At 37.5% G+C, this 103,398-nt stretch overlaps 1 protein-coding gene across 2 annotated transcripts; it reads left to right on the top strand.

Annotated features, from left to right (window-relative positions):
- The first annotated feature begins 10,415 nt into the window (after positions 1–10,415).
- Positions 10,416–98,558, top strand: LOC124371118 (ras-associated and pleckstrin homology domains-containing protein 1-like). 2 transcript variants are annotated; one of them, XM_046829431.1, is made up of 4 exons: positions 10,416–10,555; positions 25,802–25,862; positions 67,441–67,565; positions 98,415–98,558. In XM_046829431.1, the coding sequence occupies exons 3-4, from the start codon at positions 67,446–67,448 to the stop codon at positions 98,520–98,522; spliced, it is 228 nt and encodes a 75-aa protein (XP_046685387.1). In that variant the 5' UTR covers positions 10,416–10,555; positions 25,802–25,862; positions 67,441–67,445; the 3' UTR covers positions 98,523–98,558. The 2 variants fall into 2 exon arrangements, with proteins under 2 accessions (XP_046685387.1, XP_046685388.1); XM_046829432.1 differs by lacking the exons at positions 10,416–10,555; positions 25,802–25,862 and adding an exon at positions 43,645–43,741.
- The last annotated feature ends 4,840 nt before the right edge of the window (positions 98,559–103,398 follow it).

Here is a 103,398-nt window from a genome sequence, read left to right as displayed (position 1 = left end):
GTCAATGTTTTTATTTGGTTAGTAGGGCAACGACCAGTGGCCGAAACCTTCCACAGCGCGCGGTACTGTAACCAATATGGTATTTATGTCATAAAGAGATAGTACATGCGAGCTAAAATAGGGGACAGTTCAAAGTTGTAGCGTTATGTTAATCATATAAACCATATTTGAGTATCATCTCTTACAATGTAGATGTTCCTTTAGTACAGTTGAAATTACATATAACTATATAGAAGCGAGGACACCATGGCTTTTCCAAAGTTTCAAAGTTAATCTTATGGGGGAAATTCGGTTTAGAAAAATATGTATATTCAAAAGATACACGTGTTGTGTGAGGTAGTTATTTTTATTCTCCAGTACCTAACAAACAAGTATTGATGACGAAGTTTCATTGACAACGATTAAAAACCTATGCATTGTGAGAAAATCTGATATTTGTTTCTTATTGGTTTTTAGAAAACATATTTATACGAGTAGAAGTTGTAGTATACGTGACTTCAATAACATTAAATAATCTGGTTAACTGGTGTCCTCCATTTTAAAGAAGTATTCATAAGTAATCGTTATCAATATAATAATTTAGTTTTTAGTAGAAAAAATCTCTCACTGTAAAACATTTTTTTATTTCAGATCTATCAAAGTATATCCCGATGAACAAAAATGCAAAAGTTTTTTGGCTCACCAACACGCCGTCCGCACCCATAAACAAGTAAAATCAGTTTGATGTGTTCGGGCGTCCGAAAGCTCTTGTACGAAGTTTTACATATGGTGACGTTGTTCGTGAAATTATAGAAACAAAGAGTTTTAGTTAAAACACTCAAATACTCTAAAAATAAAAAACGAAACAAAATATTATCATAATTCATATCGTATGTTTCTTTACTATAAATCGAATAGCAATGATAAAGATTCCCGGATTTTCAATGGATACAGGTATTCTTTTTTTGAGAGGACCATCGTTTAAAAGAATTGTTATCTCTACATTCATGACTAATGCAAGAGTAATGATTCGCCACATCATTCATTTTTTAACTCAAACAATAACTGCATAAAAACAAGGTCCAAACCGAGCGTTAACTATTGAAATGAAAAAAGGGTGAAAGAACAGAGAAAAAGAGAAAACTAGTATAAAAATGTATAGCGATTATATTTAGGTTCTGAAAAATTTAATAGAATCAGTTAAAATATTTTGTATTATTGTGATTTTTTTCCGGGCCTCCCTGACTTAGACAGTTTTGGACTTTCTTAGGAATCCTAATAGTACTTTATGAGGACTATGTTGGTATGGACTCAACCTTTTCTGTGAACTCATAACACCTAGACAAAGTTTTCCGTTACCGGAGTGTATTCTACACCTTACTATTAATGCGACAGGTATAAGCATGGCCAGTGGCCGCGAGGATTGCGCAGAAGGCAGAGGAAGAGTAGTAGAATAAAAGTGGTGGGGGAAGGGAGCGACATCAGGTCAGTTTTTTTCCGTGCAACTGTCTGGTGTATAGCTGGCGTCCAGGGTATAGCCATGAACCAATGGCCGCGAAGATGCACAGAAAGCAATTGATGATCGAATAAAAGTGGATGGGAGGAAGGGAGCGAGACTCAGTCATGTTTTTTCCCGTGCAATGTCTGGTGTATAGTGCGTCAGGTATAGCATGGCCAGTGGTCCGCGAGATGTGCAGAAGGGCAATGGAGTAGAAATAAAGTTGATGGGGGAAGGGAGCGACTCATGTCAGTTTTTCGCTGCCCTATATGTCTGAGTGTATAGGTGGCGTCAGGTAGTAGCATGGCCAGTGGCCCGCGAGATGCACACGAAAAGCAATGAGTTCGAAATAAAAGTTGGGTGTGGAGGAAGGGAGCGGAACTCAGTCAGTTTTTCGTGCAATGGTTTTTACTTGAATACGACTCCTGTCCTTGGCGTTCAAAAAAATGTCAAAGGGAAGGTAAGAAAAAAAAAAAAAAAAAAAAAGAAAAAAAACCCATAACTTCTTGGATGACTCAAGAAATACTATCAATTTGCGAGTATCGTTTGAGGTTTCTAATCATTCGATTTACGTAAGCATCAGACGACGAACAATTTAAAAGCATATTTTTTAGATAATTTTTAAGAGCCAATAGTCGAGAAAAACTATAAAATCGTTGCAAAAGCACGGGGAAGTTGAAAAACAAACTTAGCAATTGCGAAAAACTTTTCCAAAACTGCTCTTGGAGCAATTACTCAAAAATGCCAACACGACCCAACCTACTGGCTCAAACACTTTAAAAACATCCAAAACTGAAAAATCGAAAACGAACATCGTGACAGATTCATTTAAAAAGTAGCTAATGAATTCAATTCTTTTTTTCCGTCCGTTGCCTAGACGTTTTGCCCCACCATTCAGAGGCTCCCAACTGTGTTGAGTGTGTCATCGATGGGACCGATCTCATCAATAGCTCATGTCTCCCCATGAGTGAGGAGGTTGTCCCGCGTGATACAGGGACTCAGCACACCAACATCAATCTTGTGATATTGTTTTAAACGGCATGTCTGTGTGGCTACTCAAACGTTGCTATTAAAGCAATATTTTGGGACTCCACGTCACTAAATTTTTAATCAACTTGTCTTTCGTTCAAGGCATCTTGTGCCTTCCGTTTTAGAAATTAGCGGAAAGTCACAACCATTTTCAAAAAAGATGATCCCTGCCCTTGCGGAAAATGTACCGCCCCATTTTCAATCATTCCGATCATGATGCAACCATTTTTGAAGTGGTTTTTCTGAAGAGATTTGAGCTGTTCCCTTGGCAAAGTATCAAATTCCTTTGTCCGTGAGCAGTTCAGGCTTCAGAAAGAACAAGTCCACTATCGATGCCGTCACAAATCTGATTGAAACCAGTTGTCGAGATGGATTGGAAAGAAGGCGAGAATATAAAGTGCTGAAGTATATTTTCTCCTCGAGACCTAGTCCAAAAGCATTTGACTGTGTACATTATGAGATCACATTGTTGTAACCAGCTTTTGAAGACGTGCGGGGTTCCCCCCCGAAAACAAAAAGGGTTCTCTGCCACATGAAATGGCTTCTCGTCTTAGCCCTCAGGGATAGAAGAGCCAGTCTCGTGTGCAGAATTGCTGATATTCCCTGTCAGAAAAAAGTTAGTATGGTCCTTATGGAGTCCCACAGGGATCTTATACTTGGACCAGTTTATTCCCCCCCCCCCTCCCCCCACCCAACCCTTTGTTCCTTGTGTACGTCAACAGGCTGAACTCAATCGCTCCTGAGAGGGAATAATGGTCCCAGTAATGCTGACGATACAACTAACGCTCTGCAATAAAGCTCCAGACAAAACCATGATATTATAAATCATTTCCTTCTTTTAGAACTGAATTCATGTGTTTCAGATTTTTTTCTAAAAATCTAAATCTGAGGACTAACAAACTCCAAATCAAATGCACTTAAATTTTCTGTTTGCGGGCAAAAGAGAGATTGTGAGGGTTCGTGCTGCTTGTGATGGCGGACTGATGTCCCTCATAAAGGAAAACTGTTTTCCACAAGCTCCTCGGAATATACCTTGATCGAAGTCTGACTTGGGACTGATCCAACCATTGAAAGGTACCTGCTCAAAGGTTTCTTCAGGGCATTTTAATGCTCTACACGGAACCTTTCAAAATTTTGCTCACCGGGGATGTACATAAAATTAGGCCTACTTCGGGCCTTGTACATCCCCCGTCTAACAAAACGTACGGTGTTGAGTGCTATGGGGTAGCTGTTCGAAACACACAAAATTCCTGAGCGGAAGTAATTTAGAAAGTCAAAAGAAAGCCTGTCCGCATCATTTTCAAAATTGAAATCCCGAAAATATTTCATGCAGGATGACCGAGGACGGGGGCCGCCCAACGCCGAGGAGCGCCGGGACGGCGCGCCTAGAGGGCGGAGCCGACCGCGACGCGACGGGGGAACGCGACGTTGGGCTTGCGCGACAGCAGGGGTGCGAGGACGTTGTAGCCGCACGAAGCAGGACGAGACGAGCGATCCGGGAATGACGTTCCGCGCACCCGGAGACGCGACGGTAGGCAGGCGCGCGGTGTGGCAGCCGACGCCGCGGGGTTGTAGCGGAGAGCGCATGCGTATCTTTGGGGGACGACTAGACTAGCGGGCGCACGGGTGGGTCCAGGGAGGTCCCTGGGTGATTGTGCGCTGGAGACGCGGGCGAGGCAGGGGCAGTGTCCGTCGTGCGGGTGCGGGCCGAACGCGGCGCGACGGGGGCGGCTTGGCGTGCGCCTTATCTTAAGGGAGCTTGGGATTGCTAACTTTTGCCCCTGTCCTTCTTCTCTACATCCTTTGGATGGTCCCGGCCCTGTACTGCCGATTTAAGTGGCGAGTTGGTCCGGGGCAGGAACGTCCATCAATTACGTGGTGACAAGAGGAACAGTGGACATACCTTGCGGTTTACATCCGCACAGAAAACAGCCGCATATCGAAAAACGTTTGCCATCTCGAGGTTGGTGTTAAGAGCTGATCAAACAAGCTCCCTGATGAAATCAAAAATTTTAATGAAACCAACAAAAATATTTAAAAGCTAGATGTTGAGACACTTTTTGGTGTCGAGCGAGTTTAGTTATACCTGCAGTGACAGAGTTTAGTGAATGAATGAGCCCGCTTGGGAATGGAAATGTAAAGTAATTGGATCATCCTCTATTTCTGAGGTAGTAAAATTTAGAAGATTTTACAAACGTATGTTATGCTGTAAGTATGATGTCTTAGGTCACGTATGAATATGTGGGACTGTGTATGAACGGGTATCTGAAATGGGGGCAATTTAAAATAGATTATACATTATTTCTAAATAATTTAATACTTGACGATTGTATGCATTTTTTTATAATTTTTATTGTTGACACAATAAAAAAATATTATTATTTATCAACAGATTTATTCTAGAAGACGGTCACATATTTTCGTCAAGTAAAAATTTATGAAACAACTGTAACTTTTCAGCAAATAAGTAACTTGTCACAGATCCAACAACCTTACTCACGATTACGACTTACAAGACTCACGACTTGTACAATTATTTTAATTATTATACGTTATTTTGTAATTTTTTAAGTGTATTCTCAATTTCACATACAATTCAAATTCCATACAACCCACTTTGGTTTATCTTATTATACATTAGAGTTTTTTTCTGATATATATATATATATATACATACATATATATATATAAGTTTTTGTTTTTGTGTTTTTGGTTTTTGTTTTTTTTTTTTTTCTGAAGACACTGTTGTGGTATCATCTGATATGCGTCGGAGGAGCCGTATGAGCAAGATTTTCTTAGATTTGTCAAAACTAAAAAGAGTGGATTGATCATAATACTCTATGATTAAGTTAACAAAAACGAAATATATTTGTTTCTAGAATTGATTGCGATGCCTCATACCAGCACTCCTGCGGTTGTGGTATCATTCGTCATATGGACCAATACAAACTATCTGGGAATAATTTGTAATAGTATATTGAATTGGTTACCTCATATTCAGTACGACAATAAAAAATTATAAAATTGTTATTTGCTTTTTAATCAGTTTAGCAGGGTATTGAATCGCAGTATATCAGTTTATTTTGGCCACGTGCAGTCAGTTCTGCAGTATGGTATTCTCGCATGAGGAGGCGTGTCGTCCGCTGTAATAGACCGGCTTACGGTCACACAAACAGGTATTTCATGAGCATTTATAAAATGTCTATTAATGTACATACAAAAATACAAAGAATTTATCTATATAGCGCTTCAAACATAACTACACTACTAAACATAGATTACAGTTTGGATATCATATACGTAGACCAAATTGTTCTTTATAAAAATTTAATTCTTTTTACAATGATAATGTGGTTAATAAAAATCTATGAGAGCATCCATGTAGGCAAGATCAGAGGGCGGAAGTGTAGCCGAGTACATGCGTGGTGTGGGACGGGCGGTGGTCGCTCAACCTGGGTACTGTAATAATTCTGCTGTGAGGCAGGGATTCGTTCGCTCGCGGTACTAATAGATTATGTGCCTGCTACTAGGAAAATAATTTGAACATATTGTCTATATGAGAACTATTATTATTGAGTTTGGCTTGGAAGTGTTGTTGCATTTTTTCATCCATTTAACAGTAAAATATTGTGGTTAAGCGGTGCCTAAAATGAATAGATATCGTATATATTTATTCGTTTCATAATAATGTATTTTTTACAATCTTAAACTACCATTTTTTATAAATTGTGCTGGAATACATTGTCGAGTTGCAACACTACCTTCTTTGTCATGTATGCCCAATTTTTCTTTGTGTATCATCAAAATTTACTCTGAAAGTGACCATGTATTAAATGTCTTTTAAGCCTTAATCTTTTTAGTCGACTGTATTTAGGAAGGCACAAAATCGCATCAATAAATTTGAACTAAATACAATTTCAGGCTAATAGATTAAACTAGTAGACTTCTTCATTCTCAAGCACAGGCCTCAGTACCTATGTGAGAATATTTTCATTCTTAGGTGGTTTGATTATTTACTTATAGATTGTTTTGTTGGATTTTTCGTATGTGAAATCTCCAGTTTATGAGACTATTTATTTCCCTGTTGGCAGGTATCGGCAAAGCCCTGTTGCGGACTGGACTCGAACAAACAAGCCAGTTTAGGCTGTCGGCCGCCATGGGTGTATTTACAGGAGCGATCAGCCAGTACATCGCAGAAAATATGGGCTTCCAGACGCTGCATGAGATCCTCTACTGGGAATGGAAGGACGGCGATAAGGCTATTTTTGATAGTCCGGGACCTGGAAACAACTCGGCTAATCTCATGGTCAAGAGAGTTGTACCTGCTGACGTCATCAATATATGAGATGATCTTAGTTTCGTGATAGAAATACTATCGGAATAAATTTATTACTCGGTTACTGTATTAATCGGTTCTTTATTTTGAAATGTCGACAAAATATTAGTATCTTAAATTTGCAAAGTTATATAATTGATAAACTATTTTAATTAACATTAAATAAATCGATGATTACTATATCCATAATCAAATAATATTCTTGAATTATGATATTACTTGTCCAAAGTTTCATATATTGACACCGACATATAAAAGTGTTACATATATTATAATAAATAATACTTGTGAGTAGATAGTAATTTGGAGATGCTAAGAGCTGTATGGACAAATTGAAAATCAAGTTAAAAACAATTCCAATACAATCCTAACAATAGATATGAGAAGAAAACCATTTATAAAACATTTACATAAATTCTAATAATAACTGTGAACACTGTATTCAAGCACTTTTCAGGACAATGTGTTAACATACAGCATTGAAATAGAGTGTGTAAATTTCCATGGAATTTATGTTGGCAATACTTGAGTGGTAAATTTTGTTCTACAACGAAAATACTCAAATGTTCCTTAAATGTTTATGCATAAAGTTTGCTTTCAATATTCTTTAGCTGTTTTATGAAAAATCTTTAATGAAAAATTCTATAATATTAACCATACTACATTCTTTTTCTTTAAATTTTTTTGTTCCAACAAATTATTAAATGCAAGTTATCTATTTTGTTCATTTCTTTTATCTTTTTTTCGTCCAATATATTCAAAACTCTATTTGGCAAATGTACTTTGAAATCTTCCAATTCTTCAATTATTGTTAATCCAAAATTTATCTTTAAATCTTTCCAAATTCGTTATTTCTCATTTATCTTTAATTCATTTATCTTCTTGTATTTTTTAAACTTGAATTCACTAACCTCGTTTAACTCTTTCAAGAACTCCTTTATTTATTATAAAGAAAATTTAATTTAAAAATTATCTTATTTGATTTCAATTAGTTTTTCATAACTCAAGTTAGAGAGTATATTATATTTAATAGAAAGCATGTTTTATAATCTATAATGCGAAGTTAGCGCATTATAAATTATAAAACGTAGTTGCGTGTAACTAAAGATAAACAACAACTTATTTTGAATAGACCCAATTCTTTTCAACTTAATATACATTAATCCTTTTCTCTAAATGTACTATATACACTTCATCCATTTAATATATTTTTATTTTAAATGGCAAGAGGGATTATGGAATTACATCTGCCGAGATATAAATTTTTCAGCGCAAATGTTTATGTTTATATTTCAACAACTGAGATAAATAGAAGTGATTTCACTTTATTATACAGCCATTTTGGGCTATTACGTGTATGATTATAAAGATTATTACGGAATAAATCGAGCAGCGAAAGAGTATATTTTAGAAGTTTTAGAATGAATGAAAGAGAATAAAATGAATTTAGTAAATAATTTTTCTTAAATAAAAAGATATTTACTAAATAGTGAATCTCTGTACATATAAATTTTTTCCTTAATAAATGCAGCGGAAAGATGTCATGCTCGTTTTGTAAAAAAGAAATTCTATAAAAAACTATGATAGACATTACAACTCCAATGATTCATTTGAAGAACATACAACTTTACAACAATGAACTGAATTATTTATTGAAGTGGGCTGAATAGAATCAAATTTCAGATCACCCAAATATGTATAATATAGAAAAATTAGGGGAATTTCTAAGTTTTATTTTCTATATTATTCATCGGATAATTTTAAAACTTTACAGAATTGTTAAAGACATTGATAAAAGTATTGATTTTAAATTATACAAAACTTTTTTGAAAAATAGGAATTGATATTAGGAAAAAAAATATTCCAAGGCCACTGGACTGAGGAGTGGAAGGACAATTACACAAAACAAGGATCGAAGTGCTAAGGATTTCTTCTGGTTTGGACCGAAAGAGATGACTTAAAAAAAAACTTTAATATTCAACTGGTCATAAGTACAGAATGTCATCAAAAAAATGTTCAAAAATTTCATCAATAGTTCATGAGATATAAGAGTTTTAAGGTAAGGGATTGATTGGGGTAGATTTTGACAATTTTGTTATTTTCATGGAATTTTAAGAAGAACTCGCTTGTTTTTGATGTCTTACATTTTTTTGATATTTTTTATGAATATTAAGAAATAGGGGATGATTTCACCCTTATGGATTTTAATCATTTGGCTCTAAATGAGGTTTAAAAATGTTCTTGTGGTAAACACGAGAATACAAGTACTAGAAACGTATGTAAATTAAAAAACCGTGATTTTAGCCTCAAAACCTACTGAATTATCTATAATTATTGCGAATGTTTAGCTTAAAAGTTGATAATGTTTCTTAAATAAAAAGATATTTGACTAAATAGACAAACTTTTCAAATTCTTAGTTAAGACATTTTACTTTATAAATGGAGCTACTAAAAGAATTAAATGAGGTTAGTGATTTAAAGTTCAAAGAATATAAAAAAATAATGGAATTGGAAGAAAATAAGAAATATAGAATTTTGAATTTGGAGAAAATTAAAGATAAATTCGGGTTTACAATCATTGCAGAATTGGAAGATTGTAAAGTACACTTGCCGAACAGATTTTTGGATGAAATAAAGATTAAAAGAATTGGAATAATAATTATATATTACACTTGATTATTACTGGAAAGAAGACAATAAAAGATAAATAATGTGTTACAATTAACTTTGTAAAATAAAGATTTTTCATTCAGATTTGACTAAGTTTCCAATAGACAGCTTAAGAAAGTAGAAGCAGCTATAAATTCGGTTATTTTCATTCGTGATTTCCCATTTGATTTCTCAGATTCATTTATGATACATTGAACAGTATTTTACATTGATTTTCTGTCGCACACAAAAGTGGTCTAGAATTGGCATGTTAATATGTATATATATATATATATATATATATATATATATATATATATATATATAGTATATATATATATATATATATATATATATATATATATATATATATTATATATATATATATATATATATTTAACTTATATTTTATATTACACTTATATAATATTTAAATGCTGACACATTCCAATTTGACAATATTTTCAGTCAAAGATGAAGAAATTAAGTCTATATCAAACGTTTTTATACATATTTATGTGTGTTTGAGGATAAGTAGATAAAAGTAACATACATATATTCATTTTGGACTTGGTTTTACACAAGTCTGTTTATTTAAATTTAAATTGTTGAAAATGCTTATTCCTTCTGATTTTGATTTGTTTTAATCTTAGACTGTAGCTAATAGGTATAATTTTTATTTATGACTGTGGCCTGAGCGCAGCTCTCCAATTTACATCATCTGTGTCAAACTAAATACTCAAAACGTCAAAAAAAATAAAACACTTTTTCGAGTGTGTGTGATGTTGTGGGTTGTGGTGAGTGGTGGTTTTAGTGTGAATTAAGTTACAGACTTTAGAAGGATTACTGTGCAGTCAAAATATAGTAGTTTTGAAAATGTTCAGAATTTAATTTTTCTAAAATTTCACTCTAAAACAGTTTTCTTCTTCACTTGAACTCATGATATACGTCTTGTAATATAAAATCATGCCTGTTGATGACTGCATGTTAAGTTAGAATATAATGAGAAACTGTATCATATTATTTACAAATCTGCTAAGTTTCAATTACATCATTGGGTTGCTGTAAGTATTTTTTGTTTTATAGAATTAAAATATTTTTATTTGAATAGGGTTATAAGGCATTCAAGAATGTTTTGGATCATATTTAGGTGTTTGCTTTATTTTACTACTCCACTACTCTATCAATTCTAATTCATAGCTAAAAAAATTGTAATAATGTAATGACTGTCCACTTTTGGAATGCTCTCCCATATGATATTTTGAAGTACTGGGGCCCTGCATGTTTCTGGGCGAGGATATGAGACTAGCTACTGGGGGACCTGTGGTGGTGACATTGGTTGTGCTGGTGACATGTATTAGGCTAGATCAGACTGAGTTGGAGCATTTGAATGTGTTTTTGCAGACTTCTTTTCTCTTTAGCATTGTTAAGTTGGCTGCAGTTATAATAAGGGTCCACCACCATAATCGAATCAGGGATCCAAATTATCAGTTAGAAATGCTATTGAATTAAAAATTCAAAATTATAATTATTTAAATTAATTATTGGTAGCTGTATTTAATGTATTGTATTACAGTATTGTAAAAAAAATTAATTCAAACATTGAAGTAAAATCATTATTTGTATGGTATTTGAATAATGCTGGTAAGTACAATGGTGATGAACAAGCATTATTTGTGTCAAAAACTGTCAGATGCATTTATTCTTCAAAATAATTAAAAGTAACTAAATGTTAAACTGCTTTATTTTTTTACATTTAAATAAGTACACATAGACCTGGATATATTTTTATTCATAGCCTTAATTAAATTCTTACTTAATTGTTTATAAATACATAGGCCTAGCTGAACTATACTATAATTTTAAATACATGTTTAAACGTAGTTCGGTTCGACATTTTGTTCGTTATTGTTTGGTAGTTTGTGTAATCAGAAATATCAATGTGTAATTGTTTACTTTAGCCACTTTACAATATTTGTTCTGGATTCTTCTTTATTTGAAAGAAAACTGAAATAGCTAAAGTCAATTCAAGATCTAAGAAAAAGATTTCGAGTGGAATATTTAGCCCAACTAAAAAACTGCATGCTGGAAGAACCTAAAGAAGTCCAAAGGTAATTCAAGGTTATTTAAAGAACTCTGGTAGGCTGTAGAAGGGCTGATCTGTCAGCTATTTACCCAGTTCTGTCTTCAAGCCTTGTCCTTATATTCTTCTAATGTTTTCCGGAAGGTGATTGTAAAGCTTGCAGCCAATTTAGATTGGTTATTTTTCATACAGTGTAAGTCTCTGTTTGAGGATTCACAAAGGGTCACAAAAGAGATAGCATGTCTGATATTGTAGTTATGAATGTTGTTGTTGCGTGGAGGTTCTTGTTGGTAAGCATAGTACATAATTACCCCTTGTATGTAACAGACTGATCACTTTCTTGATCTTGAAATGTATAATAGAGTTGCAGCAGGTTCCCAATGGTTGCTAGGTCCACTAGAATCCGTATGGCTAGTTTCTGCAGGATCAATACTCGCGCTCTATTTTGAAGAGAAGTTACAGCCCTTTATCATATTTAAACTGACCATGTTATCTGTGTTTGCAATTTACTTTAGCCAAGCAGCTATAACGATCACAAACCACTTTTATCAATTTCGTAAAATAGTATGTTTTTATTTCCCGGAAAGAATTTTTTGGTGATCATGATCCATAATTGCACAATATCTAATTGGTTTAAAAATTTTAGGTTGTATCTTGAATAGTCCAACAATCTAGCAGACAGAATGAATCAGTGTTTCTGGGTGGGTAAGGATAACAATCCAAGGAGGAGTAGAAAGGATCTGGAGGGGATAAACAACACCAACAAAGTTGAAGAAAATTTAGAGGTCTGAGCATTTTTGCAATAGTTTCCTCTGTGACAGCCAGGCTGCTCTAAAGACACTTGACGCCTGTTCATTTAACTCAAAAGCAATTTGGGAATGCAAGAATGCTCTGGTAGAACTGGCGAAGAAAAACAGAATAACTCTCTGTTGGGTGCCTGGCCATGAGGACATTCATGGAAACGAAAAAGCAGATATCCTTGCCAAAATAGGTATAGAATCCCTTATGGTAGGGCTTGAATCAAGCTGTGGAGTTGCCTTCTGCTACAGCAAAGCTCTCATAAAAGATTTGGAAAAGAGGATTAGATCCAATAACTGGATTAGGGCTTCAGGATAAGGAAAATCAAAAGTGTTTATCTCTCCTTATGCTTAAGTGTGGGCATCTCTCCTAGAACAAAGTAAGAAGGATATAAGATTGATAGTAGGGATGCTGGCAGGACGTGGCTCCCTTAGAAAACATCTGATGAAGGTGGGTCTTAGTCAGACTGATGAATGCAGACTCTGCAGAGAAGCAGAAGAATCAGCGGAACACATAAGGTTACACTGTCCTGCCATATCTAAAGTAGGAAGATATTCCTAGGGGAATATCTTCTCAGCCCAAAGGACATAAAACAGGAGCCCTCAAATTTGATTGGCATCTGTAAAAGTCTCTGACTTTGAGGGCACAAACGTAAGTATGGGTGACGCTAAGGTCCTCTTAGGACTACATGCAGGGACTACCGTCTCTTTCTCCTGGAAGAAAAAAATATCCTATACATTTATTTTTCATATATTAAGTTGAAATTTTGACAAATAGTATGAAGTGGCTAAGTAAATAATTACAATTAATTATTGTAATGGAAAATAATTTTTAAATTATTTGACAAATATCTATAATAGATTATATATATCTACATATATGTAATATGTATCTACATAGATATTCATGTACTATGGTACATGCTAGTGCTCAATTGCAGATTCTGAAGTAAAAAATACATTAATATTCATATACTGTGCAGACGCTAGAGCAGTATTAGTAAGTAGTATTATGGTAGTAATTTTAATACTGCAGCAGTTGCTATAGTACTGTGGTAATAAGGTCTGGATCCCTATGTAAATAAATACATAGATATTCATATACAGTGGAACTTGCTATAGTGTTGTGGTAGTACGTTCCAGACTCCCTAAGTAAATAAGGACATGGATTTTCATATATCATGGGAAGTTGCTGGGTTATTACAAGTCAAATCAACCAATGAAAAAAGTAATTTTGGACCTTGACCTCTCAGATTTCGTTGAATTTTTGTATGGAAGTTGTATCTACCAAGACTAATTAAAATGCCAAATTTTACGTTCTTCGGCCATTTTGGTTTTTTGAGTGAAAATCTTTTAAAAATCCACAAAAAGGCAGTTTTGGTCATGTTTTAATATTTTCTAAATACTGTAGCTTAATGGACTATTGCAGCTGATGTGCTCAAACTTTTTTGCATTCTTTACTATTTCAAATGAATGAACCTTTCTCCTTCTGAACCTTTGTTATTATAAAATTACTAAGATGTGTTACCTGAGAAAAACAATTACTTTTTTCTTATTAAATGGAGCTCTTGAAAGAGTTGAAATGCTATTGGAGAATTTGCAATTAAAGAATACAAGAAATTAGCTACACTAGAAAATAAAGATGTATACAATTAATTGTGAATTTGGAGAAAATAAAAGACAAATTCAGGTTTACAATATTATTGTACACTTACCAAACAGATTTTTGAATGTTTTGGATTAAAAAAAAAGATTAAAGAAATAAAATAAAAGAGATATACACCTAGTTATACCTCTATATATATATATATATATTATATATATATATATATATAATATATATATATATATATAATTTCAATAAACATTGAATCGCAAAAAGTACTTGCTCCGCCGGGAGTCGAACCCGGATCTCTCACTTGCCGGGTTTATATATATATATGTAGAGTGTATTATATTTTACTCCTCAGTCACCCTCAAAAACTTTTTAATCATTTTAATACTCACTTTGTTAGTGTTGTCTTGTGGGATGAATTGAACATACGCAAAGTTGTAATGAAAAACAATGCTAATATTAGAGTAAGTGGTCCATCACCCATCACCAGAGTTAAATTTGTTTCAGTTTGTAACAGTAGATGAAGTAGAAAAAATCATTTCTTAGTTTAAATAACAGTAAACAATGCTAATATTAGAGTAAGTGGTCCATCACCCATCACCAGAGTTAAATTTGTTTCAGTTTGTAACAGTAGATGAAGTAGAAAAAAATCATTCTTAGTTTAAATAACAGTAAACAATGCTAATATTAGAGTAAGTGGTCCATCACCCATCACCAGAGTTAAATTTGTTTCAGTTTGTAACAGTAGATGAAGTAGAAAAAATCATTCTTAGTTTAAATAACAGTAAACAATGCTAATATTAGAGTAAGTGGTCCATCACACATCACCAGAGTTAAATTTGTTTTCAGTTTGTAACAGTAGATGAAGTAGAAAAAATCATTCTTAGTTTAAATAACAGTAAACAATGCTAATATTAGAGTAAGTGGTCCATCACCCATCACCAGAGTTAAATTTGTTTCAGTTTGTAACAGTAGATGAAGTAGAAAAAATCATTCTTAGTTTAAATAACAGTAAACAATGCTAATATTAGAGTAAGTGGTTCCATCACCCATCACCAGAGTTAAATTTGTTTCAGTTTGTAACAGTAGATGAAGTAGAAAAAAATCATTCTTAGTTTAAATAACAGTAAACAATGCTAATATTTAGAGTAAGTGGTCCATCACCCATCACCAGAGTTAAATTTGTTTCAGTTTGTAACAGTAGATGAAGTAGAAAAAATCATTCTTAGTTTAAATAACAGTAAACAATGCTAATATTAGAGTAAGTGGTCCATCACCCATCACCAGAGTTAAATTTGTTTCAGTTTGTAACAGTAGATGAAGTAGAAAAAAATCATTCTTAGTTTAAATAACAGTAAACAATGCTAATATTAGAGTAAGTGGTCCATCACCCATCACCAGAGTTAAATTTGTTTCAGTTTGTAACAGTAGATGAAGTAGAAAAAATCATTCTTAGTTTAAATAACAGTAAACAATGCTAATATTAGAGTAAGTGGTCCATCACACATCACCAGAGTTAAATTTGTTTCAGTTTGTAACAGTAGATGAAGTAGAAAAAATCATTCTTAGTTTAAATAACAGTAAACAATGCTAATATTAGATTAAGTGAGTCCATCACCCATCACCAGAGTTAAATTTGTTTCAGTTTGTAACAGTAGATGAAGTAGAAAAAATCATTCTTAGTTTAAATAACAGTAAACAATGCTAATATTAGAGTAAGTGGTCCATCACCCATCACCAGAGTTAAATTTGTTTCAGTTTGTAACAGTAGATGAAGTAGAAAAAATCATTCTTAGTTTAAATAACAGTAAACAATGCTAATATTAGAGTAAGTGGTCCATCACCCATCACCAGAGTTAAAATTTGTTTCAGTTTGTAACAGTAGATGGAGTAGAAAAAAATCATTCTTAGTTTAAATAACAGTAAACAATGCTAATATTAGAGTAAGTGGTCCATCACCCATCACCAGAGTTAAATTTGTTTCAGTTTGTAACAGTAGATGAAGTAGAAAAAATCATTCTTAGTTTAAATAACAGTAGGGCATGTGGTTGGGATGGTATTCCTATATCACTATTGAAAGAAAGAAAGAAATACATTTATTTCCAGCCATAAACAACACAGGTAGTAACTAAGCATAGAAATGAGATCCTCGCATTGGTCGTAACCTGTGCGCAAGAATCGAGTCCAGTCAGTCCACATTCAGTTAACTGTGATATATTTAAAATTCAAGTGGAAATAACAAAGCAATATATCTGGCTGCACAGACTGTGGCTCTAACTATAGCAAGGTACAAATATGTATTAAAATTATAATCCATTAAGGGCATAAATAGTTTGCCCTGCGTAACTCATTTCCAAATAGCAAACATTCCACGCATGATTGATTTCATAAACAGACACAATCACAAGGTTTACCTAGTACCACCTAATTTGCGAGATACACCCATCCTTTCTATCTCACACATGCCAACACACACCCAAGCGCGAGCACACGCACGCAAACAGGCACACACATCCACGCACAAACCGAGATACGTAAGTACCCCGGCATTTAGGTTGCCCTGTAAGTGGACTTAAAGAGATTATCTATCCCTGTTCTACCTAATTCTACTAGCCAATTATTAACTATTTTCTTATATGAATAGTAACTGCATGGACCGGGAGTTTTCATTTGGTGGGGTAATTTTGAGAAAACAATACTAGCTATATAATAAGTGTCTATAAAATTTATAGATTTATTGATTCTTGGTGTTGTAATACCCGAGTTAATCTGTGTTCTTGTAACGTAAGGGTGGTTAGTTTTTTTTGAAAATATTTTCTAGATTTTTAAAAATATATAAAGATAATTGTTCTTGCATATAACTGAGTTATATTAGAAACCTTGAACTAATTAAATAATAATTCAGATGAGTAACTAGTTGGTTTTTGTAATGCCGCTTTCATAATGGCTTTCTGTGAAGTATGTAATGGTAGAAGAATAGTTGTATATGCTCCGCCCCAAGCAATGATACCAAATTGTAATAATGATTGTACATATGCGTGATAAACTGTTTTCATCAAAGCTGGCGTTAATATTTTATGAAGAACGAAAAATATATAAATAAACTTTCTCATTCTGTTCTTTAACAATTGCACATGAGCTGTCCACTTAAGTCTACTATCAAATATGACACAGAGGTACTTGTAATCTGACACTCTTTCAACAGTTTCGCAGCCACAATCATTCTGGCCTGCACAAGTATGGAGTTTCAGAGTAAGGTTCACAGGATCTCCGTCAGCTCTCAGTGATATTGCCATACATTTGGTTTTATGTAAATTTACTGTGAGCTGATTTTGGTCAAACCATTGCTTGACAGTACGCAGCCCCCGCTCCGCCGCTCCATATGCTTCCCCCAGCTGGATCCCTCGAACAACAAGGCTGTGTCATCTGCATATAGAAAGATCTGGCCACCTAGAAGGTTAATTTTATCAAAATTGTTTATATAAATTAGAAACAAAAGTGGTCTTAATGTACTACCTTGAATAACACCATATTCGACCTGTTTTGTTAAACTATGACTGCCTAAAATTGAGACAACCTGATATCTCTCGCTTAGATAATTTTTAAACCATTCCAACACCTCTAACACCTATACAAACTAGTTTTTTTACTAGTAACTCTATTGACTGTGTCAAAAGATTTGGCTAGATCTATGAAAACTATTAGTACTTTCTTATTACGCCCAACTGGATCATGAGTTTCTTTTGTAAATGAAAATAAGTTATCGTTCAGGTTTTTATCATTCCGAAAGCCAAATTGGTTTCCATACAAAAATCCATGATTAATACCGTAATTTTGAAAATTGTTTTCTAACACACTTTTCTAAAATCTTGGCGAGGACACTTGCAAGAGTGATAGGCCTGAAACTAATGCAATGAATTTTCGGACCTCCTTTGTATATAGGGATGATTTTTCCACTTTTAAACGCGATCGGATAAATACCTTGTCTAAAACTATTTATTACATGTGAAAGTGAAAATTTAAGAACTTGGATATTTTCTTTTATAGACCAAACTGGTAGGTCGTCCAGCCCGGGGACAGACTCACCTCGCATGTCTTGTACTACTTTTACAATATCCTGCTAAGTGACGGGTTCCAGCTGAAATACAGAGTCCACCCTGTGCATGTCGTTGTCCACTACACACTCGGCCACAGGAGGGACAGCGCCGGCCAGATTAGCTCCCACTCCTACATAATACTCATTAAAAGTATTCGCCACATTGATAATGTCTGAGTTCAAAATATTATTCTTGTTCGATAAAAATTGTTCAATCGGAAAATGGTCTTTTTTAGTCACAGTGCCTGTAATTTCTCCAATGTTTTTCCACAGTAACTTGCTATTGTTTCCCGCTTTACAGATATTCCTCCTGTAGTATTGGCACTTTGCATTTTTAATTGTTTTATTTAAGATATTTCTATAGTTTTTGAAGTTTTTAAGTAGCACTGTATTGAATGGTTCTCTTTTGCAACGTTGACTTAATTTATCTCTAAATCTAATCGATTTGATCTAAACTATTTGTGATCCAAGGCTTAATTTATCGTTCCCTAGCCGAACAAAATTGAGACTTTTTTTAATTTTTCCATTATGGTCTGAAGTATTTCCACAAGAACATTACAACTTGAATTTACGTCATCTAAACCCGTTACTAAGTTCCAATTCTGCTCAGAAATGCATCTACAGACAAAATCTTTATCAAATTTGTCAATATTGTTGTTATTTATATTATTTACAATAGGTACTTCTGTTCAAAGCTTAGTAACGATTAGATAATGATCTGTCATGCGATCTGTGTTCTTTATATCAACAAAAATGTGGTCGATGCAGGTAGATGAATTTGCCGTAACTCTAGTTGGAATATTTATACAACTAACAAAGCCGGTGCCGTACAATACATCAAGATAATGTTGTGATAACAAACTTAGATTTTCCTGCAAAATGCAGCAATTGACGTCACCAATTAGCCAGTGTATTCGGCCCCTGGGTCTATTGCTGCTATAAAATTCAAGGTCATTAATGGATAAATCAAGATCATTATCTGAGGATAGGCTGCGATACACCGCGAGCAAACTGAGCCGGTCACCGCTAACCGACATATCCACTCTGATACTTGTGGACCCATGCATACATACCTCCTCATACTCTACTCGGAAACATTTATTGACACACACCATTACGCCATAATTCTGGTTCCTCTTTCGTTTGTTCATAATCACATCATACCCAGCCATACTACAAATTTCATCTAACCAGGTTTCTGTTAAAACAATAATATCAAACTTATTACCGAGACTGTGTAAGATAATTAAAAGTTCGTCTATGTTTCTGTTATAACTCCCTAATATTTGCATGTAAAATTGTTATACCACAGCTGTCTGAACCATCAACGTCTCTCGCCCAAAAAGTAAAATCCCCAATATCCTCATACACTACTGGACTTACTACTCTAAAATCATCAATCGCTTCATTCAAAAAGTCATTCATCCCGCACACTCCTTCCACCAAACCTGCACTACCCGCTCACTATATTTAATAATTATTTTCAACTATTTCTGACTACATTAATAGTCTTAATGATTATACATTTAAGAATTACATGCATACATCCATCCACAACACACCACACCCAGTCTTACATACAAACACGTGCACACACACACGTATTCATTATCATATAGAATCATACACGTACATAACTCCAACATCCTTACACTTCGTACACCGTATTTAATTGGAATCAATTGTGTGAAATACTTGATTTTAGAACTACTGTAACATGTTAAAAAAAGGACATATTTCTAAGAACAGTATATTTTTCTCACGTTCAATCGATTTTGAGGTACGGGTTAATGTTCTGGGGTCCATCCAGTGTAGTAAATTTTAATAGAGTATTTGTCCTCCAGAAATGGTGTTTGTGAATCATCTCAGGACGTAGGAGATTCGAAACTTGTAAACCTCTTTTCGGTGAATTAAAAATACTTACTCTGGCGGGTCTGGTGGGGTACGAGCTATGCTCTTTTGTTAAGGGCAATCCAAAGCTTTTTGTAAGCAATGGATACTACCATCAGTATCCGACCAGATCAAGAGAGCTGATGTCTGTGGCTGCACATAGTACTAGTGCATTTGAGAGGGGTCCATACCACTTGGGTGCTAAAGCTTTCAATGCATTGCCATTGAATATTAAAAATGAGCAAAATCTACGTTTATTAAAAAAAAAAAAAAACTAAAGACACACTTTCTTGATAAATGTTTTTACTGTGTAAGAGATTTGTTAAGTTAGATATAGTTTTAGTATTTTGACATGTAATGTAAAAATGTATTTTGCATTTACGAATAAAGATCTTGAATCTTTATTACCAAATTTAAATTATAGGTAAGTATTTAATTAATTATGGTTAATTGTTAATTTTAATTTGGTATTAATTTAAAGTTCAGAGGAGTCTATGATTTACAAGTACTTTTATTACACACTTGAAACCCTCCCAATTACTCACATTGACATACTGTGACTTCTTAACAATATACAGATTAATAAGTTAAGATTATTGTGGTTATAATAACTAAGTAAGACTTGTAATACAGAGATAAAGGATACAAATAATGACTTCACAACATGGAGGAAGTTATCAACAAGAAACAAACAGCCTCGAGACCATAGTGAAAATGAAATTTATACATATTAATACATTATGTATGTATACACAATCAACTTATGAACGTATTTAACCAATATTTAAGTACACACTGATTAAACCATTTATAGTATCCTGATTCGATTATTACTAACATAATTATTCCAAATGTTCCAAAAGTAAAATAAAATAAATAAAATACTTCTCCTATACTGCGATAACATTTGATACATTGATTTAAATTACATTAATCCAAATAAAGTATAGCTAAAATAAAGCTTTTAATTCAGAACTAAAACCACTTACCTACTCAAACGGGTAAAATAAAGGTGTACTTTTAATGTACTACAATGAAATAAAGTTCAACACTTCGAGAAATTATACAATACAGACTTTAATATAATGTATACAGAAACTAGTCCTGTACGTAAAAGTAAAAAGTAAAAAAAGTAAAGAATGTCTTATTTTACCAGGCGAAGTTAGGGCTAAGAAGCCCTCTCTAACACTTAACCTGGGGACCAACGGCTTAAAGGTGACTTCCGAACCACCACCAATGGCCGGGCAGGCGGGCCGCTTGCAAGGACAGGATCGCTCAGCGGTCACCTGTCCAAGCAGCAGCCACGCTCGACGTTGCTTGATCTGGTTATCTTGCGATAACCGCCGTACCCACTACACTGCGCCATTGGCTATATGTACGTCATTGTATATATGTATATATTGTATATGTACGTCATATACATAATTAAATACTTAACTTAAAACTCCCAAAGACCGATTAAAGATCATTTATAACAGAAATCTGTAAAATAGTTTAAATGATATTTGACACACTACCAGTTCTAGCAAAGCAGATAAATAAAAACACTTAAAGTTAAAATTTAGTTGGATTAAAGTTAATACAATTTGGTTTAAATACAGTTTGTGGTGATTACATGTTGTTTTAACCCTTCCATTGATTAATTACCAAAGACCATCTAATAATATACTCATCATATACAATAGAAATAGAACCAAAATAGTCAAGTTCAATTTAATTAATTCATTTACATGTAAAAAACCGTAAAAATTCAACCTAAAATGGTTATTTATATTGAAATTTAATAAATTAAAAAGTAAATAATAATAAATCAAGGGAGGTCTATCTAATGGATTATAAAGAAACTTTAACAAAAATTTTTTTATAACAATTGGTAGAACTAATGGTTTATTTAATCCCTCCATTTAACTCACACAACTCACTCCGGTGAACCACCTGGTGTAGTTTCGCACCTTATCTCTTGTGTTGACCGTGTGTTCTGTGATGGTGATGGTGTGTGTTGACCGTGTGTTCTGTGATGGTGATGGTGATGCTGCCGCTCTCTCGATGTCTTCAAACGATGAGACCCTCTGGGCTGGAGAATCAGCCGTCTTCCTCACCATGATCCTTCCCTCTCTGGACCAAGCATAAGCCAGCTTCCCAAATTTAACGAACGCCTTGGCGCGCCCCAGGATGGCCTTGTTGTGTGCGGTCAGATGCTCACTGATAAACACCAGCGCCCATGGAAGTGAAGGTGCTAAATTTGTAGTCTCAATGCGATTTTTTCTTGCGGCAATCAGCCATTCGCCATGAATAGATCAAGAGATAAACTGGACCACGATGCTGGGGTGAAATCTTCTGTCTCTGGGAGCCGGGAGCCTGTGAGCGATGGAGATTCCTCCCCTGGTGAACACAACTCCGATCGCCTTCGCAATCGACTCGACTACGACATAAATGTCCTCTCCCTTTGTTACCGGCACACCCCTAATTTCAATATTGTTCAATCTTGATCTCTGTTGCAGTTCGTCGATCTCCGTTTTTAGCTGACATTCTCAGGCAAGCGTTGGTTTTCTTTTTTCAGCAAACCACAGTCTTCTTTGAGCGTCAAATTATCTTTCTCAACTTTGGAGAGTTTAAGCTTGACTTCTTCTAACGAATCGCGAACAGACATCATAGTCTTTTCCAAAGATGCAAAACTTTCACTGTTGGACTTCCTGGCATCTGACATCTCCTGTTTAATGTTTTTTAACAAGTCCATAATTATAGGATCGTCACTGTTTGTAGAGGAAGTACCGTCAACGTCATAGCGTCACGTAGTTAGCGCCTTCGCGGACATCTTCGAAAGTTTAGCGACGGTTCGGATCCGGCAACAAGTAGCATGAAACTCCACACTGCATATCGAACACTTGGCTACCTCTTTGGCGTCTGTGGTATTTAACTGACACTTACCACACACCATGGTCACACACTTGTGATAAATTTCAATAGCGATAAAGCGTATCCTTATTGCCAGTATTCAGGAGGGTATTTATATAAATAAACAAAAATAAATAAAAAACCGAAGTTATTTTTAAATCAGCATAGATACAAATAAACTTAACAATCAAAGCAGGAACTTGCCGACAGGACTGAGCAGGCAGGCGCGGGCGGACCGGCAAACTAAGAGATATTAAAACTGTCTGTTAAAGTAGTAAGTCCAATTTTAGTCAGTATAATAAACCAATAATTTAATCACGGACACTTTCAGAGTAAACTTAAATTATCGGAAGTAATTCCTGTATTTAAAAAAGATTCACCTATTAAAATATCTAATTATAGACCCATCTCCGTATTGAGCAATATTTCAAAGATTTTCGAGAAAGCAATAAATTATTAGGATTAACAACATGTTTGCAAACAAACAAACTAATATATAATGAGCAGTATGGTTTTAGGAAATATAGAAACACTGAATTAGTTCTTACATCCTTTGTCAATAGTGCTTCGAGGGCTTTGGATGAATCATGCAAGTACAGCAGGTATTTTTTGTGACTTATCCAAAGCTTTTGACTGTGTAAATCATAAACTGCTCTTGTCTAAATTATCTCCAGTGGCGTAGCTACTTTGGTTGAATCATGCAGGTATTTTTTGAATTTTAGATGGGAATGATCCCAGACCTATATTTGTAAAATTAAAAATATTAACAGTGGTAAATCTTTACATACTTTTTGCTTTTTTGCATGTTAAGACAAATTTTAGCAGCTTCATGCTTAACAAGCATGTACATAATTATATTATTAGAAATAGAGATTTAATTAATAGACCATACACAAGATTGAGTAAGATCTTGTTTTCCTATGAGTTTGTTGGTATACCGCTTTTTAACAAATTACATTTAAGTGCTCAGAATGTCAGTGTAAACCGATTTAAGAAAGTCGTGCATGACTGGCTGATTGAAAGATCTTTTTACATACTCGATGAATTTTACAGTTCTGACACTAGCATTTTAATGTTTGAGGAGTTATAAGTTACATGTGTATTTTAACTTTTACCTAAACTGTAGCTTATTTTTGATAATTTTTTGTCTATGTTACCATTGTATGTTACGTTTGCATGTTAAGTTAAAATAATGTCTTGCTCTGGGTTGTGTGTTTTGTATTTTTAACATTGTTATGAGTCTACTTAACTTTTTATATTAATATTTATTTAAAAAAAAACACTTTTAACTTATTAACTGTTGCTTTGATTCAACGGTACTATGCCTGTGATTTAACTATGAGTTTACTGCACGATTGATTACCATTGTTTATATGTAATCTATATATATATTTAAAAAAACACTTTTAACTTATTAACTATTGCTTTGATTCAACGGTACTATGCCTGTGATTTAACTATGAGTTTACTGCACGATTGATTACCATTGTTTATATGTAATCTATATATATTTAAAAAAACACTTTTAACTTATTAACTATTGCTTTGATTCAACGGTACTATGCCTGTGATTCAACTATGAGTTTACTGCACAATTGATTACCATTGTTTATATGTAATCTATATATATTTTAATGCAATTCTTGATATGTTCTAACTTACAAATTGTAATTGCATCATATTGTGACGAGATCCATTGCATGTAAATGTTTAAAGATCAATAAAGATATCTATCTAATAAACTACCCACCTTAAAGGTATGAAACTTCTACTAGTACAACCGTGTGTTAGATTAACAGTTTATCTTCTCCATATTCTGGGTATATAGGGTCAATAGTCTGTTTTCCCATTTTTTTGCTCAATTTATCTCTTATTAATTTGATTATATAATTTGTAATCCAAGGCTTAAGCCTCTTGAATCTAGATGATTTTTTTAATTGTTTTCCTAGAATTATTAATCGCTTTATCTACTGTTTTACAAAAGTGGTGTATAACCATATTTTCGTTCTGAAAATCACATTCCAGTGGACAAGAGTGCAGAGTCTATAATCATCTGTGAAGCTGTAATGCTAAGACTAGTGCTATAGTGATCAGCTATCTCATTCTGTACATACGTGATCCAGGCATGACTTTCTAGTTTTTGTTACCCTTGTTGGTTTATCTATACAAATAATTGAGACCAGCACCTACTATACAGTTCAAGTATCTGTCAGTATAAGGGGAGTTTTCTAGCAAGTCAAAGTTGAAATCCTCAGCCAAGATAATCATTTCGTCCTTATTTAAACTGTTAAGATAATGAATTTAATCTAAAGAATTTTAAAAGGTTGAACATCGCAGTCAAACGTACGGTAGAGAGCCATGAGAGAAAAGGTTTAAAGTGTCAATCATAGAAATATGTGATGCAGTAATTGAAAATGAAGGCATTTATATAAATGAAAGAAATTTTTGTATAGCTGTGTGTAATCGTTTATATGTAGGCTACACTACGTTTTAGTATGGTTAGGCCATAACATAAGTTACCTGGACCTAGTCATGCAGTGTAAAAATTGTATTCTTACAATAAAATTATTGATTGATACATGTTTATTATGTTCATGACAATGTCTATTGTACACTTGTGTATTTCATGAGAACAAAGCTTCTTGATTGATTATATTTTCTGTTATCTATCTTTATGTATCAAAGATTGGAATTCAGAGAAACTATTTTCAGATTTTGGGGTCACTTAAATCCAAAAAATTGATAAATTAACTCAGTTTCAAGCAAGAAGTCCACTATTGGATAAATAAATGCTTTCATGTATTTGTAAAAAGAAAACGTGTCTCTCATGCATAGTATACCTTCAAAACTTAATGTTGTATATATTTTAAAACGTATCTATAATTATTTTTTGTATTGTACTATTTGACATGATATTTGTACCGATTGTTTTAGCTGCTGACTTCCCAAGCCTTGAACTTGTGCTGCAGCGTACCAGAATTAACACAGCAGATTGGTAAGAAGTTAATATTGCATTCTTGTTCATGTTTAGTTACTATGAATTGATTTATAATAACAATTTGTAATTTCCTCTACTTATTAAGCCAAAGTTAAAAAGATTAAAATGTCTCAATTAAATGAGGAGCCCCATACGTCATACGTTAAATTTAAAAATGCAAGGCACATAACACATTTACGCCTTGGCTTGTCCTAATGTTAATACGACTCTGAATTTTGACTATAGTAGTTTCTAACTGTTGTGCAAAATAAAGTATTTCACTACACTGTTACAACAAACATCAGGCTGCTTATCATAATCCATCTATAAATACTGACTGTAGTAGTTTCTAACTGTTGTGCAAAATAAAGTATTTCACTACACTGTTACAACAAACATCAGGCTGCTTATCATAATCCATCTATAAATACTGACTGTAGTAGTTTCTAACTGTTGTGCAAAATAAAGTATTTCACTACACTGTTACAACAAACATCAGGCTGCTTATCATAATCCATCTATAAATACTGACTGTAGTAGTTTCTAACTGTTGTGCAAAATAAAGTATTTCACTACACTGTTACAACAAACATCAGGCTGCTTATCATAATCCATCTATAAATACTGACTGTAGTAGTTTCTAACTGTTGTGCAAAATAAAGTATTTCACTACACTGTTACAACAAACATCAGGCTGCTTATCATAATCCATCTATAAATACTGACTGTAGTAGTTTCTAACTGTTGTGCAAAATAAAGTATTTCACTACACTGTTACAACAAACATCAGGCTGCTTATCATAATCCATCTATAAATACTGACTGTAGTAGTTTCTAACTGTTGTGCAAAATAAAGTATTTCACTACACTGTTACAACAAACATCAGGCTGCTTATCATAATCCATCTATAAATACTGACTGTAGTAGTTTCTAACTGTTGTGCAAAATAAAGTATTTCACTACACTGTTACAACAAACATCAGGCTGCTTATCATAATCCATCTATAAATACTGACTGTAGTAGTTTCTAACTGTTGTGCAAAATAAAGTATTTCACTACACTGTTACAACAAACATCAGGCTGCTTATCATAATCCATCTATAAATACTGACTGTAGTAGTTTCTAACTGTTGTGCAAAATAAAGTATTTCACTACACTGTTACAACAAACATCAGGCTGCTTATCATAATCCATCTATAAATACTGACTGTAGTAGTTTCTAACTGTTGTGCAAAATAAAGTATTTCACTACACTGTTACAACAAACATCAGGCTGCTTATCATAATCCATCTATAAATACTGACCGTAGTAGTTTCTAACTTTTGTGCTAGAGTAAAATATTTCACTCACAATGTTAGAGCTATCATTAGGATGTTCATGTTAATCCCACCTCTAAATACTGACTGTAGTAGTTTCTAACTTTTGTGCTAGAGTAAAATATTTCACTCACAACGTTAGAGCTATCATTAGGCTGTTCATGTTAATCCCACCTCTAAATACTGACTGTAGTAGTTTCTAACTTTTGTGCTAGAGTAAAATATTTCACTCACAGCGTTAGAGCTATCATTAGGCTGTTCATGTTAATCCCACCTCTAAATACTGTCTGTAGTAGTTTCTAACTTTTGTGCTAGAGTAAAATATTTCACTCACAACGTTAGAGCTATCATTAGGCTGTTCATGTTAATCCCACCTCTAAATACTGACTGTAGTAGTTTCTAACTTTTGTGCTAGAGTAAAATATTTCACTCACAGCGTTAGAGCTATCATTAGGCTGTTCATGTTAATCCCACCTCTAAATACTGTCTGTAGTAGTTTCTAACTTTTGTGCTAGAGTAAAATATTTCACTCACAACGTTAGAGCTATCATTAGGATGTTCATGTTAATCCCACCTCTAAATACTGTCTGTAGTAGTTTTTTAACTTTTGTGCTAGAGTGAAATATTTCACTCACAACGTTAGAGCTATCATTAGGCTGTTCATGTTAATCCCACCTCTAAATACTGACTGTAGTAGTTTCTAACTTTTGTGCTAGAGTAAAATATTTCACTCACAACGTTAGAGCTATCATTAGGCTGTTCATGTTAATCCCACCTCTAAATACTGTCTGTAGTAGTTTTCTAACTTTTGTGCTATAGTAAAATATATTTCACTCACAACGTTAGAGCTATCATTAGGCTGTTCATGTTAATCCCACCTCTAAATACTGTCTGTAGTAGTTTCTAACTTTTGTGCTAGAGTAAAATATTTCACTCACAACGTTAGAGCTATCATTAGGCTGTTCATGTTAATCCCACCTCTAAATACTGTCTGTAGTAGTTTCTAACTTTTGTGCTATAGTAAAATATTTCACTCACAACGTTAGAGCTATCATTAGGCTGTTCATGTTAATCCCACCTCTAAATACTGACTGTAGTAGTTTCTAACTTTTGTGCTAGAGTAAAATATTTCACTCACAACGTTAGAGCTATCATTAGGCTGTTCATGTTAATCCCACCTCTAAATACTGTCTGTAGTAGTTTCTAACTTTTGTGCTAGAGTAAAATATTTCACTCACAACGTTAGAGCTATCATTAGGCTGTTCATGTTAATCCCACCTCTAAATACTTGACTTTGTATTTACACTAATGATGTTATAACGGGTGTCCCAAGAAGAGGTTTATTTTTATATTACTTGCTCATTTATTTACCAAACATTTTCAAACTTCACTCACTACATTACATATGTTTTTAAAATATTCTATGAAAATTGGAGCTCTATAGCATTTCTTGAAATAAATGGAGGCATTTTGAAAAACTATACTTTAATAACAGTAAAAAACTATTTTTTTTTGGTTTTGTAAAATTATTTATAGTCATATTTTTGAGAAATAAAGCATTTCATCCAGAAAATTGTATTAAAATACCTATAATTACAGTCTACAATTATTTGTAGACTGTAATCCCTCCACAGCGACACACTGATAACAGCGCTAACAAATGAATTGTGATCTTTTACAAAGAAATTCTGCGGTTATCTTCAATTTATTGTTTTAATTCCTCATCATTATTGAAGCCAAGAGTATAAACTTGTTCCTTTAAGTAAACCCATAGAATGAAATTACACACAGTTAAATCTGGGGATCAGGGTGACCAATCTAAAAAATCACTTCCATGACCAATCCAACGGCCATGAAAGTTGTCATTTAGTAATTGCTTGAAAGGGTTTACAAAATGCACCATCTTGTTGGAAGATTCCTTGATACTGGAACCGCAAAATGAGGCAAGACTTGTTCATTTAAAACAGCTGTTCTCTAAAACAGCAACGCAGTAATCAAACCAGGTGATTCAAGAAATCGATTTTTATAGGAAGCAAAATTGTAAAATTTTTAATATGTCACCATTTTGTTTCTATAATTATTAGGGAGCTTTAATTTTCACAGAATATTTTTAAACCCTACTTTATTAATTGTGTAGAGTTAAAAAATGTTCTGTGAAAAAATAGGCAAGTAATATAAAATGAAACGTTTAAACCTCTTCGTGGTATTTTACCTGTTATTTTACACTACACTACACAAATAATATTTAATACAATTTAAATGTCAACAAATGTTTCAGCCTATTTGTTGAACTTCATCCGAAAGTGTCAGCAGCTGTTTAGTTAAATTTTGATTATGAAACATAAATACTACAATTTTTCCATAATTCAAAAATATTTCAGGTAATTTTTTATTTATAAGATCTGAAACATTAAACTTATGCAGCAACAGGCAACATCTCTACAAACAAACTGAAACACTGCAATGGAGTATTATCCCTCAGCCTTATAACTTAACCCATAACAAAAAAGACAGTAAGACAGTAGTTGGTTATTATAGACCAATATCAATAATGGGTTTCTCTAAAATCCTGGATATGTATTTCCAATAAAACAGCTTATCTATGATGTTGTCTTCTATAAAAGAATTATTGTCTGAAAATTACTGTACGATTGTGTTTGTTGTTTATTATTCTTAATATACAACAGTTAATCTAAAGTCTCTTTTATTTAGTTTTTTAACATATATTGTGAATATTTTTAAGCCTTAAATGGTAAATAAAGCAGTTTATTATTGTTAACTAAGAATTTCGTTTTTGTCTGTCATTGTTTATAAAGGCATTCATTGTTGATACATTTACTATATCTCTATTAGTTTTTAATGTATTAGAGAACAGAGTGACTTAACAGCATATATTAATGTATTTCTTGTACTTTAAATGAAGGAGCTGGGATCTGAGCGCAGTTGGCATAAGATACTCTGGAGCTACCGTTTATTCGATTTTTTTATTGTGAGCTACTCGCTGAGAGCCTCAATGTTGACAGTGTTTTGTCACAGTAAATCTGTGTGTATGTTATTTTGCATACATTTGATCATGAGATTTGTGATAGAATCCATTTAAAATGTAATTCTTGCAATACCTTAGTAAAATTTCAGATTTTTAAGAAGTTACAAATTAAAATAAATTAATAGCTACAATTTTAAAAGTATTAAATATATTATCATAATATATTTTGCAGCTAGCCCTCCCACTATAAACATTTGACTAAGACTTAAATTTATTAGGTTTTAAGATATTAACTTTATAATAAAAAAAAAACATATGCACACACCGACAGAAGAAACTAAACAATGGAGATCCATATATTAATCTGTATATCAATGTGTCTGTCTTCACTTAAGCAATAATGCTTTTGAAAATATGGTAATATATTTATAGATACGTGTTTTAACGTGGTTTTTTACATTTTTGTGTTGATTATAGTTTTAAATAAATAAATAAAAATGCCTTTATTACAAGCGATACTCAGTTTACACTGTTTTTTCAGTACAACTCAAGTCAAGTACAATAAATATGTCCTAAGCTAATTAAATAGATAACTTATACTGACAATAACTTACATGTACATAGAACATAATAAAAAAAAAAAAACATGAATTTACAAATCACAGAAAGAGCTCTTTAGTCGTTTTTTAAAACTGGTAACTGAGTTTAAAGCTTTGACGTTACCGGGGAGACCATTGTACAACTTCGGACCGAAGTACGAAAATCCTTTCCTCCCTACTTCAAGCCTCACCCTAGGCAGGTGGAGGGTCCTGTTTTGTCGAGTTGCACGCTGAGAGACCTCATCCCGGTAAACAAGCTTTTCGCAGAGGTACTCCGGTTCTTTGAGCTTCAGAGTTTTGTGTATCATGCAGCCGGTGAGTATCCCGCACACGTCCTCCATGGGGAGCATGTTAACAGCAGTTCTGAAAGGGGTCACGTGATCACGACACTTCAGTTGGAAAATGAAGCGGATTGCAGTGTTTTGCATCTTTTGTATTCTAGTGACATTTTCCCTTGAAATACTATTACCGTATGCAGGATAGCAGTACTGAAATACTGACAAAACCAACGACTGCATGAGACGAAGTTTTGTAGGCTCAGGTAAAAGATCTCTGAACCTATATAAACCTCTTAAACGACCAAGCGCTCGTTGAATGGCGTAAGTGACATGATGGGTAAAGGTGAGCTCACTGTCTAGCACAACACCCAGGGTCTTTACAGTGTTACATACAGCCAGCCTTTCTCCGTTAAGCCTGACAACTAAACCTTGGTCATCCATCATGTCAGTAACAGTTTGTGGTGCCACATGCAGGACATTACACTTGCCTACGTTCAGCTTCAACCCATTTTTCGCTGACCATACGGAGATTTGCTGAAGGTCAGTGTTTATGTTGTTGATAGCTAAATTTATCTTGCTGGGTTCGTAAGCCAAGTGCAGTTGACAGTCATCTGCATATAAATGAGCCGTGCAGCTTTGTATATTGTCTGTCATATCAGAAGTGTACAGATTGAAGAGAAGTGGTCCCAGACAGGATCCTTGAGGACACCTCGCTGCTTGAAGAGTGGCGAAGAAGTGTCACTTCCCAGCTTAGTGACTTGTTGCCTACTACCCAAGTATGATTTGACCCATCTCACAGTATTATCGTCGAAGCCCATATAGCACATTTTGGCCAGCATCATCTCATGGTTGATCGAGTCAAAGGCCTGGGAGTAGTCTAGAAGTACAAGTGAGTTTTGCAGTCCACGATCTTTGGCTTGAAACATGTCACTGAACAAATTTGTCAGCGCTGAACAGGTATTTTAGTTTTTGCGAAACCCTGACTGCAATTTAGGAAAGCAAACTTATTATCTGCAATGTATTCATTCATTTGAGCGATAACTATTTTTTCTAACACCTTTGACATTGCTGGCAAGATAGAAATTGGCCTCAAGTGTTGTACAGATGTAGGGTTGGTATTTTTGGGCAATGGTTGAATAACACTAAATTTCCAAGCATTGGGAAAAGTACCTGATCTAAAGCTTTCATTCAAAAGATGGGTGATTGCTTTAATTGCATATGGGCTAACAGCTTTTATCATTTGGATGGAGATCTCGTCCGTTCCAGTAGCGTGAGATTTTATTGCGTCAATAGCCCATCTGACGTTATCATCGGTAATAGTCTTGAATTTAGATGTTTCTCCATTACCCCTTCTATTAGCTTCCAAGAATCTAACTAAATCCTTATCTACCTCCAACCCTGAGCCCATCTCAACAAAATATTTATTCATTTCATTAACCTCTAAGCTGTTTTGAAGAGTTTTATTCGCCTTATCAGCAACAATATCACACTTTCGAAGGCATCTCCAGAATTCCTTAGAAGACTTAGTACAAGTAAGGTTATCAGAGAAATAGTCTTTTTTAGCTTTCCAAATTAACTGGTTTAACCGGTTTCTAACAATTCTGTATTGATTCCAGTCACTTCTCTGTCTGGTTCTCCAATATTGATTTCTAAGTGTATTCTTAGTCTTAGTGAGTTCTTTGAGTTGATCAATTCTCCAAGGGGCTTTCTTCTTTGTTACCCGTTTGCAGACAACTGGTGCATGTTCATCAAATATTTTCTTAATATTACTAGTAATAAACTGCTCAATTTCATTCACTCCTTCCATGCCTATAGCAATATTCTAATTAACATTTGAAGTAGTTTCTACTGCCTTTTCGGGGTCAAATTTGGAGTAATCTCGGTATGTGATCAGTTTTGAGCTTGGCCTTACTTTAGGCACAAAAATCTCACAAAAAACAAGTTTGTGATCTGTCATAACCTGCCCACGATGATCTCTAATGCTTGCAGTGTCTACTACACCGGTTCTCTTGACTTCAGTCGACTTGTCCACGATAATATGGTCGATTAATGTGGTTGAAGTCCATGTAACTCTTGTAGGCTCGTTAACCATCTGAACTGCATTTGAGTCCTTCAGGAGACGGCGGAGATACTTTGCATCGTTGCTTGTGGCAGAGAGAAGATCAATGTTTGTGTCTCCTAAATAAATAACAGTGTTGACTTGTACTGCCAGTTCCACAAACAGCGAGTGAAATAGTTCCTCAAGGCTGGAGGATCTCACATAAGAAGGTCTGTACACTTCACAAAGCCCAACCCGCACTCCTTTCCACTTAAGAATTACACAGATGTGTTCTACTCCAGGATTTATGTCTTCAGACAAGAAATGTTGCTCAAATGAAATGCCTTCCTTGATGTAAAGAGCCACTCCTCCACCCATCTGGTGCCTGTCAAGAACTTGGTTGAAGTGACGATCGCTTTGCAACAAGACATATCCTGGTATACCATAACTTTCTGATGGGGTGCTAGGTTGTAGCCAAGTTTCTGACACACAAAAAACGTCAAAGTCAAAATCGCTCAATAAAGAACACATTTCATGAATACAAAGCTGCAGCCATGACATCAACAAACAGAGAGCCCAAACGTGCTACGGCTCTCCTGTTAAAATGTACGCCATCTCGAAAGAGGTCTCATTTACTGACGTGACAGTTGGCCTCCACAAAGGTGACATCAAAGTTGTTGCACATCAACTCGGCTTGCGAGTTGAAAATCGAACAAACGCTTTGTATGTGATATCACGCCTAGTCAAAACACTGTTAAAAAATATTTTTGTGTTTTGAAATCGGGTTTTAGCAGTGAAGAGGAGGTCAGCAATACTCTGAAGGGCCTCGCGTTTACCGTGTCCTCCATTGTAGCCCGGCCTGCCCCGGTAACCTCGTCTCAAATTATTAGCTCCTACATGAAAATATATTACATCTAAATCTAAGTCTATATAATCTAACAGTTTGTTCTTAATATCTAAGGCTTTTCCACCTGGACAACATTCTAGGTGTGCACCTCTTACAACAGCTTTAAAAGAAGAATGTCTTCAAGAATCAAGAAATCAAGAAATCAAGAATCTTTATTGTTGTCCCACTTAAAAGTATTAACAATGTCAGAGCTGGTATGAGTTAGGCCACATCAATTGTCACATTTCTTATAACTAATTAAAATTCCTTAAAACCAGTTTAAAATTCAACATTTACAACTAATTAAAATTCCTTAAAACTAGTTTAAAATTCAACATTCAATGTTATTAAAATCACTTAAATAAACTTCCTCAACTGAATAAAAGGCTTTCACTTTTAGCCACTTAATTAACATATTCTTAAAGTTCTTAGTGCTCATTGTTTTGGCGTTGAGAGGTAACTTATTAAATAGTTTTGTACCAATGTAGATATAGCTATGTTGGGATTTGCTCAGCCTAGTATATTTCACATCAATTAAGTTTACAGATCTGGTATTATAAGAATGTACAGAGTTTCTTAGGCTAAACGAAGTCAGATTTTCTTTGATAAAAAACCAGGCTTTGCAAAATGTAAATACTTGGCAGCGTTAGTATGCCTAGCTCTATAAAAAAAGGTTTACAAGAATCTGTTTCACTTATGTTCACAAGGCATCGAATAGCTTTTTTTTGACATTTAAATACTTCCTTTGCACCAGCAGAGTTGCCCCAAAGAATAGTGCCATACAAAAGGTGAGAGTGAAAAAGTGAAAAGTAGGCATTGATAAGTATACCAGGACTTGTACATAACTTGAGTTTCTTTAAAACAAAAGATAACTCTAGAAAGGCGAGAGCAGAGTGAGTTGGTATGAACACCCCAAGTAAGGCTAGAATCTAGATTAATTCCTAGAAGTTTCACAGATTTATTTTCAGAGCCTTTAGGTCTACTACTTAAACTAAATACAATGTTTTCTGTTTTTTCTTGGTTAACCTTTAATTTGTTTGCATGAAACCATATGTGGGATCTTTCTTTCATGTAATTCAAAATTACATTATTCAGGTTACGATCTTTACCTGATGTTAACAGAGTTGTGTCGTCTGCATAGAGTATGGTTTTGTTAGGCACAAAGGCAGGCAAGTCATTTACAAAAAACAGTAAACAAGAAGGGGCCCAGGACGGAGCCCTGAGGCACTCCACAAGTAACATGCTTAAGACTAGACAGGTCTGCGCCCACCCTCACATACTGCAAACGATCAGTCAGGTAAGAAATGAACAGAGACAGTTCCTTGTGCTCAACACCATAGTAACTTAAGCTTTTCTATGAGTTCATTATGAGGTACCATATCGAATGCTTTACTTAAGTCTAAAAGTAGTGCACAGGCTTCTTCCTTGTTTTCAAAACTTTCTAATACATGAGATACAACATTTTCCACTGCCTTAACAGTTGTCAAGTTATTCCTGAATCCGTACTGAGCAGGTGTAAACAAGTGGTTATGCTCAAAAAAATTCACAATTTGCTTTTTCATAATACTTTCAATTATTTTAGATATAACAGCCACAAGGGCGATTGGACGATAATTGCTTATATTTGACCTATCTCCTTTCTTGTGGATAGGAACAGTGACAGTAACTTTTTAGACATTGAGGGTAAATGCCTATGCTAAGAATAAAATTAATTAAATACGTTAATGGACAGGATATGTTTTCAATAATTTTTTTTAGCACAAAATTCGAGAGGCCAAAGACGTCCTCAGATTTAGAATTGCTTAGCTTATTTACAGTATTACACACGTCAGCAATGCTCACTTCAGACCAAGTGAAAGAGGGTGAATTGGGTGATTTAATACCCGATGATTTCAATACATCTATAGGACAAGCAGTGCTTACACTATCACTATTTCTATTTACAATATCATTAATATTTACAAAGAAGTCATTAAAACTCACCAGCTGTAATAGGTATATCATGGTTTAGACCTTTTTTGTTTAAGCGGCCAGTAACAGAGTTAATAACCGCCCATGCAGCTTTACAGTGATTATTGGATTCCATTATATACTTATCATTTTGCCATTCTTTTTGCATTGTCTATTTGCTCTCTGTAATATTTCTTCAAATTTCTGTGGATACACACTAGGCTAGGATTAGACTTACTTCTTTCGTAGCATATATCTAGGAGTAGCCTAACTTTAGCAAGGTAAGGAGTATACCAATTTTTGTTTACCGTGTTACGGCTTTCATTGCTATTCTGTTTGATAGTTTTTGTTTTTAAAGGACAAAATTCATTGAAATTGTCAGTTAAAAATTTGCATAAAAGACTGGAAAGCTTCGTCAACTTTACTTGCCAGTAAAAATACATTTAACCAGTTAATCTGACTTAACCTACATTTAAGCCTATTAATACAATTTTCATTCAATAGTCTGTAAGTTATAGTTCTCGGTGTGCAGTCTGCAACTGATGGGAACACTTTACTTTTCTTAGTTAGGCCAAGGAAGCTCATTTTCAGAAGAAGTCCACTGTGGTCGGAGAGATGAGGGGGGTGTTGTTTCACAGATAAAAGTTGTAGGGTGCAGGTTGGAAATAAAGTTATCCAAACAGGAAGAGTTACGGGTTGGTTGAGAGTTCAGACAAAAACAGTCATAAGACTTTAGCATGTTTAAAAAATTTTTAACTTGACTGTCATTGTTTCTTGGATCTAGGTTCATGTCAGTAGCGATTAAAATTTTAAAGTTTCTATATTTTACCATGTTGTCAAGAGTGTCAAAGAGTTTGGACATCTTTGCGGTGAAAATTTCTACAGAGGAATCCGGAGTACGGTAGACAGACACAACTAATAAGTTAATTGAAGTGAAAGCGATCACAGCTGCCTCAAACTGCTTCAGTTCGCACAAAGAGTCAATGTTCACAACCTCACAACAACTTTGAAGATAGTCTCTCACAAATATAGCCACACCCCCATAGGACACATTTCTACAGTAGCTTGCAGCCAATATGTAGCCTACTGGTGAGTATGTGTGCAACTCATCATGAGTACACCAATGTTCATTAATGCACAGTACATCGCACTTGACATCATTCAGAAAAAACTTCCAGAGTATTTACTTTATTTTTTATTGATTGAATATTAAGATGTGCAACTATCAATTCAGAGTGTTCTTCGACAGAGTTGCACATGCCAGGCCCAAGCCTACACTGAGTCCCACTTTTATCTATACTCAAGTCTAACAGTTTAGAGTGTTCTTTGACGGAGTTACACAAACTAGACATAGGCCTACTCTGAGTCCCACTTGTTTTTGAACTTAGGTCTAGCTCTTCGGTTCCACATATTGGTCCTGTTCCAAAAAAGAAGAGTCCCTTCTAGTAGAAGAGTTTGTACGGTAATATCGAAATCGATTTACGAAGGCTCCCGAAGGCCAGAAGTCAGGTGAAAAGATTTTTTCCCATAAAGATATAGGTACACCTACCTTGTACGAACTGTAACCAGGTCGCTTATTTTTTAACTTGGTTATTACATAGTTACCTTCCGCTTTCTTTTTAAGGTATTGTTTCAGAGAGTCACTATCTACATTTTCTCCTACTCTTGATACGAACAGGTATCTAAGTTTGTCCACTATCTTCAGTGTTTCATCACTATTAGCTCGTCCAATTATAAAAACCAGAATTATTTTTATTGAAACGTCTGTTGTGTTTACGCTTTCTGTTTTCGACCTCAATAAATTCATCTTTGTTTGGCTGAGGTTCGCCACCGTGGGCCATTTCAGTTTCTGAGGCACATGGAGAAATCGTTTCCAAGTCCTGCACAGAAGAAGCAAGATTATGATGAAGGGACTTTTTTTCCCTCCGACTCCATTTTTTTCCCGGTCTCTCGGTATATTCTCCAGCTTTTTGAACTACTATGTTTGACTTTGAAATTGAACTGTCACTTGATTGACTATCGACTGCTGGAATAATCGAGACTTCCGAAGTCAAAACTGTATAATTATTGCCGTCGGATTTACTGAATGTTTGAGCGTGTTGTGAATTATTAGCACCATTTAACTGAGAATTTCTTACAATAGGGTTTTGTTTAAGTTTGTCAGCATACGAATCCTGTTTTTCTTGAGATATTAAAGACGTATCCACCAATAAACCCACCTCATTCAGCTTCGCGATCAGGTTTACATTCTCTTTCTGAAGTTGTGTTAATTGTTTTCTCATTTCTGACTGGTTTTTAGAAAGTTCAAAAATTTGATCTGTCAGAATATTAATATGCAAACTACATTGTCTACAATCATCCCTGTCATTAATCTCTACAGAGTTCTCGCTGCTCTTACTTACGGTTATTGACATAACCTCGTCCGACTTCTTACCACACTTATCACAAGTGAAGTTTGATTTTTCACCAGCAGTAAAAGAATATTCACTACTAGATTTACCGGCGCACTCAAAATGGAACCACAGCTTACAGTTTCCTTGACACTGGATGCCACCAGTCTTACTTGTAACAAATTTTGGACACGATCCACACTTATGACTGTTCCTACTAGGCGCCATTTTCAGGTCAAAAAAAGTTAATTGTGCTAGGTTTAGCTATTTCCTGTTGTTAAATATTAAAATGGTGTTTTTAATTCACTTAAACACAGAAATATTTATTTACAGTATATACATCAGTCAGTCCATATCATAATTTTATTGTCAATCCATTAATATATTAAAAATTAATATTTACTATATTTTCAAAACTATTGAATTATGTATGTGATTAAAGTTAGTATTTATGGCTTTTCTCTTATTTTATAATTAATTTATATATTGGCAGGGTATGTAACTTGATAAATTAAATAAAATGCACATAAATTAAAAGTTCATCATTGATATTAAAATAAAGTTTAAGTCAATTCACAATTCTTAAGTGTGAGTCACCAATAAGAAGCACTTTTTTAAAAGTCTTTGGTATGGTGAGAGACGCAAGGAGGATCAGAGGTGTCAGATGAGGTAGGTGGGGGTGTTGCCTGAGGGGTGGGATTGATGGCGGGGGTGGGGGGAGCAGTCACACTTGGTAAGATCAGAGTAGCCTCGGTAGCAGCTGGTGTAGGCAGTTCAGCCAGTACAGCGTTCTCATCATCTTCCACAATAGGCTGTTCCGACACTTGTATCTCAAGCCGTTTCAGTTCCAACCGCATACTCTATTTCAGCTTCTAAGACCTCGATGGTAGTAAGAAGACACTTGCGCTCACCGGAGAGAAGATCGATTCTCTGTTGGTGTTCAGCTATTATATTTGCAGTGTTCACAGTCCCATGTCGATCGATTTGTTCCTTAAGTTGTTCATTTTCCTTCTTACATTGAGCAATCTGCAAATTAAGCTGACGAACTTCATCTTCTTGTTTGCTTTCAAGTTCGCAGCATTCTAAGGATATTCCTTTAAAACTTTTGTTGAGGTCAGTGCATCGATTTTCGGCTGCAACCAAATCCAGGCGAACATCTTCGATGTCACGTTTGAGGTCTTCGTTGGATTTTGTTGTATCGTTAAGTTTAGAGAGGAGGGAGGAAACATGAGGGATTAGGTTATCTATTGCGTTCTCGCCAAATGTTGCCCTAATAGACCTAAGCTCATTAAAAAATAAAGCTGACAAATCTATTACATCCTGATGTAAATAATGCAGACCTTCAATCCCTTTTAACAACTCATTTGATCTTGTAATTCGTACCATTTTTTAAATAAAGAGAAAGGATAACTGTGTTGCTTAAACTATTAATAAATAAATAAATTTCTCGTAATAAAATAGAGTAAAACAAATATCTATCAATAAATAAAATATTACACTCTTATTACTAAAACACGTAAATATATTATTTTTACACAAAGATAAATTAATATAAATACTTAGTCAACACACAAATTACAACACAATTAAATATCTAAAAGTACGGAATAGGACAATACAGTGTTAAGGCATTTCTAAATTACGAATCTCGTAATAAAAAAGAGTAAAACAAATATCTATATCTATAAATAAGTAAAATATTACACTCTTACTACTAATACACGTAAATATATTATTTTTACACAAAGATAAATTAATATAAATACTTAGTCAACACACAAATTACAACACAATTAAATATCTAAAAGTACGGAATAGGACAATACAGTGTTAAGGCATTTCTAAATTACGAATCTCGTAATAAAAAAGAGTAAAACAAATATCTATATCTATAAATAAGTAAAATATTACAATCTTACTACTAATACACGTAAAGTTTAAAGAAACTCAAGTTATGTACAAGTCCTAGTATACTTATCAATGCCTACTTTTCACTTTTTCACTCTCACCTTTTGTATGGCACTATTCTTTGGGGCAACTCTGCTGGTGCAAAGGAAGTATTTAAATGTCAAAAAAAAGCTATTCGATGCCTTGTGAACATAAGTGAAACAGATTCTTGTAAACCTTTTTTTATAGAGCTAGGCATACTAACGCTGCCAAGTATTTACATTTTGCAAAGCCTGGTTTTTATCAAAGAAAATCTGACTTCGTTTAGCCTAAGAAACTCTGTACATTCTTATAATACCAGATCTGTAAACTTAATTGATGTGAAATATACTAGGCTGAGCAAATCCCAACATAGCTATATCTACATTGGTACAAAACTATTTAATAAGTTACCTCTCAACGCCAAAACAATGAGCACTAAGAACTTTAAGAATATGTTAATTAAGTGGCTAAAAGTGAAAGCCTTTTATTCAGTTGAGGAAGTTTATTTAAGTGATTTTAATAACATTGAATGTTGAATTTTTAAACTAGTTTTTAAGGAATTTTAATTAGTTGTAAATGTTGAATTTTAAACTGGTTTTAAGGAATTTTAATTAGTTATAAGAAATGTGACAATATTGATGTGGCCTAACTCATACCAGCTCTGACATTGTTAATACTTTTAAGTGGGACAACAATAAAGATTCTTGATTTCTTGATTTCTTGTAAATATATTATTTTTACACAAAGATAAATTAATATAAATACTTAGTCAACACACAAATTACAACACAAATTAAATGGTCTGCATGCTAAGATTAATAAAAATAAAAATTACAAAAGCAATGGATCCTGCTCTGTCAAAAAATGTCTGACTCACACTAATTATGATATTATTACACAACGGCATGAACTCCTTCAAAAAGTCACTGGCAGTTCAAACGCAGACAAGAGAACTAGAAGTATGGAAATAATTGAAGGCGCTGCAATAATCCGTCCGTGGGGGCCGTGCAGCGGGTCTGGCCTGGTGAAACGGGAAATGTTAGTCTGACAGCCTGCAGTTGGCAGCGGCGCAGCAGAGATGTGCAGAAGCAGTTTTCTGTTATCAATGTCCGACTGACAAGGCTTCTAACTTTGATGTTAGTTACGTGTCTTGACATTAACTACTTACAATGCAGTTCATGAGTTGATTGATATAACGTCAACTGATCATTACTAATAAAAGACTTATCGGCACACTGTTATATATTCATAAGTTAGTTTGTTACTAACGATATATAAGTAATAACTGCACAGTTAAAATGAATGCAACTTTACACGGCAGCCCAATCCAATCAACTTCACCGATGTTATCGCTTAGCATTAACTCCTTTACAAACTAAAAACACGATGGAGATAGCAGATATTGATTCTTGTAAACATTACATAACATTGTAATTTTTTGTCCAGTGTGTTTGAACCATACTATTTAAATTAGCCTGTCCCTAAAAATCATTGATCCTTAGCATTTGGAAAATTACACTTTCACACTACAAAGTTTTCCCGAGTTTGATTGGTCTTTGCAAAATTCTAAACAGATATATAATTTTTAAAGTGGTTAATAGGTTGATAGAATCTCTGATCATGTATATTTATTACACATCTCGGATTTAAGCAATATCAAGGCCTCTGCGTGGTTTGTACCATGGTTTCAAATTAAATTTACTTTAAAAAAAAAAATATGTATTTGAATGTCTAGATCCTAGTTATTTTAACGTGAACATACTGAACGCATAGTATTTTTTACAAAAGGTAATTAATTATTTGTTTTTGAAATAATAAAGTCAATTCACAGCAATTAAAAATTCGCAATATGGTTAGTTTTATTGTTTTATTCATAGAGGATGCATATTCACATCAAGGTATAGGCGCTCGCTGATTCAAGGGGGTGCTAAATCTGCACATTGACACGGTGAATTAGAAGCGCTGAATTAGAACCCCCCTATTCGAAGGGGGTGCTTATTCAGGGCATGGACACGGCCACTGCGCTGATTTAGAACCAATTTCGTGACGTCAAAATGACGTCAGTAGCGAGGGGGTGCTAATTCAGGGGCACTATCGTGTCCGCTGCCAGCCGGTACACATCCGTGCTGACTGGCTGACTAAACTTATCATAACTATTTGTTATTCGGAGAAAAATGTAACGCAACGCGTTATCTCGACCAGCGACACTGGGATCAGTGTCGTGTCCGCTGCCAGCCGGTACACATCCGTGCTGACTGGCCGACTAAACTTATCATAACTATTTGTTATTCGGAGAAAAATGTAACGCAACGCGTTATCTCGACCAGCGACACTGGGATCAGTGTCGTGTCCGCTGCCAGCCGGTACACATCCGTGCTGACTGGCCGACTAAACTTATCATAACTATTTGTTATTCGGAGAAAAATGTAACGCAACGCGTTATCTCGACCAGCGACACTGGGATCAGTGTCGTGTCGGCTGCCAGCCAGTACACATCCGTGCTGACTGGCCGACTAAACTTATCATAACTATTTGTTATTCGGAGAAAAATGTAACGCAACGCGTTATCTCGACCAGCGACACTGGGATCAGTGTCGTGTCGGCTGCCAGCCAGTACACATCCGTGCTGACTGGCCGACTAAACTTATCATAACTATTTGTTATTCGGAGAAAAATGTAACGCAACGCGTTATCTCGACCAGCGACACTGGGATCAGTGTCGTGTCCGCTGCCAGCCGGTACACATCCGTGCTGACTGGCCGACTAAACTTATCATAACTATTTGTTATTCGGAGAAAAATGTAACGCAACGCGTTATCTCGACCAGCGACACTGGGATCAGTGTCGTGTCGGCTGCCAGCCAGTACACATCCGTGCTGACTGGCCGACTAAACTTATCATAACTATTTGTTATTCGGAGAAAAATGTAACGCAACGCGTTATCTCGACCAGCGACACTGGGATCAGTGTCGTGTCGGCTGCCAGCCAGTACACATCCGTGCTGACTGGCCGACTAAACTTATCATAACTATTTGTTATTCGGAGAAAAATGTAACGCAACGCGTTATCTCGACCAGCGACACTGGGATCAGTGTCGTGTCGGCTGCCAGCCGGTAGACATACGTGCTGACTGGCCGACTAAACTTATCATAACTATTTGTTATTCGGAGAAAAATGTAACGCAACGCGTTATCTCGACCAGCGACACTGGGATCAGTGTCGTGTCGGCTGCCAGCCGGTACACATATGTGCAGACTGGCACCATGGGAATGTATCGCTTCTACACTATACTATAGATATGTCTGTAAGTGTAGGCTGTAGCATTGAATGGGAGTGCCCCCTCCCACCACCCAGTCATTCCTCCCACAGCACTACCGACTGCCAGTCTGTCCGCTGTCGCTGGCCGTGCACTGTCTCATGTGTTATTAGTGCATTTGTGGTTCTGGACTGGAATGTTATCAACAAGTTCTGCAGTGTAATACTGGATATATATACCGGCTTGTGGTGTTCTGGAAAAGTCTGTGAGTATCTTTTCAGCAGAAGTATGTATACTTTAAGGAGATTATTAATTATCGGATAGTCTGGTTACTCTCACACCTTCGGTGGCATTACAAGCGTATATCGTTATCCACTAAACAAATTTTATATTAATCGCCCCTTTACATTTTTTATAAAATTACAAACTATAATTGTACGTCAAACGTTTAACTGTAAGATGTACATATATTATTTTGGAAATAAAAAGTTGGAAGATGTCAAATTATTTTTAAAATATAGTTAAAATAAAACAGTGAGATACCCGAAGAAAAATTATGTAATGTTGTATAAAATAAGTAATCGATTACCCTATGCTACTACTTGATATTCGGAAAATGTTGGATTATTGTTTGTAGGAAAAGAACATTTACCCACAGTGTAAACAATATATACAAATAACATTTTACCAGCTGTTTTGAGGGCATTTGTCACACTGTCTTCAACAGATGTAATTATACAAAGTCGTGAGGTATAGTATAATAATACAAAAATATAGGATTATTTTTATTTTGGTGATAGTTTTCTTAAGTCCATTACGACAAAAAATTATAAATGTGTTGAACCTTGCTTAAAATTAATTTCGACCTATCGCAATACCATTCTCCCGTAGAAACACATTTCACTTGTTGGAAATAATTAAGTTACGGTTTTGTACATATGTAATGCTATATATCACCGTTATTTTTAACATTATTTTTAGTTCTACTTAAACTTGCATTAAATATGACAAAAATCAAGGCAAGGTTAGCAATGTTTGCGCCTTATACTCAAGTCGAGTTGGTTCGGGAATATACTTGCGTTAAAACCATATACATATGTATGCAGTCATGAAATCATACTAAAAGTAATGATACGATTTGTTTGTATGAATTGTGTATTTTTGCTTTCCTCGTATTGCATAAACAATGACAGCTACAGGATGGTTAAATGATCCAACACTGATAGGTACCAGCAGCTCGATCTGCTCTCATCACCACATCCACCACCACCCTGCCTCAGCCTCTATAATACTCGCGGGTAGAGTTGTACATGTAACAACAACGACAGCGACAGGATGGTCAAATTATCAACACTGATACCAGCAGCTCGATCTGCTCTCATCACCACATCCACCACCACCCTATCTCAGCCTCTATAATACCCGCGGGTAGAGTTGTACATGCAACAACAACGACAGCGACAGGATGGTTAAATTATCAACACTGATACCAGCAGCTCGACCTGCTCTCATCACCACATCCACCACCACCCTATCTCAGCCTCTATAATACCCGCGGGTAGAGTTGTACATGCAACAACAACGACAGCGACAGGATGGTCAAATTATCAACACTGATACCAGCAGCTCGATCTGCTCTCATCACCACATCCACCACCACCCTATCTCAGCCTCTATAATACCCGCGGGTAGAGTTGTACATGTAACAACAACGACAGCGACAGGATGGTCAAATTATCAACACTGATACCAGCAGCTCGATCTGCTCTCATCACCACATCCACCACCACCCTATCTCAGCCTCTATAATACCCGCGGGTAGAGTTGTACATGTAACAACAACGACAGCGACAGGATGGTCAAATTATCAACACTGATACCAGCAGCTCGACCTGCTCTCATCACCACATCCACCACCACCCTATCTCAGCCTCTATAATACCCGCGGGTAGAGTTGTACATGTAACAACAACGACAGCGACAGGATGGTCAAATTATCAACACTGATACCAGCAGCTCGACCTGCTCTCATCACCACATCCACCACCACCCTATCTCAGCCTCTATAATACCCGCGGGTAGAGGTGTACATGTAACAACAACGACAGCGACAGGATGGTCAAATTATCAACACTGATACCAGCAGCTCGACCTGCTCTCATCACCACATCCACCACCACCCTATCTCAGCCTCTATAATACCCGCGGGTAGAGGTGTACATGTAACAACAACGACAGCGACAGGATGGTCAAATTATCAACACTGATACCAGCAGCTCGACCTGCTCTCATCACCACATCCACCACCACCCTATCTCAGCCTCTATAATACCCGCGGGTAGAGGTGTACATGTAACAACAACGACAGCGACAGGATGGTCAAATTATCAACACTGATACCAGCAGCTCGACCTGCTCTCATCACCACATCCACCACCACCCTATCTCAGCCTCTATAATACCCGCGGGTAGAGGTGTACATGTAACAACAACGACAGCGACAGGATGGTCAAATTTACAACACTGATACCAGCAGCTCGACCTGCTCTCATCACCACATCCACCACCACCCTATCTCAGCCTCTATAATACCCGCGGGTAGAGTTGTGTACATGTAACAACAACGACAGCGACAGGATGGTCAAATTATCAACACTGATACCAGCAGCTCGACCTGCTCTCATCACCACATCCACCACCACCCTATCTCAGCCTCTATAATACCCGCGGGTAGAGTTGTACATGTAACAACAACGACAGCGACAGGATGGTCAAATTATCAACACTGATACCAGCAGCTCGACCTGCTCTCATCACCACATCCACCACCACCCTATCTCAGCCTCTATAATACCCGCGGGTAGAGGTGTACATGTAACAACAACGACAGCGACAGGATGGTCAAATTATCAACACTGATACCAGCAGCTCGACCTGCTCTCATCACCACATCCACCACCACCCTATCTCAGCCTCTATAATACCCGCGGGTAGAGGTGTACATGTAACAACAACGACAGCGACAGGATGGTCAAATTATCAACACTGATACCAGCAGCTCGACCTGCTCTCATCACCACATCCACCACCACCCTATCTCAGCCTCTATAATACCCGCGGGTAGAGGTGTACATGTAACAACAACGACAGCGACAGGATGGTCAAATTATCAACACTGATACCAGCAGCTCGACCTGCTGCTCTCATCACCACATCCACCACCACCCTATCTCAGCCTCTATAATACCCGCGGGTAGAGGTGTACATGTAACAACAACGACAGCGACAGGATGGTCAAATTATCAACACTGATACCAGCAGCTCGACCTGCTCTCATCACCACATCCACCACCACCCTATCTCAGCCTCTATAATACCCGCGGGTAGAGGTGTACATGTAACAACAACGACAGCGACAGGATGGTCAAATTATCAACACTGATACCAGCAGCTCGACCTGCTCTCATCACCACATCCACCACCACCCTATCTCAGCCTCTATAATACCCGCGGGTAGAGGTTGTACATGTAACAACAACGACAGCGACAGGATGGTCAAATTATCAACACTGATACCAGCAGCTCGACCTGCTCTCATCACCACATCCACCACCACCCTATCTCAGCCTCTATAATACCCGCGGGTAGAGTTGTACATGTAACAACAACGACAGCGACAGGATGGTCAAATTATCAACACTGATACCAGCAGCTCGACCTGCTCTCATCACCACATCCACCACCACCCTATCTCAGCCTCTATAATACCCGCGGGTAGAGGTGTACATGTAACAACAACGACAGCGACAGGATGGTCAAATTATCAACACTGATACCAGCAGCTCGACCTGCTCTCATCACCACATCCACCACCACCCTATCTCAGCCTCTATAATACCCGCGGGTAGAGTTGTACATGTAACAACAACGACAGCGACAGGATGGTCAAATTATCAACACTGATACCAGCAGCTCGACCTGCTCTCATCACCACATCCACCACCACCCTATCTCAGCCTCTATAATACCCGCGGGTAGAGTTGTACATGTAACAACAACGACAGCGACAGGATGGTCAAATTATCAACACTGATACCAGCAGCTCGACCTGCTCTCATCACCACATCCACCACCACCCTATCTCAGCCTCTATAATACCCGCGGGTAGAGGTTGTACATGTAACAACAACGACAGCGACAGGATGGTCAAATTTACAACACTGATACCAGCAGCTCGACCTGCTCTCATCACCACATCCACCACCACCCTATCTCAGCCTCTATAATACTCAAGGGTAGAGGTTGTACATGTAACAACAACGACAGCGACAGGATGGTCAAATTATCAACACTGATACCAGCAGCTCGACCTGCTCTCATCACCACATCCACCACCACCCTATCTCAGCCTCTATAATACCCGCGGGTAGAGGTGTACATGTAACAACAACGACAGCGACAGGATGGTCAAATTTACAACACTGATACCAGCAGCTCGACCTGCTCTCATCACCACATCCACCACCACCCTATCTCAGCCTCTATAATACTCAAGGGTAGAGGTGTACATGTAACAACAACGACAGCGACAGGATGGTCAAATTATCAACACTGATACCAGCAGCTCGACCTGCTCTCATCACCACATCCACCACCACCCTATCTCAGCCTCTATAATACCCGCGGGTAGAGGTGTACATGTAACAACAACGACAGCGACAGGATGGTCAAATTATCAACACTGATACCAGCAGCTCGACCTGCTCTCATCACCACATCCACCACCACCCTATCTCAGCCTCTATAATACCCGCGGGTAGAGTTGTACATGTAACAACAACGACAGCGACAGGATGGTCAAATTATCAACACTGATACCAGCAGCTCGACCTGCTCTCATCACCACATCCACCACCACCCTATCTCAGCCTCTATAATACCCGCGGGTAGAGTTGTACATGTAACAACAACGACAGCGACAGGATGGTCAAATTATCAACACTGATACCAGCAGCTCGATCTGCTCTCATCACCACATCCACCACCACCCTATCTCAGCCTCTATAATACCCGCGGGTAGAGGTTGTACATGTAACAACAACGACAGCGACAGGATGGTCAAATTATCAACACTGATACCAGCAGCTCGATCTGCTCTCATCACCACATCCACCACCACCCTATCTCAGCCTCTATAATACCCGCGGGTAGAGGTTGTACATGTAACAACAACGACAGCGACAGGATGGTCAAATTATCAACACTGATACCAGCAGCTCGACCTGCTCTCATCACCACATCCACCACCACCCTATCTCAGCCTCTATAATACCCGCGGGTAGAGGTGTACATGTAACAACAACGACAGCGACAGGATGGTCAAATTATCAACACTGATACCAGCAGCTCGACCTGCTCTCATCACCACATCCACCACCACCCTATCTCAGCCTCTATAATACTCGCGGGTAGAGTTGTACATGTAACAACAACGACAGCGACAGGATGGTTAAATTACCATCACTGATACCAGCAGCTCGTTCTGCTCTCATCACCACATCCACCACCACCCTGCCTCAGCCTCTATAATACCCGCGGGTAGAGGTGTACATGTAACAACAACGACAGCGACAGGATGGTCAAATTATCAACATTGATACCAGCAGCTCGACCTGCTCTCATCACCACATCCACCACCACCCTATCTCAACCTCTATAATACTCGCGGGTAGAGGTGTACATGCAACAACAACGACAGCGACAGGATGGTTAAATTATCAACACTGATACCAGCAGCTCGACTTGCTCTCATCACCACATCCACCACCACCCTGCCTCAGCCTCTATAATACCCGCGTGTAGAGGTGTACATGCAACAACAACGACAGCGACAGGATGGTTTAAATTATCAACACTGATACCAGCAGCTCGACCTGCTCTCTTCACCACATCCACCACCACCCTATCTCAGCCTCTATAATACTCGCGGGTAGAGGTGTACATGTAACAACAACGACAGCGACAGGATGGTCAAATTATCAACATTGATACCAGCAGCTCGATCTGCTCTCATCACCACATCCACCACCACCCTATCTCAGCCTCTATAATACTCGCGGGTAGAGTTGTACATGTAACATCAACGACAGCGACAAGATGGTCAAATTATCAACACTGATACCAGCAGCTCGATCTGCTCTCATCACCACATCCACCACCACCCTGCCTCAGCCTCTATAATACCCGCGGGTAGAGTTGTACATGCAACAAACAACGACAGCGACAGGATGGTTAAAGTATCAACACTGATACCAGCAGCTCGACCTGCTCTCATCACCACATCCACCACCACCCTATCTCAGCCTCTATAATACCCGCGGGTAGAGTTGTACATGCAACAACAACGACAGCGACAGGATGGTTAAATTATCAACACTGATACCAGCAGCTCGATCTGCTCTCATCACCACATCCACCACCACCCTATCTCAGCCTCTATAATACCCGCGGGTAGAGTTGTACATGTAACAACAACGACAGCGACAGGATGGTTAAATTATCAACACTGATACCAGCAGCTCGATCTGCTCTCATCACCACATACACCACCACCCTGCCTCAGCCTCTATAATACCCGCGGGTAGAGTTGTACATGCAACAACAACGACAGCGACAGGATGGTTTAAAGTATCAACACTGATACCAGCAGCTCGACCTGCTCTCATCACCACATCCACCACCACCCTATCTCAGCCTCTATAATACCCGCGGGTAGAGTTGTACATGTAACAACAACGACAAGCGACAGGATGGTCAAATTATCAACACTGATACCAGCAGCTCGATCTGCTCTCATCACCACATCCACCACCACCCTATCTCAGCCTCTATAATACCCGCGGGTAGAGTTGTACATGTAACAACAACGATAGCGACAGGATGGTCAAATTATCAACACTGATACCAGCAGCTCGACCTGCTCTCATCACCACATCCACCACCACCCTATCTCAGCCTCTATAATACCCGCGGGTAGAGGTGTACATGTAACAACAACGACAGCGACAGGATGGTCAAATTTACAACACTGATACCAGCAGCTCGACCTGCTCTCATCACCACATCCACCACCACCCTATCTCAGCCTCTATAATACTCGCGGGTAGAGTTGTACATGTAACAACAACGACAGCGACAGGATGGTTTAAATTACCAACACTGATACCAGCAGCTCGTTCTGCTCTCATCACCACCATCCACCACCACCCTGCCTCAGCCTCTATAATACCCGCGGGTAGAGTTGTACATGTAACAACAACGACAGCGACAGGATGGTTAAATTATCAACACTGATACCAGCAGCTCGACCTGCTCTCATCACCACATCCACCACCACCCTATCTCAGCCTCTATAATACCCGCGGATAGAGGTGTACATGTAACAACAACGACAGCGACAGGATGGTCAAATTATCAACACTGATACCAGCAGCTCGACCTGCTCTCATCACCACATCTACCACCACCCTATCTCAGCCTCTATAATACTCGCTGGTAGAGGTGTACATGTAACAACAACGACAGCGACAGGATGGTCAAATTATCAACATTGATACCAGCAGCTCGACCTGCTCTCATCACCACATCCACCACCACCCTATCTCAACCTCTATAATACTCGCGGGTAGAGGTGTACATGCAACAACAACGACAGCGACAGGATGGTTAAATTATCAACACTGATACCAGCAGCTCGACTTGCTCTCATCACCACATCCACCACCACCCTGCCTCAGCCTCTATAATACCCGCGTGTAGAGGTGTACATGCAACAACAACGACAGCGACAGGATGGTTAAATTATCAACACTGATACCAGCAGCTCGACCTGCTCTCATCACCACATCCACCACCACCCTATCTCAGCCTCTATAATACTCGCGGGTAGAGGTGTACATGTAACAACAACGACAGCGACAGGATGGTCAAATTATCAACATTGATACCAGCAGCTCGATCTGCTCTCATCACCACATCCACCACCACCCTATCTCAGCCTCTATAATACTCGCGGGTAGAGTTGTACATGTAACATCAACGACAGCGACAAGATGGTCAAATTATCAACACTGATACCAGCAGCTCGATCTGCTCTCATCACCACATCCACCACCACCCTGCCTCAGCCTCTATAATACTCGCGGGTAGAGGTGTACATGCAACAACAACGACAGCGACAGGATGGTCAAATTATCAACACTGATACCAGCAGCTCGATCTGCTCTCATCACCACATCCACCACCACCCTGCCTCAGCCTCTATAATACTCGCGGGTAGAGGTGTACATGCAACAACAACGACAGCGACAGGATGGTTAAATTATCAACACTGATACCAGCAGCTCGACCTGCTCTCATCACCTCATCCACCACCACCCTATCTCAGCCTCTATAATACCCGCGGGTAGAGGTGTACATGCAACAACAACGACGCGCGACATAGTGGTTCTCACTCTGCTCCGGGCTGCACTTGTGACGGCGTGTGCGCCTCTGGTGCTCTTGAGTCTCTGGACAAACTGTAATTACTAATTTTGAACCGTTTCCTACTGTCCCAAGAGTCTGTGCAATATTTCAATAGCCTCAACCTTCAAACGAATTCTTCGAAATCCGACGTGTTGAATTTGACACTGCGTCCAATGGACTCCGAATGTGGGTCAGCCGTCATGTTGGCAGATTCCATATTGGAAGAAGTCTACTCCTCAAAATTCCTTGGAATACTCCTCGAGCGAGGGTTGACATGGAATAATCACATTGACCATGTGTGCGCCAAACTGTCCTCAGAATTTATGTTTTGAGGTCCTTGGCCCGGTATCGCCCCAGTCAGGTATTGATTGCGGCATGTAATGGGCTTATTCATTCTTACCTTTCCTATGGAGTGGTGTTGTGGAGGGCCTGTACAGGCAATAATTTCCTGAGGGTGTTCAAATTGCAAAAAAAACGCAATTCGTATCATCGCAAAATTGAATTTCAGAGAATCGTGCAGGACAGCATTCAAAACTTTGCAACTGTTGACTTTACCCAGTCTCTACATTTTAGAAACATGTTTGTTCTGTTTGTCTAAATGTGCCCTAACCAGGGGACGTGACATACACGGATATGAGCCTAGAGGCAGAGATAACTACCGTACTGGAAGACACAGAACGGTGGTTTATGAGCACTTGCCTTCGCAGGCAGGTGTTCATTTCATCAACAGATTGCCAAACTCTATGAAAAACGCCCAAGGCGTCAAAAGCTCGTCTTAAGCGCTTTCTGGTGTTAAATGCATTCTACAGCGTTGATAAGTTTCTGGCGTTGAACTGGGAGGCCGCCCAATTCGATGACAGACTCCAGCGCTGGAAGTGGGTTGAGATTGGCGATGGATGAATGAGACTGGAATGCATGAAAATTATGTAAGTTTGGACGTGGTGGTAATGTGGTATGCGAGTCTTAAATTTATAATTAATTCTGACGTTTGCCATACAATGTGTAATTGTGACGAGCAATTAAAGATTTGATTTGAATCTGCAAACTATACACACATCGGGAAAAAAGTGGCAGCAGGTAGTCCGGGCTGCGCTTGTGACGGCGTGTGCGTCTCTGGGGCGACAAACTGTAATTACTAATTTTGAATCGTTTCCAACTGTCCCAAGCAAACTGTACGAACATCGGGACAAAAAGTAAAACAATATTTGACAAATTATTATTTAATTATTACTAACAACTAGTTTTAAACAGCTCCTAATTGTTCCAAGGTTCTTCAAACTATTCAACGAAATGTTTTCGTGATATGATAATAAAATATTAACCTCATATTATAAATTTAAGAATACAATAATTGTTCATGATTGTCTATTGTGCCTGCCGTGTGCGTGCCTCGGTCTCCGGTTCTGTTTAACAAAGCGGAACCAACTATAACGTAATATACGTAATTAGGTAGGTGATTGCAACGCATTAACATTGTTGTATGAAAAGTGGATGGATTACGATACAGTTGTCTGTAATATGGCGTTATGCCTTTATCAGTCCAAGATCGATCACGCGCTAGCTATAAATTAACAGTTATCTAAGGTTATCTTGTGCAGTCTCAGTTCCTTACTGTTGTAAGATATGGTTAACCGGCAAGTGATTCGTGTATAAGTGTCGTAGAGATGGTATGTAAAATTAGCGGTGTGTGTTCCATCCTTCAATCCTTGACTGAAACGAAAAAAGTAAAAATATACTGTACATATTAATGAATTTTCATTTAAAATCATGCTTGTAAAGGGTTTGAAGTTTCCAATAAATGAAATATGTGCATGATTCAATTTTATTTTATTATTCATTGTATTCATTTTTACCTGTATTGACGCTTGCAGTACAATTGTTCAAATTGCCCGCCTGAAATAACAAAATTGATTTTGCCGGTTCCTCAGATATTTGCTCATATATTGAGTCTGCCTAGACGTGGAACAATACAATGATACTGGTAGCTGAGAATGAGTACTAGTACATCATTCCGTATCTACTATTCCTCAGATATTGAGTCTCCTTAGAAGTGGAACAATACAATGATACTGGTAGCGTAGAATGAGTACTAGTACATCATTCCGTATCTACTATTCCTCAGATATTGAGTCTCCTTAGAAGTGGAACAATACAATGATACTGGTAGCTGAGAATGAGTACTAGTACATCATTCCGTATCTACTATTACTCAGATATTGAGTCTCCTTAGAAGTGGAACAATACAATGATACTGGTAGCTGAGAATGAGTACTAGTACATCATTCCGTATCTACTATTCCTCAGATATTGAGTCTCCTTAGAAGTGGAACAATACAATGATACTGGTAGCTGAGAATGAGTACTAGTACATCATTCTGTATCTACTATTCCTCAGATATTAAGTCTCCTTAGAAGTGGAACAATACAATGATACTGGTAGCGGAGAATGAGTACTAGTACATCATTCCGTATCTACTATTCCTCAGATATTGAGTCTCCTTAGAAGTGGAACAATACAATGATACTGGTAGCGGAGAATGAGTACTAGTACATCATTCTGTATCTACTATTACTCAGATATTGAGTCTGTCTAGAAGTGGAACAATACAATGATACTGGTAGCGGAGAATGAGTACTAGTACATCATTCCGTATCTACTATTCCTCAGATATTGAGTCTCCTTAGAAGTGGAACAAGACAATGATACTGGTAGCGGAGAATGAGTACTAGTACATCATTCTGTATCTACTATTCCTCAGATATTGAGTCTCCTTAGAAGTGGAACAATACAATGATACTGGTAGCTGAGAATGAGTACTAGTACATCATTCCGTATCTACTATTCCTCAGATATTGAGTCTCCTTAGAAGTGGAACAATACAATGATACTGGTAGCTGAGAATGAGTACTAGTACATCATTCCGTATCTACTATTACTCAGATATTGAATTTCTCAGAAGTGGAACAATACAATGATACTGGTAGCTGAGAATGAGTACTAGTACATCATTCCGTATCTACTATTACTCAGATATTGAATTTCTCAGAAGTGGAACAATACAATGATACTGGTAGCGGAGAATGAGTACTAGTACATCATTCCGTATCTACTATTCCTCAGATATTGAATTTCTCAGAAGTGGAACAATACAATAATACTGGTAGCTGTATTTAAAACCAGATATATAATTTGTTTCCTTTTCCTCACTGAATCTATTTTTTACTATCATGTATGTACTGTTCCTAATGTTGTTGATAGCCAACCATGGCCTAAAACCTAATAAAGATTTTACTGCTGTTAGTAATCTCCGCTACATAATGTGCGAGATATAGACGAGCTTATCGGATAGGTTGATAATCTAATATGTGCATCGTTATCTCGTCATCTATATCCGCTGTCATTTCTCTCTTCATAATTCTAAATAGTATATTAGACAATTATATAATACGTATTATACGTGTATTGGTATATATATACAGAGTGTCCCACGAAGAGGTTTAAACGTTTGTTATGCACCGAACATTTTCAAACTCTACACAATTAATAAAGTAGGGTTTAAAAGTATTCTGTGAAAATTCAAACTGCCTATCAATTATAGAAACAATATGGTAACATGGTGACAGTTTTACCCTTACAAAGAAGTACTAATGCTCCGCTCTCCAGGTAAACCGAAATCATTAAGGAATGTTGAACTTGAAACTAGTGTTCCAAAGTTTTCAGTACAGAGAATAATTAAGAGAAACATTAAATTTTTATTATTAAATTAAATTTTACAAAAGTCACCTAGTCGATAATCTTCTTGAAGATAGCCCGGACAGGAGAGTTGAATTCTGTTCTCGTATCATTGAGTTTTATGAGGTGGTTCCCAAATTGGCATACTCAAATTGTTTTTTCAGACGAGTCCACTTTCTACCGCAATGGTGTGGTAAATTTGCATCATTGTAATTATTACAACACCGGTAATCCACACATTCTTGAACAGACTCTACTCAAATCAAAAGGAATTACTGTTTGGGCAGCTGTCAGTTGTAAAGGGGTGCTATCTTACGACATTTCAGACAGTACATTGACTGGGAATAGGTATGAACAGGTTTTAAATTAACAAGTCTTGCCTCATTTTACGGTTCCAGATATGGATCAAGCAATCTTCCAATAATATGTTGCTCCTCCTCATTTCGCAAGTCCTGTCAAGCGATTACTAAATGATAACCTTCATGGCCTTTGGATTGGTAGTGGAAGTGATTTTTTTAGATTGGCCAGTCCGATCCCCAGATTTAACTGTGTGATTTCTTTCTATAGGGAAAACAAGTTAATACTCGTAACTTCAATAATGGTGAGGAATTAAAACAATCAATTGAAGATAAACATCTCCGGATACGGCAGAAATTCTTTGTAAAAGCTTACGATTAAGCGCTGTTATCAGTGTGTCGCTGTGAATGGATTGTATCTAGAATAATTGTGGACTGTAATTGTAGGTTCTTTAATAGGATATGTTCTAATTTTCTAATTGAGTGCCCGAGATGAGTGATTAACAAGGGATTCTGTAGAAACTATGTAGACAACAAAAGTAACTTATTGATACAAGAGTAGCGAGTGAAGTGCCCGAGATGAGTGATTAACAAGGGATTCTGTAGAAACTATGTAGACAACAAAAGTAACTTATTGATACAAGAGTAGTGAGTGGGGTGCCCGAGATGAGTGATTAACAAGGGATTCTGTAGAAAACTATGTAGACAACAAAAGTAACTTATTGATACAAGAGTAGCGAGTGAAGTGCCCGAGATGAGTGATTAACAAGGGATTCTGTAGAAACTATGTAGACAACAAAAGTAACTTATTGATACAAGAGTAGTGAGTGAAGTGCCCGAGATGAGTGATTAACAAGGGATTCTGTAGAAACTATGTAGACAACAAAAGTAACTTATTGATACAAGAGTAGTGAGTGGGGTGCCCGAGATGAGTGATTAACAAGGGATTCTGTAGAAACTATGTAGACAACAAAAGTAAACTTATTGATACAAGAGTAGTGAGTGGGGTGCCCGAGATGAGTGATTAACAAGGGATTCTGTAGAAACTATGTAGACAACAAAAGTAACTTATTGATACAAGAGTAGTGAGTGGGGTGCCCGAGATGAGTGATTAACAAGGGATTCTGTAGAAACTATGTAGACAACAAAAGTAACTTATTGATACAAGAGTAGTGAGTGGGGTGCCCGAGATGAGTGATTAACAAGGGATTCTGTAGAAACTATGTAGACAACAAAAGTAACTTATTGATACAAGAGTAGCGAGTGAAGTGGCCGAGATGAGTGATTAACAAGGGATTCTGTAGAAACTATGTAGACAACAAAAAGTAACTTATTGATACAAGAGTAGTGAGTGGGGTGCCCGAGATGAGTGATTAACAAGGGATTCTGTAGAAACTATGTAGACAACAAAAGTAACTTATTGATACAAGAGTAGTGAGTGGGGTGCCCGAGATGAGTGATTAACAAGGGATTCTGTAGAAACTATGTAGACAACAAAAGTAACTTATTGATACAAGAGTAGTGAGTGGGGTGCCCGAGATGAGTGATTAACAAGGGATTCTGTAGAAACTATGTAGACAACAAAAGTAACTTATTGATACAAGAGTAGCGAGTGAAGTGGCCGAGATGAGTGATTAACAAGGGATTCTGTAGAAACTATGTAGACAACAAAAGTAACTTATTGATACAAGAGTAGCGAGTGAAGTGCCCGAGATGAGTGATTAACGAGGGATTCTGTAGAAACTATGTAGACAACAAAAGTAACTTTATAGACAGACGCTGAAAGAAACATATTGGGAATCGAGTAGTGAGTGGGGTATCCGAGATAAGTCGATAAATTTTAATGAATGCATTTTAAAAATGGTTTCTTTTTTCAAAAATAATGAAATTGTTTTGGGCTTGTAGCAGCATGTGCTATGACGGTCCAGCTCCAGCAAGAATGAGTTAGACTGGAGTTTACATCTACATGAATAGCTCGTGTCGGCTCTTGTCTATATAAGGACGGGACCGAAATACTCTTGCAGCACGAACGGTAGCGTCTCAGTCAACGGTTCGTCTGTTTGGTTTGGAATTTCCTTCACAATTTCAAAAATAGAATTAGTTTCTGTTGGTAATTTATATATGAATTATGGTTTAGTCATTGGTTTACCAATGTGTGCGGTTATTAAAGCAGTCCGGCCGCCGCGCCGTTTCAGTTTTAAATTTGCCTGGAAAAGTTTTTAAGAAATTAATTAGAACAAAAGTGTAATCAGGCTAATGCCAAAAATACGTAATTATTGTATAATACGTAAGCACAGTAAGTACTTCTAAGTTTTTGTGTCTTAAAGGAGAGATAATCATTTCTAAGTTTGTTCTTCTTATGTGTCAGGTATTCAACGTTCGAGTCTCTCCAAGGAGACCTTTTTCTTGTTATTCTTTTTCTCACCATTCATTCATCAAACACGTGGATTATGTTTGTGGTTAACATGTTGGTTATATCATCCACGTTATGCAAGAGCATTACGCTATCCCAAGGAATACTAGAGGCAATATATATATAAACTTCTCATAGTCAAAATCACTAAAAATTTCTATATGAAATAAACCTGGCCTTTGGCTTATGTTTATCAAAAGGCACATCACAGAACACGAGCATGTGGTCGGTGATGCGTCTCCCACAGCGATTTATGATATTGGAAATATCAACGATAATAATGTCTAACAGAGAGGACGAGCTCTCAGTGATGCGTGTTGGCTCTGGTTGGATCTTTGAAAAGCCCAAGGACTGAAGAATTTTCTCAAAGTATTTCACATCTGCCTTTTTTTGGGTCTAAAAGATTGACATTTAAATCACCCAAAAAATCACTGCATCAACATTTGACGACTCGCCAATGAACAGAGCGTGGATCAAGGAACTTAAGCTGGAATACAAAACATCAGGTGGTCTGTAAGCGATGCAGACGAGCAGCTTCAGACCTCTAAGATTGGCAATGCCGCTGATGTACTCGATACGATCATCAACAGTGAGGAGATAAATACGAGTAAATTTAATCTCGCTATTTACATAAAGAACGACACCACCGCCACCCTTTCCAAGCTCAATGGGTCTGTCACAACGATGAAGTGAATAAGAATGCACATCGAAAATATGAGAGGGAGTCTCTGGAGTGAGCCATGATTCTGTAATTCCTATTACGTCAAACTGGAAATCACTTATCACCGAACACAATTTCTCAAAACCTGTATTCAGCGATTTTATATTTACATGTGCTACCCTACAACTGCCGGCAGCTCGTCCGTGTCGTTTCCCGACTGGTTATTACTTGAAGAACACAATACTGAATCATTTAAATGCGTCAACTGATGACTGGGATCCACAATAGACGACCGATTACTGAGACACTCAACATTCTGCTCGGCAGGTAACTGTAGACTGGGATACACAACATTTTTCTTAGCTGAAAACTGAAGACTGGGATACATATTATTTTTCTCAGCTGACAACTGAAGACTGGGACATACATTGGATACAGCAGCCAAGGCTTCATGAATCACTCTTACTGAAAGTAAAATGAGGTTTTCAAAACACTCATTACCCCTTTTATTCAGGTGTTTTCCATCAAACTTCGTATCACATCAGAGGCATAAAAAAACTCTACATTAAAATTATTGCACATCAACATCAATTAATTGATCATTGTAATGGAACAGAGCTCTCTGACTAATATCCTTTCTTGTGAGAATACTATTTACAATTATAACAGAATTTGGAAAAGTATGTTTTGCCTTACTCAAGAGATCAGCCATTGAATGCAATACCTCACGTTTACCCCAGCCACCGTTATACCCAGGACCTCCATTGTAGCCACGGACAAGATCGTTAGTACCAACCAAGAGATATATTATTTCAGGTTGTACAGACTTGTATTTACCGAGCTTATCCTTGATGTGACTAATTCTTGCCCCTGGATTTATATCCACGATAGCCCCGACGAGAGTCTCCGATCAACAACACGTTGGACATTGAGATTGCCTGTACTTGGAAAACATTTCCTCTTACATTTGAGGTCAGAACACTGCTGTGAGAAAAAGTTCCGTGATTGCCCTTGGATAACTATGATTCTGTAGAAACTATGTCGACAACAAAAGTAACTTCTTGATAAAATAGTAGTGAGTGATATATTTACAGATTGTCTAGGTTGATTTGCCTGGAGTTTAAGTGCCTTCATTTGTCATGTTCCTGATGAATTGCAGATTACAGATGTATTATTTACACTATTATTTACCGACTCAAGAACACGAAACCGATTAGTACATCTCACTGTTTTGTCGTTTTGTAAAGGATACTTATTTACCTTTGCCCTTATATTTGACTTTTTTACAAGTTTCAGAATGATTCTCTGATGCCGCATCACATTTAACATATTGGCTTTATACCAGTTATCGGCTTGATGTAAAATAATTTTAAAATCATAAAAAAGTAAATCTAATGAAGGTCGAGTTGTAAAAAAGTAACGTCATCAGCAAACATAACCGAACTTAAATTGACATTGACATCTAAATCAATAACTAAGACTAAAAACAAAAGTGGGCCCAGAACGGACCCCTGTGGTACCCTACTACGACAAACCTCAGCATAATTAGAATATGTATTATTGCTGAATACCGTTTGAAAACGATTACAGGAATAGGAATTAAAAAAGGGATTTTCAATACCAATTATTCCATAATTTCATTCTTCTTGGGGTTGCTGATGATTCTTCAGATGAGGATGACGTGGGTAAATTAACCTAATTCTCACTTAGCTGACATTGGGGAAGTAGTTTTGGCTGATGGTACAAGAAATGGGGATGAAGATGGTGAAGAACAAGGTAGGCCTACGCTTACTGAACCAAACTATTCCGAATTTACCAGTAAGACACCGACTGAACTTATTGAATATTATTGTTCTGATGAAATTATTGAAATATAACTCTATTGAAGTATGCAATGCAAACGTTAATTTTCTCTACTAAATAAAGTTTATTATCATAGAAGTAATATGAACTTGTATAAACCTAATCCGTGTCGTAGAGGCGTCTCGAGATAGTAACTTAGTGTCCCAATCCGCCACCCCTCCACTCCCTCCATTCTATCCACCTCCAAACATCGTAATACCTGTTACTAGGTAACACAGACAGTCAGATAAGCAGAGAAAGTATAGAGGAGAAATTTGGCCAGACCCTTTATGGACAAAAATGTATAGGATTTTTGCCACCTCCATGAGTATTTGAGTATTCAGCCAATTCCTAAAGAGGGACATGCACTATCAACAAACTCCATGGTTTCTATGTAAATATGAAGTTCCATGTAGTTGTGCACCAAATTCAACTTAATCTTGCTCACATAGAAATGAAACTTCTTGCATAATTAACTCTATAGCTCATTTTGTTTTCTAGATATTCTGTGGAAGACACACTGAAGAAGAATTTTGATATCCCACTGAGTAGTAGTAACATTGGCTTAATAATGAAGTGTATTACTAACTTGTTCTCGAAATATTCTGTGGAAGACAGACTGAAGAAGAATTTTGATATCCCACTGAGTAGTAGTAACATTGGCTTTATAATGAAGTGTATTACTAACTTGTTCTCGAAATATTCTGTGAAAGACACACTGAAGAAGAATTTTGATATCCCACTGAGTAGTAGTAACATTGGCTTAATAATGAAGTGTATTACTAACTTGTTCTCGAAATATTCTGTGAAAGACACGCTGAAGAAGAATTTTGATATCCCACTGAGTAGTAGTACACATTGGCTTAATAATGAAAGATGTATTTACTAAACGTTGTTTCTCGAAATATTCTGTTGGGAGACACACTGAGAAGAAGAATTTATGATATCCCCCTGAGTAGAAGTAACATTGGCTTAATAATGAAGTGTATTACTAACTTGTTCTCGAAATATTCTGTGAAAGACACGCTGAAGAAGAATTTTGATATCCCACTGAGTAGTAGTAACATTGGCTTTATAATGAAGTGTATTACTAACTTGTTCTCGAAATATTCTGTAGAAGACAGACTGAAGAAGAATTTTGATATCCCACTGAGTAGTAGTAACATTGGCTTAATAATGAAGTGTATTACTAACTTGTTCTCGAAATATTCTGTAGAAGACAGACTGAAGAAGAATTTTGATATCCCACTGAGTAGTAGTAACATTGGCTTAATAATGAAGTGTATTACTAACTTGTTCTCGAAATATTCTGTGAAAGACACGCTGAAGAAGAATTTTGATATCCCACTGAGTAGTAGTAACATTGGCTTTATTAATGAAGTGTATTACTAACTTGTTCTCGAAATATTCTGTGAAAGACACGCTGAAGAAGAATTTTGATATCCCACTGAGTAGTAGTAACATTGGCTTAATAATGAAGTGTATTACTAACTTGTTCTCGAAATATTCTGTAGAAGACAGACTGAAGAAGAATTTTGATATCCCACTGAGTAGTAGTAACATTGGCTTAATAATGAAGTGTATTACTAACTTGTTCTCGAAATATTCTGTAGAAGACAGACTGAAGAAGAATTTTGATATCCCACTGAGTAGTAGTAACATTGGCTTAATACTGAAGTGTATTACTAACTTGTTCTCGAAATATTCTGTAGAAGACAGACTGAAGAAGAATTTTGATATCCCACTGAGTAGTAGTAACATTGGCTTAATAATGAAGTGTATTACTAACTTGTTCTCGAAATATTCTGTAGAAGACAGACTGAAGAAGAATTTTGATATCCCACTGAGTAGTAGTAACATTGGCTTAATAATGAAGTGTATTACTAACTTGTTCTCGAAATATTCTGTAGAAGACAGACTGAAGAAGAATTTTGATATCCCACTGAGTAGTAGTAACATTGGCTTAATAATGAAGTGTATTACTAACTTGTTCTCGAAATATTCTGTAGAAAACAGACTGAAGAAGAATTTTGATATCCCACTGAGTAGTAGTAACATTGGCTTAATAATGAAGTGTATTACTAACTTGTTCTCGAAATATTCTGTAGAAGACAGACTGAAGAAGAATTTTGATATCCCACTGAGTAGTAGTAACATTGGCTTAATAATGAAGTGTATTACTAACTTGTTCTCGAAATATTCTAGACAGTGGAGATAACAGGCAAATCGGTAGGTCATATCCGTTGAAATGGTCTTGTGGTTAGAGTATCAATTATAATATTAATTTAAATTTTTTAATTCAGACACTACCCTGACAGTGGAGATAACAGGCGAATCGATAGGTCATATCCGTTGGAATGGTCTTGTGGTTAGAGTATCATTTGTAATATTAATTTAAATTTTTTAATTCAGACACTACCCTGACAGTGGAGATAACAGGCGAATCGATAGGTCATGCTCGTTGGAATGGTCTTGTGGTTAGAGTATCATTTACAATATTAATGTTAATTTTTTAATTCAGACACTACCCTGACAGTGGAGATAACAGGCGAATCTGTAGGTCATATTCGTTGGAATGGTCTTGTGGTTAGAGTATCAATTACAATATTAATGTTAGTTCTTGTTTTGTTTAATTTTAATTGTTAAAATGCTCAATTGCAGAAGTACTTGATTAGGGAAATGCCCAAGTCACTTCTAGTTCCCAAAGAAGACTTGTTGATTGCTGTACCGAAGTAATATTGTTTGACACTATAAAAGTCAAATGTTCAGATAAACAAATTTTGAAAGAAAACCACGGAAAGAGAACGTTTCGTCACTAATCAAAATCAACACTATAAAACATGCCCATTCCGTATATAGGGCAGCAGGGTTTCAGAGGGCATTAGTAAACAGAACAGATTGTATTTCTAATTTTTACGTATTTGTGGCACACAAAGTAAGGTCGAAGAGGATAACAATGCTTGAACTGTTCACGTAGAAAGGCTCATCCAAGTATATCAATAACCAAACCACTGCCGGCCGGACAGAGCCTAAATTGTCGCCGGAAACGGAGGTGGCAAGTCTCGCCGGAAGCTGTCAGATAGCCCGCCGGCATATCAACAACCATTATCTCTATCTTATACGTACATCTCTGCCCTGCTGCTCACGCTAAGCTACAAATACAGTGTGGCTTGTTAACTGTTTCTATATTGGCGACTATCGTTTTATTACAATCGCGAATGTCCTGGCAAATAGGACCTTCCACTATTGTGATCATCTGGCTGTGTGGACCAACAAGTCACATGATACATCAAATACAATTGAATTGTTTCCGATCATTATAACAGCATCTTTAGTATTGTTATAAGACGCCTTATGGTTGATTTTACGTGATTAGTGTTATCCATAATACTTTTCAACAGATAAATATTCAATAATTCTTGTTTGTCGGACAAATGTAAGGTAGATCACGTACAAGGTATCCTGGGCGCACCTTAACTCGCCTACACCTGCCATCCATACCCACGGCACTCGGCCCACATACAAATGCGCCAGACATGAGCCGCTCCTACCTTGGCCTCAGTCAGCTCGAATAATCTGGGCATACTAGATAATGAAATACACAATTATCTTACATTGTGGCTAACGCCATGAGGCTTGTACCGCCGCTGTTTCGTTCATAATTCTACGGTTATAGGGGCTTTAACTGCAAATGGAACTACCTAACGGTACACACTGACGTCCTGAGTTTTCATTTTCCGAGTTTGGCCCCGCCCCTAGTCGTCTCTACAAAGTTGTAAGTCTCGTTGGACAGGTCGGATGTATTCGATGTGCAAGCACTGACGTCCTGAGTTACAGCAATTATTACCTATTGCCAGGAGAAAGTTTCTCTATTTAATAGATCTCTCCCCTCCAGCTCACGCTAAGCTACAAATACAGTGTTGCTTGTTACAGCAATTATTACCTATTGCCAGGAGAAAGTTTCTCTTTTTAATAGATCACTGCCCTCCAGCTCACGCTAAGCTACAAATACAGTGTGGCTTGTTACAGCAATAATTACCTATTGCCAGGAGAAAGTTTCTCTATTTAATAGATCTCTACCCTCCAGCTCACGCTAAGCTACAATTACTGTGTGGCTTGTTACAGCAATTATTACCTATTGCCAGGAGAAAGTTTCTCTATTTAATATATCTCTGCCCTGCCGCTCACGCTAAGCTACAAATACAGTGTGGCTTGTTACAGCAATTATTACCTATTGCCAGGAGAAAGTTTCTCTATTTAATAGATCTCTGACCTCCAGCTCACGCTAAGCTACAAATACAGTGTGGCTTGTTACAGCAATTATTACCTATTGCCAGGAGAAAGTTTCTCTATTTAATAGATCTCTGCCCTCCAGCTCACGCTAAGCTACAAATACAGTGTGGCTTGTTACAGCAATTATTACCTATTGCCAGGAGAAAGTTTCTCTATGTTATAGATCTCTGCCCTGTGGCTCATCTAAGCTACAAATACAGTGTGGCTTGTTACAGCAATTATTACTTATTGCCAGGAGAAAGTTTCTCTATTTAATAGATCTCTGCCCTGTGGCTCATCTAAGCTACAAATACAGTGTGGCTTGTTACAGCAATTATTACCTATTGCCAGGAGAAAGTTTCTCTATTTAATAGATCTCTGCCCTCCAGCTCACGCTAAGCTACAAATACAGTGTGGCTTGTTACAGCAATTAGCCAGGAGAAAGTTTCTCTATTTAATATATCTCTGCCCTCCAGCTCACGCTAAGCTACAAATACAGTGTGGCTTGTTACAGCAATTATTACCTATTGCCAGGAGAAAGTTTCTCTATTTAATAGATCTCTGCCCTCCAGCTCACGCTAAGCTATAAATACAGTGTGGCTTGTTACAGCAATTATTACCTATTGCCAGGAGAAAGTTTCTCTATTTAATAGATCTCTGCCCTCCAGCTCACGCTAAGCTACAAATACAGTGTGGCTTGTTACAGCAATTATTACCTATTGCCAGGAGAAAGTTTCTCTATTTAATAGATCTCTGTCCCCCAGCTCACGCTAAGCTACAAATACAGTGTGGCTTGTTACAGCAATTATTACCTATTGCCAGGAGAAAGTTTCTCTATTTAATATATCTCTGCCCTCCAGCTCACGCTAAGCTACAAATACAGTGTGGCTTGTTACAGCAATTATTACCTATTGCCAGGAGAAAGTTTCTCTATTTAATAGATCTCTGCCCTCCAGCTCACGCTAAGCTACAAATACAGTGTGGCTTGTTACAGCAATTATTACCTATTGCCAGGAGAAAGTTTCTCTATTTAATAGATCTCTGCCCTCCAGCTCACGCTAAGCTACAAATACAGTGTGGCTTGTTACAGCAATTATTACCTATTGCCAGGAGAAAGTTTCTCTTTTTAATAGATCACTGCCCTCCAGCTCACGCTAAGCTACAATTACTGTGTGGCTTGTTACAGCAATTATTACCTATTGCCAGGAGAAAGTTTCTCTATTTAATATATCTCTGCCCTGCCGCTCACGCTAAGCTACAAATACAGTGTGGCTTGTTACAGCAATTATTACCTATTGCCAGGAGAAAGTTTCTCTATTTAATATATCTCTGCCCTCCAGCTCACGCTAAGCTACAAATACAGTGTGGCTTGTTACAGCAATTATTACCTATTGCCAGGAGAAAGTTTCTCTATTTAATAGATCTCTGCCCTCCAGCTCACGCTAAGCTATAAATACAGTGTGGCTTGTTACAGCAATTATTACCTATTGCCAGGAGAAAGTTTCTCTATTTAATAGATCTCTGCCCTCCAGCTCACGCTAAGCTACAGATACAGTGTGGCTTGTTACAGCAATTATTACCTATTGCCAGGAGAAAGTTTCTCTATTTAATAGATCTCTGCCCTCCAGCTCACGCTAAGCTACAAATACAGTGTGGCTTGTTACAGCAATTATTACCTATTGCCAGGAGAAAGTTTCTCTATGTTATAGATCTCTGCCCTGTGGCTCATCTAAGCTACAAATACAGTGTGGCTTGTTACAGCAATTATTACCTATTGCCAGGAGAAAGTTTCTCTATTTAATAGATCTCTGCCCTCCAGCTCACGCTAAGCTACAAATACAGTGTGGCTTGTTACAGCAATTATTACCTATTGCCAGGAGAAAGTTTCTCTATTTAATAGATCTCTCCCTTCCAGCTCACGCTAAGCTACAAATACAGTGTGGCTTGTTACAGCAATTATTGCCTATTGCCAGGAGAAAGTTTCTCTATTTAATATATCTCTGCCCTGCCGCTCACGCTAAGCTACAAATACAGTGTGGCTTGTTACAGCAATTATTACCTATTGTCATTAATTATTACCTAAGATTCGTCTTACAACTCCGAGGTGGATTCGGACCCGGACTCCGACCCTGACAACCCGGAGAAGCTGCTGAACACTTGGCTCGGAGAGTTGGACAGCCTGAATACAGATCAGTTTACAATATTATATAATATCGTGTTACAGAGGCAATGGAGAGCCACGAAGATTCGTCCTACAACTCCGAGGTGGATTCGGACCCGGACTCCGACCCTGACAACCCGGAGAAGCTGCTGAACACTTGGCTCGGAGAGTTGGACAGCCTTACCGTGGTATGTAATCTAGTAGTACCGTATTTACAAATTTCTGAGCATGACAATCATGGTTGGTCTCGTTATCAATAAAACATTAGATTACTTGGGTGTATGAAAATAACTTACACTCTGTTCACTTGTAACAACTACGTGACTTTTGTGTTTATTTGTATTAATATTTTGCCTTAAGGGAGCAGACCACTTAGAATATCCCTATCTCTGCCACATTAACCACATATCTGATCACCCTGGCCGTCCAACGTCCTCTGCTTTCTAGCACCCATTGTTCCTTCCAGTTCCTCGTGTACTCGAAGCTCGGTGTGCGAAGTGAGCAGGTCGATTGGAACGGCCCCGGTCACTACTAGAGTGGCCGGTCCAGAGATTAACGATTCTGAGTTCCCCTTTTCTCTGTACTACTGCCGCCATCTTTTGCCTTAGCACATTTGACGTAGAACGTCCGCACTAATCTCGCACCCGTACATGAGCACAGAGTGCATGAGCAACCGTATATTACTATCCACAGATCCGCCGATATTTTTCATCGGTCCGCTCAGAGGCTTTAAACAACCGCCGCCTTGTTTTTCGTTACAAGAGATCTGGTCCCAGAACGTGAGCTCGGTATCTAGCGTCACGCCGAGATTCTTTACACTGCTCTTTGTCTCGATATTCTCCGTCGCCAGAGTCAGTCCTGCCAGCGCTCGCAGTACGACTCGGTCGGCAGCCATTTTACCTCCTCGGCGGTACCCGTCTTAGGAGGTTGGCCCTGTTGTACAGGTCCGGCCCCCAGGATTGTGCCCCGTAGCCGGTCGACTGCCTATCCCTGAGACAGCTGTTTTACAGGAATGTCCACATCGTCCCGCACCTCCAGGGTGACCAACACGACCAGCCTCCCACTCTGAGACGCTCCGGACGTGCCTAACTCCTTCGCCACCACTCTGATTGTGGAGAGGCCTGCCAGCGAACAGTGGATTTACGTACCGAGTAGCAGGTGAGGCTACCGTCTTGAGCACTTCCGCAGCGACAAAATCGGGGCAGGCACCTTACGGCACCGCATCTTTTCGACGGCCAATTATCGCACGTGCTCCTCGGGAACTGTTCGCCTTCTTCGCCGACCACGGATAATGTTCCTCCTGAAGCACGTACAGTGGAGCAGTGAAGTTACCGTGTCTCGGCGCCATAGTCCCTCGTGATAAGCTCTACGTTAGAGTTTACTGTATTGCCGGCATCCTTCGTCACTTCCTGGACAGCCTCCTTTCCATTGACGATTTTCTGTCAGGACGTTTTCGGTTAGTCTGGTGACGTTCCAACTTTGAGGTCGTCCGGATTGGAACATCTGATTCCTTGGCACGACACCCAAGTAATATATCACTAACTGGTGATCGGACCCCGTAGAGTCCTCCATAACCCTTCAGTCCGTGATTCTTCGATAGAGTCTCCGCCGCAAAGGTCATAGCCGGGATGGAAAAAAGCGTATACCCGCAGCCATCATAATGCGGCGAGACATCTAGTGCCCGCCACTCGCTTTCCCCATCCGACTGTGCACTGCAATCCAAAATACCTACATCTACCTGACCCACTCATACAGCCATCATAATGCGGCGAGACATCTAGTGCCCGCCACTCACCCCATACGACTGTGCATTGCAATCCAAAATACCTGCATCTACCTGACCCACTCATACAGCCATCATAATGCGGCGAGACATCTAGTGCCCGCCACTCACCCCATACGACTGTGCATTGCAATCCAAAATACCTGCATCTACCTGACCCACTCATACAGCCATAATATTGCGGCGAGACATCTAGTGCCCGCCACTCACCCCATACGACTGTGCATTGCAATCCAAAATACCTGCATCTACCTGACCCACTCATACAGCCATCATAATGCGGCGAGACATCTAGTGCCCGCCACTCGCATTCCCCATCCGACTGTGCATTGCAATCCAAAATACCTGCATCTACCTGACCCACTCATGCAGCCATCATAATGCGGCGAGACATCTAGTGCCCGCCACTCGCATTCCCCATCCGACTGTGCACTGCAATCCAAAATACCTACATCTACCTGACCCACTCATACAGCCATCATAATGCGGCGAGACATCTAGTGCCCGCCACTCGCATTCCCCATCCGACTGTGCATTGCAGTCCGAAATACCTGCATCTACCTGACCCACTCAGCGATGTGGTCCTCTCTTGTGTTGAGTACTTACGGCACTCTACGATTGGTATGAAATACCGCATATTTCCGCTATAACCAAGTTATATAGAGTAATAGCAGTTACCCACGGATTCGTATCAATTTCGAAGGTTTTGCTTCACTATAAGCACATCTGGATCGAGTAAACTATATTTCCAACACCAATGTTGAGTTGGAACACCAACATATTTATAGTCATTGCATATTACACCAATTTAGTATTTTTTGTTCCACAGCTATAATTTTATCTCTTTCCCAAACAAGAAAATATATACTCAAACAGCTAAAGCCGATTACGTAGTGATCAAATGTAGCTTTTACTGCTACACAGTGATGGATGCCCGCAGTGCGGTCACACGTTGTAATAGACGATTACAATGTTATGTTTAACCATTAGTACTATATACATTTGGCCAACTAAACTCGATGGCGTAGTGATCAAATGTAGCTTTTACTGCTACACAGTGATGGATGCCCGCAGTGCGGTCACACGTTTGTAATAGACGATTACAATGTTATGTTTAACCGTGAGTACTATATACATTTGGCCAACTAAACTCGATGGCGTAGTGATCAAATGTAGCTTTTACTGCTACACAGTGATGGATGCCCGCAGTGCGGTCACACGTTGTAATAGACGATTACAATGTTATGTTTAACCGTGAGTACTATATACATTTGGCCAACTAAACTCGATTGCGTAGTGATCAAATGTAGCTTTTACTGCTACACAGTGATGGATGTCCGCAGTGCGGTCACACGTTGTAATAGACGATTACAATGTTATGTTTAACCATTAGTACTATATACATTTGGCCAACTAAACTCGATGGCGTAGTGTTCAAATGTAGCTTTTACTGCTACACAGTGATGGATGCCCGCAGTGCGGTCACACGTTGTAATAGACGATTACAATGTTATGTTTAACCGTGAGTACTATATACATTTGGCCAACTAAACTCGATGGCGTAGTGATCAAATGTAGCTTTTACTGCTACACAGTGATGGATGCCCGCAGTGCGGTCACACGTTGTAATAGACGATTACAATGTTATGTTTAACCGTGAGTACTATATACATTTGGCCAACTAAACTCGATGGCGTAGTGATCAAATGTAGCTTTTACTGCTACACAGTGATGGATGCCCGCAGTGCGGTCACACGTTGTAATAGACGATTACAATGTTATGTTTAACCGTGAGTACTATATACATTTGGCCAACTAAACTCGATGGCGTAGTGATCAAATGTAGCTTTTACTGCTACACAGTGATGGATGCCCGCAGTGCGGTCACACGTTGTAATAGACGATTACAATGTTATGTTTAACCGTGAGTACTATATACATTTGGCCAACTAAACTCGATGGCGTAGTGATCAAATGTAGCTTTTACTGCTACACAGTGATGGATGTCCGCAGTGCGGTCACACGTTGTAATAGACGATTACAATGTTATGTTTAACCGTGAGTACTATATACATTTGGCCAACTAAACTCGATGGCGTAGTGATCAAATGTAGCTTTTACTGCTACACAGTGATGGATGCCCGCAGTGCGGTCACACGTTGTAATAGACGATTACAATGTTATGTTTAACCGTGAGTACTATATACATTTGGCCAACTAAACTCGATGGCGTTGTGATCAAATGTAGCTTTTACTGCTACACAGTGATGGATGCCCGCAGTGCGGTCACACGTTGTAATAGACGATTACAATGTTATGTTTAACCGTGAGTACTATATACATTTGGCCAACTAAACTCGATGGCGTAGTGATCAAATGTAGCTTTTACTGCTACACAGTGATGGATGCCCGCAGTGCGGTCACACGTTGTAATAGACGATTACAATGTTATGTTTAACCGTGAGTACTATATACATTTGGCCAACTAAACTCGATGGCGTTGTGATCAAATGTAGCTTTTACTGCTACACAGTGATGGATGCCCGCAGTGCGGTCACACGTTGTAATAGACGATTACAATGTTATGTTTAACCGTGAGTACTATATACATTTGGCCAACTAAACTCGATGGCGTAGTGATCAAATGTAGCTTTTACTGCTACACAGTGATGGATGTCCGCAGTGCGGTCACACGTTGTAATAGACGATTACAATGTTAAGTTTAAACCGTGAGTACTATATACATTTGGCCAACTAAACTCGATGGCGTAGTGATCAAATGTAGCTTTTACTGCTACACAGTGATGGATGCCCGCAGTGCGGTCACACGTTGTAATAGACGATTACAATGTTATGTTTAACCGTGAGTACTATATACATTTGGCCAACTAAACTCGATGGCGTTGTGATCAAATGTAGCTTTTACTGCTACACAGTGATGGATGTCCGCAGTGCGGTCACACGTTGTAATAGACGATTACAATGTTATGTTTAACCGTGAGTACTATATACATTTGGCCAACTAAACTCGATGGCGTAGTGATCAAATGTAGCTTTTACTGCTACACAGTGATGGATGCCCGCAGTGCGGTCACACGTTGTAATAGACGATTACAATGTTATGTTTAACCGTGAGTACTATATACATTTGGCCAACTAAACTCGATGGCGTTGTGATCAAATGTAGCTTTTACTGCTACACAGTGATGGATGCCCGCAGTGCGGTCACACGTTGTAATAGACGATTACAATGTTATGTTTAACCGTGAGTACTATATACATTTGGCCAACTAAACTCGATGGCGTAGTGATCAAATGTAGCTTTTACTGCTACACAGTGTTGGATGCCCGCAGTGCGGTCACACGTTGTAATAGACGATTACAATGTTATGTTTAACCGTGAGTACTATATACATTTGGCCAACTAAACTCGATGGCGTTGTGATCAAATGTAGCTTTTACTGCTACACAGTGATGGATGCCCGCAGTGCGGTCACACGTTGTAATAGACGACTCCACACGCAATTTTCTGTTGAAAAAGGGGACACTATATTCACGTATTCTTTTTCTGCCACAATCTAATCTCTCCTGAGATAATTGGTAGGCATTCCTTGTGAGCCTTTAGGGCTCAAAATGAAGGTATTTAAAACATTTCCTGCCTCTATATTTCGTGGTTTTTGCTAGGCGTTGATAGGTTATTCGATATATATATATATATATATATATAATTTCAATAAATATTGAATCACAAAAAGTACTTGCTCCGCCGGGAGTCGAACCCGGATCTCTCACTTGCCGGGTGAACTTGCTACCATTACACCACGGAACGCTTACTTTTTCCGATTAAATTATTTTGTATTTAAAATTAGATAACAGCTTCGTCTTTGTAATCTGCAATACACTACTGAGCAAACACTTCACAATAATTTAATATTTTCTAAAATTTAAAAGTTTAAAAATGTATCTGCCTCTGATGAAATTCAGCTGAAAGTATTAAAAGCTGTTAAGCAGTTAACTCTGTATTATGTGTCAAAGCGCAGTCTGGCGGATACAATGTATATCAACAAGTACTTAGAAATTAATTAAAAAAAAATGTTTCAATGGACCAAACTGAGAATCTAAACCATTCTCAAATCTTCTTCAACACGCATACAAAATTTCGTCAAACTCGGCCCCGTCGCGGAGTTCAGTCACACAGAGTTTGATGATGATGCATGTTATTTCCTGAGATTTGGCTGAGTATTAGTGCATACCTTTACATCGGTCTTCATTCGAAGAATAAGAACAATAGTTAAATTTGTAAACAAAAAGAGAGAAATTTGCAATCATTTGAGATTTTAACATCTTACAGTTTCGTGAAACCTTTCTTGTAGAATTGAAATTTATCATGAAACTTGATTTTTGCATAGGCAAGAAAGATTTCTACTATGGTGCTATTTCATCTATGGAATTTGACAGTGCGTCGTTGAAGCCAATCACTCGGTACATTACCATTACATACCATACTGTACATACCATACTGTACATACCATACTGTACATACCATACTGTACATACCATACTGGAGGTAAACATTTCTTGTCTGTACGATTGTATATCTGTCCCCAAAACGTATCGTGAATGAAACAAGCTGTAGCTATGCAAAGTATGTAAGTACATACCATACTGGAGGTAAACATTTCTTGTCTGTACGATTGTATATCTGTCCCCAAAACGTATCGTGAATGAAACAAGCTGTAGCTATGCAAAGTATGTAAGTACATACCATACTCTACGATTGTATATCTGTCGCCAAAAACGTATCGTGAATGAAACAAGCTGTAGCTATGCAAAGTATGTAAGTACATACCATACTGTACGATTGTATATCTGTCCCCAAAACGTATCGTGAATGAAACAAGCTGTAGCTATGCAAAGTATGTAAGTACATACCATACTGGAGGTAAACATTTCTTGTCTGTACGATTGTATATCTGTCGCCAAAACGTATCGTGAATGAAACAAGCTGTAGCTATGCAAAGTATGTAAGTACATACCATACTGTACGATTGTATATCTGTCGCTAAAACGTATCGTGAATGAAACAAGCTGTAGCTATGCAAAGTATGTAAGTACATACCATACTGGAGGTAAACATTTCTTGTCTGTACGATTGTATATCTGTCGCCAAAACGTATCGTGAATGAAACAAGCTGTAGCTATGCAAAGTATGTAAGTACATACCATACTGGAGGTAAACATTTCTTGTCTGTACGATTGTATATCTGTCCCCAAAACGTATCGTGAATGAAACAAGCTGTAGCTATGCAAAGTATGTAAGTACATACCATACTCTACGATTGTATATCTGTCGCCAAAACGTATCGTGAATGAAACAAGCTGTAGCTATGCAAAGTATGTAAGTACATACCATACTGTACGATTGTATATCTGTCCCCAAAACGTATCGTGAATGAAACAAGCTGTAGCTATGCAAAGTATGTAAGTACATACCATACTGGAGGTAAACATTTCTTGTCTGTACGATTGTATATCTGTCCCCAAAACGTATCGTGAATGAAACAAGCTGTAGCTATGCAAAGTATGTAAGTACATACCATACTGTACGATTGTATATCTGTCGCCAAAACGTATCGTGAATGAAACAAGCTGTAGCTATGCAAAGTATGTAAGTACATACCATACTCTACGATTGTATATCTGTCGCCAAAACGTATCGTGAATGAAACAAGCTGTAGCTATGCAAAGTATGTAAGTACATACCATACTGTACGATTGTATATCTGTCGCCAAAACGTATCGTGAATGAAACAAGCTGTAGCTATGCAACGTATGTAAGTACATACCATACTGGAGGTAAACATTTCTTGTCTGTTCAATTGTATATCTGTCCCCAAAACGTATCGTGAATGAAACAAGCTGTAGCTATGCAAAGTATGTAAGTACATACCATACTGGAGGTAAACATTTCTTGTCTGTACGATTGTATATCTGTCCCCAAAACGTATCGTGAATGAAACAAGCTGTAGCTATGCAAAAATGTAAGTACATACCATACTGTACGATTGTATATCTGTCGCCAAAACGTATCGTGAATGAAACAAGCTGTAGCTATGCAAAGTATGTAAGTACATACCATACTCTACGATTGTATATCTGTCGCCAAAAACGTATCGTGAATGAAACAAGCTGTAGCTATGCAAAGTATGTAAGTACATACCATACTGTACGATTGTATATCTGTCGCCAAAACGTATCGTGAATGAAACAAGCTGTAGCTATGCAACGTATGTAAGTACATACCATACTGGAGGTAAACATTTCTTGTCTGTTCAATTGTATATCTGTCCCCAAAACGTATCGTGAATGAAACAAGCTGTAGCTATGCAAAGTATGTAAGTACATACCATACTGGAGGTAAACATTTCTTGTCTGTTCAATTGTATATCTGTCCCCAAAAACGTATCGTGAATGAAACAAGCTGTAGCTATGCAAAGTATGTAAGTACATACCATACTGGAGGTAAACATTTCTTGTCTGTACGATTTTATATATGTCGCCAAAACGTATCGTGAATGAAACAAGCTGTAGCTATGCAAAGTATGTAAGTACATACCATACTGGAGGTAAACATTTCTTGTCTGTACAATTGTATATCTGTCGCCAAAACGTAATCGTGAATGAAACAAGCTGTAGCTATGCAAAGTATGTAAGTACATACCATACTGGAGGTAAACATTTCTTGTCTGTACGATTGTATATCTGTCGCCAAAACGTATCGTGAATGAAACAAGCTGTAGCTATGCAAAGTATGTAAGTACATACCATACTGGAGGTAAACATTTTCTTGTCTGTACGATTGTATATCTGTCGCCAAAACGTATCGTGAATGAAACAAGCTGTAGCTATGCAAAGTATGTAAGTACATACCATACTGGAGGTAAACATTTCTTGTCTGTACGATTGTATATCTGTCGCCAAAACGTATCGTGAATGAAACAAGCTGTAGCTATGCAAAGTATGTAAGTACATACCATACTGGAGGTAAACATTTCTTGTCTTTACGATTGTATATCTGTCGCCAAAACGTATCGTGAATGAAACAAGTTGTAGCTATGCAAAGTATGTAAGTACATACCTTACTGGAGGTAAACATTTCTTGTCTGTACGATTGTATATCTGTCGCCAAAACGTATCGTGAATGAAACAAGTTGTAGCTATGCAAAGTATGTAAGTACATACATACCTTACTGGAGGTAAACATTTCTTGTCTGTACGATTGTATATCTGTCGCCAAAACGTATCGTGAATGAAACAAGCTGTAGCTATGCAAAGTATGTAAGTACATACCATACTGGAGGTAAACATTTCTTGTCTGTACGATTGTATATCTGTCGCCAAAACGTATCGTGAATGAAACAAGTTGTAGCTATGCAAAGTATGTAAGTACATACCATACTGGAGGTAAACATTTCTTGTCTGTACGATTGTATATCTGTCGCCAAAACGTATCGTGAATGAAACAAGTTGTAGCTATGCAAAGTATGTAAGTACATACCATACTGGAGGTAAACATTTCTTGTCTGTACAATTGTATATCTGTCGCCAAAACGTATCGTGAATGAAACAAGCTGTAGCTATGCAAAGTATGTAAGTACATACCATACTGGAGGTAAACATTTCTTGTCTGTACGATTGTATATCTGTCCCCAAAACGTATCGTGAATGAAACAAGCTGTAGCTATGCAAAGTATGTAAGTACATACCTTACTGGAGGTAAACATTTCTTGTCTGTACGATTGTATATCTGTCGCCAAAACGTATCGTGAATGAAACAAGCTGTAGCTATGCAAAGTATGTAAGTACATACCATACTGGAGGTAAACATTTCGTGGCTGTACGATTGTATATCTGTCCCCAAAACGTATCGTGAATGAAACAAGCTGTAGCTATGCAAAGTATGTAAGTACATACCATACTGGAGGTAAACATTTCTTGTCTGTACGATTGTATATCTGTCGCCAAAACGTATCGTGAATGAAACAAGCTGTAGCTATGCAAAGTATGTAAGTACATACCATACTGTACGATTGTATATCTGTCGCTAAAACGTATCGTGAATGAAACAAACTGTAGCTATGCAAAGTATGTAAGTACATACCATACTGGAGGTAAACATTTCTTGTCTGTACGATTGTATATCTGTCGCCAAAACGTATCGTGAATGAAACAAGCTGTAGCTATGCAAAGTATGTAAGTACATACCATACTGGAGGTAAACATTTCTTGTCTGTACGATTGTATATCTGTCCCCAAAACGTATCGTGAATGAAACAAGCTGTAGCTATGCAAAGTATGTAAGTACATACCATACTCTACGATTGTATATCTGTCGCCAAAACGTATCGTGAATGAAACAAGCTGTAGCTATGCAAAGTATGTAAGTACATACCATACTGTACGATTGTATATCTGTCCCCAAAACGTATCGTGAATGAAACAAGCTGTAGCTATGCAAAGTATGTAAGTACATACCATACTGGAGGTAAACATTTCTTGTCTGTACGATTGTATATCTGTCCCCAAAACGTATCGTGAATGAAACAAGCTGTAGCTATGCAAAGTATGTAAGTACATACCATACTGGAGGTAAACATTTCTTGTCTGTTCAATTGTATATCTGTCCCCAAAACGTATCGTGAATGAAACAAGCTGTAGCTATGCAAAGTATGTAAGTACATACCATACTGGAGGTAAACATTTCTTGTCTGTACGATTGTAATATCTGTCGCCAAAACGTATCGTGAATGAAACAAGCTGTAGCTATGCAAAGTATGTAAGTACATACCATACTGGAGGTAAACATTTCTTGTCTGTACGATTGTATATCTGTCGCCAAAACGTATCGTGAATGAAACAAGCTGTAGCTATGCAAAGTATGTAAGTACATACCATACTGGAGGTAAACATTTCTTGTCTGTACGATTGTATATCTGTCGCCAAAACGTATCGTGAATGAAACAAGCTGTAGTTATGCAAAGTATGTAAGTACATACCATACTGGAGGTAAACATTTCTTGTCTGTACGATTGTATATCTGTCGCCAAAACGTATCGTGAATGAAACAAGCTGTAGCTATGCAAAGTATGTAAGTACATACCATACTGGAGGTAAACATTTCTTGTCTGTACGATTGTATATCTGTCGCCAAAACGTATCGTGAATGAAACAAGCTGTAGTTATGCAAAGTATGTAAGTACATACCATACTGGAGGTAAACATTTCTTGTCTGTACGATTGTATATCTGTCGCCAAAACGTATCGTGAATGAAACAAGTTGTAGCTATGCAAAGTATGTAAGTACATACCTTACTGGAGGTAAACATTTCTTGTCTGTACGATTGTATATCTGTCGCCAAAACGTATCGTGAATGAAACAAGTTGTAGCTATGCAAAGTATGTAAGTACATACCTTACTGGAGGTAAACATTTCTTGTCTGTACGATTGTATATCTGTCGCCAAAACGTATCGTGAATGAAACAAGCTGTAGCTATGCAAAGTATGTAAGTACATACCATACTGGAGGTAAAACATTTCTTGTCTGTACGATTGTATATCTGTCGCCAAAACGTATCGTGAATGAAACAAGTTGTAGCTATGCAAAGTATGTAAGTACATACCATACTGGAGGTAAACATTTCTTGTCTGTACGATTGTATATCTGTCGCCAAAACGTATCGTGAATGAAACAAGTTGTAGCTATGCAAAGTATGTAAGTACATACCATACTGGAGGTAAACATTTCTTGTCTGTACGATTGTATATCTGTCGCCAAAACGTATCGTGAATGAAACAAGCTGTAGCTATGCAAAGTATGTAAGTACATACCATACTGGAGGTAAACATTTCTTGTCTGTACGATTGTATACCTGTCGCCAAAACGTATGGTGAATGAAACAAGCTGTAGCTATGCAAAGTATGTAAGTACATACCATTCTGGAGGTAAATATTTCTTGTCTGTACGATTGTATACCTGTCGCCAAAACGTATCGTGAATGAAACAAGCTGTAGCTATGCAAAGTATGTAAGTACATACCATACTGGAGGTAAACATTTCTTGTCTGTACGATTGTATATCTGTCGCCAAAACGTATCGTGAATGAAACAAGCTGTAGCTATGCAAAGTATGTAAGTACATACCATACTGGAGGTAAACTTTCTTGTCTGTACGATTGTATATCTGTCGCCAAAACGTATCGTGAATGAAACAAGCTGTAGCTATGCAAAGTATGTAAGTACATACCATACTGTACGATTGTATATCTGTCGCCAAAACGTATCGTGAATGAAACAAGCTGTAGCTATGCAAAGTATGTAAGTACATACCATACTGGAGGTAAACATTTCTTGTCTGTACGATTGTATATCTGTCGCCAAAACGTATCGTGAATGAAACAAGCTGTAGCTATGCAAAGTATGTAACGCGACACGCGGTGTATAGTAGTGAATATATCGACAACCGTACAGTGATTGGAAAATTTAAAACTCCCAAACTCGGGAACATTACTTGTAGTCTTTACATCCCATCACAGTCAGTTGTGTGTTTTTATTCAAGATCAGTTGGCAGCTCCGTTGTTGACAGCTGTTCGTGTGATGGTTGGCAAGCCTGCTGACTGTGACAGATGTTCAGTGTTCACCCACGTGCCTGGGCCAGCTGCCGGATATTTTCCTGCCTCTCTCCCTCTTCTCGCTTTTTGTCGACATTTAAAACCCGAAAGACCCAAACTGCTCTCGGAATTAATTACCTCCAGATGAGGCGAAGACCCGAGATGTGGCCCTCGGCCGTCCTGCGCGGCTGTTGGTGCAGGGCAGGTGTGCTGGCGGTGGCTTGGCACATCTGTGCCTCCCGCATGTCCTGGCCAAAGTCAAATATCTTCTACACACACACAACAAGATATGAATGAAGAATCAATTTATAATGTACCAAACATTAATCTTAAAAATCGACCAGGAAGAGTTATAGACAAGGGGGCGGAGCTCAGATTTAAGCAGTTTTCTGCACAACTACTGCAGTCGCCTTGCGGTTGGATAGTTTTAACACAAATCTTTACGGACATTCTATATGACAAATTTTAATTGATAACGTCTTGTTCTGCGCCCTTCGAGACTACAGACCGAAGCCCTAATAATAAATATCAAAGGATACGAGGTATCGAACCGAGGAGGTGAAGCTCCCAGGCCTTAATCGTGTTATGTACTAGTACTATAGACGTCCTTAGTATTTACAATTACTCTGCTGGTAGGAGGGAAGTACATGCTAGAGGCTAGAAACTACCAAAGGTCTCTAGAATGTTCTAGAGGCTGAGAGGTCCCAGGCCTTAATCGTGTTATGTACTAGTACTATAGACGTCCTTAGTATTTACAATTACTCTGCTGGTAGGAGGGAAGTACATGCTAGAGGCCAGAAACTACCAAAGGTCTCTAGAATGTTCTAGAGGCTGAGAGGTCCCAGGCCTTAATCGTGTTATGTACTAGTACTATAGACGTCCATAGTGTTTACAATTACTCTGCTGGTAGAAGGGAAGTACATGCTAGAGGCTCTCCGCGAAGCTCCCAATAGGCCTGCCAGAGACCAGAAACTACCAAAGGTCTCTAGAATGTTCTAGAGGCTGAGAGGTCCCAGGCCTTAATCGTGTTATGTACTAGTACTATAGACATAACAGCCTTGCAGCTGGATGTATTTGAAGAATAATATTGGCGTAAACGTTCTTCAAGATAAATATTTAAGAATGAAGGTTATATAAAACACTCTTTGAAAATTTCTAGGAACACGTCCATAGTGTTTACAATTACTCTGCTGGTAGAAGGGAAGTACATGCTAGAGGCTCTCCGCGAAGCTCCCAATAGGCCTGCCAGAGACCAGAAACTACCAAAGGTCTCTAGAATGTTCTAGAGGCTGAGAGGTCCCAGGCCTTAATCGTGTTATGTACTAGTACTATAGACATAACAGCCTTGCAGCTGGATGTATTTGAAGAATAATATTGGCGTAAACGTTCTTCAAGATAAATATTTAAGAATGAAGGTTATATAAACACTCTTTGAAAATTTCTAGGAACACGTCCATAGTGTTTACAATTACTCTGCTGGTAGAAGGGAAGTACATGCTAGAGGCTCTCCGCGAAGCTCCCAATAGGCCTGCCAGAGACCAGAAACTACCAAAGGTCTCTAGAATGTTCTAGAGGCTGAGAGCTTCCAAAAGCATAAGCCTGCTAGAAGTTGAAGCCTGACAAATGCCAGGTTCTGACAGATACTGAGAGTTCTTAGAAGTCGAGAGCTTATGGTTTTTCAGAGTTAGATTAATTTAGAATCTTTTGGCTTTTATTAAACTAGGTGTTTCAGTGATATTGAGTACCTGATTTACGACCTGCAAAGGAAAAGGTCCCTAAATCTTGTGGCAGGTAAGCCAAAAGGTATTTTCGGGTCGAGTGTTTAAACGTGTATTACTTCTTATTTGCTTATCTTATGTTTGTTGTGTATTCTCTTCTCAAATTTCAAGACCATTATTTGTTCCATATTTGAATGTTTGGTGAATTAGTAAATAAAACCTTGTTTATATTGTACGCAGGTGAAGAAATTGACAATGCGTGAACACTTGTTTAAAAAACAATTATAAAGGTACCAGCTGTATATCGTAATTAGTATCAGTGCATAAATAAGGAGAACTGTATACACCTGTGAGCCGACCATCACGAATCATTTTAAAAACTATATCAGAATATTGTACTTTTTTTGTACCTTTTTGTATAAAACTATGAAGTATCAGAATTTAATATACATAGTTCTCTTTTTATACTAAGATCTGTGAGCTGAATTTTAAACGTTTTTCTTGCCTGAACTGCTTCTTGTTTCGGTTTCTGTGGGATTTTGGGCTGTAATTCATAATGTAGTGTTCAACAAAATACAAAGCAGTCTTCTGTAAAACTTGCAAAATAAATCGTAGCCATTTTCCAATTATAATCGTCCTTATATTACACAACCCGGCATGGTAGAGTATTATTCACGTGCAACAAAAATTGAAATAATCACCTTAAACTGAAAAATAAATCATAAGTAACAATAAACATAAACATTAGCCACAGCTAGTTTAGTGGTAAGTTCATCACGCGCCAGCCACTAAGTCAGTTGCAACCAGCATGCTGCAGCAGTGCATGGGGAACGGCACGTTTGGTTATACACAATTGGTACAAACATATGGTGTAGTTTATTTTAATTCACGACAAAATTTATTTTTCAAACATAGACCTGTGAGCCGACTTTTAAATGGTTAATAACTTTTTTCAGTGATTGGTACAAAATTCTTATATAGTTTTTAAAATGATTAGTGATGGTCGGCTCATAGGTCTATATAGCCAATAAAGAGTATATTGGAACCAAGACGAACCTGATACAAAAGTCGATACATATTTGAACTCAAATTTGTTAAACACGCTCAAATTGTACACCGTTTTGCGATATTATTTAAACGATCTTCTACTTCCGGTTAGTGTGACATTCACAGTTACTTCCGGATGAGAGCGTGTCGCTGATATCGCGGCAGGCGTGAGCTAGGCCAAGGCTTACACTTCCGGTCTTAGATCCCACCGGAAGTGGGGGGCGGCTGCTAATCTTCAGCGCTATATTTGTAACAGCTGCCTCGCCCTCGGCGACTAAATATGGGCACAGTACCAGTAAGGTGAAGTGATAATGTATGACTGCCCAAACGTTGCTACTAACCTAATATCTTTTCTTTCTAAAACTTATAGGCTATTTTCACTCTTAAGTTTGACCTTACCAAATTATTTTCAAATCTAAATGTTGTTGTTTTGAGTATTAAGCGAAATACTGCCCAAGTCAGGTACTGATTACGGCTTATTAGGATATAGATTGATCTACCCCTATCTGGCCTACGGAGTCCTTGGTGAACTTGCAACCTGTCGGTTTCAAACGGCATTCAGACTAGAAAAAGTGATTCGAATCATCGCAAAATCAAATTCAAATGATCAAATGAATATATGTGCCCTAACTAGAGGCCAAGACATACACAAGTAAACTACCGAAATGGTAGACACACAACGGTCGTTTAAGAAAGCCTGCCCTCGCAAGTAGGTATCAAATTGCAGCAAAATGTTCAAAATGTAAAACAAATAAAACTAAATTTATAAAAAGTCCAAATTAAAAACTAATTATTATTAAAAAACAGTGTTGAATAATAAAGAAGAGGTAGAGATTCAAGCGACAAATTCATGCACCAGTAAGAAAGAAATGTGTAGAGAGAAAAAATGTAACTTTAGGAATTATTGATTTAGGGGGAACAGATTTCGATGTAATGTCTAATTATTCAGATCGAAATTAAGGATTTAAGGATATTTTAAACGTTATTGATACTTTTGCAAAATATGTTTTATCAAGAGCGATCAAGAGGAAAAACGGAAAAGATGTTTGTTTGAAGACATTATAAAAGATGCGATAAAGATGAATCATAAACCTCTATATCTACTTCATACAGATAAGGATTTGTAGTTCAAAAATAAAGACTTCAATGATGTTTTAAGTAAGTATAACATAAAATATATCACCCTGAATATGAAGAGAAATCAAGTATTGTAGAAAGATATAACAGAACTTAAAATGAAAGAATGAAAGTTCTTTTTTAAATTAATAACAATTTTAAATGGGTCGATATTATACAAAACACAGTAAAAGACCCTATAGTAATACATTTCATAGCACGATTAAATTGAAACAAAATGGTGTAGATAAAGATGCAGAATAGTTGCTAGAAACAGTGTTAAAGTACGTCCCGCCAGAAATCCCAAAAAATACGACATTTACAATTATCGATCGTGTAAGAATAGCAAATAGGAAACAACCATTTTCAAACAAATATAAAATCAATTAGTTTCGAAAACAAATTTTTATTGATACAATTTATAACTCAGATCATGTAACATATAGTATAGATTTAAATAATGAAAAAATAACCCCAAATGTCAAGAATTTTCGAAGTTTTAGTAGAATTATTCAATAGTAGAACAGATAATTTAAACATTTATTGTAAAGATTGTTTCAGTAAAAATTACAAATAATTATATCTTTTGAAGAGAAAAAATATGTTATATTTGTAAAGAAATTAAGAATATTTTTTAAATTTAATAATTAATTCTAGCACAGTTCTAGAAGGATTTTCCGAGAAAATCTAAAAAATAAACTTATTGTGAATGTGAGAATTCTTCAAAGGTTACCTAGTTATGCAAGAAATTTACTAACAAAATGTCACAATTCAAGATTCTGTAATATTTGTAGTAAAATGATTTCCGTTGCATAAAATTAAAAATTCTTTCATTTGGTTATAAGACATACTATTTGGATCACCATGTCTTAATACAAATTCCATTTCTGGGTAATCAATTTCATGTTCTTTCAATCTTTTTGGTATTTTCCTTTTTTGAGCTCTGATAACAAAATAAGGATATTTCCACATATTATTCTGTTTAATTAAGATGAATAAGTGGTGTTTATCAGAATCCTAAAGATATGATCTGATTTCATTAAATCAATGTTTACACTTTGTTTAGCAATTATTTCATCTTTAATATGTAGCTGTTTTATTTCATCTGAAAAAGAGGAAATTTGATATAAATGAATTATATATTGCTGCAATGGAACACGATAAATGTTATGCTAAACATGGAGGTACTAGTTCTAGACATACTGTATTGCAGACAAAAGATGCTAGTTTACAAAATTTTACAAAATAAAGGCAATAGATAGATTTTTATTAAAAGATGCTAGTTTAGGTGAAATATTTGGTACACTTCCGACAGATAGAGCAATGATTTTGAAGAGAAAATTAAGAACGGGAATCGTAGAGAACTTGAAATTTTAGCAGTTGAAATGAAGACGAAGTTAATTTCAGCAAACATCAGACAGAAAAAAGACAATACCTGTTAGTATTCAATTTAAAATAGATCAATTAAAAAAATGGAAACGATAGATAATTTTAACAAATAGACAATACAATACATTCGAAAAACATATAAAGGAATCAGAATAGAATTTCTTGTAATCAGTTGAAAGAACTTAAAAATAGTTCAAAGAACCATTTTGAAAGATTTATTAGATTTTAGAGAAGCTATTCCAGTTGGTAAAGATGTGTTCCATACGTTAGAAAAGCAGCTCCCATTAAAAAAGAAATAACTCCTATTGTTAGAACAATTTTGAAAGATTTATTAGATTTTAGAGAAGCTATTCCAGTTGTTAAAGATGTGTTCCATACGTTAGAAAAGCAGCTCCCATTAAAAAAGAAATAACTCCTATTGTTAGAACCATTTTGAAAGATTTATTAGATTTTAGAGAAGCTATTCCAGTTGTTATATATGTATTCCATACGTTAGAAAAGCAGCTCCCATTAAAAAAGAAATAACTCCTATTGTTAGAACCATTTTGAAAGATTTATTAGATTTTAGAGAAGCTATTCCAGTTGTTATAGATGTGTTCCATACGTTAGAAAAGCAGCTCCCATTAAAAAAGAAATAACTCCTATTGTTAGAACCATTTTGAAAGATTTATTAGATTTTAGAGAAGCTATTCCAGTTGTTATAGATGTGTTCCATACGTTAGAAAAGCAGCTCCCATTAAAAAAGAAATAACTCCTATTGTTAGAACCATTTTGAAAGATTTATTAGATTTTAGAGAAGCTATTCCAGTTGTTAAAGATGTGTTCCATACGTTAGAAAAGCAGCTCCCATTAAAAAAGAAATAACTCCTATTGTTAGAAACATTTTAAATTAGTCAAATAAGAGTTAGGAGATGTTACAGAGTCTGGATAGATGAAAAACTTTGAATTGTGTGAAATCAAACATTTAAACAAATTTGAAATCGAATCATTAACATTCAAAAAATTGGAAGAAATGTGCAAAAACATTAAAAAATTTTAGAGGAATTTTCATGGGGTATATATTACCTGAAAAAGTTAATAAATCTGAATGTGTAATTACGAATTTACACTCGTTTATGGGAAATGGAACGCATTGGATTTGTTATTATAAAAATTATAAGAATGCATATTATTTTGAATCATATGGAAGAATTGCGGACAAAACCATCGGTAGAATTAGTCACATAAAAATGGGTTGTATTATAATGATTCTCAGATTCAAGACTATAAAGATCCTCCAATTCGTTGACATTTATGTGTTTCTGTTTTGAATGAATTTACTAACGGTAAGTTAAGGATTTTAAATAAGTTGTCGACAAATTATTACTTAAAATATGCATTCACAAAATATTTTAGATGTTTTTGGCACAAAAATCAAGACAGAAAATTTAAAAAAATGTAGATACTTTGAGGAATGAATTATTTGAAAGTTTGTTACAAAATCTGCCGGGTAATTCAGATGATGTTAAAATAAAATATTTTAAAAACTATTTTTTAGATAAAATGTAAAAACAAATGTACTCGAGCTAAAAATAAAAGGTTTAAAAAACTAAAACTAATTTGAAGATAAGATAAAAAATCTTTTACAATCAAACGTACTTGAGGTTATAATAGAAGATTTAGAGGTGGATTCGAAAGAAATATTGTTAAGCTGGAAAAAGATATTGATGCTGGAGCGAAAAAAAAGTTTTTAACAATTTCGTAAGTTTTGCTAATAAAAAAAGAATTGTTGGTTTAAAACCTAGTATTGATGAACATGGTATTGTTGTTAAAGAAAGTTCTGATACCTCTAAAATTATCAGAAAACCTCGATATTGCTGATTAAATACGGTATTCAAAAAGTTAAAAAGCCTTAGATTTTAAAGGAAGAACAATTAGCAAGTGTTAGTAAAGGAATTTATCCGCTTGATGTTATTGTAAAAGAGCAATTAGATGATCATATTAAAACGTTTGATGAACTAAACCAAAGTTATACGAATCATAAACAATATGTTAAACATTTTACAACAGAAGTCTATGAAAATTTAGAGGCTAGAAATAATATATATATAGACAATTTTTATGAAATTACTGGAAAATTAACTAAACTCAACTAATAACTGAAGAACTTTGGGGGAAAATATAATACGTGTAAAAATTATTTCGATTATCGTATGCAATTCAATGGAAGAAGTATTGGCAAATTAATGACTGGAATAGATGAATTAAAGGATAATTTCAAGAAATTCAAACAGGATGCCAATAAAACTTTTGTGATAACATTGATAGCTGATGTAATAAGTTAGACGGTTTTGCTGATTCAATTTAAATTTTTCCTTCATAAATGGTACTCATATATTGTGTGAGGTGTAAAGAGAAAACTAGAACACATTATATAAAGTATTATGCAGACAATAATGGAGTTAAAAGAATTTCTGGGAAATGAGCTGAATGTAAAACTAGAAAGAGCTAATTCATAAAACCTTGATTTAAATTTTTTTATAAATAGAGATTACATTGCAGTGCGTTCGATCTTTTTATAACGCAACACGAAGAGACTTAGAAAACGAACATTGGGACGATATTTCAAAAAGTAATGAATTGTCCGAAAATATGATGCGATTAATTGGTTAAACATTGCAAAATATCAAAATATTTCCTCAGAATTCATAAAAAAAACATCTACAGTATTATGAACTGAAGGACTGTAAACATCTAGTATTATGAACTGAAGGACTGTAAACATCTACAGTATTATGAACTGAAGGACTGTAAACATGTACAGTATTATGAACTGAAGGACTGTAAACACCTACAGTATTATGAACTGAAGGACTGTAAACACCTACAGTATTATGAACTGAAGGACTGTAAACATCTACAGTATTATGAACTGAAGGACTGTAAAACACCTACAGTATTATGAACTGAAGGACTGTAAACACCTACAGTATTATGAACTGAAGGACTGTAAACATCTACAGGATTATGAACTGAAGGACTGCATGTCCGTTATTTGCCATTATCAATACTTGAGTCCAGAATTTCTGGAAGAATTTAAAGAGTCAGTTGATTGGCATAATATTATAGATCGTGGAGATTATCCTTTGCAAATTTTATTGAAATATGTAGCTTTTCTACTGTCTTACAAAATTTAAAGAACACAATCATGAATATGATGAAGATGATCAATAATAATTTATTAGTATCTTCATTAAAACTTGTAATACTCTAAACAAATGTTATTAAAATCTTTATAAAACCTTCCGATACACTTAACAAATGTTATTAAAAAAAACTTTAAATCTTTTCTTCATAAGCTATGGATTACCAAAAGTATTCAGGCGATATTGAAAGGGTAGAGTGTAAAATTTGTTATCTAATTAGTAAGCAACATTTGAACAAGTCAAATGAAAAGACTGTTTAATATTGATTCTGGAGATAATTTTCCAGAAAATTAATGGGCCAACTTGTCGCACCGGTGGCTGCAAGGTAGTCGATAGCGGTGTAGTTGGAGACTCAAGGGCTTGATCCGACTGGGCCAACAGATGCTTGGTGTTCCCTTTTAGATGCGCCCCTTCCGATGTTATAGAATTGTAACACCTCTGCCCCACGATGCTTTGCACACAATTCTTCTGTACAGTTGTTAATCAGTGCAGTCTCTTGGTTGATTTTGTGACTGGCTGGCAGGTCGTATCTGTGAGGTGAGGAAATGAAATTCGGAGTCCGAATTCGTAAGGTTTTAGAATGATGTTTACCTGGGTGGTAAGGATGAGTGAGAGAGAGAGAGAGAGAGCGGGACAGCTGGCGCTGCACCTGGCACAGGCGGCAGGTGTCCTCGCTCGCCTCGTTCTTGTCCGCCAGCCGCTACTCCGCCAGTCGTGTGCCGTCCGTCTCCGGGACCGCTGGGCGAGATGTTGTGTACTAGGACCGAGAGCCACGAACAAGGTAACCGCAGCATCCTGGACAAGCTGTGCAGGGGCGGTAGTTTCCGAGTCAGGGAACATGTCGAAAAGAAACAAGTCGATTTCATCAGAAGGGATATCGGGAACCGGAGTGTTTTCGATAAGCTCTGTAAGAGCGGCAGTTATCGCGTCAAGGACGATAGTTCGACCAAGAAGTTGAGCAGTGGAAGCTTCAACAGGAAGGAAAAGCCGACGATGGAAAGGCACAAGAAGGGTGAAGGTGTCTTCAACAAATTGTGCAGAAGTCGTAGTTTTCACGGAAGGGAAATCTCCAAAGAGCCGAAGTGTGCACTCCTACCGAACTGCGTGTCATTGGCGAGTACGCGTCGTACCGAGAACAGTAAGGATGTGGACAGTGGCATGGGAGAGGAACGGCCCAAGGCGTACTTGGTCGAGGGATCCTTACAAGCTACAGTGTACACGCCGCGTCATGTTCTGGGGAAGTCGGGCAGGCCAGCTACCGTACTTCTTGTTTACCCAACCGTAAGTAATTATTACCATTTTAACTACTGCTGTACGTACATTTTAAGCCAAGCAATTATATATATATATATACTGTATATATATACTGTATATATATAATTTGAATTTATTTGCTTATATTTTCTACTAATTCAAACAAACACACACATTTAGTTAAATTGAATAATATTATGTCGTAATAAAAGGCATTATGTTTATAATTTATGGCTTATTTGTTCATCACTAATCAGTTTCCAGTTTTATGTGTCTTGCACCTTCGTTTACAAAGCGGAGTAGGGGAAGGGGACTTCTACCGGCACCGCACTGGGCTGACACACGGTCGAGTATGGGAATGAGCATAAGTAAAAAAACCGAGGAGGGTTTAAAATAATTCGCTTTTTAAGTCACAAATATGCAACAATATTTACCTTTCCCAGGCGTACAGTAGGCATGCAACACATGTTGAGATCTTCCGTATGGCTTTGGCATCATGTTATGAGTAAATCGTGAATTTTGTCTACGCATTTTAACCATATCAATTTAAACAATTTTTTACAAACGTACATTCTATGATATAACCGATTTTTATTGTCAATCGTAGATTAATGGTTATTTGAATTGTGAGAGATCGGGTTCATAACAATTCACCTATACTGTAAGTATGTTCTATTGTTTCCTTCTTATCGCTGTGTTTACTAGAATATCGATTTAATTTTATCTCGTATTAAGGTTTTTATTTATTCTCGTGTAATTTGTTTAATTATTGTCTCCCAGGCTCGTAGCGCTAAGCAAGTAGGAGAGCAAGGTCGCTGCCGGTATCGGTAAACAGTGAACATAACGGGGCCCGTAGTCACTACAGCCTGTTCGCACTAGGAAGGCACCAGTGCTGTTATCACTAAAGCTGCGAGTAGCTACGTGCTCTACGTGTCAAATATGTAATTACTATTCGGTACATAGAATATACACATCCCTCTATCCGGCCTTTGTTATTTTATTTTTAGAATAGTGCCTGTTCTGTTCCGAGTCGTATTTTTATCTCGATCCGAAAAGTGTATCAGTTAATATTGTATGGGAGTTACAACATTGTTAATGTTAACTGGTAGCTGAAGGTGACTGGTGAAGACGACCAGCTGACCAGTATATTAATATCCGACTGGCAGTCACATTAATGTGAGCTGGTGTTACAGTTAATATTGTGTGGGAGTTACAACATTGTTAATGTTAACTGGTAGCTGAAGGTGACTGGTGAAGACGACCAGCTGACCAGTATATTAATATCCGACTGGCAGTCACATTAATGTGAGCTGGTGTTACAGTTAATATTGTGTGGGAGTTACAACATTGTTAATGTTAACTGGTAGCTGAAGGTGACTGGTGAAGACGACCAGCTGACCAGTATATTAATATCCGACTGGCAGTCACATTAATGTGAGCTGGTGTTACAGTTAATATTGTATGGGAGTTACAACATTGTTAATGTTAACTGGTAGCTGAAGGTGACTGGTGAAGACGACCAGCTGACCAGTATATTAATATCCGACTGGCAGTCACATTAATGTGAGCTGGTGTTACAGTTAATATTGTGTGGGAGTTACAACATTGTTAATGTTAACTGGTAGCTGAAGAAGGTGACTGGTGAAGACGACCAGCTGACCAGTATATTAATATCCGACTGGCAGTCACATTAATGTGAGCTGGTGTTACAGTTAATATTGTGTGGGAGTTACAACATTGTTAATGTTAACTGGTAGCTGAAGAAGGTGACTGGTGAAGACGACCAGCTGACCAGTATATTAATATCCGACTGGCAGTCACATTAATGTGAGCTGGTGTTACAGTTAATATTATGTGGGAGTTACAACATTGTTAATGTTAGTTAACTGGTAGCTGAAGGTGACTGGTGAAGACGACCAGCTGACCAGTATATTAATATCCGACTGGCAGTCACATTAATGTGAGCTGGTGTTACAGTTAATATTGTATGGGAGTTACAACATTGTTAATGTTAACTGGTAGCTGAAGGTGACTGGTGAAGACGACCAGCTGACCAGTATATTAATATCCGACTGGCAGTCACATTAATGTGAGCTGGTGTTACAGTTAATATTGTGTGGGAGTTACAACATTGTTAATGTTAACTGGTAGCTGAAGGTGACTGGTGAAGACGACCAGCTGACCAGTATATTAATATCCGACTGGCAGTTACATTAATGTGAGCTGGTGTTACAGTTAATATTGTGTGGGAGTTACAACATTGTTAATGTTAACTGGTAGCTGAAGGTGACTGGTGAAGACGACCAGCTGACCAGTATATTAATATCCGACTGGCAGTCACATTAATGTGAGCTGGTGTTTACAGTTAATATTGTATGGGAGTTACAACATTGTTAATGTTAACTGGTAGCTGAAGGTGACTGGTGAAGACGACCAGCTGACCAGTATATTAATATCCTTGAGAAGATAAAGGGATATATATATATTGCTAAGAGACATGCTATTCCATGATGATCTAACACTGCCACGGTTTACGTTCACGCTGGGCTTAGTCTGCAAACGTACTTGTACAACATTTGTTGGACCTTTGTGTTATTGAACATAGTATATATATATATATTTCCTGTTGCTGAGAGACTCGATGGCTAGGTTGCGGCGGTCGATTGTCTGTTAGTTATCGTATCACAATGCCGTGGGGCGGCGTGGAGGGGAGCGGTGAGTCACGGTCTACACTCTACACTCTGCACTCTTTAGTCGAGTCAGAGAGAACCGCCGTGCGGCTTGGCTGTACATTCCTTGCCATCGTGTGTCTTGTGCAGTATAGTTTTCGCGTCCTGTGTCGTCTACACGTGTGTCTGTCTGTGTCTTGTGGAGTGTCTTTACCATACTGGAGGTGAGGCGCGACGCCAGAAGGACAGCAGATAAAGGTTTGTCTCGTATAGATATATCATCAAAGCTTTAGTGGGAATGTTGCTGCCGAACACTCGCCGCCTCCACACATGCGGGTGTGTCAGTCATTTAGCCCTTGATCAGTGATTTGCTCATTGACCTAATATTTATTTATTCTTTGTTTAAAGTTTCTTATTTGGTTTTTGATTAAGATATTTTGTCTCGATTGTTAATAAAATATTAGGATACCGGTATAATTGCGATTTCTGCATTAGCTTTCGACAAAAATAAAATAGCAACAGAACTAGAAGTTAGTGCTACAGTGCTACTGTAGGCGATACGACTGTGAGACTCCGTTGTCGTTTTGACATCTGGAGTAATTGTTGTGTTACAACACCGGCTGTGCGGGGTCGTCATCGTCATTAACCGACTTGTAAGCCACATCGTGTCGTGCCTCTGCTAATTAAACTGCGGTTGAATGTTTGTGAGTTCAGGGGAAACGTTCACTCCAGAAATTGCGAAGTTAAATCAAATATTTTACTGATAATTAGAACGTTCTGTATTTGTATGCATGTGTAAGTAAATTTTAAAAAATCTGCTCTATATAGATAATCTGCATTCCGCTGCTTATTTTGAGTTTCCGTCCGTGTCGTTTTCGCTGATATATTAACTTGGTTAAAAGTTGTTTATCATTTTTAATTCATAGGCCTTTGAAAAACTTCCCTGGAGAAAGAAAAGTAAAAACTGATTACTGAACTAGAAGTTATAGGTATTTAGTTAGAGTAGCTATTTCAGGCAATTTTGCTGCAATTTGTCCACGCGCTACCTCTCATGTAGTCAGATTGTACAGTACAGGCACTAGAGGGGAGCCGGCTCACAGGTTGAGATCGCGACTTCCTTCTCTACTCCACATGAGCAGTAGGCTACTGCGCATCGTGGGGGCGAGGACCACATGGAATCTCTCGGCCTGTATCATGCACTAGAGGGGAGCCGGCTCACAGGTTGAGATCGCGACTTCCTTCTCTACTCCACATGAGCAGTAGGCTACTGCGCACCGTCGGTCCGAGGACCACATGGAATCTCTCGGCCTGTATCATGCACTAGAGGGGAGCCGGCCCACAGGCTGAGATCGCGACTTCCTTCTCTACTCCACATGAGCAGTAGGCTACTGCGCACCGTCGGTCCGAGGACCACATGGAATCTCTCGGCCTGTATCATGCACTAGAGGGGAGCCGGCTCACAGGCTGAGATCGCGACTTCCTTCTCTACTCCACATGAGCAGTAGGCTACTGCGCACCGTCGGTCCGAGGACCACATGGAATCTCTCGGCCTGTATCATGCACTAGAGGGGGCCGGCCCACAGGCTGAGATCGCGACTTCCTTCTCTACTCCACATGAGCAGTAGGCTACTGCGCACCGTCGGTCCGAGGACCACATGGAATCTCTCGGCCTGTATCATGCACTAGAGGGGGCCGGCCCACAGGCTGAGATCGCGACTTACTTCTCTACTCCACATGAGCAGTAGGCTACTGCGCACCGTCGGTCCGAGGACCACATGGAATCTCTCGGCCTGTATCATGCACTAGAGGGGAGCCGGCCCACAGGCTGAGATCGCGACTTCCTTCTCTACTCCACATGAGCAGTAGGCTACTGCGCATCGTGGGGGCGAGGACCACATGGAATCTCCTGTACTTTTAATATAAATTGTATTGACAACTAAATCAAAATCAACACATATTCTGTTATTCACTCAGATACATCTATGCTATGTATTGCTACGTAGATGGAAAACTGTTCTAGCATTTATGGTTTAAACAAGTTGTTTTTATATTTATTTTGAGTTGTGCCAGTTTTTTGTGAAGTGACGTGTAAATTGTATTGAATTATGTCACTCTGTAGGTAGATAAATTCAACAATAACATCGTTTTAAGCTGAAACAGAACTTTAATCGAGAATATAAAAATGAAAATTATAAGTTACAAAGTTCAAAACTATGGAAATAAGGAGTTATTAAATAATAATAACGAAATATCATTAGAAGTCCTTGTAGTAGTTGGGTGCTAGATGATAAAGAGTACTAAACCCATTAGGTCAGCTTTATTCTAGCTGCGATTTCCAACGTTTCTGTGTAGGTCTTTTGAAATGTCATATTTTCCAAGGTTGTCCTTTTTCTCTTGATTTTCAGAATTTCTGTTTTGAAATCTGTTTCGGCGTATAACTCCTTATAAAATACTTTATACGGATTTGCTTTTCAATTCAAATGATGTGGGCTTTGGTAAACTTCAGCGGGCGGTCTTCTTCTTTGTCTTTTTTCCTGTTGTCTATCTATGTTATCCAGTATGTGCAGCCTAGTCCGGTTATCTGGTAACATATCTGTTACGTTTAGTTGTCAACTCCCATCGTCGCGGTGAGTCAGTGCTGAGTCGCGGCTGAGTCAACCGTCACGAGCCGTGAGTCACTCACAACATATCTTACAGGGATCTTCTGAATTACTCGGTCAATCTTGTCAGTTTTAAGCTAAGTTAAACACACACACAAGACAAGTAAACGGTAACCGTAATTGACTAAATATCTTGTCTTGCAATTACACAAAGCTGATCATATGCGGAACTGATTTCCTAGAACTTAAGAGAAACTATACGAAAATGTACTGGAATGTGACTGGAGAAGGTCGGTTAGCGACTTGTTAATCACACACTCGTGTAGTGTACTTCGTGATTAGATAACGCAAGGTTTTTTAAACATCAGTGAACTATTGCAGCCTCCAAACAAAAGTTATCAAGTAACCATTTACATGTTTCTTACGTAAGTTACTGTTTTATTTCTACAAATTCTTTGTTTAGAATATCTTCAATTCATGTCGTTCAGTCTACTCGTTATCAGAGTGAAATTTGTTTATAGGATCTGTTTCGTCTGCATGTAACCAACCACTTGCTGCATAGTGTATATTGATATTGTAATATAATAATAATCTTGTACCAATGTGCGTGCGTCAATCAATCAATCAAATTTTTATTGCGAAGACATGTATAGTAAACGTCAATTCTTTTTATAAACTAAACATTTTTAATTTGCCCTACATAAAATCCCACTCAGACTTACAATTCAGCATTCATTCATTTTCCACGAACTCGCAAATTTTCCCACCTCCACTATATCGAGAGTACAATAATAGAAACTATTTTTGTAATGTCATTATGCCACACATATCGCACCACTGTCACGTGCAATAATGTATTCCGGTGTCGTTCCTCATCACCCCGACTTTACTATGACTTTTTGTGTCAGAGTGTCTTGAGTGATCTCGGTACGGCGTACATAATAGACGAGGGGTAGTAATGGAGAACATATAAACTTACCTATACGTACAAATATCAATATCAAAGAAAAATAAGTACTTGATTTATGTTGCCATAATTTATTTTGTATTGTCATTTAAACAAAAAAATTAATTGTCGGTGTAAGGTGATTATGAGTGCTTTCCCTTGTAAAATAATGAATTATGGAACATCATATAATAATTGTATTTATCGCATTAAAAAAATAGTTAACCTCGTTGTTCACCGTTTTTTAGGTATAAGTATTTATTGTGTTTAAAGTTAGATTTACTCTAGCTTTATTGATAGAGGCAGGCGAGGCCATCTGTCTGTCTACAACGGGTCTGTGTGGGGGGTGGTGGGGGACCCTCCCCTCTGTCTGGCTCATCCCCCGAGAGAGGATCGATCTCCTCTTCCCCTCCCCTTCACATGTATCAATGGGTACCCGTACCGTTCCGTACTCATCTAGTGATATTCTCTTCCGCATAACCCTGCATGTGACCTTACTGCAACACAACATTTCAGTGTCCACCGTGTACATAGATCTGGATCTCAGGTATGGTTATTATTTTTACGTAGGCTATACCGTGTAATAGGTACTTTATTTTTCCACGTGGAAAATGGTATCGTGTTTTTATTGTTTTATGTTTTGTCGGAACAAATAATTATTATGCACCATCTGTCATTTTATTTTGTGTACAATCGATAGTTATAATAGCGTTTTTCAGTATTCTGAGGTATTCGCGAATTGCAAGTTATAAAAATTCAGCGTTATTTCTCTGTTAATATCATTGTTTTTGAACACATTATGGGTGGTACGCGTATACTAGTCAAGACAGGATCATCATAGAGCATGGGTTAGTACAAGTACGGGTTGACGCCGGCCACAGTAGCGTGGCGCTCTCGCGTGAACCATTGTATGGTTGAACGACTAATATGCTACCCCGACCCTGTATAGCGACGTTCCACAGCAAGCAGAATCATCATCTACAAGTTTAATGTTTTTGCAGTACATAATAGTGTTTTAGTCCAATCCAGATATTATAATCCAATGTTTTTATATGGCATTTATTTTCCTTGATTAGTCTTTTCAACAAAAATGTAAACCATTACTTGCACAATTGCAAAATGTGTATTAATATTCATTTATAAGTATTCTGAACAAAATTTAATATCTTTTATCAAGTGGGCAATTGCCAGCTGATAGACAATTCTGCTTGCATCAGTTAACTGATAAACAATTCCGCTTGCATCAGTCAGCTGATAGACAATTCCGCTTGCATCAGTCCGCCGATAGACAATTCCGCTTGCATCAGTCAGCTGATGAGAATGGCGGCGCGGCGGCAGCTGGGCACCATGTGTCAGGCAGGAGTCTGTGGGAAACCCGCGTTGTCACCCTTCCTGCCAAACACAGAAATAAACACGACTGTGCTCTGCCGGCCCATTTCCGTTGAAGAGTCTAGATGAAAACTTCTAACTTTTCTATTGATTCGATCAATATGGGCCAGCTACTTCTTTAGATTAGAAAAAGATTGTCTATAGACAAAGATACTTGTATGATAAACAAACAGCAGCGCTACATGTCCATGTGTATAGGTAAATATGATGAAGGTAAAACCATAAATATGTTTAAAAAAATGTTTTGTTGTGAAATTATTTCTCAGTAAATTCTCTTAATTTTGTACTTTTCTTGTAAGTTGACTTTAAAATTATATTTTCTATAAATAGTGTATCTAAAGTGTTTGACTTTGTGTTCATTATACAAATACAACAAAAAGAGTTAATAGCTTGACCGTTATTGATATAAATAGTTTTTGTGAAAAAACAGTAATTGAAAATATGTTTTAGATTTTAAATTTATTTAATATACATTTATGTGGGAAGTAATATTAAACAGTTTTCAGTTGCTGGACTTTGAATTACACTCTGTATATAGTTATTTGTCATAGAAGTGTGGTTCCTAGAGCACAGCTTATGGTACTGAGTAAAGAAAATCTTCATTTATAAGTGTATTATTATTAGAAGTGAGTTCAGGATCAAGGCCACAAAATGACTTCACTGTGCACACATAAATATCTCAAATTTGTGTAATCAACCCCCCCTTGTATTGACAGCTATCACTTCTCTATGGCAAACCTTGTCTCCTATGTAATGCAAGTATTTTATATGTAGCAGGGCCTGGACAGAGGAGGTTCCACACGGCCCCTGTCCTCGGACCTCAACCCCCCCTTGTATTGACAGCTATCACTTGTCTATGGCAAACCTTGTCTCCTATGTAATGCAAGTATTTTATATGTAGCAGGGCCTGGACAGAGGAGGTTCCACACGGCCCCTGTCCTTGGACCTCAACCCCCCCTTGTATTGACAGCTATTCTATGGCAAACCTTGTCTCCTATGTAATACAAGTATTTTATATGTAGCAGGGCCTGGACAGAGGAGGTTCCACACGGCCCCTGTCCTTGGACCTCAACCCCCCCTTGTATTGACAGCTATTCTATGGCAAACCTTGTCTCCTATGTAATACAAGTATTTTATATGTAGCAGGGCCTGGACAGAGGAGGTTCCACACGGCCCCTGTCCTCGGACCTCAACCCCCCCTTGTATTGACAGCTATCACTTGTCTATGGCAAACCTTGTCTCCTATGTAATGCAAGTATTTTATTTGTTGCAGGGTCTTGACAGAGGGGGTCCCGCACGGCCCCTGTCCTCGGACCTCAACCCCCCTCGTATTGACAGCTATCGTTTCTCTATGGCAAACCTTGAAGGTAAGCGGGAGTAAACTGGTGTACTTCCAAGTAAAAGATTTGAAGTAGAAGTTAACAACCGAACAGTAAGAAAAGTAGACATTTTCATACGAAACGTGCTGTATAGTTCTGTGTTTAGATGGAAATGGATTGTGACAGAAGGGAATTTGTTTTGCTATTCTTGTTGGGGTATCAATATAACAACTATGTAGATATTAACCTGTTCTACCTGAGATCATGCATATCCTATTCATTTGTCTGAATGACTGTTAGTGTGTTACTAAAACTTATTGTGTTTCTAGGTTCTAAGTGAAAGTGACTTGTAGGCAATCATTATAATGGAGAGCTAGTGGATTCTCTTGCAGAAAATTATTACAGTACTTTAAGTGAACAATCTGGTGATATCATATACATATGAAGAAAACATGTATTACAGTACATGACTAACATACTTTTCTACATTATAATTACTGTAGTGTCATTTTCATTATTTCTTTCAAGTGATTCTTTCAAAAATAGGTATCTATTGCTTTTTCACTTTGAATGACATTTTCAATACGTTTTCTTGAAGACGTTTCAACACTATAATGCCACTAGCAGAGACACCATTTTCTTCTGACCAGGTAATAGATGTAGTGAACGAACGGTTACATTGTGTGGTATTTTATTGAACAGTTGGTGTCACTTCCCCTCCTTCACACAGATCTTCACCATCCTCTTCTGTTGTGGTCATAGACTACAATTTCTTTATTTTTCAAAAACTGGTTCGTGTTTTCTCCTCCATTGTCAGCTGTATCTATGAGATATTCATAGTAAAACGTCTTGCAGCTCAATTAACTGTGTTTAATGGTGTTTTATTTTATATATTGCTCCAATAGTCCCATGTTTTTCCCAAGCATTGGCAAGTGAGAATACCACATGTTGCAAGTAAACTTGCCTTAGCAATGTAATCACACTGTCATCTTGCAACAAACATTGTACAGAAGGCTCTTTTGTACTGCATTTTAATGGCTCGTATCACATTTTGATCCATAAGTTGCAGAAAGGGTGTTATGTTTGGAGATCACAGATAAATCTGTCTTTTATGTTCAGACCCTCTTCATGAGGGTGACCAGGGCAGTTGTCCAAAATGAGCAATGCTTTTTGGGGAACCATTCCATGGACACAGATTTAGTCATCCGTTCTTCAGTTTGAGCTATATTAATAACGTTAAGATTAAAATTCTAAAAATCCCTAGGTTTTTTGCTTTACCAATCACTAATATATTCACCTTGTGTGTGCCACTGGTGTTTGAACAGAGTATAAATGTGACTCTGTATTTTGCTAGTTTGCGTCTATGCGCACTAGCTTTAGCTTGGAGAACGTAAGTTTTATGAAGTAGAAGCCGCCAAAAATAAGCCACCTTCATCCTCATTATACACTTGGTCTGAAGTATTTTAGTTGATCATTTTTTATACACATTTTAAAAGGTTCAAACTGCGTCAGTATAACACATCACTTTTTTCACCTGTATACACTAGCCATACATCAAATCGTCTTTTATCCAACCAACCTTCACTGGTTGAAAGTCATGAAAGTCATCTTTATTCATGGTCTTTTTGTAGAATTTGTTTCTAAATTTCTCCTTAAATAGGTGGTTGCCTATTGCATTATTGTAAAAAAACACAAATAAAGACTATGTTCAACCTGAGAAAACTCAACTGTGTTCATTGTTTTTCGTAAACTTTTCACATTTTTATTTATCAAAAGAAATTCTGTATCATCTCACTATTCTTCCTCATGGATTATGGCACGATCAATTCTATACTCTTTAGCAATACCAACTAATGTTTTCACTCTGTATTAAGTCGTTTAAAAATCTTATTTATACACAAGCGATAATGTTTTGTGTTTTCATTTGTCTTATAGAGCACTACTAACACACCACAATGCACTGACGAAGGATAGCATGTAACCGAGCAAGCATATCATGTAACAGACTGACAAAATGGCACGAATAGAAACATGTTTTCAACTCTCAACTCCTGTTTGAAACAGAACTATGCACTTAGTGGCTGCTCATATATAACACCAGATTACTGGCAAAGCCGGGCAAGTGTCGTGCTAGATTATGAAGATATTATATCAACTCTGAATTTGGTGTTTTAAAGTATGCAGAAGTTAGCTATATGCAAGGATGCAATATTATTTGTATTACTAATTTTAATTGCTTTCTTACAAATATACAACTTGCCCATATTTCATTGTTTTTTAGTTGTTCAATTACTAACTATTAAATCTCTAGGCAGTGTCTAGATGGCAAGGTAATGGCCTCGAATGTACTAGCTCTCTAACTCAGTTAGTTATGTTTTATATAGTACGCCTGATCATTTTAGTAACCACAATGTGATTGACAATACTACTTTTACCCTCTAAGAATTTTCCTCTGGCAAACAATTATTGTGCTAGCAAGCTGTAGTCATCGTATGAAAAAGTCTGTTGTAAACTATGGTTTTATTTTGTCAATTTTCCTTGGCCAATTATGTTGATTAGACCATTTGTAATTTAAAATCCTTAATTCTTCCGAAATAGAAATGTTTGGGAATAGCTTTCATAAAAAACTCAAAAAGAGAATTTCACTAAGTTTTGAGGAAAGTGAAGTATTGTGCTTTCTAGTCCTGTTAATAAAAAGTGTTTTCCCTTTCATCTGTTTTATCACAATGATGAGTGTGTTATCTATAACTATATTATCACAGGGATACTTACTCTGCTGGAATGTTGTCATGTGGGAGTGCTACAGCTGATTGTTGTCAAGGCCAAGCCCCATTTCAACAAATATCTAATGACTCCAATATTATGACTATGTGGGAATGCTTGCTCTGCTGGAATGTTGTCATGTGGGAGTGCTACAGCTGATTGTTGTCAAGGCCAAGCCCCATTTCAACAAATGCCTAATGACTCCAATATTATGACTATGTGGGAATGCTTGCTCTGCTGGAATGTTGTCATGTGGGAGTGCTACAGCTGATTGTTGTCAAGGGCAAGCCCATTTCAACAAATGCCTAATGACTCCAATATTATGACTATGTGGGAATGCTTGCTCTGCTGGAATGTTGTCATGTGGGAGTGCTACAGCTGATTGTTGTCAAGGCCAAGCCCCATTTCAACAAATATCTAATGATTCCAATATTATGACTATGTGGGAATGCTTGCTCTGCTGGAATGTTGTCATGTGGGAGTGTTACAGCTGATTGTTGTCAAGGCCAAGCCCCATTTCAACAAATGCCTAATGACTCCAATATTATGACTATGTGGGAATGCTTGCTCTGCTGGAATGTTGTCATGTGGGAGTGCTACAGCTGATTGTTGTCAAGGCCAAGCCCCATTTCAAACAAATATCTAATGACTCCAATATTATGACTATGTGGGAATGCTTGCTCTGCTGGAATGTTGTCATGTGGGAGTGCTACAAATGATTGTTGTCTAGGCCAAGCCCCATTTCAACAAATATCTAATGACTCCAATATTATGACTATGTGGGAATGCTTGCTCTGCTGGAATGTTGTCATGTGGGAGTGCTACAGCTGATTGTTGCCAAGGCCAAGCCCCATTTCAACAAATATCTAATGACTCCAATATTATGGACTATGTGGGAATGCTTGCTCTGCTGGAATGTTGTCATGTGGGAGTGCTACAGCTGATTGTTGTCAAGGCCAAACCCCATTTCAACAAATATCTAATGACTCCAATATTATGACTATGTGGGAATGCTTGCTCTGCTGGAATGTTGTCATGTGGGAGTGCTACAGCTGATTGTTGTCAAGGCCAAGCCCCATTTCAACAAATATCTAATGACTCCAATATTATGACTATGTGGGAATGCTTGCTCTGCTGGAATGTTGTCATGTGGGAGTGCTACAGCTGATTGTTGTCAAGGCCAAGCCCCATTTCAACAAATATCTAATGACTCCAATATTATGACTATGTGGGAATGCTTGCTCTGCTGGAATGTTGTCATGTGGGAGTGCTACAGCTGATTGTTGTCAAGGCCCAAGCCCCATTTCAACAAATGCCTAATGACTCCAATATTATGACTATGTGGGAATGCTTGCTCTGCTGGATTGTTGTCAAGGCCAAGCCCCATTTCAACAAATATCTAATGACTCCAATATTATGACTATGTGGGAATGCTTGCTCTGCTGGAATGTTGTCATGTGGGAGTGCTACAGCTGATTGTTGTCAAGGGCCAAGCCCCATTTCAACAAATATCTAATGACTCCAATATTATGACTATGTGGGAATGCTTGCTCTGCTGGAATGTTGTCATGTGGGAGTGCTACAGCTGATTGTTGTCAAGGCCAAGCCCTATTTCAACAAATATCTAATGACTCCAATATTATGACTATGTGGGAATGCTTGCTCTGCTGGAATGTTGTCATGTGGGAGTGCTACAGCTGATTGTTGTCAAGGCCAAGCCCCATTTCAACAAATATCTAATGACTCCAATATTATGACTATGTGGGAATGCTTGCTCTGCTGGAATGTTGTCATGTGGGAGTGCTACAGCTGATTGTTGTCAAGGCCAAGCCCCATTTCAACAAATATCTAATGACTCCAATATTATGACTATGTGGGAATGCTTGCTCTGCTGGAATGTTGTCATGTGGGAGTGCTACAGCTGATTGTTGTCAAGGCCAAGCCCCATTTCAAACAAATGCCTAATGACTCCAATATTATGACTATGTGGGAATGCTTGCTCTGCTGGAATGTTGTCATGTGGGAGTGCTACAGCTGATTGTTGTCAAGGCCAAGCCCCATTTCAACAAATATCTAATGACTCCAATATTATGACTATGTGGGAATGCTTGCTCTGCTGGAATGTTGTCATGTGGGAGTGCTACAGCTGATTGTTGTCAAGGCCAAGCCTATTTC

The sequence above is a fragment of the Homalodisca vitripennis genome, unplaced genomic scaffold (genome assembly GCF_021130785.1).
Source record: "Homalodisca vitripennis isolate AUS2020 unplaced genomic scaffold, UT_GWSS_2.1 ScUCBcl_962;HRSCAF=3961, whole genome shotgun sequence".
Lineage (NCBI taxonomy): Eukaryota > Metazoa > Arthropoda > Insecta > Hemiptera > Cicadellidae > Homalodisca > Homalodisca vitripennis.
This window is presented reverse-complemented; position numbering and strand designations above follow the sequence as displayed.

Coding starts and splice junctions, on each gene's coding strand:
- LOC124371118 (XM_046829431.1), top strand. CDS start 67,446: ATGGAGAGCCACGAAGATTCGTCCTACAACTCCGAGGTGGATTCGGAC. Junction 67,566..98,414: donor AGTTGGACAGCCTTACCGTG/GTATGTAATCTA, acceptor TATTTGTTGCAG/GGTCTTGACAGAGGGGGTCC.